Below are 109,873 nucleotides of genomic sequence, written 5' to 3'. Positions count from 1 at the left end.
ACAAATCTATGTAATAAGAGACGGTATAAGTACTGGTATCAGTTATATATAGTTTATATACATACATATATATATATATATATATATATATATATATGTATGTAATTTATTTATTTATAAAACACAATTGTAAAAAAAAAAAAGAGCTGCCAAATCGATAAATCGCGATTAATTGTAACATGAAAGTTTTTGTTTATATATTTGGTTATAGGCTATATGCGCATACATATATATATATATACAGCTGCACATAAGTATTTGAACACCTGTCTATCAGCTAGAATTCTGACCCTCAAAGACCTGTTAGTCTGCCTTTAAAATGTCCACCTCCACTCCATTTATTATCCTAAATTAGATGCACCTGTTTGAGGTCGTTAGCTGCATAAAGTCACCTGTCCACCCCATACAATCAGTAAGAATCCAACTACTAACATGGCCAACACCAAAGAGCTGTCCAAAGACACTAGAGACAAAATTGTACACCTTCACAAGGCTGGAAAGGGCTACGGGGAAATTGCCAAGCAGCTTGGTGAAAAAAGGTCCACTGTTGGAGCAATCATTAGAAAATGGAAGAAGCTAAACATGACTGTCAATCACCCTCGGACTGGGGCTCCATGCAAGATCTCACCTCGTGGGGTCTCAATGATCCTAAGAAAGGTGAGAAATCAGCCCAGACCTGAAAAGAGCTGGGACCACCGTTTCCAAGGTTACTGTTGGTAATACACTAAGACGTCATGGTTTGAAATCATGCATGGCACGGAAGGTTCCCCTGCTTAAACCAGCACATGTCAAGGCCCGTCTTAAGTTTGCCAGTGACCATTTGGATGATCCAGAGGAGTCATGGGAGAAAGTCATGTGGTCAGATGAGACCAAAATAGAACTTTTTGGTCATAATTCCACTAAACGTGTTTGGAGGAAGAAGAATGATGAGTACCATCCCAAGAACACCATCCCTACTGTGAAGCATGGGGGTGGTAGCATCATGCTTTGGGGGTGTTTTTCTGCACATGGGACAGGGCGACTGCACTGTATTAAGGAGAGGATGACCGGGGCCATGTATTGCGAGATTTTGGGGAACAACCTCCTTCCCTCAGTTAGAGCATTGAAGATGGGTCGAGGCTGGCACACAGTCAGGATAACCAAGGAGTGGCTCTGTAAGAAGCATATCAAGGTTCTGGCGTGGCCTAGCCAGTCTCCAGACCTAAACCCAATAGAGAATCTTTGGAGGGAGCTCAAACTCCTTGTTTCTCAGCGACAGCCCAGAAACCTGACTGATCTAGAGAAGATCTGTGTGGAGGAGTGGGCCAAAATCCCTCCTGCAGTGTGTGCAAACCTGGTGAAAAACTACAGGAAACGTTTGACCTCTGTAATTGCAAACAAAGGCTACTGTACCAAATATTAACATTGATTTTCTCAGGTGTTCAAATACTTATTTGCAGCTGTATCATACAAATAAATAGTTAAAAAATCATACATTGTGATTTCTGGATTATTTTTTTTAGATTATGTCTCTCACAGTGGACATGCACCTACGATGACAATTTCAGACCCCTCCATGATTTCTAAGTGGGAGAACTTGCAAAATAGCAGGGTGTTCAAATCCTTATTTTCCTCACTGTATATACATATATATATAGAAAAGAAAGTTCATGTCTTTTTGTTTTACTCCTGGGCACAACAAATTTCCTACGCTGCTGTAGTAGATACGTAGGTGTTGGAGCCACAGACAAACTGTCCTTGAGTAGTTTAGTAAAAGTACGTATAGTGGCCTCATCGCGCCTCTCGCTCAGTGATGGGAGAGTAGAAGATGGAACACCTATTATCCGACAGCAACGTTTTTGGACCCTCTCTAACTCATCAGAGAGACCTTTAGGTAGTCCACCCCATACTGGGCTAGCGTACTCACGAACTGGCCGTATAAATGTCAAATATACTTTCATTAGAACATCACAAGGGAGACCCCTGTTCTTAGCAACACAGAGATAGTAGATCCTAGGACGCACCTTCGAAATCATGTACTTGATGTGGGCGTCCCACGACAGGTCTGAAGAAATTTGAACTCCAAGCAGTTTAAAGGTGGAAACTGCTAATTACATGTCCTGAAATTACAGGAGAGGAAGGGCAGGGAATGTTTACGTCTTTCCTGGTGCTAATGACCATGTCCACTGTCTTACCTCCATTCATTGCCAATGAAAATTCCTATAAAGTTAACTAAACAAAAAAATTAAACGCTGACTTGGCAGCTAACTGAAATGAGTCCAAGTTAAAGCACTAAAATTACATACTAAAAATAATTAAAAAACTAAAACTGAAAAATGAATTAAACCCGAAATAGTAATCGCATAGAAAAAATAAAATGACAAAAGCACCTCAAATTACTAAATGAAAATGAAAACTGAAATAAAAGCTTCTTTCAAATTAGTAATAAAACTGTAATTAGTTCATAAAATAACACCAACCTGCTGTCATGTGCTTCTCAAGTCTGGTATTTACTGGTTTGATTCTTTTGCCAGTGAGTTTTTCCATGAAATGTGAGCTGGAGGTTTAGGATTATTGTTTTTTTTATAATAATATGAAGCAACTGTGCTATGTAGGCTAATCACTATTTTTCCTCCAAACCTGCTTCATTTTTACTGAAACAGTTTTAAAATCTTATGAAGTGCTGGTGTATGCAATCCGAAACTGAACTGTTGAAAACGTTCCCAGAGGTAAAAGTACATTTGTGTTTTGGGGCTGTTGGACGAGTGGCTTTATTTAGAGGTCTGTGATGGCCTTAGGTTACACGGCTCAGACTCATGACTAAACTGTGATGCTATTCATTCTAGAGAGTCGCTGAAATCTTTTAGTTGCTCTCTGGGCCCCAAAAGATGCTTCTCTTCTGAATAGGAGAAAACTGCGTTTAGACTTGAATTGATGGATTCAGCATTTTGCCAGCAGTTTCTTGGGTAAGTTATTATCAAAACAATACATTACACAATTTTCATCTGAAATTACTCGACAAATGATACTCTGAGGGACGAGGTTCACCTTGAACACCCCGGAGAACTACAAATGACGCTGACAGCTTGAACAAAGGCAAAAACTCTCATGGTTTTATATTAATCTTCAGAAATCTCACCTTTATTCTCTTGGAGGGGTAGACGCTGTTTTACACTCATCTGTTGAACTTTTTCTTTTTCTTTCCCCATCTTCTAGTTTTGTATTTTGAGGATGGGTGCCGCCTTCAAGAGGTTCTGTGTGCGATTCTGCTGTTGCTGCTGCTGTGAGGATGATGATGATGAGGAAGAAAAGAGACCTTTACTTAGGTATTCAGGGGATGTGGGGTCGGTTTGTTTTTAAATCATGTCTGTCTGATAGTTTGAGTTCAGACCTGCTTTCTGTCTTTAAAAATATATATTTTTATTATTTTAAATAATAATAATTACTACTACCACTGCTACTAATAATTGTTTTTTAACAGAAATATCTTTGCAAATTACTTTGGTTCAAACTGTGTTTTCTCTTTAAAATTAGAACAGCTAACGTTAATGGTACTAACTCTTCGACAATATAACATGTTGTGGAAATAGTTTTTCATAAATGTTTAATTCATAACTCACGGTCCGACGTTCGTATGCTTTCCCTTTGTTCCGACCAACAGTTGCCTGACAGAATGCTTATTGCTAACTACAAAATAATATCTAACACACTAATACAAATATTCACACTAAATTGTCTATATATGGCGAAAGAATCTGAACATTTTGTGTGTGTGTGTGTGTGTGTGTGTTTGTTAGTCACGACACATTAGAATATTTTGAGCGCGAGGCAAAAAGAAGGCGGGACCAAGAGACCAACCTGTGGAGTGAACCAGGAGACCCTTCCCACTCGGAGAGAGATGACGACCGCATTCTCTACAACCTGCTGCAGACCAGAGCCCAAACCCGACGAGGCTCTCATGTAAGACGCCTAGAACTAACTTGCACTTAAATACGAGACGTAACTAATGCTGCGTTCCCGCCATTATTGCCGTAAATAAAGCTCCTCGAATCGCTCTCTCGCGGTACTTTGATGTCATACACCGATGACTGTTTGCACAGCGCCGCTTCAAGTCGAACACACCTTGGTCAGGTGGTACAGCGGCCACGTGGAACAAGTCGTAGCTCTCAGTTTACACGTTGTAAATTCAAGTTCTACAAGCACCTTTTTACAGTTCAGAATCATTATGGTAATTACAACGTGACGTGAAAAATTTCTGGTTTGAATTAAAAAAAAATCACAGCTTAATCGGAATGGTACGAAACTGTGACTTTAATGGCATTATGAATTTGAACATACAAAAACATTGAGGGCATGATTCGAGCAGGCTAAGTGGTCATAAAAAAAATAGTCACACTTGCTCTTCCTCAAAAATGACCGACCGACCATAGGAAACGAATGGGAAATTGACAAAAACATAACGATTCTGAGAATTTTTGTGTGTACAATCTACAAATCGGCCACGATGCAGAAAAAAAGTGCTCAACAATGAAGGGGTGACACTCTTAAACATCAAGATTGCAAAACAGACACACCCACTCACGCATACAAACACACTTATATACACACACACACACCAATGAATTGTGAAAATTGTTTTGAATTTTTAAAAATCACAACTTCATCGGAATGTTACGAAACTTGGTGACTTTTATGGCATTAGGAATGTGAACACACAAAACAATTGAGGGCATGATGCGAGCAGGCTAAGTGGTCATAAAAAAAATAGTCACACTTTTGCTCCTCGTCAAAAATGACCGACCATAGGAAATGAATGGGAAATCGACAAAAACACAAAAATTCTCTACAAATCGGCCACGATGCAGAAAAAAAGTGCTCAGCAATGAAGGGGTGAAACTCTAAAACATCAATAGTGAAAAACATAACATAATTAATAATTATAATATATATATATGGGATAGTTAATATATAATGTATATATTATTAATAATAATAATAATAATAAGCTATGATAAAGCATTACTGTTCATTTTTTATTGAATTGTAATGTTACCTGTAACAAAATGCTTTCTGTGGATTCAGGTTTGACTGTAGTAATTAATAATGCAAAAACGTGTACACTTCACATACATTTTATTTTTATTTTTTTATAAACCTTGACAAAAAGTATTATTTGAGAATAAAAAATAAAAAAAAACCATTCAAATCCACATCTTAAAAGTAAGTAATTTTGTCTAAAACAACTAGATAATTCACAAGCCTCTCCATAGAGAGCTATACAGGCATCTAGTGGTAACACCATGGAACAATGTTTTATTTTATTTTATATCAACAGATGGCGCTAATCTGACTTCAAAAAATGGATTTAAAAGGCCTAGTCTCTATATTAATCTGAAATACTGCATTCATTGAAAAAAATATTTTACAAAATTGTTTGTATTATTTTAAATGGCAAAAATTAACCATAAATATTGCATAAATATTAATAAGTACCATCAAATCCTAAGAAATCCAAAAGAAAAAAATATTGAACAAAAATAAATTGCATTGGTTTTACTGGGGTGGAGGAAGTTTCATTTTTAGGTGTCCGGTCACTTCTGACCGGGAAAATAACAAGAGCTACAGCCAAATGAGGAGCACCTGAGGGTTAAAAACAGATGTGATAGTATTTTGAAGTGTATCATTGGTAATCATTTTGAATAATTACTTCACAACCGCTAAAAAAATTATGGTAAAACGACATGGCGTGAACTCACTTTAAAAACAGATAATACACAATAAGGTATTATCAACACGCTTATTCGTGTAGACATCTGAAATTACCATATAGCCCTATATAATAAAAAAAAGAGGTTTTTTTTTTTTTGGTTGTAATGATTTACAAATACAGCCATGTGGTGTAAAAAATGTAATGCCTGGTTCAGATTACACGATTTTTTTGTCTGTTACGATAGTCACTGTGTCAGATTACACGATTTTGACTCCTAAAAATCTTGTCATGTCATGGACAAGAAACATGTCAGACTACGTTGCTTTCCGACCAGTCATCGCGAGCCGTCTCACACAGGCACGTGCACACATAGACATCAAAGGGGGCTTGAGCACCTGCCCTTTTTATTCCTGGAGAGAAAGTGCCCTTTTTTCTGGGGTGCTTTTTTTTTTATTTTTGAAAAAATAATATATATTCCTGTTAATAATATATATATACTCCGCACAGCGGTCTGTTATCAAGAAATAACCTTTACAGTCTATGGAAATAACAGACCGCATTCTACATTGGAATTTAACCAAGCCAAGTAATAAAATAAGCATATATCACCACCAGGTGACATGCTTTAGTTATTTTGTTTATCCTATTTACCTGCATTGCCCTGTCAATTAGATGCAAATGTGCGCATTTTAACTAGTTGACGCCTAATTTGCATACAGAACGTCCCCAGTTAATGACTTACATCAAGAGTCTTTCCCCCTGAAATGTAGAAATCTAAATTGGTGAATTTAGAAGAAATCTACAGATGCAAACAGATGGAGGATACACTCTAAAAAATGTAGTAAATCTGAGTAACTGCATCTGGTACATTAATAAATAAAACTGAGTAGAAATAAGTTAACATTAAACATTAAAAATAACAATATTTATAAATTCACTTTTTATTTATGAGTAATTAATAAATTAGCAGATTTTGCTATCTGTAACAAAATAGCAGCAACAGCCCTCTTCAGTTTAGAGTGAATATTTGTGTTGATTTTAACGTGTTATGTATTCTGATAACACCAAAATAATTAAAATGATGTAGTGCCTTGTGCAAAAATAAACAAATTATTAGTAAAACAGGCCCCACTGCTTGATGCAGTTATTTAGGTTATTCTATATATACTTGAAACTAGTAACATAGAAAATGTTTTCAAAACATGCACATTGCGGAATGGTTTCCTTTGCTGCTCTATAAACCTAGTGAATACTAAGTAGACCATGGTTTCTGTGTGAACTGATTAACTTTTTACATTTTTTTTTTTTTTTTAAAGGAAGTCAGAGTTGCATTCATATATATACTTTTTTGTAAAAAAAAAAAAAAAAAAAAAAAACCGTAATTATGAGAAGTGCCCTTTATTTCACTTGAGCCCCTGCCCCTCAAATTTCTGTGCACGTCCCTGGTCTCACACATTCACTCACTCACTCGCACATATACACAAGCACTCACTCACAACACACACACACACACTCGCTCACTCTCTCACTCACACACTCACTCTCGCTCGCGCACACACACAGTCACACACACTCGCTTACTCACTCACTCGCGAACACACACTCTCGCTCACTCACTCACTCGCGCGCACACACACACCCACACACACACACACTCTCCAACCGTCGTCATGGAGGACCGACATTTTTTTAAACATGCTAGTCTTTTTATCGTGATGTCGTGAAGCATCGCAGACGCAACGTAGGTTGTCGCCCACTATGACACACTATACGAGATGAAACGATCGAATCTTGCGTCCCGACGCCCGTTGTCGTTTGCGAATCCCCACGACACCCTACGTCAAACGGATTGTGACAAAATCGGGATAAAATCGTGTAATCTGAACCAGGCATAAGAATGGTTAAATACAATTATTTATTCCCATTATTTGTTGCATTTGGACGATTTTAGAAACATCAGGGTGTTGTTGTTTTGTTTTTGTTTTTACAATATTTTCTTCTATCCCTACTTAGTATGTAGGGACAACTAAAGTAAAATATTTGTAGGTGTCATTTTTGAGTCTTGATGGTTGAGTTCAGTCCTGTCATGTCTTCTGTCCTGTAGGGTTACCGGCGTCTGAGCATCGACATCGAGGCCATGAGAGACATGAGAAGAGAGGTGCAAGATAAATGGAAGATGATCTTAGAGAATCTGGGTAAGAGATTGTGTGAGAAATTACGTTCAAATGATGTGCTAACAGGGACAGTCTGTCACTGTAAGGTTTGGTTGATTCTCTCAGGGTTCATGGCCGAAGCAGAGTCTCTGTTGAATGTGTCTGCCAGCGCCTCATACGACCGCATGAGAAACGCAGCGACCGCCCGCACCCTTCTACAGACCCTCTACACCGAAACATCCTTATTCAACAGGAACGAGCCTCCACCCGAGAGATACCTCTTCATCCTGGTGAGCATCTCACTGAAAACTCACCTCAAGTATGAACAAGTCTAAATCAGAAGGAAATATTGCTGCGTAATACTCTTCGATCAATGCAGTATATATTTAAAGGGAGGTGATTCAGGCATAAATTAAGGGGAATATAATTTATAAAAAAATATATAATATTATTCTGAATAAAAAAAAAGAAGTAATATTTAATATTTAAAAAAGATTTTAAATGATGTAATATTTAGAATCATCTATGCCAATATCAACTGCACAACTTTCAGAAAGCATAAAAAAAAATCTAAAAGATGGAAAAAAAATGATTTCACCTTTGCCAAGTAAAAAAGCATAGGTTAGCATCTTTTAATGAACACTGGATTTTAAAATTATATCTGGTAGTTGTCAGAGGGTAATGATGAAAAATCATTACTCTTTTATAGAGCATTTTATCTTAAAAGGGGGCTTGAATTGTACTCATTTACATGCAATGCAAAACTGTTTTAATAATTTTTTTAACATAAATAAATAAATAATCCTTCCACTAAACTTTAGGTTCTGACATTTTATCAAAAACATTTTACAATAAGGTCCCATTAGTTAACGTTAGTTAATGCATTAATTGCTGTATTTATTCAAATATGTTAACGTTAGTTAGACACAACTGTTCATTGTTAGTTCATGTTAGCTCAGGTCCATTAAATAATACGAACACATACAACTTTAGATTTTAATAAGGTTTTAGTAAATCTTATTGACATTAAGATCAATAAATGCATTAGAAGTATTTTTCATTGTTTGTTCATGTTAATAAATGTATTTAAGTTAACTAATGTTAATAAATGGAAAAAATCATTGTTTTTAGATTATATTCAAATGTGTGCACGTTTATTATATAATAAATATTATATATATATATATATATATATATATATATATAATAAATTTAAAATGTTACATTGGAAGGTAATTGATAAATATTTTTTTAAATGTAAATTTTTTTGTGTGTAAATTTCTGAAAATGTTTTGCAAATGTTATGTAAATCTTTAGTACCTCCCTACAGAATATTCTCATATTGTAAACTGTCCCCAAAAATGCTGACCATCACTAGGTTTTGAGACAGCCGTGAACATCAATCAAATCTTCTTCCCCCACTTTTCATACATATTACCGTTTCGCTCAGGACCGGCTCATTTATCTGGACGCTGCTGAGGATTTTGTGGCCAAGGCTCGTCGCTTCTACCCTCCTAGAGATGACGATGATGAAGAAGAGAACCCCCTTGCGATAAATCTGCCTCTGTTGCTGTCCCGTATGAATCAGAACATCTCTGGAGGAGAGGATGAGGATGATGATGGGGGTGAGACAGGACCAGAGTTCTGATTTCATAATCAGTTAGAAGGATATCTGGAGGTGCATCCCCACTGCCAGAAAAGTTGTGACATTGTGTAAAATGCATTAACATCAAGAATATGGGATTGGTTAATTCTCTTGAACATTTATTTAACTGACAAAAGTACAAAGAAAAGATTTCCAGTGTTTTCACTGACCAAGTTTTTTTGCAAATATAAACAAATTTTGATGGCTGCAACACACTCCAAAAAAAGTTGGGTCATGGTTTACCATTGCACCAAATTTCATGAGATAATTGTCAAACAATTCAAAAATCAATGCAAGATTGCAACGGATTTAGGTCTTTCACCAACTACATAATATTGTGAAAAGATTCAGGGAATCCGGAGAAATCTCTGTCCGTGGAGGGCAAGGCAGGAGACCTCTGGTGAATGTGTGTGACCTTTGACCCCTCAGATGGCATTACATGAGAAACCATCATCCTACTGTGTTAAATGTATCCACATGTGCTCAGGAGTACTTTGGAAAACCTTGTCACTTAACCAGTGGAAATGTGTGCTGTGGTCAGATGAATCCATGTTTCAGCTTTCAAACAGACATCGAGTTCTCAGTCCCAAAGACGAAAGGCACTATTCAGACTTTCATCGGCCACAGGTGCAAATTCAATGCAAACGGCATGGGTGAGTTGCATATGTGTGAAGGTGCCATTGATGCGGAGGCGTATATTGGGATTGTACGGAGACATATACTGCCATCAAGAGGACATCTTTCTTGGGAAGCAAGACAATGCCAGGCCTCATTCTGCACGTGCTAAAGCAGTGTTTTCGTAGACACTCTCCTTCTGCAGTCCAGATCTGTCTCCTGTTGAAAATGTTCGGCCCATCATGAAAAGGAGATTCACACAACAACGACCACAGATTGGGCAAAAAATTGCAGCAGTTAGAATCCTCAGGTGATTTGAAGAACATGCTTTTTTTCCCCAACCTTTTTCTGGAGTGTTGCAGCCATCCAATATATTTACAAAATACAACTAAGTTGGTCAGTCAAGACATTGGAAATCTTCTCTTTGTACAATAAAGGTTTCAAGTGAATTCGGTTAACGAATCACAGGTTCTTGATTGTATTGCATTTTACGAAGCGTCCCAAACTTTCTGGAAATGGCGTTGAAAATGGGTCAAGGTAGAAGATTCAGTAGCACAGGTTAAATCATTAGACAAATGCTTTTGTGAGAAAGGGGAGACTATTATCAGAATCTTCAGAATAGCTGAAGAACTCACATCTTGTGTAACTGTGAATTGTAAGATCAGGAGATTCAGGATTACTGAGGCATGTTTATATTGTAAGTGTATGATGAATATTGTATTGTTATATTGTAAGTGTATGATGGTGAAGCGAATTTGAACAAATAGAAAAGAACGTTTTTCTCTTGAGATGTGTCTGTGTTCTTTACATTGAATAATTGTTTGATGCATAATAAGGTTCTTCACCTCATTAGTTTCAGAGAAACAACTGTTTATCTTTCCATAAGATAACATAATTCTCAAACATAATGCACAAACCTAACATTATCACTTGTATTTTATGCATCTTATGCACTTTATTCCTTTATCACACATGGTATTTATTTAGCAGTTGTGTTGATTCGCTCATTTATTTTTTTGTTAATAAATTACTCGTGTATTCCTTGTGCTGATAATACAGTAAGAGGCTGTACAAGTAATCTGATATCTCACAAATCCTTCAGATGACAAAGACCCTTTAATTTACATAATCTTTGATTGTTCTCTAATGTCATGGTGAAATTCATGGCTGGTGCCTTGCAATCAGAGTCATCTAATAATCTCATGCACACCTTTGATGTCATGTGACCAAAACAAAGCATATTTGGTGCCACATGTGAAAAAACCCTCATAACTGGTGCCTAGAGTGAGATTAAGATACACTGTCACACATGCATGCGAGTGGACAATTTTTGAATTAACAACTGATTCAATCATATTGTAAAACTGTTAAGATTATATATCGTTACAAATAGGAAAATGATTTATTCTTGGCTTATTGTTTCACCAACAATTGGCTGATAGTGAAACTATATTGTTACTTTGTTTGCAACTTTTCTATAATTAAAACTGCGAACAAGAGAAAACCTTAACATTTGAACAAAAATACATGCGCTCACTATGCTGGATTATTAAAAAATAATTAAATAAATTTTGGACATTCATTGGCGTTCTAGCTTTAAAAAATGGGATGTTTATATCATTTATTTTTGATAGTTTAGTTCTCTAAAATGATCCAGTTAAATGGCCTGTAGATTTAATGACTGCCTAAATTTGATTGGTGAACCGTAACGACACCCTGTTGCTTTAGAGGCTGGCAAAGCTGAAAAATACACAATGATATCTACAAATAAAATGATTTAAAGAAACAGTAACCTTTTTATTGAACATTTTTATTGAGGTCCCAAAAACCATCATCAACAATATTATGTAAACAATATTAATTAGGAAAATAATAAAAAACAACAGCTCAAATTTCCACAGCCCCCAGGGTTGAGCGGACAGTACGAGGGAGTGGATTCAAGCTAAGACGAGATATCATGTGCAATCAGGAATGTAGACATGGTGTGTGGCGCTCTGAGGACTGGAGTCTGCTGAGGGCTACTGCTGGACCTGCCGACATCAGACAAATAACACTTAACAAGAGACACAACTGAACGGGAAATCTGCATCATGTCTATTTGAATGGACATGTCTTAAACAATGTGAAAGTCATTTTATTCTGGAGCTGGTATAGGTTTTCTGTACTTGATGTCACTGTCTATCATTTATGCATAAGGTTAGACGTGGCACAGAGCTAAATTTAGACATTGCACAACATATGTCAACGGTTTAATGGGGAAAAAAAGACTAGCTCCTGTGCTTTCACAGTGGATAAGAGGCATTACCTCATGAAAACACGACCTAATTCACAACATGTCAAGTTTGTTTTTCAATGATCGATTTAGAAAGTGAATGATTTCTGGGAAAACCTTTTGACTTAATATGTAACCGAGTGCTAACTGAACTGAACTAACTGAATAGAGAAATATAGCCTTGTAAGGATTATGGATGAAGTTATTTTTTAATCTTTCTTCATTTAATTGTATTTTTATTTAGTTGTTTGTATCTTTATTTAATTGTATTCGTCTACGATCTTATACATATATTCAGTGTATATTCATCGAAAATATATATTCAGTGTGTGTATGAACGATATATAAAAATATATAACAATATATTGGCCGATAAATCTAAATCAAATTTTATTAAATTTTTGAGAGCCTGATTACAAAAACAAAACTCTCACCAATAACTCCATGTCCTAAGCACACAATAATAATGATCTGATTATAATTTTATGTAGCCTATATGACAGACTTGCTCTGCACGTTGCACTGAACTGTATTTTCTTTTTTATAGCAATTTCAATCATATTTCAAGCAATTCAAAACCATCATGGTGAACAGTGTGCAATGCATCTGAATGTCTCAGCTGAAGGAACTTATTAGATGTCTACTATTACATGAAATGGCATTACTTATTAAATGCATATATAAATAAAATAAAATACATGTTATATAAATTATATATATATATATATAAATGAATTATTTATATACTGTATAGTGGGGGAAATAATTATTTGATACCCTGCTGATTTTGTAAGTTTGCCCACAAAGAAATGAAGGGTCTATCATTTTTACGGAGAGAGACAGAATATCAACCAAAAAAAAAATCCAGAAAACATATTATATAAAGGTTATAAATTGATTAGCATTTTATCGAGTAAAATAAGTATTTGATCCCCTACCAACCAGCAAGAATTCGGTTTCCCACAGATTGGTTATGTCCTGTCACTTTAAGAAAGTACTCCTAATGTCAGCTCGTAATGTGTATAAAAGAAACCTGTCCACAGAATATGTATTGACCAAACAGCTGTCAAAGGACATCAGGGACAAGATTGTAGACCTGCACGAGGCTGGAATGGGCTACAAGACCATCAGCAACAAGCTTGGTGAGGAGGAGACAACTGTTGGTGCTATTATTCGGAAATGGAAGAAATACAAAATAACCATCAAACGCCCTCTCTCTGTAGCTCCATGCAAGATCTCGCCTCATGGGGTAAGGATGATCATGAGAAAGGTGAGGGATCAGCCCAGAATTACACGGGAGGAGCTTGTTAATGATCTCAAGGCAGTTGGGACCACAGTCACCGAGCAAACCATTGGTAACACACTACCCTGCCGCAATGGATTGAAATCCTGCAGCGCCGGCAAGGTCCTCCTGCTCAAGAGGGCACATGTACAGGCCCGTCTGAAGTTTGCCAATGAACATCTAATGATTCAGAGATGGCTTGGGAGAAAGTGCTGTGGTCAGATGAGACCAAAATGTAGCTCTTTGGCATCAACTCAACTCGTCGTGTTTGGAGGGAGAGAAATGCTGACTATGACCCCAAGAACACCATCCCTACAGTCAAGTACGGAGGAGGAAACATCATGCTCTGGGGCTGTTTCTCTGCTAAGGGTACAGGACGACTTCACTGTATTGAGGGGCTGATGGACGGGACCATGTGCCGTCAAATCTTGGACGAGAACCTCCTTCCCTCAGCCAGAACACTGAAGATGGGTCGTGGATGGGACTTACGGCATGACAATGACCCAAAACATACCGCCAAGGCAACAAAGGAGTGACTCAAGAAGAAGCACATTAAGGTCTTAATCCTACTGAAACTCTGGACAGGGTGTCTACAGATATGAACAAGTTAAATTTAAGACTTTTTAAGACCTTTTTAATGCCACTTTGAATGAAATTTAAGACCAAACCTGTGATGGAAATACACATTATATTACATGCGTATATATTAGGGGTGTAACGGTTCACAAAATTCACGGTTCAGTTCGATACGATACACTTGTGTCATGGTTCGGTTTGGTACGGTACGTTTTTGATACAGCATAAAGAAATAAATGCCAGAGAAATTTCCTTGATTTAAATTTTTTATTCTTTTTTATATTAAAACTAACATCATAAAGTATGATATTTTTTTACTTTGAGCAATTCTAGAGCTATAATTGACTCTTCTTAGGAGCATATAAAACAAAACAGCTCCTTGGAAAAAATGAAATGTCATATTGTAGTAGTTATAAACAAAGGTTTATTTTAGTTCAGATTAACATTTGAGGGCAGCAATTGTATTCATAATGTCAAAATAAAACCGACGTAATGTTACTTGAAGGCATTATAGCCTACTATTCCTGCCAAACTTCTATGGTTGCAGTTAGTGTTTCTACAGTAAATCCATGGTGAATGTTGCTGATCTGTGGACACTGATAGTTAATTCATGGCACAATGTTTCTTCCAGGTTTCCATGTCAGCGCTGTTTGATCCGTTAATAACGGAGAAATATGAATGCTTCTCACTAGATCTCGCAGCGATGTTATTACTTCTGTCAGTTCTGTGGCGAATTCAAATGCTTTCTTTACTGTATCTCTTATTAGCGCTGTGTAGTAACAGTGTCGCATGATCACGATCGGCTCGCGCTGCACTGGTCCAAACTGATAAACGGTCCTTCAACCACACAATAACGAGCAGTTTAGTTCCGCTTGCATTTTACGTTTGCCATTTGATGTTGGGCACTGTTGTGGTCGCGCCGGCGTCTCTTTACATTATGAGCGCGCTTGCCACGCGCAACGCGCCTACATTTGAAATAACGAAAGAGCGTTACCAGAAAAAGCCTACATTATCATTATCAATAGCTGTTTATGTAATAAAATCTGAATCATTCTCGCGATTCGATGCTTCACTGGTTATTTGACGGACATTAGGTCCGTCAGACTGGAGAAATTTTAGCGGTAACGTGACCAGAAATATTTAAGACCTATCGAATCTGAATTTAAGACATTTTAATACTTTTTAAGGCCTTTTATTAGGAAAACTTTATTTAAGACATTTTAAGACTTAAGGACCCGCGGCCACCCTGCTGGAGGGAGCGGAAACTTCGAGTTGCAAAGCGACAGCCAAGAAACCTTAAGGATTTAGAGAGGATCTGTAAAAAGGAATGGACCAAAATCCCTCCTGAGATGTGTGTAAACCTCATGACCAACTACAAAAAACGTCTTACCTCTGTGCTTGCCAACAAGGGTTTCTCCACCAAGTACTAAATAATGTTTTGCTTGGGGATCAAATGCTTATTTCACTCACTGAAATGCAAATCAATTTATAACCTTTATACAATGTGTTTTTTTTGGTTGATATTCTGTCTCTATCCGTTAAAATAAACCTACCATAAAAATTATAGACTCTTCATTTCTTTGTAAGTGGGTGAACTTACAAAATCAGCAGGGGCTCAAATAATAATTTCCCCCACTATATATATGGCTTGCTAATAAGATAAGTTTTCAAAACTATAAAAACATATAGCATAAATCATAGCAGTACAGGTAGGTGTTGACATACCTGCTGAGACTGTGTGTCTGGTCCTCTGCTGGCCAAACGACTGAGAATGTTTCTTTCGGACATCTGCAGCCTCACGGCAACAGGCGGTATCCTGGCGATGGTCGCCGGGAGACGGGTGACATCTGCTTTCATGTCACTTAGCAACTCCTCCAGCTGTTTTAGTACTGTCAGAAACAAATACAAAGAGGTAGTGAGTGTGTGTCGTCTTCTGTAACGCATCACACTCTGGAATTATATTAAAATAACATGAGCTCACATGAAGTACCTTTATGTAGGACGGCGTTGGCAGGTTTGTTTCCGGACATGGATTCCTTGCTCAGGTGCTGGTGGGACTCGGCCAGACACTCCACTTCACTGAAGCGTGTGTTGAGAGCCATGGAGGGGTGAGAGGGGTCTTCAGTCATGTTGAGATACGCAGCTCTGCGCAGCTGTTCTTCAATCACCAGAGCCTGCTCAAGCAACTACACGAGACATCGAAATTTTTTTTACTAAGGCAACGTTCACACGGTCAGTCCAATCTGTCCATCAAACAGATAATTAGTCCATCTAAAATTGACTGTCCACATTGTGTATCGCAACTGCTCAAATTCGATTTGTGTGTCCATGTTTCATTTTCCGGAATATCTGCACTGGTTTCTATGGCAATGATGTTGCGTTGGTAGGTATACATCAACAACAACTTCAGCACGGAGGGGTTTGCAATACAGATGTTGTCTTATTTATAACATGACAATGTTTATGTGGAACCGTATGAGGCTTGTAAGCGTGGATTTATTCATCTCCGCTGGTTTCAAATCATGTCTCTTTTTATTGACATTTTCTGCTCATACAGCACTTAGCAACAACACAGCATTGGTTTGGCAGCGACTTTAAGCATGTTCCCTATAACAACGTCAGACGTTTATGTTTTACATGGCGTGAGAAAGTCCCAAACCAAGCGAAATACAATCAGAGCAGTTGGACCGAAACGGATTTCCAGAAAAGCGATTTGCATATATATATATGAATGTAGCTCGAAACAGATTTGTAAAAAACACACACAAAAAAACACATTTAATGTGACACTTTGCCGTTCACACTTGCTAAATCTGATCGGATTTCAACCGGATATACATAAAAATCAGATTTGGACTGATAGTCTGAACGAGGCTTATAGATGCGTTCACGCCATGTCAGAATGGCTGTAGTTACGAGACTTGTAAAAAGTGTTCACGGCCTCATAGAACTTGTAATTATAACTTGTAAATTCTGAAATTCTTGTACCATAGGACCGATGCAGATTCATTTAAGCAAAGGCATTTAGGCAGATTCAGAGTCCGAAGATGTGAACAGAATATCACAGGTAGTCATCTCGTAATTACAACATGATGTGCACACAGCATCTCTCATATATCTTGTATGCAACAACAACGAAAAAGATTGATTCCTTTCATTATACCTTGAATCTCCTAGCCAAAAACTTGTTCTTGATCTCCAGGAAGTTTCCTCTGTTGATCTCTCCCTTGAAGGGTTCATTGAGAATGGCGAATCTGACGTCATTCTGAATATCTTGCCAACGAGCATAACCGTGTCTGAGACGGCGAGTTAAGGTAGATTTCATATTCAGCGTTTCATTGAACACACGTAAAACACACCGACACGTGTGCACATACACTGAAAGCAGTGGGGGGGGGGGTTTAAGGATACTGTATGATGCCAGCAAGTAGCCAGTAGTCATGGCGACGATGCCAGATCTCATTGGTCTTCTTGGTGACGGTAGCGGCTCGCTCCTCATTCTGCCACAGTGAGTGTAATTCTGTGAGAAAGAAAGAGAATTAGTACAAATGCACAAATATGTACAATATAAGAGACAAAGCAACAAAACATAAAATGTACTAAAAATATACTAATTGATTAAAAAATAAAAGTAGATACTGAAATTCAGTTCAAACAAAAAATATTGATATTGTCCATTACAGATATATTATGCACTTAAGCATTACCCCAAAGTAAAAGTAAGATAAGTCTTCACAGCTTGTCAAGGTCCCACGTTTTTTGGATCACAATGGCTTATAGCTTAAAAATAGTACAAAACCTGAGAAGAATTTCTGAAACAAACACTCAACAGGAGATCTTACCGGTAAACCCTCCATCTGCAATGTTGAACATGAACCGTGTTTTGGCTTTCTTCCTCTCTTCAGCACCTGCTGCTGCTGCTGCCGCCGCTGCTGCGCTGTCTTTGGCACTTTCTCCGTTCTGTAGTTTTCCTGCTTCCTCCGTCTTACCAGATTCCTTCTCATCCTTCTGACCTGGAGCGAAACGAACGACGCAAGTTAGTAAAAGCGGGAGGGGGAAATCCATAAACTACATAATCATGTCAAATCTAATCAGGTGGCACAGACCTTTCTTCTCATCTGTAACAGGGGTAGTGTCCATCTTTTCAGGTTCATCATCCTTCTTTTCTCCTGAAAGGACGCATGAACAGAAATTAGCCACTGTATGTTTGGATTTTAAGATTTCAGGGTTTAAGATTTGAGATTCCACATTATTAAAGTTTAATGGCTTGTGAATGCCATTTCTGTTCACCTTTGTTGTCTGAAGTTTCCTTCTCAGCCTCAGGTCCTTTGGGCTTGGTGTCTTCGGTCTTCTCATCAGCTTCTCCAGACTTGCCTTTCTCCTCTTCTTTCTCAGTTTGATTCCCATCAGCCTTATCTGCCTCTGAAGAAGATTCAGACGTCTTTTCCTTCTCCTCTTTGTCTTTTACTTTCTCTTCAGGAGCAGAGGAAGCTTCATCTTCATCCGGAATGGCAATGACCTTTTGATGAAGAAATAGAATCACCTCATTAATAACCAAAATCAACTAAAGTCACATGGTTAAAACACTGAAAATTAAGCAGAGATCCACAGAGTTTGTTGCATAAGCTGACACTCACTTCATTGTCTTTATTTTCACTGGCCTCCTTCTCACCGTCTCCATTTTTCACCTTTTCTTTTTCAGCGTCTTTTCCACCATCTTCTGCTTTGGAAACACCATCTGTAGAACAAACACATAAAAAGGTTTAATATTTGGACTGCAATATTTGCAGCGATAGCTCACAAAAAGAATTAATTTTAATGCTGTGTCAGCAGCTGAGGCTATTTTCATGGCAAGAGCTGTTGTACATTTTCTACCAGTTAACAAGGAGATGTATAAATACAATAAAATAAAAACAAACAATAGAAAAAAAAACAATAAATTAAATTTACACAAGATGTTTTACATATAATAAAAACTCTAGACTTGTTCAGTAATATCCTTCCAGAAAAGTTTTAAAGTCAGCATGAAATTTATTTTAGGGCGGGACTTGATTTTTGGGAATTAATTGGATGGTTAAATGGTTGTGGTTTGCTATTGGTCGATCTCTTGTGAGAAAAATAAAGAACGTGCATTAAATTGGACCTTCACCCTTCAGTAGCGTCGGTCTAGTCTAGAATATACTAAACATCTGGTGGACACCACTTGACAAAATCTTGTGTTTGAAAGGGAATGAATGTCTGCTGGAGATTTTAGGATAGATTTTTCACAAACGGGAAGTAGATGAGCGAGCTGAGGCATGCAGTACCTGGAGCAGGAGTGTTCGGCTGAGTGTCCGCTGGAGTGCCAGTAGAGGGCGTTTTGCTGGGGGAGTCGGGCTGGCTGCCGGTGGTGGACACGGTTTTATTCTCGTTCAACTCCATCATCCAGGGCATGGACCACTGACCGTTTACATGCTCGAACTCTTGCACCTAAAAACAGACGTAATCCAAAGGCCCACAATTAGACAACTGCAAAAATGAGATTTCGCTTTCATGCATCTTGGAATTTTTCATATGAACTATTTATGTGAACTCATTGGTATTGCATTTTAACTATGATAACATTACTAATTTACCTTCTTTCGGATCAACGACATCACACCAATACGAGTAAGGACGTGTTGCCGTGACAGTCCTTCCCGAGGAACGCCATCGGCAAAGCTTTCAGCACCATCCGCACCAGGCTCACACAAGTGCCGCATAAAGAGAGAGACGTAAGCCCTGAGAGAAAGAGAAACCGGTTTATAGATCCTGATACACCAAAGATACGAATATTTAGTAGGCTTTAATGAAGTTTATGGTGAGCCTTTCGCTTTCAAAGAAAAAAATAAGTTTAAAAAGAATAAGAATAAGAATAAGTTATTTTGATGTTTATAACCTAAAATACATATATTTAGTTATCTAGTAGCAATTTAGCAAATATATTTTCATATAAGCGACTGTTCAAAAGTTTGGGGTCGGTAAGATTTTTCAAATGTTTTTTAAAAGAAGTCTCTTATACTCACACCAAGACTATTTATTTGATCAAAAACACAGCAAAATTGTGAAATATTAAAATAGAAAGCAGTTATTTTAAATAGTAATGATATATTTTAAAATACAATTTATTCCTGTGCTGGCAAAGCTGAATTTTCAGCAGCCATTATTTCAGTCTTCAGTGTCACATGATCCTTTAGAAATCATTCAAGAAACAAACTTAGGATAACAGATCAGTAAAAAAAAAAACAACAACAACAACCTTAATTGGCCCCAATACCAATCCTTGAGATCGGGGGTGCATTTCCCAAACGTATCGCTAGCCAACAATGGCCGCAAGTTCCGCTAAATTGTGTTTATAACAACGGAGCTTGCGACCATAGTTGGCTTTGGGAAACGCACCTCATCTAGGGACATCTATAATGATAAATGGATTGAAACTAAAACCACTAAATGAGCTAAAACTCACTTGAACTCCTTCTCTGATTTGCCACGCAAGTCTCTGACCAGCCACTGGGTTGTGAAGGCGTCCTGAGGCGGCATCCCATAACGCATCACTGCGTTCAGGAAGGCCTTCCTCTGACGAGCGTTGAAACCCAACACCTGTCAAATCAAGATGTTTTAGTAAGTGCAACTCAAAATACATGCGTTTAAGAAAACAAAAATCCCAGATTATGCTTCCCTCACCTCAATGTTGCCGCTCACTCTGGCCAGCAGGGGGGGCAGGGGTTTGTCTTTGTCGTTTCTGAGGCCTTTCCTGTTGGGTCGCCGTGAATTGGCTGCAAGCAGACAACAAAAATTGTGCTTAGAAAAAGGGTGTAAACATTTTAAAATCTTTTATGCATTTCTAAATTCCTATCTTTACTTATCGTCATGCTCGCCTCACCTTCTGATCGTTCGTCAAAGTCCTCATCTCCTTCCTCTGAAGCAACGGAATAATCTGATTGGCCATCAGATTGATCATCCTGCCAGTCTGAAACAGAGCAAGAAAGATGATTAACATTTAAACAATTGTAAGTAATTGAAAATGTTATTTTAAGTTTATATAAACTTGAACAAAATGCCAAGTATGGTTTATAGTTTAGTTTTTATTATGAAGAGTTGTAAAAGTTTTGTCAATCCTTACGTCTCTTACCTCGGTCCTCCTGGGACCCGTCATTGTAGTTGACCTGTTTACGGATTCGTTTGCCCTTGCCCAGATTACGAGCCAAATCCTCCTGCTGCTGCTCATAATGGTGTCGGAGCAGCTTCTCCCAGTAATCTGGATCCACACTTTCCTCCTGCTTAATGATCTCCCTCTGAACTTCCTCTTCCTAAGAGAGAAGACAAGAAAGAACAGTGAATAAGAGCAAAATATGGCAAAAGTGAGATACATAAACGTATTAATGAAGTTATATATGCCAATCAGTCAGTACGGGACATGAATAAACCACAGCTTGATGTGACATATCACTTGTGTCAACTATGGCTGCACGATTTGGTGAAAAAATAAAATTGCACCTTTTCTGATAAAACTTGTAAATGGCATATAAAATGTGATCTTTTTTTATTGTTTTAATTATTATTATTATTATTATTATTATTATTACTACTACAAAGTAAAAATAAGCTAAACTATTGTAATACCTTACTAGTGTAACATTACTACTATACCTTTAAAATAAGGTATTAATATTGTAAATTGAGTACTTAAGAAAAAAATTACAGATACTAAAATTACAAAACTAATATTTACAACTGTAAAATTACAATGCATATAAAACTGTCTTAATTTCTTTGTTAAACTATCTAGTTTTATTTTGGCGTAAAACAGCAGGAGACTATTAGCTTCTCTTTTGTTGACGGAGGGCTTATAATCTCTTTTCATTGCAAGTTTGCGAAGAGGGTCGCCGCATATTGTGCTCCTAAATGCACGTTATAAGCGACACCAAGCCACATCACGATTTTGGTTTTATTTTGATTGATTGTGCAGTCCCACAGGTCCAACAGCCCACATTGCTCTTTATCGGCACTCACCGCTTCCTCCTCGTCCTTGACCACATACTGAGCCACTTTGAAGGAGCTGAGATACTCGTTCATGCTCTGGATCTCCGTGTCATCCGTGGCGTCCTGGTTCCGATCCAGCAGCCGATCGATGGCTTTGTCATCATAGTGAATCACGCTGCTATCCTCCTCTTTGTTCTCTCCTTGACAAACACAAACACAACCAGTTTCACACATCTCAGTTGCTTAAGTGAGAAGCTGTACAGGTGTAAAGTAAGAAGTAAAGAGGTTTGTAAATCCAGCCGCACCTTCTCCCTCGTCCTTGAAGAGCTCCTCTGTACCAAATTTGAGAATGTCATCCAGCTCCTGTTTGGACATTGAACCGGTCTTTGAGCCCAATCCAGGACGCACAACCAAGTGAGTCAACATCATCTTCTTCTTGGCCACCTTGAGATTAAACACAAAAAGACCAATCAGTTTACATTCAAAAGACAGTGTTGCATAAATTTTTTTAAAAAAGTCACTTCCCAGAAAGATAAGGTATACCTGAGTAATTCTTTCTTCTACAGAGGCTTTGGTCACAAAGCGGTAGATCATCACCTTCTTGTTTTGACCAATCCTGTGAGCTCTGCTGAAGGCCTACAAAGAGAAAACAACAGCCAAAGTGAAAATGAGGATAACAAACCCAACAACATCTAAATGAAACACACTAAAGTTTCTGAAGATTATCCTGACACCACACACCAGATAAGGGGCTTTCGCACCGGAGGAACCTTTTCATAGTTCCAAGAATTATTGTCGGAAGGACCCGCTTTTTGGCGTCTTCGCACCGCAGGAACTGGGAATGATTTTAGTTCTAGAAACGCCTTTTGGGGGAGCTAAATTAGCTAAAATAGTATGGTCTAACCCAGCACAATAGGAACTACCAGTGACGTAAGTGTACACTGATTGGCCGAATGCACGCGAAACACCAGCACCCGCCATTTAAAAAAAAAGCTGTACACACACACACTAGAGTGCGGATCGGGCCGAATTTTTCTGTCCGAGCTCGGCCCGCGTCCGACAGAGCAGTAACCGAACCCAACCCGAGCCCGACAGGCATAAAGATATTTATGTCCGAGCCTGACCCGAGACCGACAGTAAAAATCCCATTTTTTTTCTCATACTAATGACACATGTACATTTGTGTGGAAAGCCCGCTTTTATTAAGCAACTGTAGGAAGGCATTCGGAAATGTCAACAGGATGAGTGCATCAGCGCGCACGGAGCAACAAGCGCACTTAACACAGGCGCGCTTAACACAGGCGCGCTTAACACAGGCGCGCATGCACGTGTTTCATTGTCACGACTACATAAACAAATTTCCGCACACAGGAAGACAGATGTTATGGTAATATTTTACATGTATTTTAATCACAAAAATGAACGTTTGCATCAAGTGAAAGCATCAGGCACATTGGCTACCTACATAATAAGCTGTTTTAAATTTAAAATGTTCAATGCCTTATCGCGCTGATGCCGAACCCGAACATAATTTCTAAATATCTGTCCGAACCCGGCCCGGCCCGGCGAGTACCGGCGGGTCCCGTCGGGCTCGGGTCGGGTATCCATCCTCTAACACACACACACACACAGTATAACCTCTATATTAACTCCACGTACTAACTCTATGAACATAGAAAACAGTGACAGATGGACCTCTCAACCTAAGGAGAAAATCCAACACAACTTTGAGGGGACCAAGCAAAACATGATGATGTATTTCTGCTCAGCTAGTGACACTGGGCATCAACCACATGAAAAACGCTAATACTTTTTCATATTCTGTCTACTTTCTTTGTATAACAGTTCTTTCTAATAACGTATTAGACAGTCTGTTAAAGGCACAATATGTAATATTTTTGGATTAAAATATCCAAAAACCACTAGAACAATGTTTACGTGCGTACGATTTCAGATCATCGGATACTTTTCCACCGGCTGTAGAGGTAAGACAACTCCCATGATTCCGCGAAATCAAGGCATCATCAAGCTACACCTCTGTTTTGAATAAGCGACCTCTAGCGGCGAAAATGACATATTGTGCCTTTAAACAGATCGTAAACTAATAAAGACTGAGAATGGGAGCACTGTGTGCTCAGGCTCTGGCGTTCACTTCAGAGGTGGTGCGAGTGCAACCAGAAAAATGGCCCTAGGGGAAGATTTAGTTCTCAGGGAACCGCCCTGGTGGCTAGTTCCTAGAACTAAGTTCCTACTACCCAGTGCAAAAGGGGCTATAGAGTCTTTTGCAGATGAATGATCTTACTTGAATGTCATTGTGAGGGTTCCAGTCTGAGTCGTAGATGATGACAGTGTCTGCGGTCGCCAAGTTGATACCCAAACCACCGGCTCTGGTCGATAGCAGGAAAGCAAACTGAGGAGCACCAGGAGCTAGAGCGAAAAAACAAATCATTTTGAAACTTGAACTAGTTTCAGAAATTGAGTTTATACAGAGCAACAGAGAACAAATGTATGGACCATATTAGTTACACATCTGGTCCTACCATTAAAGCGGTCAATGGCTTCCTGTCTCATGCCTCCTGTGATGCTTCCGTCAATACGCTCATATTTGTAGCCCTCATTCTCCAGGAAGTCTTCCAGCAGGTCCAACATTTTGGTCATCTAGAGAAGAGGGACAACACATCTCAAACTCCTGCTGTTCATCATAGGTTTTTTTTGTCATTTTACACTTTTATCTATCTTTTTAAACCGTTAAAATGTTAAGAGGTCGGTTATGCTCACCATGGCTGCATTTATTTGATCAAAAATACAGTAAAAACAGCAATATTGTGAAATATTACTAAAATGTAAAAAAAACTTTTAATTATCTATTTTAATGTATTTTTAAAATGTAATTTATTCCTTGATGCAAAGCTGAATTTTCAGCATCTCTAGTCACATGATCCTTCAGAAAACATTTGCGCTGCTGAATATTTTTGTAGAAACACTGATAATTTTTTTTGTTTTAGGAATATATAAAGTTCAAAGGAAAATATAAAGAACCCCAAACTTTAGAACAGTCGTGCAAGTAATTAATACTTAATAATAACAATATTTATTATTATTATTATTATTGATACATTTCTAGCAATAGAAAAGACATTTTAAAAAGTTTAAGAAAATGATTTCTAAATAAATAAATAAAATGCTTGTTTACCTGAGAGAAGATGAGCACTCTGTGTCCACCGTCCTTGAGTTTCCGCAGCATCTTATGCAGTAGCAGCAGTTTGCCAGCAGATTTAGTCAGGGCACTGCCCTCGTACATCCCATTGGGCATCTTGGCAGCTTCCTGTTTCACACAGCCAATCAGAGAGCAGGATCTCTTCAATTTACTTGCTTGTATCCTCAAAAACCACATAATAGAACATATGCTATCGTCTATTTTTAAAGGTACAGAAAGAGCAAAAAGTGGAGCGTACCATAGCAGCCACAGGGAAGAGATAAGGATGATTACAGCACTTCTTGAGGTCCATGACGACGTTAAGCAGAGAAACCTGGTTTCCTCCGCCACGAGTGTTTAGAGCCTCAAAATTACGGGTCAGGATGAACTTGTAATATTTCCTGGATTAACATATGAGATTTAAAAAACTCTGTCTCTACCAATCCTGTAACCTAGTTCGCAGTCCACACCTCATTACATACTCACTTTTGCATGGGGCTGAGCTCGACTCGGACGATGAGCTCGGTTTTGGAAGGCATGTGCTTGAACACGTCTGCTTTGAGTCTCCTGAGCATGTGCGGTCCCAGCATGTCGTGAAGCTTTTTGATCTGGTCCTCCTTGGCAATATCGGCAAACTCCTCCAAGAAACCTTCAAGATTACTGCAGAGTGAGAGATAAAGAGCATAATTTATGTTTGCAGATACCCAGGGGGCCACCAGAGGGTGCTAAAGGGGTTCATTTAAAAATGCACAAGAATTTTTTTTTATAGTGCTGTCAATCACACACACAAAAAAAACCTAGATTAATCACATTTTTTTCTGTGTTCAGATGCAATTAAAAACACTGAAGTTTTAATAATTTTTTTATATATTTATGCATGTAATAATTTCAGTTAATCTGAAAATTAAATGTAGAAAATACTTGAATGGCATCTTTTTATGAATGAAGGCCAGTATCACTGATACTAATACAGCTACTGAGGTCTCGATGAAAATTAATTTTCCCCGCAATTTTACACATTTATAGCCATTCAACAATACAATGTATTGAAAGCTATAATTATTATTAATTTTTTTACATATATTAGGCTTAAAAAAAAACCTTTTAATTTAAATGAACTTAAAACAATCCTCACATGAATCCCATAATAAATGTAATTTACATGTGCCCTTCCTACCGGTCTTACAATGTAGGAAATATACAGAAATTGAATAAAGTTATCATACAGTCCGCACTGCATAATTTATAAATTTTATATAGATTAATCCTTATTAAAGCTACAAAAGTGCTTTAGTCAAGAGCAGGGAGTAATTTTCCCTGTTACTTTTGTTCTTTGATTAACATTAATGACAGACAGCATTAGTGGCTGCTGTCACTTTAAGATCTGACGCTGCTGCACATGATGCGGATCTCACACGTTCATTTAAAACTTTAAATCGTTTAAGACTGCTCTTATGAGGATACTCGACAAAAAGGACATTTTGGCATAAATGTATGCGTTATTGTTCGTTCAAGGGTGAAGGAGAACTCGATTTCTCCTTCGAAAAAGGCTTTAAAGGGATAGTTCGCCCAAAAATGATATTTAAGCCATGATTTACTCACCCTCAAGCCGTTCGAGATGCATATGTCAATCTTTTTTCAGACGAACACATTTTCAGTTATTTTAGAAAATGTCTTAGATCTTTCAGTGGTTATAATGTGAAGCAATGGGGTCCAGCTGCTCCAAGTCGCAAATTGTGCATGCATCCTTCACAAAAGTAATCCATCCGGCTCCAGGGGGATAAACGAAGGCCTTCCGAGGGTAATCCGTGCGGTTTTGTCGTAAAAATATACATATTTAAAACTTTATAAATGAAAATAACTGGCTTCCGGTGGCGGTCGGCGCGCGTTCACGGAGATGGATGCTGGCATATGACGTATGACGTAGCGTAGGAAGCGTCGTGACGTAGAACGAACGCAGAGTTTTGTTTTGCTCTGCTCTCTGGCTGCGCTGTCACGCTCGTTATACGTCACGACGCTTCCATCTCCGTGAACGCGCGTCGACCACGACCGGAAGCCAGTTATTTTCGTCATTTTTACGACAAAACCGCACGGATTACCCTCGGAAGGCCTTCGTTTATCCCCCTGGAGCCGGATGGATTATTTTTGTGAAGGATGCATGCTCATTTTGCGACTTGGAGCAGCTGGACCCCATTGCTTCACATTATAACCACTGAAAGATCTAAGACATTTTCTAAAATAACTGAAAATGTGTTCGTCTGAAAAAAGATCGACATATGCATCTCGAACGGCTTGAGGGTGAGTAAATCATGGCTTAAATATCATTTTTGGGCGAACTATCCCTTTAAGATCTTTTGGTTTGAAATCAATCAAAAAAAAAAAAAAAACATTTTGACAAACAAACCTGAATCTCTCTGGTGTGAGGAAGTTGAGCAGATGGAAAAGCTCTTCTAAGTTGTTCTGTAGTGGAGTTCCAGTCAACAACAACTTATGCTGCAGAGGGTAATTGTTCAGCACCCTGAAAAACTGCATAACAAATACCACCACAGGACAACATTAAAACATCAAACCATCATAAAAATGTACCGTGTGATAAATGAGTAATTTGAACCAGTTTTAACAACACAACTTGTGTCAAATTAATGCATAAAAGTGAATATCCATGTTGGTCTCACCTTTGACTGGTTATTCTTCAGTCTGTGGGCCTCGTCAACTACCAAACAAGCCCAGTCGATGGAGCCCAGGACGGCCGTGTCAATAGTGATCAACTCATAGGAGGTCAACAGTACATGGAACTTTACAGAGGCTTCTTTCTGCACGATCATAAGGGAAACAATCATTGATTTACAAGTGTCTTAAGAGTCTTTAATGGAAAGCAGAGTTCTCCAACTCACTAACCTTCATCTTAGAGGGTTTCTTGCCACCACGGATGGCGTTGTTCTCAAAAGAGAACTCGTTTTCTCTGATGACAGCCCTGCTGTCCTTGTCACCGACGTATGTGACAACGTACATGTCCGGGGCCCACATCTCAAACTCTCGCTCCCAGTTAATGATGGTGGACAAGGGCGCACTCACCAGGAACGGACCCTTAGAATGACCCTGGAGAACGAGCACACCAGCGTTTTAAAACTGAAGAAAGAGGACACGCTGTACAAGAGGTAGTAACATTCCATGTCTCAGTGACCTTATATTTTTCTATGCTTACAAAACATCAAATATACTATTTAGCAACAGCACTGTATGAAAATGTATGAAAATGTATGGTATAAGTTTAGGGCCAGTAAGATTAAAAAAAAAAAAAAAGTAATACTTGTATTCAACTTTCTATTTATCAAAGAATCCTGAAAATAACGCATCACAGTTTACACAAAAATATTAAGCAGCACTATTGTTTCAAACATGGATCATAATAAGAAATGTTTAAAGAGCAGATATCAGCATATCAGAATGCCTCTGAAAATTCAACTTTAAATATTAAATTACATTTTTAAATTTTATTCCAATATAAGAGTCATTTTAAATTGTAATCATATTTCACAATATTACTGTTTTACTGTATTTTTGATCAAATAAATGCAGGATAAGAGACTCTTTCATCAAAATAAACAAAAGAAAAATCGTACACACCCCAAACTTTTGAAAGATAATGTAGTTCTTCTTGGATTACAAGATTAATAAAGCATTATGCATTTTAATTCTTTGTTCAATTTATCACATAACCCATCATAACTTTTAGACACTCAATGAAAGTAAAAACAAACAAAAAAACAGGGCACCTCTTTATACAGTGAATAGAGGAAAACAGCAGTCTGCACGGTCTTTCCCAGACCCATCTCGTCTGCCAGGATGGTGTCGGTTCCCTGAGCCCAGGAGAAGCGGAGCCAGTTGAGCCCCTCCAGCTGGTACGGATGCAACGTTCCTCCTGTAGAGTCTAGATACTCTGGCTGACGATCAAACTTAATGGTGGGCTACACAGGAGAGTAAAAAAAATTGGGTTTTAACCATCGATGAGCAAGGGAATGGTGCAGCTGGGTCTAATAAGTGCTGCCAGTGTGTAGAACCAACAAAATGAAGCTCGCTTACATCCACGACAGGGTTCTCTGGAGGCCGGTCCAGTTTTCGCACCTTCCCTTTGATCTTCAACTTCTTTCCTGGTTTACCTTCATCACCCATCATCAACTCCCTTAAGGACAGAAAAACAGATGAATATGACGGTCGTGTGCATCAGTACATGCGTTTTCTAGCACTTTTAGGCTATGAACCTGAAGATTTTTCCTTAAATATCCTACAAATCTAAATGCGTTTCTTAATTAAACATTTTGTATGAATTTTGTCTTTTGTATAAAATTTCATTGGCTTTAAAAACACTTTTCTTTTATGTGTTACTAACCAAAGCATAACTTTGTTCTTTGAAATATTTGTATTTGAAAGCTGAAATAAAACTAAATACAAATTTACAAACAAACTTATTTCAGTAAGTTGTCATTCCTAATATTCATTTAGTTTTAAGTTGAAGCACTAAAATTAACTGGAAATAAATAAAAGCTAAAATTGAACTAAAACTAAATTAATAAAACCCTGAATAGTAATATTTAAAATAAATAAATAAATAAATAATAAATTACAAAAGCACAAATTTACTAAATTTAACCAGTTAAAATTTTACAAATTAAATTAAAACGAAAACTAAAAAATACAAAAATATAGGTAAATTCAAGATATTAAAAAAATGTATTTGTGTATAAATAATACAAAAAATAACACTGAAGGGTATTAAAAATATTATCAAATAATATCACAAACTTCACGACCTAGATGAATAAAAGTCTTGCCTGTTTTTTCACATTATTGTGGAAGTTAAATGCCTTGCAAAGGCTGTTTCTGTTCACATGTATACCTGTGGTTCCAGTACTGCAGTTTGAAGGTGTCAAACTCTGGTATATCCATATCCTCTGCCTCCCAGGTAGACTGATCGTACGTTACATCCCTCCACTTGATAAGGTAGTGACAGTTATTCTTCTTATCCACACTAAATGGAATAAAACAACAGGTACGGCGTGAGCCATGAAACTGACCGAAAGCGATTCGATACAAAGTTCTTGAGCTCATCTCACCTATGGTTCAGAACACGGTGAATCACCATCCACTCCATCTTGATGCCGAAGCGGTAGTACTTCTCCTCCATCCGAGCGTAGGTGGGGTCTTTCTTCTTTCTCTTGTCACTCTTGTCCTCATCTCCCTCAACACCGAAGTCTGTGGTCGGTGGCTCGTCCATGTCGTTCTTGCGCTGGTAGTTCCTGAACATCACCTGACAGTGCATCTCCAGCTAGAGAGAGATGTTGCGAGCCGAAGTTAGGATCAAGGAAACTACTTAAGTGTGAATTCAGTCTAAATCTGGATTCAAAATGACATTATAATAAGCCATTGTCTGGATTCACAGATAACAGATTAAACCCTGAAAGCTTGTGCTTAAGCCAAAAAGAAAAAGCAATAATTCAAATAAATGTTTTATATATATAAAATTTGCTCTGAAGTGTGAATTTCCCTCTTAAATTATACATAAAACATTAATTTATAATAAATGACCTATAATAAATTACAATATATTGACAAAAAAATATTAAGATGACACTGTCAAGCCATTTTTTAAGACCAAAATAAGAGCCAGTGATGTACCTGTAGCTCGGAAACCCAGGAGCAGTGCCAATAAGACATATTCTGCCATTTAACAAAGAACTCCCTCTCAGGGCGACCAGCCAACGGTGTGGGGTCAGGCGCATCAGCAGCGAGTTCAGTGGGCCGGGGCACAGGGGTCGGGGGAGGAGGTTCAGTCCAACGCCAGGTCAGAATCTTCTGCACCTTACCTTTCATAGTAGGACACTGGAGAGAGAGAGAGAAAAAAAAAGAAGAAGAGGTATAAAATATTTCACCAGTAATTATACAAGTAGGCTATTTTTAAAATTAAAAATTTTGTAACACTTTACAATACGTTTCATTAGTTGACTACCTTAGTTAACATGAACTAAAAAAGAATACTTCTTCAGCATTTATTCATCTTATTTAAAATTAATTTCAACATTTACTAATACATTATTATGATCAAAGGTTGCATTTGTTAACATTAGACAACACTGTGAACAAACATGAACAGCTGGATTTTTATTAAATAATTATATTAACAAAGATTAATAAATACTTAATGTTAGTTAATACATTAATGAACCTTATTGTAAAGTGTTACCAAACATTCTAGCGTGGTTGACTCACAGTGCAGCGAGGGCAGATCCATTCTCCGTTGGGAATCTCGGGCAGGGGAGGGTTAAGGCAGTGAATGTGGTATGATGAGGGGCAGGAGTCACAGCACAGCAGCTCTCCGCCATCCTTACACACTCTGCAGAACTCCATGTGATGGTCGTCCTCTTCCGCCTCGCCTACCACCTCATTATCCTCCTCTCCGTCTGACCCGTCCTCACGAGCCTCCCACTGGATGCCCATCTTCTCCTGGAAGAAGGAGAGATGGTTTCATTTTGCAGAGTACAAGGTCACATCAGGGCCTATGCTCTTTGGACATCTTTTAGATTGAACTCATGTGGAGATTGAAAGTTGGTTCACTCACACAGTGTGGGCAGCTCCAGGTGCCCTCCGGTGCCTTCTCCATATCAGGGTCCAAGCAGACCATGTGATAGGCTCGTGGACAGGTGTCGCAGAGAATGATCTCTCCTCCCTGCTGACAGACCTCACAGTAATCCTGATGATCCGTCTCATAGCCATCACCATCTTCATCTCCTAGCAGAGAAAGAGAGAATAGATGAACGACTGATGGTATAGCCCTATGATTTCCATAATGCGGAAATAAGGAACAGAATCGTGGAATCCTAGCCTGGGTTTCCCCATGCTGCCTTGTGCGCAGCGCGATTTTATTCACGCTGCTAGGCAGCCTGAACACCATGGACCAGATTTCCCCCTCAAAAAGGGAACCAATCACAGAACGGGGAGGGAGCAGCAAGACGATGACGACGTCTATGCGACACACCGAAGCAGTTTGTTTATATCTATGGATCCAACATGGCAGCAGACGCAAAGTTACCTTTCGATGCAGCCTTAGATAGTGTTCCAAGTAGTTTAGAACGCAAGTTTATTTCGTCTTCTTCCTCGTCGAATTTCTGTCGCTCTACATACGTCATCTGGTATAACTGAAACTATTGGCTATGAGCTACGTACAGGCGCATTTGATAGACATTCGTAGCGCCCAATAAACGGCTCTGGGCATTCGTAAACCACGCCTCAAATACGAGAAAATGAACATGTGGTTCCCAGACCACGTCTCAATGAGAAGAGGTCTGACGTTAGCCAGGCTAGTGGAATCCAGTAATAAAAATGGAATTTACAGAATAATGTGTAACGTCAGAGAATTTGGGATTAATAAATCAAAAGTAGGGGAGTTCACTTAATCAAAACGTGATACAAACTAGTGTCTGTGAATAATAAAGTGCATAAAGACTGGGATTTAAATATCAAGTCTGCAGGTTCTGCGTGTTTTAAGATGTACAAGAGACATCGGTTCTCAAAAATGTCAGGTCACTTAAGTTGTTCTCAAAGGGACAGGGGAAAAGTGTCTTAATAGGCCTGATTAAGCCTAAAAGTTTCACAAGCACCAAGACAGAGAATAAGATCCTCACCCTTTTTCGTCTTCTTTTTGGGCTTCTTTTTCGCACTGCTGCGACTACTGCGGCTATTTGATCCATTCGAAACAGACACACTGTTCATACTGCCGTCATCAAAGTCACTATCCACGTCAACATCGTCCTCTTCACTCTAAAAAAAAAAGAAAAAGAGGGGGGTTAAAAAAGCAGAGATAAATATACGATTCTGTTCTCCAGTCCATAAATGAGCAGAAAATTACTTGGATGTCATTAGTGAGACGCTACGACTAAAATTGGAGCCAGGAAGAGAAAAAAAAATAGCATCGTCGCTCATGGAAAAAGGTTAAAGGATGAGTGTAAAGGCGAGCTGGAGAAATGAGCGAGAAAAAGTAGAACTGAGGGTCTTACAGAAGAGCGTTTCCTCTTGCTGTTGAAGCCTCCTAGTTTGATTTTCAGAGGAGCAACCTTTTTGGTCTTCACCTTCTTCTCCTGAGGTTTGGGAGCAGGTTTGGACTTCTTACGTGCATTGGGACCTGAAATGCGCAAGAATTAGCATAATATTTTCTTTATGCAAGCAAAACATTCGCGGCTAAGAACTCATACATCACAACTAAACCCTGCTAGCATGTGGAAAAGCATTGTTTTATTAGAAGTGCTATAATACACACTACTAAAAGTTTGGGGTCAGTAAGAATGTAAGGAAATTATTACAACGTAACAAAAGATTTCTATTTCAGGTAAATGCTGTTCTTTTGAACTTTCTATTCATTAAAAAATTCTGATGTGAAAAAATTCTTACCAGTTTCCACAAAAACATTAAGCAGCACAACTGTTTTCAACATTGATCATTATAAGAAATGTGTCTCGAGCAGCAAATCGGCATATTAGAATGATTCCTGGAGGATCATGTGACTATGAAGAATGGAGACTGCATTTTTGGTCAAACAAATGCATTAAGCAGTCATTTGCTTCCGTGCCCCCTTTTGCAAGTGAAATGAGCATCAGCGGTTTGCTGTCGGGTCGAATAAGTTTTAACTGCCCCATTCTTCAAGCTTCTCAGAAACCATTAAAATGTGATGATCACAATTTAGCACATTGAACAATGCAAATATCAAGGAAACCATTATTCCTCAACACCGCAAAAAAAACAACTGCTGAATGTTTATGATAATAACTCTGACCAGATGAAAATGCACAAATCAAATAAACATCTCAGCTGGGAAAAACAGCTGTTGTACTGGGAAGTCACTCACACAGTAGAAGAACAGTTACACAAACAAACAAAAATGAAACAACCTTGCACTCACCCTTGCCCTCTTTTGTCTTGGCCTTGCGTAAGGGAACTGCTGGCGTGGACTCAACACTGACTGGGACTGCAGGTGCAGCGGCCGGAGCTTCGGTTTCAACAGATGCTGCGGCACTAGCGGCCGCCAGGGCCGTGGTGGCAGCAGCCGAGCCCCGCAGAGGATTGTTGGTGCTGAACTCACGCCACTTTGCTCCCAGAACCATCATCATTTTGGAAACAGCAATTTTGGGGTTCTTGGCAGCAATCAGAGGCCTGTGAAATTGCAGGGAGGGGCATTGTTGATGGTGAAATTTGGGGGAAATCTCTTTATATACTGATGATTTTGCTGCCGTTATTACTTTGTTGATGTAAAGCCAACATCTAACAGTAAAGCTATTAACATCATGCAGTGCTCATTTACCGCTTTTTAGCGAATTATCGCAGGCCAAATCCAGTCATTTCAATAGGAAATCGTGTGATCTGGAATTCCGAGTGAGGGTGAACAATTTTGACACAGATTTTGCATCGTGTTCAAGTTGGTCATGCAAATTCTTCACGTTGACCAACAGAAAGCTGCTTGGTTTGAAAGACTTGTGTGTGATCTGTGCTTCATTCAATTTCATTTCAATAATGTGACCGTACCTTTAGCCAAGCAACTTTTTTCAGAGTAGATGCCATGCTAATTATGATTATGATGATCATATGTTGTAAGTCAGGAGATAACACTTCTAATTTGTCAGTAAATAAAAGCAGCGGTTAAAGCGGTTGCGATTGTCTTTTCTACCCCATTTCTTCTGATTGAAACGACTTTTCGAACATGACAAAATGTAGGGCAGGACTTGATCCACTGGGAATTGATTGGATTGTTTAATCAAGAGTTTTCCACTTTGATTTCACTTTAAAGTCACCATGGAAGCTAAAATTAGGAATCCAACTATTTTTATTATAAATGATTTATCGGTGCAAATCACCCTTTTTTTTTATATATTCATGTGCCTCGTAATATTTAAATCAAAAGAATTTTCCCTGCCTCTTGCAGTGACATCCCTTCTCTGATGACGCGTTAACTGGCGCAATGGCGGGACAACCTGTCACTCACATGTAGCCCACTCCAGCTATAAAACAGTGTCTGGTTGTTCTCGACACATCATCCCTACCCACCATAACCGAGATCCAGATACTAGGGGTGGCACGGTACATGAAAAAACATCCGAACCGTTCGGTTCGCTTGTCTCGGTTCGGTGTGTGTGTGCGCCGCACGGTTCGACTTTGACGCATGCGCAATGTAGCCTCGTGCCCGTGCTAATACAATGCTAAATCATAAATCAGATGTACTGTATGTAGAATAACATTATGATGTCCAGCAATTGATTTAAATAGTACACTGAGTTTACTTAGACATTTAATGAGATCTACTCCACTATGTTGTTTTTTCACGTGAATAAATACATAGGTCGACTGTTTCACAAATGTAGCCTACTTTAATGGTCCAGTGGCAGAACTCTTGCCAAGCATGTCATAGGTTCATCAAAACCGATTATGTTTATCAGTGGTTGTATATCAAGCAGGGACAGATTTGTTTGAATTTTGCTTTGTGATTTCACCGGAACGAATAGAGAGTCTCCTCAACGGATTGAAGCGCGCGTCCGAGTGAAGACTGCGGCGTGTGCGCGAGCCACAAGAGAACACTGTATCAGCGCCACTGATCGCAGCGGCAACGAGCACTTTGATCACTTGATTAAAAAAACTAATTTCAGCGCTAGATTGCTTCTTATTTAACAAGTGAACGAAACGAATAATTTGCTAGTTAACTGGAGATGTTTTATTTATTTGTATTGGTACATCCGTGCCGCGAGATGTTTCAAAAGGACAATTTTTTGGACAATATCGACCCTGGGGTACATGTCCCACCCGCAAATTACGCCTATGATGACGAGACACGAGGAGAAATTGACAAAGAACTGTCCGACACAGCCCACGTAGCTCTCCAGATGGATGGACCTCCAGGGCCACTGAAAGTTTCCTCACGGTGACCGCTCACTCACTATATTACTTCGAAATGGGAAATGAGAAGCTGCGTTTTGCAAACACGCCCCATTTATGAAATAAGTCAATTAATAATTAGATAATTAAGCTATATATCATATGCTGAAGTAAATTTTTGGAGTGTTAAAGATTAAAAGAAAAAAATAACATCAAGAACCGTACAGAACCGAAAACCGTGACCCTAAAACCGTGATACGAACCGAACCGTGGGTTTTGTGAACCGTGCCACCCCTACCAGATACCATCGGTTGAGCTTCAAATGACTTTGGGGAAACACTGCGTTGTGATTGTGTCGCCATCGGATCCTGGAAGTCCTATTGCTTTAGCCACGTGGCATGTCATGTCACTCTGTGAGGATTTTCTCTAGATCTACACATCAGGTTATGTTGCGTGTTGACTCGTATGAATCGAGACAAACTGCTTGAAATAAAGATGTGCGATTTACTATGGTTTTCTAATGTTTAGCGCAGTTACAAAGCGGAAAATGGCACCAAAGTCTCGTCTGTATACTGTTTACATGTGCGCCGACGGCTGAACGATCAGAGAATCCCTCCTCACATGACATCACAGCAATAGTAAACCACAACGATCCAACAATCCAAACAGTTCCTTGTGGACAAAATTAAATTCCGCCCTAGATTTTTTTCTTGTTTGAGAAGCCGTTTCACACAGATATACACGTCACAAGAAAAGACTCTCGCAACTTCCATTTCATTCCGACTTAAAGATAAAGATTCACATACAATGATTTTTCTCACATTGTTAATCTGGGTAATGCACTCATACCTGACGAACTGGCTGAAGGCTTTGTAGTTGGTCAGAGTTCTATAGTCTTCCTCAGAGAAGACATGATCGATGTCCTCCATACCCCAGGTATCCAAAAGCTGAGAGGAACTTTTTGGCTCCTTAAAATCAGTTCAGAGCTTATGAGCGATTCGATTTATATGTACTTTATCAAAGAGTTAATTTAGCTGTCAAATCTCATATGAACTCACAGAATCGTCGTCATCCTCGTCTTCCTCTTCCTCAGGTTCCCTCCGTTTGGAGGCTGCTGAGTTTCTGTCGGCACCAGAGCTGCTTCTTTTCTTCTCCTTTGAGGTGCTGGCTCTTTTCTTCTTTTTCTTGCCTGGTGTGTAGTCACTACCCTCGCTTTCTGAGCGGTCTTCACCATCATCCAGTTCTGGCCCTTCCCCTGGCTCCGGAGAACTGATGCCGATATCCTGGAGGACACATGGGACATATTTTGATCACTTCTGGAGGCTGCTAAAATGGTCTATAGTAGTTCATTTGCCAAAACAAGATTTTAGGCAACATTTTATGATTGTACGATAATGTTCAACGGTTTGGGGCCAGTAAAGCATTTAATTGATCAAAAGTGACAATGAAATGTATAATATTACAAAAGTATCTTTCAAATAAATGCTGTTCTTTTCAAATAATCCTGAGGGAAAAAGAAAAAAAAAACATGTATCATGTTTTCTAAAGGATCATGTGACACTGAAGACTGGCGTAACGATGCTAAAAATTCAGCTTTAACATCACAGGAATAACTTACATTTCAAAATATATTTAAATAGAAAACAGTTGTTTAAAATTATAATAATATTTCACAATATTGCCGTTTTTACTGTATCCCTGATCAAATGCAGCCTAGGTGAGAGTAAGAGACTCTTTTTCTTGATAAAAAAATCTTATCAAACCCAAACTTTTGAATGGTAGTAAAGGGAGAAATCACCATTTGTAAACACTTTTTGTCTTTTAGTAAGGGGTTAACAGTAAATGTCAACAGAGAGCTTACATATAATATAAAGCTTAAACGATCGGGACCGGTATTGGCCAATCATGATGATAAGAAATGCGTAGTCAGCATCGGCTGCAAAAATCCTGATCAGAGCATCCCTACTTCCCAGTTCTCAAGCAAACAACGGTACCATCCAAGTTGTGCATGAGCTCGCTTTTACTTACAGTCCTTTTAACAACCACTTATGATGTTGCAAGAATCGATTTGAGATCTTTACATTTAATAACTCAGCTTGTCTTACAAGATAAAGCCAATTACTTTATTTTGTGTTCAGTAGGGTGTAACGACATTCAAACCAAACCAAAAAACCTCATGGCGTACCGAACGCACCCCGCCCCCTGCTGCCCCACCCAGCCCTAGTCCATTGTTGAGGTTGACCTCACTTTACCTTTTGTCACAAATCTCATTTTTCTTCCATGACATTTGATTAAATAATAATAATTAGGAGTGTATTCAATTCTTTTCCAGAAGAACTCCATTGACTACCAATAAATCGCAATAAGCTCCACGTTTTGTTACTTTCAATATGAAAGTGTAATTTTTCAAATTATGCCCATTTTATCACGAAATTAAAACAATAAATGCCCTTTAATTTGGCGTGACAGATCACTATATAGGCGCCTCAGTTTAATCCCATGATTTCTTTCATTTCAATGACTTCGAGATTGTATTCATTAAGCAGCAGCGCGCGAGTGAACGCGATCATCTCTTCCTAATAAAAACTAAACAAAAACTGCCTTATGTGTAGTTTACATGTCTGCATACAATTTGGTATTTGAGTGTTGATTATTATATCTAAAAATAAATAGCAACTGAATTTAGGCTAATAGTTTGGGCTTTGTTGTTAACCTTTAATATTATAGTAATGTGCAAGTAAGGGCTCCCTATATAGCATTAGCAGAGATCTTTTTTTCATCCTTAAGAAACTTAATTACAACTGAATTTATTTAAAGACAGACACAATTTGTCCAGTAAACCACTGTTTAATAAAAAAAAAAAAAAGCAATTTATGTTTAGTTCTCCTCCCCTCCTGTACCGAACCGTACTGTGACGTCAAAATCGAGGTACGTTCCGTACCGTCAGTTTTGTGTACCTTTACACACCTAGTGTTCAGTATTTTATCAAATAAACAGACCACTTGACCAGTTAGACTAGAATCAGATTTTGCAGAACAAATTACATTTTGTTAAGACTACATAGCTGTGTTCTTACAAAATCACTAAGCAGTTATAATGAAGCAGTTGTATTGGGATTCGGTAGCTTTAAAAAAAATGTATCATGAACCTTTGATATGAACAGTCATTAGGACATGATATCCTATTTGCAATGGCAGCTAAATTGCTCTGTTTCTCATTAATACACTGTGGGGGAGGTATCTAATCCGTAACATAAGGAAAGTGAATACTGCATTCTCCAAGGAAATTGCAAACAAACAATATCCACACACACACACTCACAAAAAAGATCATTACCTCTCTGCGGGAACGATTTCTCTTGCTGCCTTTGCTCTCACGGCTACTTTTTTTGGCTTTCTTCTTCTTTTTCACCTTTGGAGCATCATTCTCTGACAACTCCTCGTCCAGGTCATCCTCGTCTGTGGAACAAACACACATCAAATCAATGTGTCATTGTCATTAAATTATTCTTTTTCTTGGCTTTTCCAGTCATACGGATAATAGTCCAGTCATTTTAAGCCAAAATGGGGGTCAACCTTGAACAAATTGCAACAGAAGCAAACTCAACTGATTTTGGATCCTCAATATGTCCTGAGTAAGGAAAAAAAAGTCCCGAAGAATCCCATTAGGGGAAAGTTTCGAAAAAGACCCAAATATAGCCTATTCATACGCCTATTCATTCCTTTTCTTACGTGAATAGGGTAAAAATTTTAACCTTGATTTGATTGATTACTTACATCAAGACAAACAAAAAATGTATTACAAGTTTTTTTTTTTTTTTTGTTAACATGGACAAACTGTGCATAATCTAATTACGTATGTGCTAATTTGCATAAATACCAAAGGTGAAAATGTCTTGTTGAATCTTGTTGACATATAACCGTAAAATACTTGATGTTAAGGTCTGAATGGAACCCATTTAGGCTACCCATGAGCATTAATACATAGAGGCAGGAAGAAGGACTTTAGAAACCAGCCTTTATTAATTTTTAAGAGATGGGGTTTGGGGCTGGGTCCGTGGGACTGTTTCTGGGGGACGAGTCTGAGGGAAGAACAGGAGACAATGGTAAGGAGAATGCAGAAGACAAAAGGTAAGTAAAATAAAAAGTGAATCCCCAGAAACAGTCTCACGGACCCAGCCCCAAACCCCATCTCTGCAATAATAATTAATAAAGGCTGGTTTAAAGTACTTCTTCCTGCCTCTATGTATTAATGTTCATGGGTAGCCTAAATGGGTTCAATTCAGACCTTAACATTAAGTATTTTACTGTTATGTGTCAACAAGATTCAACAAGACATTTTCACCTGGCTAAACCCAATGTTTAGATCTGATGTGGTATTTATGCAAATTAGCACATACGTAATTAGATTATGCACCGTTTGTCCATGTTAACAAACAATTTAAAACAAACTTGTAATACATTTTTTGTTTGTCTTGATGTAAGTAATCAACTCAGTAATTTTCATGGTGATATCTAAAGGTTAAAAATTTTACCCTATGAATAGGCTATATTTGTGTCTTTTTCGAAACTTTCCCCTAATGGAATTCTTCGGGACTTTTTTTTTCCTTACTCAGGACATTGAGGATACAAAATCAGTTGAGTTTGCTTCTGTTGCAATTTGTTCAACCTTTTTTCATAAAATGACTGGACTATAAGTACTATTGAATTAATATTAATAAATAAATAAAAATCATTAAATAGAGATTTAATTGAGTGCAAGATCTACTCAACTTAAATTTTGGACTGTAGTCTATTTAGTCTGTATATTTGAAATGTATATTGACTATTAAAATTCAGGCCTGAAAATATCAAAATAAATAAATAATCATGAGCTTGTGAACCCAGCTCCTCAGATTAATCCTCAATAGATCAGTCATCTACAAATCTATTTTTGTCATTTGATCTGGGCTGGTTGAAAATCATCTGGGGCACTACATGTTGAGACACATTTCAATAACCCTGTGATACAGGAAGTATTAAATAACCAATAAATCACTGATATGAGGGAACAAGCTGAACATTTTATCAGCTACAATAGGTTATTTTTGGAAACAATTGCAAATACTAGGCTAAATCTGAGGAAATGTAATTTTGTCTTACTGTTACACATGGCACTTATTTTATTCTGTAAGTCCTTGACTAAGTGTTCCCATGGACGACAGTAATATAAGATCTTAATGTACTCGCCTCATATATTTCATTATGAAAGACAATATAACGTGTTACTTGCTTTTCTCCAGACACCACAGGAACGTTATTAATATAGAAGTCTATGACTAAGAGCACTGAACATACTAAATTAAGCACACACAACACATTTTCAATGATAATATCCTTCCTGTAGAGGTAAAATTAATCTTACAATGTGTCTTATATGGTTAGTAAGGCACACAAAAAAAAAATACAGCGAGTATTTTTGCTCCATTCAAAACACTGAATACCCGGGCAAAGCCCCCCTTCAAGCATTTCCCTGAAAAACTAGCGTCACATCCGATTCCTGCACACACCGATGTGCAAAATCAAAATATCAAACTGAAAAACGATATTTATAGTCGTTTCACAAGCAAAAAAAAAATTTTTTTTTAGATTAAACACTAAAGGCCGACAGCGCGCGAACAGTGAGAGCGCGAGGACACTGAAAATCCTCACGCGTCAAACTCGCACGCGACTGTTACCGGTAGGCCGCGAAACACCGATGCCGGTACAGCAGCAACATAATACATCAAATGTTACTATAAGGCCACCACTACTGCTCAATAAGCGCACCAAGATGTTCAAATCACCGTAATGTGCCATGTTTGACTAATATGAGGGCATATTATTTGAGTGTGAAGGCAAAAATAACAGGCAAGTCGACGGCTAGCCGCGTAAAAACCCGGCAAAACAAAGCACTGACTAAAAAAAAAATGAAAGGGGGAGATGAAATACAAATGTATCCAAACGCATAAGGTTATTTAATCGTTAAAATGGCATTTATAGTTTTAATGTTTTATAAGAAATGAAATATCTAGCATCAGCCCCGCTTGTTGTTACGTTAGCCGACTAACGTTAGCCACTGGTTCATCGAATAAATGAAGTTTCCCAGCAATAAACTCCAACTGAGAACATAAAATACGTCACAAATAATCCGTTAAAAACATTTAATGTAACTACTTTTCATCCACATTAGCGATAAGAAAAAACAACACCGACCAAAGTTGACCCGCATCAGTAAACGTAAATATTTTACCTTGCATCATAGCCCGAGGTTCAAAATCGTCTCTATCGTCTTCACTGCCGGACATATTGTTGATCACACCAGATAGAGAGGATTGCGAACCCTTGTATGCCGATTTTCGCCTCCTCTGGTGCCTTCCTGAAGCCGGGGGAGGCAGAAAATAAAAGAACAATACAAACGGAAGTTAATAGTCACGGTAGCATGCTGATCGTAGTGGTCACTACATGCCCAAAAAATTCAGAAAAGCATGCAAATATATGTGATATTGTTGGACAAAAACCCTTTTGGTTTTATGCAAGTGAAAAAAAGCGTCAATAAACTTTTAAAATACGCGGTTAAAACAAGTTATGGACATTTAATAGGCAAATGGGGCATGATGTGAGTGAGGCATTAGCTAAGCAGGCTAGGGATGCTAACCTGCAAAGTCTTCATAACTTTTAAGGTTCCTTTAATTTTACATGCGTTAAAAGATGTCATAAATAGAATGATTTATACAAACCCATTATTAGAATGAATGTAATCCAATTTTAGAAAGTATACTCACACAACTTGACCTATTCCCTTTTTCAAACAAACAGCTAATGCAATTTAAGATGTCACCACGTTGTATTGGCTCCTTTTCATCAACACTTAAATACAATTTGTAATATCCCTAATGATTAAGTATTAAAAGTGTATCCAGATTATATATTTTTTCTCGGCTGTAGGATGCACACAACGTCGCAGTTTCTCCTTCTGCCACTTACACCCTTTGCATAGACACAAAGAGATCAGGGGCCAGACATCCCATAATAATCACCCTCCCCATATTCACACATACACATACATACAGACATTCACCCTTCCCCCCACCGCATAGTTACCTTGCAACATACAGACCATAATAACCCCCCCCCCCCCCCCCCCCAACCAAAGACAGACCCTCTCTTCCCCATTCCACCATGCCCTTAGCAACAGTTGCCATGGAGACAGCCACCCCTCCCACCCCAGTTAACATCCCATAATAATAAACATAGTCACTGACATCCCACAATAACCATAACTCCGAAAAAAGAATGAACGGGAACTGAACCGGAAGAGAGAGAGAGAGAGAGGGAGAAAAAGTCTATTAGAAACTCCTCGCCAGCCTGCTTCCTTATTACAGTTCTGTATATACAGTATATGTACAGTAGACATTTGTGAGCGTATAAAATGCCATTTATAATCAAAACTTAAAGTTAGTGATCTTCAGTGCAATGGCATTTTAGAGCAACAATTCTCTACCACGTCACTAACTTTATTTTTGGGTTCAAAAATGAGCTCAAATAGCAGATAATAGTTCTGGTTTGGGGATTTTAGGTTCAAGGCCACATTCAAATATGGTCTACCGTTCAAGTTCAAATATCAGACTGATAAAGAAGCTATATAAGGGCTTAAAATGAAAGTGGCACTATGTGATTAAGGCCTTCAGAAGTGATAGTCTCTGAATGGGACATTGGGATGTTTTGTAGTCTGACCTTCTCTTAGCTTCAGCTTCACCTTTTGCCATTTTCATCCCGTTATGATCCACCTGAATTGTCAAGTAAAATGACAAACATTGACGGCACACATCTAGCTCTTGACGCACACATCTAGTCCATCACAAAGCAACACATATGTATGTATGTACATATGTAGAAACAAATGTAATTTCTTAGAGGGGGGATGGGGAGTGGTAGGCACCATATAGCATAATTACATATCAAAGAAATGTAGAGGTGGTCGTCATGACAACCCACTCAGGCGCACCCCTCCTCCACACTCCAAAGCACCAAATATCCAGTAATAATGTCTCAGCCAAAAGAAAACACAGACCATAATATTCTTCCTGTGCTGGCAGTTGTCATGGCGATCCGCAAGAAAGAGGTGTTTCTGTGCGTGACCATCTTTTTTTGTGTGTGTGTGGGGGGGGGGGGGTAAAGGAGGGGTTTCAGATTACCATGCATGCTAAAATGAATGCCATAATACTCTTTTAACGCTCTCTGCTAGTTCCCTCCTCCCCCCACACCCTCACCGTACTGAACATGACTCCATAACTGGGTGAAAGAGCCACATATGGACACCATCAGAGATGTCTACTGATAAACTCTTAAGACATAAGCGATGTTGGATGTGGCCAAAAAACAAAAACCAATAGGTCATGATTTCAATTTGAATCACTAACTTTGCTTGGCCAACTATTAGTCGCCACAGATTGAATGTAGGCTTTGTTGCTCAGTACAATAAATGTCCTTGGAAATAGTAACATTTATATTAGTGCTACATTTGTTTTGAGGATATTTTTAGGGGTTTTAGCGCAACACCGAATTAAGAACATTCACTGATACATATATATATACAAAAAATGTTGCAATCTTCTTGTTTCATGAGGTAGAAATGAGAATAGCAGTCTCTCACAGGTGAATCTTCTACCAGACAGCCAAATAAAAGCCCCCAAAAATAAAGAGACAAAAATGAACACTCCTGAGTGTGATATTCACTCTCTTTTCTAAACCCGGCCCCCACCCCTCCCCCTCACTAATGGCCCAGACATCCCATAATATGCCCAACGAATATCCCCCCCGCCCCCACCCACCCACCTTTAATCTCAGTCTGAACCCCACACTAAATCATGCAAAACTGTTCATAAACTGATTGCCGCTCTCTACTGAGCATCCTTGTATTTGTAGGTTCATATTTGTCACATCTAGACGTTATCCTTCAGTTTGTTGTTTAATTGTTTTTGTACACCTTTCAGACATTTATGCACAATGTACATTGTAAACATTATGAAAAGGGAAGTAATCAGTCCAAAGGCACCCAAAATGGAGATATGAGTATTTGAGACATTCAATACACATCATGATATAATGGCCATTCCCTTTTCCGTGACCTCATGTTCCCCAACCCCCCCATCATATTCCGGAGCATTGTGATTCATTAATTTTACCACATGAACGTATTGTGCTTCATTAAGTAAACAAAGGATGTTGGTTGTAATGCATCAGCTTCAGGGTCCCCATTGCAACATATGAAATGCAACACAAACAATACCGTATGTAGTTCAGGTGTGTAAATCTTTCATTCTAACAAAAAAAAAAAAAACGTTGCATGGGGAAATACAAGAGATCATGTGTAATTTTCCAAAACATTTGAAATTAGGTCAAATGCACGCTCTTTAATAATTAATAACGCCTATAGGCGCACTGGGGTTGTATTTTTGTGGATCACACAGAACTACATATCTTTAGCAATATAAAGATATATTTTCTTTTATGAAAATGAATTTAAATCGCATATCCGAATATGTCTTGCTATTGCATTTGTACTTGACTAGACCTCTCTGTTCTCAAAGCTTTCAGATCTAGTCATGGAGTGTCTCGAGTACAAATGTTCGACACAAATATAAGATCACTTCAATAGCCGTGACTCTCTTCCAGATGAAGAACTATGCGCTATTTTCAACCAACCAACATAAGGCCATCAGTTTTGATTGCAACTTCTAACATACTGTAGCAGGGAATGGTTAAGATCTATGCAGGGTGTTTATTCAGATAGAAACTCAATCCATAATTCAACTGCTGTAAATCTGCCTGGAGAACAAATCCAGTAAATTAACACAAGGAGTTCTAGGAGAAGACTACGAAACCCTTTTGTAAAACTGTTAACAATTAGTAAATGAACTGTCTGCTGTCTGTATTTACTAGTGGTGGTTAACTAGAATAATGATATATAATGAGGAACGTGTTGATGGTGACCTCTAGTGATTGACTGTGGAAATCGTGGATAAGAATATAATATAGCTCCTCCTAGTGACCAGGAGTAATATATCCACAACCTGCAGACCCAAAGACTTGATTATTTTATAGTTACACATCTTAATTTGTTTTGTTTGCAATGTCAGGTTTAATTCTCAGTAGAACTTGAAATACACCATTACAAGTTACAAGATAACAGTGATTTGTGCCATTTGATCTTTGGTTTACGCTACCATTCAAAGGTGTGAGTTAAGTTAAATAAATGAATACTTTTATTCAGCGAGGTTGCATTAAATTGATCAAAAGTGACAGTAAGGACAGGTTTCTATTTCAAATAAATGCTGTTCTTTCATAAAATAATCCTGAAAAAAATTGTTTCTTGATTTCTGAAGGAACATTTGACACTGAGGACTGGAGTAATGATGCTGAAAATTCAGCTTATCAGTACCTGCAAAAGGGAGAATGCAGTTGTGAGTATAAAAATACACATTCATTTATCATATAACTGTGGTGATTGCATTAACTATTGATTTAAATGTGATTCCATGAAATGCTATATTGATAGAATCAAGCAGTTTTATGGGGCGTAACATCGACACATTAACAGAGTGTCAACGTGTCTTAAGATGCACACACACTGTATATTCTCTTCTAAAGAAATTATAACAGTCTGTTTGATATAAAGTAAATTTGACACGTGCTGAGAAGCCGTGCATGACTCAACAGAATACATATATACCACAGATTTGTTTATTCAGGCTCTAATGTCAACACAATGAAAAGATCTTTCTTTCAAGAGTGACATTTCAAAAGGGACAGAGAGACACTGCTGATCTTATATATCCTTGAACCCTGTTGGCAGGTTATACACTGTATATGTTTATTCAGCACAATAAAGATCAAGTTTCAGGGCAGGGTTTTCTCACTTTTGTTCAAGCCTTCAACTCCTGTGCCAAAAAATAAAATAATTTGTCAATATTTTATCCACTTGAGTTTTGGGTTATTGACCTTTGTTGGTTAATTTGTTTATAATTGTTGTATAATGTATTTAAATTAAAAGGAATTTCATGAACAGATTGTAGCACAAAAATAAGGTTCACTCAAGGAAATTTCTAATATCTAAACCACTTAATTGAACATTATAGTGATTCAAGAGGCCTGATGATTTAACTCATTGCTTTGTTTGTAATGTTTTAATGCAAATTTTAATTGAATTTAAGAACAAACATGTCAGGTTAGAGTAACTGGAACCAGTTCTTTAGAGATCAGACTCATTTTAAAGACGTGACACTTTCAGTTTAAAATCTATTTCTTGTTAGTGAAAGCATCTCTTCTACAGGCTTTGTATACGGAGGAAGGAACATTATTCTCTAATAACATGAATAAAAAACATGAAACATTAATCACACTCAGAACTTCGAAGCACCAAAAAATTTAATTGTGACTGGCCAAGAGGTTTGCATCCTCAAAATATCTCAGTATGAATGGAGTCAAGATCAGTGTGACCCAATTCCCTGAAACAATAATCTCATTAAAATAAACAGTGTAATCACAGATTATCTTTCACTCAACTTTATGTGCCGATCTCATATACTTTTCACTCGCACACATACAAACACAATATAAATATAATCTATTTTCTGCTTTGATACAATAATATCTGTCAGTAAGCAAACCATATTTCAAATGCATACAACGCATAGAGATATTCGTCCAGTTGTCTTCAGAAAGAATTTGTTAAATTAAAAAACAAAAGCAATGCATATTACTTCCGTAATGAGTGACATTTCTGTGTAAAATTCAATAAAGGAAAAAACGTTAGACTGAACTTGATTTTATCAATTGCGAATTTTGTGTAAAAAAGGGGGTCCCAAATTGATTTGACTAAAACAACTATTATTTTTTTTAGCTATTTGTTAACAAATATGCAACAGCCAAAGTGGCCTTGGTGACATCAGCAGAAAAGGAAAGTGTGTTCAGGGGCAGAGCAACTTGTATTTTAATCAAAGATCATCCAGACAAACATTTCTGTTTTATTATTTGGAAAATCGTGCACTGATAAGTCATGCAAAATAAAAAAATATATATTTTATATAATCATATATTTAAAAATATATATATTTTAAGAAGAAGCCTATTTGTAACTCACAAAAAATGAGTTAAAATTCACATGAATTCAAAAATAAACATGAATTTCTGAAATATTTCTTATTAATTTAACATTCTTTTTATGTTTTTTTATGTTTTAAATAGCAAAACACCATTTATACACAAAAAAATTCCCCCCAGTGTGACATCTATCCGAGTGAAATGGCTTCTTGAACAAGAAAAACTGTAGGGCGAGACTTGATTTTGCCCATGTGGAATTGATTGGATCATTGTGGTTTGCTATTGGTCGATCTCATGTGAGTGACAGGTTGCCCCGCCCTCGCGCCAGTAAACACGTCATCAGGGAAGAGGATAGGAATATAATCATGCAGTTATAATAAATAATTCAATATTTCATCAAATTTTAGAATTTTGATTTCATGGTGACTTTATTAGTCATCATAAGCTTTGCATTCCCTTAACACTGGAAGATTTTAGTCTTGCTTCTTTCTGGTCTACCCAGTTCCTCCATCTATTTTTACCAGCAGTCACAGAGGAACATTGCCGTTCCCTGTGTTTGTTGTTTCCCCTCCTCTTCCCGGGTCTCTCGTTCCCGCTTATTAATCAGTCGCCTTGACCTACTCATCCTCCTCTTTCTCTCCTCTCTAATTCTCAGCATCTTCCTCTGACTCATCTTTTCATCCCCTCCCCCGTCTGTTTCTCCTCTCATCTCGTTCTCATTCTGGTTTCCACCCACCCTCGCTCTGTTTTGCCTCTCTCTTCCGCAGTTCAACACTTATTTCCAGGCTTGCCTCTCGCAAGGCTACGCGCACTGACGGCAGGTAATCATTGCATGAAAGAATTTTTTCTTGTTTGCACTTTCCGCTGCTCCTTTGCATCATAAATGCATCATTAATGCATCTGTTGCGGGGTCATTAAGATGGTTTGGCTTGGCCATAAATAATGCTATTGAATGGGTTAATATAGGTTTGGGCATGACTTTGTGCATGTTGCATTAAATAACCAGGAATTAATTGTCATATCAAGACATCGCTGATGTTTAGGGCATGTCTCTGCGGACAGTCTCCTGAATGAGGAGTCACTCCTTATCTTGGGATGCTGGATGTAACATTTTGGGTGGCAGTGTTTTTTTATTTTTATTTTTTATTTTTTTTGGTGCCCGCTGCTAAGGGGTCGGACAGATAGATCCCGCACTATGTGTCTGCTAAGCTTTACTGTTTGTACATAGGCTGCGTGTTATCAATGTGCGTCCAAGCTGTTCTCATCGGTGACGGGATGATCGGGCAATTTTACTGTATTGATCTTGAGTAAAATCCCAATTCAAGTTCATTTGAGCAGTGCTGCCAAAATCCCTGAACACGCTTTATTATTATTAAAACGAAGCAATTAAGTAGGCTATGAGAAGCATAAATAATTAGTTCACCGCGCGAGTTTCGAGTTTTTCGTATATTTGTCACGTGACAAACGCAAAAAAGAACGAATCGCTCGTGCGCGTCCCTACGCTGGTTCTTTTTTCCGTCCGTCTCCAATACGCGCTTCGATGATCAAGAAAGCTCATCTTTTCGCCAAAGGGATGATAAATTATTTATCTTTTTCTTGCCCCATCACGCCACTTTCTGCGGTATCCACCCCACCCCTCCGTTGATCGCCCCCTCCCCCCTGTATATCTGCTGACAGCACGCTTGCTGCAGTACCACACTGGCACGGCGTAAATTAGCAACGTCCGGATTTAGATGCACGATTGGTCGCACCGTGCGGCACCTGCGGGCATATACATGCCCTTCTTGTCATTACAAATAAAGCCCCTCCTCCTCCCCCTAGTCTAAATTGTGGTGGTCGGTGCTATGAGACGCGCATTCCATTAGCAAGGTGACACGTGTGCCCATGTCGGTCGTGGCACATTTAGAATGAAATTTGCATGTTCTGGCTTTTTATTGGCTGCCAGCGTGGCATGTCGCTGTCGATGCTTGAGCTATATCTCTCATTGGTAAGAAGGACGGAACTGAATGTTCCAGAAAAATAGTCCTATTTTCAAAGCAATCAGATTGATTGGCACTCCTGATGTATTTGCATACTGAGTCAAAATGGATGCTATTCACTTTATGCAAGTTCCTGGTCTTATTTTGAACGATTAATCAATGCACATCATTCTAATTGTTTAATTTCTGTATCTTAAATCAAAATTGAATAGCTGCTCAATAAAAGCTTGTAAATAGCCAAATAGGTAGGCCTATTGTTTTAGCAAACTCATATCCTTGTACGGAACGCCCATTATTCGTGATCCAATCCATTCTCGGCCAACTTTTTTCCTACTAAAAAAACATCCAGATTTTGACCCCTTGGAGGTGAGCAGGCAGTGATCATGTTCATTTAGACAGGCGGCAAATGTAACCTGAGTAATTCTGTGGACTAAAAGAATTACGTAAAAATGCAGTATTTCATGACAAAATGCAGTTTCGTACACAGGAAGACAAGAGCCAGCTGCTTTTCGACAACAGAATTCTAAACCCAAAAATTCCATTTTGTGTACATGAATGTTTTTTATCACTTACATTTATGTATTTTGCATATGAGCAAGATTTATAATATGTAAAAGGAGATTTATGGCAGATGCAGGTTGACCAAAACTCACTGTTAGATATTTATCTTTCTCATGCAAAGTCAATTAATTCTATGCCATGAGTTTCTAAACATCATGACCAATGATGGCAGAAGTTAAGCTCTCATGCTCTTTTGTTTCCTCTCTGTCTTTAAGGATGTCCATTGTGAGCATCATTGCCAGGGAAATCCTGGACTCTCGGGGAAACCCTACAGTGGAGGTGGACCTGAGAACTGATAAAGGTGAATCAATAGAATGCAGAATGCCATCCTGGATTTTAAAAGCAAAGGAATATGTGGAATGTGTTATCTACAATGTAAATTGAGTTCTTGGATGAATGTCCGTTAAAAATAAAGTGTATTTATTGAAAGCATCTTCCAAAATGCATACATGTGAAATACAATTTATAATAAATATAATAAAAACTAAATCAAAATATGTTATGTCCACATGCAAGTAACTTTTAAGAGACGAATGTAAATGCATAAAAATGTTATTATGTTGACGCAGCTCCATTAGTAAGATATGGACACACTATGTATTAATCACCGGTATAAACGAATGACAGATTTAAAGTGTCAGTGTGTTTTCAGGTCTGTTCAGGGCTGCGGTGCCCAGCGGAGCATCGACAGGCATCTATGAGGCTCTGGAACTCAGAGATGGAGACAAGAGCCGTTACAAGGGCAAAGGTGAGCTATCAGAGATAGTCCATTGCAACATTGGCACTATTATATAACATTAGATTGTTTAAAGTGCCTCTGTTATGCTTTTTCTAATATTACATTTTATGCATTGTCTATTGCTGTTTGTGAATGTAAAATGTCTGCAAATTTTTAAAGATCGACAATGTAACAAATATTTATGGTCTTCATTGGCTGCCCACGAGTGACGTCTACTTTGAACCGCCCTCAAACGCTGTAGTTGTAGCTGAGGCCTGGAAGAGTTTGGTTCGTGTTTGTCGACATGTCGAGAAGATATAGTTTTCAGCGCTGCAAATCTCGAGCTCAAATTGATAGAGTAACAAAGCCATCGTTACTGTTCGTATTACTGGGTATCAAGTGCTGAGGAAGATCCGTAGCTGAAATTCAGATATGGCCGTTTCGTTTCTGAAATGCGCTGTAGGCGGTGGACCAATCACAACAGACTGGGCCATCTGACCAATCAGAGCAGAGTAGCTCGCGGAAAGGAGAGGTTTTCGATAGACTGAATGTTCAAGCAAACTGTTTTCAGACTCTTTGAGAAATGAGGTGATGTGCAATATACACTGTTTGAATTTAAACAGGCAAATGCTTAAGGGTCTATGATATGACTGGATCATTATTGCAGTGATAATGTTTCTAGCATGTTATATAGACTTTACAGAGTGCTTGACTCTTGCATTGTCAATACACGATCTTGGCCAAAAATGAACGGACCTCTTGATTGAAATAAATGTTGCGATGTTATTTACATCAAGAGGCGTATACATTTTTGGTCAAGATCTTGTATAGACAATGCAAGAGTCAAGGGTTAGAATAACTGTTGCCACACATATAACATGCTAGAAACAATAATGATCCAGTCATAGACTCTTAAGCATTTGCCTGTTTAAATTAAGCAAATTAAATGCTTAATAAAGAAAATTAAAGTGTTTTTTCTGACCTTACAGATACATCTAAACCTGTTGTAGTCTTTAAAACAAAAGTAGGACTTTTAAAATAGAATAATAGGGGCACTTTACAACTGATGAGATAATTAGTTTTGTAGCCTCCTGCTATAGTTTTGTTTTTTGATCTGTCTTGACCTGTTTTCTTGTGAACGTCTTGTGTTTTAAGGTGTTCTGAAGGCTGTTGGGCACATTAATGACACTCTTGGACCAGCCATCATTGCATCTGTAAGTAAAAAAAAAAAAAAAAAGGTCTTGTTTAACAAATAACCAAACTATTCGGTTTCAACCAGGATGAGAAGGATTATAAACGGCAATCTGTGCAGATTTGCTAACTTTTGGAAAAGATTATCTACATTAAGCTGAGACTCATTTCTGCAAGAAACAAATTACAAATCATTTGCAACTAATATTCAAAATATACTAATCTTGTTTTTAAACCTACAATATTCCTTTATAATGAATGCGACTACATTTTTTTCCCCACTATGATTTACATTCTTTTACAGCCTCCTATATTTTTTCATTCATACATGTTTTTCTTCATGGCACTTTCCCAATAATCAGATTTTTTTCACAGTTCATTTCTAAGCAATTGTTAATTTAATTATTTGTTATTGTTTATTTGTTTGTTTGTTTTACAGATCAGATTCCGATCAGATGGGATCAGAATCAGATCCCACCCCTGCACTTTTTGAATCATTTTTCTTTTCATATTTTATACCCGTTTACTTGTAACAGGAGATTTTTTGGACTGCTTCAAATCTCCCAAAGGCAGAGACACAAAATCTCCTATTATCCAGGTCTTGATTTTCATTCTGATCTACACATTCCATTCTTTCGTTTTCATGTGTTTTTTTTTTTTACTTCCATGTCTACAAGGCGAAAGCTAAAGCAAATACAAATATACTCAAATGCTGCAAGAGTACTTTTAGACTGATTTGACTTTGATGATGATTTTTAATTTCACAGCAGCACGGCTAATGATTAGGCAACATTTTCATCAAGCATCAATCAAGCACTGTATTTTATTAATCTGGAGAGTTTTATCTTCATGATGTGAACTTTAGGAGATCAGTGTGGTGGAACAGGAGAAACTAGACAACATGATGATTGAAATGGACGGCACAGAGAACAAATGTGAGTTATTATCTTATATGATAACAATCATATTTGAAAGAAATAGTTCCACCAAAATGGAAATTCTGGCATCATTGACTCACCCTCATGTTGTTCCAAACTTGTATGACTTTCTTTCTTCTGTGAAACACAAAATTGATATTCAACGCTGTATTTTCTAAACGCTAAAAGTTCAATGACCAAGAAGGACAAAAAAGCAGCATAAAAGTTGCTATATTCCATGTCTTCTGAAGCCATGAAACACTTAAAACATACCAAAATGTTACTTATTTAATTACTGAAAATCATACGTATTGTAAGCAATTAAAAACTGTATGCTTTAATAGGATATAAGATTTATAAAGAACTCAAAATAGTTTCTAAAATACATTACTGTTCAAAAGTTTGGGGTTGGTATTTTTTTTTATAATGTTTTTGGAGAAAAAAAAGTATTTTATTCTTACTAAGGCTGCAATTATTTGATCACAAATACAGTACAGGCAGAAATATTGTGAAATATTATTACAATTTAAAATAACTGTTTCCGAGGGGTGAATATATTTTAAAATGTAATTTATTCCTGTGATGTGAATTTTCAGCAGTCTTCAGTGTCACATGATCCTTCAGAAATCATTCTCATATGCTGATTTGCTGCTCAAGAAACATGTATTATTATCCATGTTAAAAACAGATGTGCTGCTTAATATTTTTATGTGAACAGCATTTATTTAAAATAGAAATCTTTCGCAACAATACCACCTTTACTGTCATTTTTGATCCCTTAAATGCATCATGTAAAAAATAATAATAATAATCTTACTGACCCCAAATTTTTAAACTGATATTTAAAAAAAGAAAATGTAATAATTTCGGCACAATTTTTTCAATGTACAGTATATGGATTTTTTTCTACACAATAAAACTACCATATCAATCACATAAAAAATGATATGATAATTGCTATCTGTTCATCATGTCTACAGCCCAGTTTGGTGCTAACGCCATCCTGGGAGTGTCTCTGGCCATCTGCAAGGCCGGTGCGGCAGAGAAAGGCGTCCCTCTGTATCGTCATATTGCTGATCTGGCAGGAAACACAGAGCTGGTGCTGCCAGTTCCTGTAAGAAATCTCATTACTCAATTGCACGACTTAGTACGCAACATAATAATTCACATCTGTAGGTATGTTTTTTCTTGATTATCTCGGGAAATAGACTGACGAAGCACATTTTCTCTGTCCATTTCTCAGGCGTTTAATGTAATCAACGGAGGCTCCCATGCTGGAAACAAGCTCGCCATGCAGGAATTCATGGTACTTCCCGTGGGGGCGGAGTCATTCCGTGACGCGCTGCGTGTCGGAGCCGAGCTCTACCAGACGCTGAAGGGCGTCATCAAGGAGAAGTACGGCCAAGACGCCACCAACGTCGGTGACGAGGGAGGTTTTGCCCCAAACATCCTGGAGAACAGTGAAGGTGTGTTCATGAGTCTGTGCATTGCCTTGTCTGAGCTTGTGATCCAATTTAATCTTAATGAATTGATCTACTGTTCTGCTCTGTTGGCTTCTCTATCACGTCTCCACAGCTCTTGAGTTGATAAAGACGGCCATAGACAAGGCCGGGTTCACAGATAAAGTTGTGATCGGGATGGATGTAGCCGCCTCCGAGTTCTACCGCGACGGGAAGTACGACCTTGACTTCAAGTCCCCTCCAAACCCAGACAGACACATCACCGGCGATGAGCTGTTAGAGATCTACCAGACGTTTGTCAACGATTATCCAGGTAAATTGTGAAGAATAAAGCATTTTGCTCTATCCTCTGTGCTTTCGCATTCGTCAGTATGTCATGTGTCGGGTCAGAGGTCACTCTTTCGCCTGATAGAGACTCAAGTACGGCCGTTACCAGAAGCCAGTGATTATAGTTTATAAAGTTATAAATATGGATATTTTTCTTACAAAAACATATCGCTTCGCTTCAGAAGGCCTTTATTAACCCCTGGAGCTGTATGGATTACTTTTATGATGGATGGATGCTCTTTTTTGGGCTTCAAAATCTAGGGTACCATTCACTCCCATTATAAAGCTTGGAAGAACCAGGATATTTTATAATATAACTCCGATTGTGTTTGGCTGAAAGAAGAATGTCATATACACCAAGGATGGCTTGAGGGTGAGTTAAGTTTTGGGTGAACTAACCCTTTAACCCAGAATATTCTATCATGTTTTTGTTCCCATCATCATTGACAGTGGTGTCCATTGAAGACCCGTTTGATCAGGATGACTGGGCCGCTTGGACAAACATGACTGGTTCAGTGGGGATCCAGATTGTGGGCGACGACCTGACCGTGACAAACCCAAAGAGGATAGAGAAGGCAGCGGAAGACCGCGCATGCAACTGTCTGCTCCTGAAGGTCAACCAGATCGGCACCGTCACAGAGGCCATCCAGGCGTGAGTAACTCTAAACTATATGTAGTAAACCAGTATGTTCTATCTCCTTACCTTCCCATTTTGAACTGTGTATCCCTCAGATGTAAGCTCGCTCAGGCCAACGGATGGGGCGTGATGGTCAGCCATCGCTCAGGAGAGACAGAAGACACTTTTATCGCTGACCTAGTGGTGGGACTCTGCACTGGACAGGTACGCACACTTACACAAATGTAACCAGTATGTACAGAAATGATATGGTTTATATATTTATGATGTGTTTTACAAAACAATTCTAATCAAGTTTGATTAACTTGACAGACTTTCACTCTTTATCTCTCTTATCTTTCAGATAAAGACAGGAGCTCCGTGTAGATCTGAGCGTCTCGCCAAATACAACCAACTTATGAGGCAAGAGAGCGTTCAACACACTATTTTTAGCAATGCAGTAAAAACATCCATTCGAATCCCCAAAACAATGTCCAAATAATTTTCGCATGCTTTTTGCCTCTAGTAACTCTTTCCCACCATTGACGGAATTTTCCGGCTTTCCATGTTCTCACTATTATACCTATTGGGGGCGCTATTACACATCTTCTGAAAGAATACTGAATCTCCTGATTAAAGGATTAGTTCACCCCAAAATGAAAATTTCCTTATAATTTACTCACCCCAATGCCATCCAAGATATCCATGTCTTTCTTTCCTCAGTGGGAGAGAAATTATGTTTTTTGAGGAAAACATTTCTGGATTTTTCTTCTAACAATGGACTTCATTGGTTACCATCGTTTTTAAGTCCAAATCAATGCAGTTTCAAAAGTCTTTGAAGTGTTTAAACGGGCTGTACGCGATCACAGCTGAAGAAGAGGTTGTTATCTAGCGAAACGATAGGTCATTTTCAAAAAATTTTTATCATTTATAGACTTTTTACCTTCAATAGTTCGGATTGAGCTGATCAACAAACGGACAGGGAACTACGTCATCACGTTGAAAGGTCACGCCAGCGCCGGCAGAAGTACCGCCCCACTGTTTACAATGCGACCGGACGTAGGAGGATAGTTCAAATAGTATTGTTTGCTATTATATATATAGTAATAGTATTCAGTGAATATGAATATGAATAGTATATGAATAACATTCTGATGAATATGAATAGTAGTTCAAATAATATTGCCGGCGCTGGCGTGACCTTTCAACGTGATGACGTAGTTCCCTGTCCGTTTGTTGATCAGCTCAATCCGAACTATTGAAGGTAAAAAGTCTATAAATTATAAAAGAAATTGAAAATGACCTATCGTTTCGCTAGATAACAACCTCTTCTTCAGCTGTGATCGCGTACAGCCCGTTTAAACACTTCAAAGACTTTTGAAACTGCATTGATTTGGACTTAAAAACTATGGTTACCAATGAAGTCCATTGTTAGAAGAAAAATCCAGAAATGTTTTCCTCAAAAAACATAATTTCTCTCCCACTGAGGAAAGAAAGACATGGATATCTTGGATGGCATTGGGGTGAGTAAATTATTAGGAAATTTTCATTTTCGGGTGAACTAATCCTTTAAAACAGGTGAAGAAGAAGCAGAAACAAGGGATAGCATATGTAAGAAGATGCATTATGTAAAATAACATTAAACAGCATATCAATCAAAACTGCCTAATGTTACCTAATGACATTTTTGATCATTGTTCTGAATCCGGTCCAGACAGTCTTTGACAAAAACGTGTTTTCTCAGCTTTTTACTCAAAATGTTTTTTGTTTTTTTAAACTTACCCACATTCAAGTGTTGATAAAATTAAATAAAATGCATAAAACTTGAATAAAAGTTTTTTGGGGGGCCATGAAAATTGTGTGAAAATTATAAAAAAAGCTGGCGGTGACTGGCATTTTTATTTATTTTTACCCTGTCGAGGAAAGAGTTAAACAGGCCGTTGCTAAAATCTAACATACTACTTTAGCAAAGCATCTCCAAAGAGGTATTTATTTTGCTTGTTGAAACAACTTCAACTTCTAATCATATTTTTAGTGATGCTGTTTTTATTTTTCATACATACTTATGTTTATGTATCTAACACTAAGTACTGAACGTCTTGCTTAACTCATCTTTCATTGATTGTTGCTTGTTTCCGTCACAGAATAAAAAAAATAAAAAAGGTAATTGTGACTTTTTGTCTCACAATTCTGACATTTTCTCGCAATTATGAGAAAGTCTTAATTGTGAGATTAAAAATGTGCAATTACATTTTTTATTTTTTTATTCTGTGTTGGAAACAGGCTTCCATAGCAAAAACCCCAGAGACTTCCATTGAATGAAAGACTTGAGCCATATTTTGAGATTTTTTGGTGCGTTTTGAAATCTTTTTGCAATTTTTAGCGCATTGCTATAGGTTGTTGGCCACTGGCCAGTAATCAAGCACTTAGCAACCACTCAAACCACCATAGCAACAACCCTGGCAACAATTCTAACACTGTAGTGCCACTAGTATCGCACAGAAACACCATTCATATTTTCTTAAAATTTTTTAAATCATTCATTTCGATTCCATTTGTGCCTCAGCACATGCTCTCATGAAAATGACTCAACTTGCATAATAAGTGACTGTTGTACTTAAAAAGCCCCAGTCTCAAAAATAACAGTGGCCGCAAAAAGAACCAATATAATTACTTTGATTAACATTGCTGATTACAGGCTTCTAGCTCTTTCTCCGTCACCTCCTGTTCCCATATAATTAATCCACGTCCATCTGTCTCTTTTTTTTCCCCTGCCTTACAGGATTGAGGAAGAATTGGGTGATCAGGCTCGTTTCGCCGGGCACAATTTCAGAAACCCTAGCGCTCTGTGAGACTGACGTCACCGCACCGAATTCACACGAAAAAAACAACTGACAAACAGAGTATGTACTGCACTGAACCGACTGACTACCCCCTGACATTCCCTAAAATCATTCAAATGCATCAAAACAGCACTATTTGCACTGAGATACTAAAAACGACTTACTCCGACACTCGAAAGATGTATTTAAAACTGAACTGGACTTCGGACAGGCTTTGATAGACCAAATATTATGCACAGCGGATCCTGGACAGACCAACATTATGCACAAGTGATTCTGAGGTACTTGACCGGCAAAACGTGCACAGGGTGGACATGCATGCGTAAGATACAGAAAATGGACCTTGAATTTAACAAGGCAAAGACTTTGTTGTCTAAAAAGAAGGATTTAACTCAGATGGAATAAAAGTAGAGATTTATTTGAATCAGGTGTAATCTTTAAATTTAAGCTTCAATTTAGATGTGAAATATATGTAAATACATTTAAAACAAAATCTAGATTGACTTGCCACACTAAAGAAATCAAATGTATGTAATTTTATGGTTCATTGCATGAGAACATGTTAGAAATGGTAGAAAAATAAAATATTTACATGAATATTAATGCAGCAGTGGGATTTCCAATGGGAAGAATGACAATGTGAAGTATTCAGATATATAAGGGACCAGCGTTTACTCTAAAAGACAGTTTACTAAGTAGTTTGCCTAGGGCATTAGAGGCTTTTTATCAAACAATACTCTCTTTCTCAGATGCAGTTTTTGTGTCTTTCTCTGACCCAAAAGAATGCTGAAGAAAAAGCCTTTTAAAACAAACTGTTATTCAATCAAAAGAAAAGACCAAATCAGCAAATAAAAGAAAATATGGTGCTTGAACATTGACTTAAAAAAATATAAAAGTTTCATTCATTTTAGTATATTAAAAATTCAAAATAATGTGTGTAGAATATATTTCTTCTCATAAAATGCTTCACTATTTAAACCAACATTGAAAGTTCATAAGTTTCTGTATATCATTGTGTGATTATATTATTATCACCTTCACCCTACATAGATCAACACAGTCACACACACACATATACGAGATAATTCAACGTAAATGTACTGAACAAAGTTCACGACACTTTAATCACAATAATTATATTCAAAAGTCCCCAAATCTTCATACGTCTGCCTGATTTTCTCATGCAATGACTCTTAAAATGTACTTTCGCATTTTCTTTCACCCTGGATCTTAAAGGGGAAGTGAATTTTCTTTAAAAGGATAGTTTACCTTAAAATGAAAATTTTGTCATCATTTACTCGCCCTCAAGTTGTTCCAAACCTGTACGAGTTTCTTTCTTCCGCTGAACACAAAAGAAGATATTTTAAAGAATGTTGGTAACCAAACACTTGACGGTAGCCATTGACTTCCATAGTATGTTACCAATACTAGTTTGTGTTCAGCATAAGAAAGAAACTTGGACAGATTTGGAAGAACTTGAGGGTGAGTAAATGACGACAGAATTTTCATTTTTGGGTGAACTATCCCTTTAAATGGGTAAAACACTTCCTCCTCTCACATCTTAATGTGGATATTAAGTGAGCCATTCCTAGGTAGAGTTTCTTAAAGATTGTAAATACTGTTGATCTGTGGCATACTGATCTCTGGCTCAACCAATGGCGTGTGTTTGGGGCAGAGCTACCCCTTGTCCAAATCATGATTTGACGGGGCAGAGAGAGCAGTAGAAATGACACGCTTCTTCAAGATTAATGATCTTAATCCAGCAGTGAACGAGAAAGAGAGACATAACTATCACAACGACAGATCTAATTCAAGAACTCGACCGACAGACACGCTTACACGAATAGAGACACACATTCACTCACATTTGTGTAGCAAAGTCTCACTCTCAACACACACGACTCCTTATTCTCTGCCACCTTGGACTTGCAGTCTGTGTTTCTTCCTTTCTCGTTGTTTCATCTGTATCCTCCACCCCTTTCCCTTCTTGTGGTTATTATGACTTGGCTTGTTCCCCCTTACCTGAAATCTTTTTTCTCCTTGATGACTTGTCTTTTCGTTATTTTGTGGGATTATCGTCGTGAAAGAAGGAAAAGAAAGCAAGATGGAGAGAAAATAAAAAAGAACTGACAAGCCTGTCAGAGAATAATGTTATGGAATAATAAAGCTGTCATTACTTTCGTCACCCTTGAGTCTCTAAGTGTGTTTTCTTCACTTCTTTAAAAGCAGAGGAGGACGTTTAAATGGCTTTTCGCCATTCAGATGCTCAATTATGAAACATTAAAACAGAAGATGTGAATGCTTTTGTGGGTTGTAAAAATTGCTGCTCTTGTCCACCTACATTACAAAAAAATACATATAGTTATATATAAAAAAATACATGCAGTACTGTTCAAAAGTTTGGGGTCAGTAAGTTTTTTCTTTGAAAGAAATTAATAATTTTGCAGTAGAATGATATATTAGAATGATATATATATATATATATTAGGGGTGTAACGATACCCTAATTTCACGATTCGATACATATCACGATACTGAACTCACGATACGATATTATTGCGATACTCCAAGACATATAATAAAAGGTTAAGAAAAAATTTACTGTTGATTAAATGCTAAATTTGATATAACATTGTGGGTGTAAATGAATAGGCTTGGACAATAGAGACACCAGAATAAATATATTCATGATTCTGAACCTGAAAATACAGAATTATTTTAGACGAATATGCTTGAACTCTGTCACTGGCTAGATATATTTAAAATAATGTAGGCCACTTTTTACTGGTAACAAGACTTATAACATAAGCATTATCAGGACCCACTAATATTCCCCCATTATTATACATTATATTCAACATAATATATTGTAGTTTAATGTAGTACTGACTCTGAAAACTTAATTTTTCTCACAGGGTAATTTTTATTTTGGGTGAACTATCCACGATACATATTGTTGCATTTTTGTATTGCGATATATTGTGACACTATATATTGTTACACCCCTAATATATATATATAGTAACAGTTCAGAATTGGTTCTTTCTTTTGGGAGAACTCTACACACACACGCACGCACGCACACACACTAAAAGCAGAAAAACAATCTTTAGACCAAGTGAAGACACCATGAGAAGACAGGATAAGTACATTTTTTATTTTCTACCGAGGTGGTCATTTCTACAGAGGATAAAGTGCTCTTAAAGTCACTACAAACTTCACCGCTGGTCTTGTAAGTTCATCAGTGTGGAGTGTACAGTGTGTTAGACTTCAAGTAATGTGCTCTGCAAGTGCATAGACAATACAGTGGTTCACTCAAGCGCAGCAGCAAATAAAGAACTAACGTGCCCCGAGCTCTCTTCTACCTTTATATTACCACATTTTTAGTAGGATACATATTAGTATTCCAGACCAATAACCCAACTCAACCATTTAACAAGCAGGTGAGTTAAAGCAATACAACCACAAATAAACATTCAGACCTGCTGGAATGATAAGAAGCTGGTATATAGTACTTATTAGTGCAGCAGTTTGGACCCTCAAAACAGTTGAGCATCTCTATGCGCGGGCATTTATGATGTCAACAAACTCAGGCTTAAGGGAAGCACCTCCAACCAGGAAGCCATCAATGTCAGCCTGGGCCGCAAGCTCTTTACAGTTTCCCCCAGTAACAGAGCCTGTCAAATGAGAGAAGAGCATGAAAGCAATCCAAGAGTTACAAATCACAATTGTATTTTTCTATAAGATATATTTTAAATACAATACAAATGAATGATCATTAAATTATACATTATAGGTTCATTTAAAAATTAAAATATATCTATCATTGTGAAATTATTAAATTAGTGGTTATCCCAGAAATGAAATTTCTGTCATTAACTACTCCCCCTCATGTCGTTCCAAACCCGTAAGACCTTCGTACATCTTCAGAAACACAAATGAAGATATTTTTGATGAAATCTGAGAGCTTTCTGTCCCTCCATAGACTGCAATGCAATCACCACTTTCAAGGCCCAGAAAGGTAGGAAAGACATCTTTAAAATAGTCCATGTGACTCCAGTGGTTCAACCTTAATGTTATGAAGTGACGAGAATACTTTTTGTGCGCAAAAAAAGAACCTGGAAGCCCTGCACTGTGTTTACAATGTGAACAGCAAAGCAGACTGACATGGAAGAGATTGTTGAATAAAGTTCGTTTTTTTGCGCACAAAAAGTATTCTCGTCACTTCATAACATTAAGTTTGAACCACTGGAGTCACATGGACTATTTTAACGATGTCTTTCCTACCTTTCTGGGCCTTGAAAGTGGTCATTATGTTGCTATGGAGGGACAGAAAGCTCTCAGATTTCATCAAAAACATCTTCATTTGTGTTCCAAGGATGGATGAAGGTCTTACGGGTTTGGAACGACATGAGGGGGAGTCATTACTGGCAGAATGTTCATTTTTGGATGAACTATCCCTTTGAATTGCATCATGCATGGACAAGCAAGGACATTCTGCAAAACTACTTTTGTGTTACACAGAAGAAAGAAGATCATAGTGATGTGGCATGAGCAGAGTAAATGACAGAACATTCAATGCTGGGTGAAGTATTTCTTTAAGGTCACTCAGAACTGAACAGACAGGATGTTCTGAACATCAGACTCACCTCCGTAGATGATGCGCACAGATCCGGCTACTGCATCCGACACGTTCTCTCTCAGCCATTCTCTCAGCTTCTCATGCACCTCCTGAGCCTGTAGCACATACAAGACTCCTTATACACCGATTCAAATACATGATCATGAACTGAATGACTTAAAGGGCCCCTATTATGCTCGTTTGCATATTATCTATCATGTAGTGTGTAATATAGTCAGATGTTTGTGAATGTAAAAAGTCTGCAAAAGTTTCATAGACCAAAGTGCACGACAAATAAAGTTATTGTTTCCCAAAAGAATAAAGCGATTCTGAACTGCCTGAAACGAGACGTCAGTAATTCCAGTCTCACTTCCTGCTTAAACCTATGTAGGTCTGTAACACATTTGCATAATGCCAGCCTATGGTCGTTATGGCTTCCCGTGAACAACGTCTACTTTGACCCGCACTCAAACACTGTAGTTGTAGCTGAGGCCTGGAAGAGTTTGGTTCGTGTTTTCGACATGTCGAGAGAGACGCTGTTTTCAGCGCTGCAAGAGCAAATCCACTACAAAAGGATGAGGACTTGACACAGTAAAACTCACACCATCATAACTGTTCGTATCACGGTTTATCAAGTGCTGAGAAAGATCTGGAACTGAAATTCAGATATGATAATGGGCATTTTAATTTCCGATACGCACTGAAAGCAGTGGACCAATCACAACAGACTGAGCCGTCTGACCAATCAGGTGGGGTTTAGCGAGACTGAATCCTATATTCAACTGCTTCAGACACTCTGAGAAAAGATGTGATGCTTTACCTTCGATGCATGTACACAATTGGTAAAAAATCATAACTGAAGCACTTTAACTTCATCCGATTACTGCTTGTGACACACTCACAAGCTTCCATGTTTACAAATGTGATGTGTCCTATGTATGTGTTTATATGAGAATAAAAGCCTAAATTCAAACTGTTTATCATATAAAGCAATCTTATCTTTTCACAAGACAAAAAATTGCTTGATTCATATAGATTTATCTAGTTTTGGTTAACTAGACTTTAAATGGAGGGAGAGAAACCTCAAGGTAAATTTTCATTTTTGGGTGAACTATCCCTTTAAGCATATTACTACTCCTGCTTTAGTGCATATGCATTTCATAAATAGAAAATGAAAGTTATAAAACATGGAGTTGAAACATGATGTGATGAAAATTTGATCTATGGATTATGTCAATAGATTCACCTGATCAGGAGTGGCAGTTTTTCCAGTTCCAATCGCCCACACTGGTTCATACGCTAAAACCACACGAGCCCAGTCCTTCACATTGTCTATAAAATATATAAATTCATCATGGCATTTAGTGTTTTAAAGGTTATATGTATACAATCATGAACAAAATAAATATTCCTAATAAGACGGCTCAGCATATTTGCTGACAATCCATGCTATCATTGTTGAAATTACATAAATTTGTTTTTCATAAATGACCTGCAATGACTTTGGTCTGTTCAAACACCACATCCTCAGTGGTTCCAGCTTCTCTCTCTTCTAGTTTCTCCCCAATGCAGGCGATCACACCCAAATCATTCTCTAGGCAATGGGCCACTTTCTGGCCAATCAGCTGTAAAAGACATCACAGCCAATCAGAGTGAGACAGGGCTGAATGCAGAATAGCATGAATATGCATCAATATGACGTCTGAATTTCATCATACAGAAAAGCAAAGACATAAAAGTGTTTTGACTCCTAGATCATTTTAAAATAAAATTCCTTCTCAAATCTCAACCTCGTCACTCTCGCCAAACACATGGCGCCTCTCAGAATGGCCCAGAATCACCCACTCGATGCCGCAGTCTTTAATCATCGCTGGACTACGGCCGAGAAGAAAAGGAGAGAGCGAGAAATATGCTTTTAGAGTTTTGACAGTGATAAATGGTTGTTCATAAAAACTATTAAAGACACCAATGAGCATGTATACCTGATCTCCCCGGTGAAGGCTCCTTTGGGTACCTTATAGCAGTTCTGGGCGGCCACACCGATCCTCTGGTCCAGTTTAGACCTCACATAATCGAGATAGATGGACGGTGCTCCACACACCACCTCTAAACCATGAAGACAAAGCCGCTGTTATGATGATATATGATCATGGAAGCCAGCATGACTACTTTTAAAGGGATATTTCACCCAAAAACCAAACATCTGTCAGCCTTTACATTTACAACAGTTTTTGTGTGAAATATTTATTTTATTGTTATTATTGTTTACAACTTCTGACTTTATTAGATCATTTCGCACATAGAGAATAGGAACATTTGGCTAACAATGCTTTTTTATGCAAGTGATATGGGACCAAAATGGGATATGGCTAACACTTGTTTATATAATTAACTGTATTTTCTGAAATTTGTATGCTTATGGGACAAATATGGGATAGGACATATAGTCAGTAGAACCAACCATTGTAAATGAATGATGAGGCTTTCTACAGCAGGCCTATGCAAAATTGTCTGCGTTTCTTAGGAAAAATAACACATGACTGTGATGGCATGCAATGATACACGAATAATCAACTTAATATCAATATTAACTAGTATATAAACAAGTGTATAAGTTATTTATAATTAAATTAGTCTGTGTGCACACGAGCCTCCATCCATTTAAAGTGTCACGTGACGTCATGTAAGTTATAGCGTCTCTGATCCGTCTAAACATCTCTATCGATTCTATCAAAATACATCAGACTAACATTGGCTAAAATGAAAACTAAAATACTTTCTGCTTAATATGCTCTCAGGTAAACAACATAACATCAAATAACGCCATGGACCTGCTTCATCGTTGAGACTGGCCGTGTTCAAGGTCATTATGAGCTCGCCCAGAGTCTCTTTATCGCCGTTCATTTTCCAGTTTCCCCCGACGAAGAATTTTCTTGAGGACATTGTTGCGGGACAAACCAAACGGACCACACACACCTACTGCGGTATTATCGCTCCCGTAAGCGAATTTGCGAATCCTACTATGGAAAAGGTTTGGTCGTTAATATTCAGGAGGTGGTCCCTTGTCATTGGAAGGTCGCAAGAAACGTCACAATAACCTAATTAATGTGCACGAGGTGAGGCCTCGCCGTGAAAAACAATCGTGCTCATGGACAGTAAGCATAGATATTTAATAATAATAATAATTTTTCATAAACCTTAGGGATACTAATCAGTAAAATTTCCTAAAATATTTTTAACTATGGGCTGCAAAGAAGAGCTCAATGGATTTAAAAAGTATATTATGTGACCCTGGACCACAAAACCAGTCACATGGGTAAATTTTTTTAAATTGAGATTTATGCATCATTTGAAAGCTGAATACATAAGCTTTCCATTGATGTATGGTTTGTTAGGTTAGGATAGGTGACAACAATTATGTGACAATCTGGAATCTGAGGGTGCAAAAAAATCGTAACATTGAGAAAATCGCCTTTAAAGTTGTCCATTTATGTTCGCGAATGTGCTGCATTGACTCACAAAAATATTTTTTTATATATATTTATGGTAGGAAATTTACAAAATATCTTAATGGAACATGATCTTTACTTAATATCCTAATGATTTTGAAAAAAAAATCGATAAGTTTGACCCATATAATGTATGGCTATTGCCACAAACATAGCGACCCGTGCGACTTGTGACTGGTTTTGTGATCCAGGGTCACATATTTGTATTTACAGTGGGGTACAAAAGTATGAGATCACTAATGAAATTGCATCTATTTTGCATTTTTTTAAGTCAGTACTTTTTCCTCAATACAAATTACATTATCTATTTTATCCAGGATGGTTTTGGGATGTTCCGAAGAGCATCTTGTGCTTCATTTGATTTTAAGAAAGTTCACATGGCCAATGCCATTTGCATGGCCTTCATTTATTTTATTTTGTTTTATTTTCTAATGTCACTTTACATCATACAGCTTTAGATATGAAGTTCATTCTGTGTAATAATTTTTTTCTTACAATGTAAGGAGTTGTAATGCCCTTCCGAATGCTGTTGCCATCCATTTGTTTTTTTCTTTACAATGAGTATTGTTCCAAAACTGCTTTTTATGTCATATTATACTGTCTTCTTTCTCATTTCGCAGCCAAAGCTTGGTCATCTCAGCCGTGCACCACTGACTTCAACTTTAGTCAATTAGTCTTCTGTGCTTCAGTGCTTGCTAATGTTTCTCTGGGAAAAGCTCTATTGAAAGTGGATTAGAGTAAGCCTCACGCCCTCCTTCTTGAAGTGAAAGAAAAAAACAACTGTCTGATCTACTTTCTCAAGGTGAGATTGCAGTAGGTGATAAAATATACTTAAAGGAATTAGGTTTACTTAGGTTGTGACCTCATTATAGAAGTGAAAGCCTATAATACAAAGTTCTGTCATGAAACTCTAGATAGCACAGGCTCATAAGTCCTTAACCCAATCTGCTTGCAATTACATCATTCTCTACAGGGCACAGCTGATTGGTTCCCACTGTATTGGTAGAATAACACTGAAAACGTACCTATCGTTTGCTGTAGCAGTGTGCAGCATGCTTTCAGAAACCCTCCACTTTCCCCAGCTCCACCTGTATAGATCTGCTAGGGGGGATTCATGTATGCTTGTGCAGCAGCAGCATGTCTTACTTACTCGTGAATGTGGCAAGTTGCAGATTTGCTCTATTCCACCAAAACCAAACACATTGACATTGTCATACTCATTACCATCCAAAACTCTCCAAGAGTTGTCATGACAGAATTTGCTAATTAACCAATTCTGACCTGGATAACTAAACATTAAATTCTCCTGGGCTGCTTTTTTTTTTTTTTTTTTTTACAATGTAGCTTCAGATATCTTTCTTTTTTCCTATTATGACCTTTATCCTGCTATTAAACGTTTTTTTTAAACGTAGTTTTGTGGCCTAATTAGATTTCCTTTCCAATAATATTTCTTTCTGTCACCGATTCTTTAATAAGTGCCCAGTGCAAAGGTTTCACAATAAGGTAGTTTAGATGTATTTTACATAGTAATGATGTCAAGATCAACATTGTTTTTGATCAATTTCTTCAAATGCCCTCAAATCATAAAACACGTATTTTATTGGACATAACAGCTTGACAGACACAAATAGCACACACCAAAATATCGTTTAATGCAGAATACTATGTTTATTAGAAAGGAATTCGAGTAATCACTGCAACATTTAAGAGGAACTGTCTTGTATGTAAAAGCCCTACAAAAAGATGAAAGAAGTAAATACAGACATCTTCTCTTTTAGCATTAATGTACCATTTGGACTTCGGGAAGTTTGTTAGAAATTAAAATGCCAGATTAAAGTTGCCAACAGCATCAAAGAGCCATCAGATCTCAGTCAGTGGAGTTGTTGGGAAAAGTCACTGTACATTTTCTTCTGCATTCTATCATTTCTAATACATAAAAATAGTCATGCAAACTTTCACCTAATGATGAGGATTTTTAACAGACAAAAACTATATTTTTTATTCTTGAATAATTATCCTCATTTTTAAGATGTCAAACGCTATAATTTCAAGTCAAAGTATTGAGATTGCCATTTTAACAATAATGCAAACTGCATTCCTGTGTTCGTTGTAACTTACATTTTTACAATTAAATATTCCATGTAAATATTCTAATAAAATCCAGTCTTCCAGAAATCCCACACATACAGATGTGACATTCGTGTGTTTGTTTGTGTGTGTGAGAGAGATTCTTTGTTGCTTAGAATTTCTCAATTCTCATCCTCTCTCTCAACCTTTACTCATCCTTTCTGTCTTATCCTCTTCTCATCTTGTTTTAGGGTCCAGCTCAGTTCCAAATCTTCAAGAAGCTGTCCCATGAGCCAGTGCAAACGCACATGCCATCTAATGGTACTCCGGTGCAGCTCACCCTGTTGTCATGGCCAGACAACACGCCTACAAGAGAGAAAGGAAGAAAGGGTGAGAATAAGTGAGAATAAGAATTTGATAGGACTTTGCTCTTCATGCATGCTTATTTATTCAAAGATGCAATCATAAACACAATGATTTATGTCACTTCCGTATTGTGACATAAATCTGAGTGTAACGGATTATCGGAAAAGAAAAAATGTAGGGTGGGGACTTGGTTTTATGCATTGGTTGTTGTGGAGGCAGAAAAAAGACTAAAAAGTGGAGGCAGACGAACATGAGCTTTCTCAGTTTGTAATTTCACCGGAGGATGCAGTTATTATTACATTTTGATTAAACATTATGAGGTAAAAAAAAAAGAATTTTCATTTCATGCCGAATTTATAGAAGACTTCCTCGACTTAAAGCCCCGATATAGCCTACTTCAAGCGAAATTGAAGAACGATCTGGTGTGTCAATAAGAACAAAATCAGGACAACATTTTTTGGAGTTCGTTTCAGGTGTGTGAAACAGCTTGCCAGAGCGAAATGTCTGGAAAAGTTCACTCCGGCTGGTAAACTAAACACCTTTGAACTAATATTGGTCTGTGGCGATTATAGTATCAGATAGCACAGCTACGTCTGTAAGATGTCTGCTAAAGATCTGTTCGTCTGGAAAGCATCTGCTGTGTAAAAACATCTGGTAAACGTCTTAGAAAAAGCAGTTTTACACACATTCTTAAACATCTTAAAGACATCTTCTAAATGTCTATATGACATCTGACAGGAAACGTCCTAGAGACGTATTGAAGATGAGCAAAAAATACATCTTGCAGATGTAAATGCAGACATCAAATAGACGTCTCCATACCCCTTTTCCACCAACAAGAACCAGGTGCTGGTTCGGAGCTAGAGCTAGTGCCGGTTCGGAGTTGGTTCGACTGACGAGCCTCCAAAGAACCGGTTTGCTTTTCCACAGGCTAAAAGAGCCAACGTAGAGCCAGGTCTTACGTCACAGCTACGTCTCATCTTTCTCAGCAACGTTAGCGCGGCGGCGCCAAACACAAACACATCATCAACAATGGCGCACGTTGCTTTGCTATTGATGTTCATGGCTTTGCGGACCTACATCGGCATCCAAACACGGCGGATCCAACGTGTTCGCGCGGCTCGCCATTATTTGTACAGACGGAGATTACAAGCGAGAGTAACGGCATGTACATAACATTTATTTTTAACAATAAGATGCCGACTTTAGCCTTAGATTTATATTTTAGATCGCGTCCATCGTGTTTAGCTGCTGTTAGCTCGATTAGCTGCTATTTGAAAATGGCGGTCACAAGTTTCTCTCCAGTCTTGTTGGCCACGGTAACCCCGCCCCCAGTCTCTGACGCAAGCGGTTCTTTCTTGGCTCCGTTCTAGACCCTGCAATGATTTGGTGCTACTTAAGAACCAGTTTTACTGGTTCGGAGCTGGTGCTTTGGCGGTGGAAAAACAAAGAACCGATTTGAAACTAGGCTCTGGCTCCGAACCAGCACCAGCTCTGCCTTGGTGGAAAAAGGGTATGTACTTGTGCTATCAGGGTGTAATATTAGGCGATTTCCGCCTAATTTGATGTGGCTCATTTCGGTTCATTTAATTTCTATTCAGTCTGTTGAGGTCAGATGTGAGTAAAAACATAAAACACACTGGAGAGCTGCTTAATGGTATAGTATCGCCCCCCCCCCCCCCCCCCCTCCATGTTTAATACAGTAAAGCTGCTTGCTTTAAAGCAATATATTCTATATAGTGGTATATAAATAAACGTAACGTGACTTGACTGGAGTGCCGAATTGCAGAGGTAGTGCAAACATATACACATCGCTATGATCAGATGCTTTCTTAACTGCTGTTTTCTCACCACTGTCATTTTGGTTACTAAAAGGAAAGTACAGCACATATTTCCATATTCATCTAAATGTCGCTCTCAGCACCGTATGTGGAGTCGCTAAAAATATACAGCTGCAAAGGTATTTCAAACTTCTTTTTACGCAAGCTAAGAATGAAAAAGAGCTTTGCTGTGAGTTTATTGGAGCCTTATTACACAGCGCTGTGGAATACTTGATTCTGATTGGTCAATAGCGACATCCAGCGGTAAGTTATTCCAAGATAACAACCGCTCAAAACAGGCTCATCCGGGTTACTGAAGTCAGCAGCGCTATAGACCTTATGTAGCCCCGCCCCTTTTCAGCGCTGCGCTCGTTGTCTTTTGACTTCCGGTCTATATTTTCACAGCGATTTTGCGTTTATTAATGAACGTCTCGTTTTAAAATCTTCCCGGTCGACTGACATTTTTTAAGTCATCTGCTTTAAACATTACAGTCCTCATGATAACTTTCGTTAACTTTACATTAAGTAAATCCACTTCAAAAGCTAATTACTCCTGGACAGCAGCGCCATAGAAATATACAGAGACCACTAAAACGGAAGTTCAAAGACAATATTCTAAAGATGGCGGCGCCCTCGTTTCTCTGGCGCATAAGGTCTATACGCCTGCTAGGAACGGTGTTTTTTTGTGAAAGTTATTTAATTATGCCATCCAGTATCGTGGACTCGCTCTCTCTTGTTTCATACAAACAAACTTGTTTCATACAAACAATCTGCTGCCATTTTGTGACTATTGTTTTGTACATTGTTGGATTATAAGACACAAACAGGTATGGTTTTAAAACAGTTTGACCTGAAATCAATATCTCTTATCTCTATAATTATTTCTGTATGACTGCATACCATATCTCTTAAATGTCCGTCTAGTTTGAACTTTCCGCGCTGCAACGGCTCTCTCGGCGGAAGCTTTGCGTTTAAAGAGCTAATAAAATATTTCAACTCAGATCAATATTTCGTGTCTAATTATTTACTTACTTAAGTGGGAAAATGTACATCCAGCCAGTGGTTCTCTCAAAATACCCCCCTTCAGGCTGATCAAGACATCACCCTCATCACCCTGTCGGGGGTTGTTTTGAAAGAACCACCGGCTGGATGTACATTATCCCTTACTTGACACCAATGCAATTATTCACTCCATCCGCTTCTCCTTTCTTTAAACTTACCCACTTTCTCGCCCTTTAGCGAGTCCCAAATATTGCAGTTGAAGTCATCGTAGCCAGCAAAGATGAGGCGGCCAGACATGGACAGAGCCAGTGATGTAACGCCGCTGTTCAGGGCGGCATCCTGGTAGCAAATCACTTCTTGATCAGCGCGAAGATCATACATCTTGCATGTGCAGTCATCCGAGCCTGTAATAACTGCGTTGCCACTGGGGAGGAACTGAAGAGGTAGACACAGTTTGGTGAATCCATTCTCTTATCAGTTGGAAAAACTCAAATCTTTGAAACTGGTAGAAGGTAAGCATCAACGAAGAAGGAAATTACTGGCTAAAAAATAACTGATGCCCTTTTCTGTATTTTCTTGGTAGTGCATCAAACATTTCCCTTAAACTCACTGAAATGGCATTGATGTCACTCGTGTGACCCTGGAAGGTTTGTTTGCACTGGCCATCCCTGATGTCCCACAGCTTGGCCAGAGAGTCGCAAGCACCAGAAATGAAGGAGTTGTTGTCCGGGGACAGAGCCAGACACATGCAGTCACCAACATGGTTCAGGAAAACTGTCGTTTGCTTTCCAGTCTCCAAATCCCACATTGCACTGAAAAAAAAAAAAAAAACGGGATAAAATGAATAATAATAATAATAATAATAGAAAAGAACAAAAGCTTATTACATTTTTATACGTTTAAAAAAAAAAAAATGTATGGATATGTTTATCAATTGTTTGGCTAAATGAAGGTTGCAGCAAATTTGGCAGTTTAGCCAGATAATGTGTTATAGAACGGAAGAGAGGTTCTCGGGAGAGAGCGAGAACAACACATCCTTTTGATTTTCCCCGCAAAAACGTCCCGAGTCCTTCACATGAAAATCAGTCTACAGGCTTTCATAGGCAATCTAGGAAGTCGGGGAAGGCCTCGTTTTTTAAAGGGATAGTTCACCCAAAAATGTACTCCCCCTCAAGCCACCCTAGGTGTATATAACATTCTTCTTTCAGACGAATACAATCAGAGTTATATTAAAAAATGTCCTGGCTCTTCCAAGCTTTATAATGGGAGTGAATGGCTGTTTCTGTTTTGAAGTCCATAAAAGTGCATCTATTCATGATAAAAGTGCTCCACACGGCTATGGGGGGTTAATAAAGGCCTTCTGAAGTGAAGTGAAGTGATGTGTTAGTGTAAGAAAAATATCCATATTTAAAACTTTATTGACTAAAATAACTAGCTTCCGGCAGACAGCCGTACGCATCGATTTACGGCGGAAGAGTAACACTTGACATGACGCACAACGTAATGACGAACGCGGAAGCGCAGAGGATAGAGTAAAACAAAACACCAGTCACAAATTAGAAGTCTAAAACGAGAATTTATAAAGATAAATGTTGGAGGAGCTTGAGTTTGTTGCCCAGCGCTGTTTGTTTGAACCGCGAGAGGCGTCTAAGCTTACGCTACTCCTACATCCTACATCATAAATTGTTACAATCATAAAGTGTTACTCTTTTGGCGCAAGTCGACTTGGGTAGGCCGTCTGCCGGAAGCTAGTTATTTTAGTTGATAAAGTTTTAAATATTGATGAAAAATATTTTTTTGAATATTGAAAAATAGGATATTTTTCTTACACAAACTTTCACTTCACTTCAGAAGGCTTTTATTAACCCACCGTAGCTGTGTGGAGCACTTTTATCATGGATGGATGCACTTTTATGGACTTTTAATGGACTGCCATTATAAAGCTTGGAAGAGCCAGGACATTTTTAACATAACTCCGATTGTATTCGTCTGAAAGAAGAAAGTCATATACACCTAGGATGGCTTGAGGGTGAATAAATCATGGGCTAATTTTCATTTTTGGGTGAACTATCCCTTTAAGTTTTGTTACAAGCTGTTCACACATTGTCAATAAAAAAGTGATTAATACATGAAAATTCTTACATACAGTCTCTTTAAATAAATGGAAGCCTGACAACAACAGCATGGACGGCGTCTGGATGTTCGCTTATATCAGTATATCACTCACTATAAAGGTATTTCCAACTTCTTTTTACTTCTAAGCTAAGAGCGAAAAAGAACTTTGGTTTGAGTATATCGGGTCATTGAATCGCGTTCAGCCTCTTATACGTTACTTGTGCACGAGTGTGAGGGCAAGCAATAAGTTGCTGGCTGCAATTCACTTAACAGCCACAGGTGTCGCTAATAACAAGGGTTTCTGAATTCTATAGCCCCTTTAAAAAAATACACTCAATACTCTTTTAATAATTTTTTATACTTGGGTGAACTATCCTCTTAAATGTAAAAGTTACATGCACAAACCATGTGGTATCACCAGAGGCGGTGAGAATCTGAGTGTCACTGAGGAAGCGGCAACAGGACAAGTAACCTATAAAAAATAGAGAGAGACACAATTACATAACAGACAAATGAAAGAATAAAGTAAAGATTCTCGAATTACTTATATACTTTACCTGTGTGAGCATCCAATTCTTTCACGGTCTTGACTACGGGTGTCTTCAAGTTGTAGACAGTACACATGTTGTCGAGACCACCGCTGGCCACAAGGTTTCCAGAAGGAGCATATGCACAGGTCATCACCCATGAGGATTTGAGGGGAACAGCATTCATCTAAAGAAAGAGGCAAATATTAAATCTTTTCCTTGAACGTATTCAGAATTGCACCATCAAATGTAATTTCAAAATAATCACTGTTCTCAAATATGTTTTCCAGGTTTTGTTGCCTAAACAGATCCAGAAACTGTTCAAAACAAATTAATATTCTTAAAGTGCCACATTCACGATTCATTCATGACAAATGTCATGATTCGTCAATAACTTTTGTACTTAAATTTAAACAAATTTTAGTACAACCGAAACCACACTATACGTAAAAATCACAAGCTCTGTTTTTGCACATAAGCTTTAATAGGAGAAAGTATTTTCACAACAACAATTGCAAACGTCACCTTTAAATAAAATATCTTTGTTCGACTGGACGTTTTTATTCATGTGTAAAGTTGACTAGGGTACATTTACCAGACAACAATGTACTAAAAATGGAATAAGCTTTTCCTTTGCGTTTTTGAAAAGTTTTGTGTACAGACAACAATGTTGACAAAATGATCCCGTTCTCACGGATCTGCGAAAACGACTAAAAGCGATGTATTATTCATGCCAGGCCAGTAGTTGGCGATGCAACTTTGTAAAGAAACACTATTTGCCTATAGACTGAACACATAATATGCATGCGCATGACGTCACCGTTTTCACAAATTCACATTTTTATAGTTTACACAGAGACGATAACGGTACCGTTTTCAAAAATGTGCATTTTCAGGCCGCAAAAACGCCATTTTTGTGTAAATGAGCAGCCAAAACGCATGAACATTTTTTAACCTTGTTGAAAACTGTCATCGTTAATACCTGTGTATTATTAGAAGTTAGAGAGATATTTAAAAATGTAAAATCAAATGGCCCATTCAAGAAGCTTAAAATATGCATCATTAATTAATTAAGCTGAGAACAAAATGGCAACATTATGATGTATAGCCCAAAATATTTAGAGATTGCTTGCTGGTATACAGCTTAAATATATTTATGATTCCCCATCTTCTCTTGAAAGTGTATTTGAGTAAGTCAGACTCACCTTATTTCCAGAGTGAGAATCCCAGATAAGGAGTTTGCCATCCTGTGATGCACTGACCATTAGCCTAAAGACACCAATGAAAGAAAGAGCAAAGAAAGGCTGGTAAGACAACAGGATGAAAGGATATTGTTCATATATCCTTGTATTTATTTATTTATTTTAATTTTGAAATCTCACAAATTTCTGAAATCTTCAGAAATCTCGCTATTTTAAGGATAAAATATGATTTTGCTGTCACTGCAGTTTAACCCTAGACATGGTTAAGTCCCTTCTTTAAAACACTGAGGCTTAAGTCTGTTTCAGGTCACTGACCCTGATAATTGATCTAACTAAGAATTAGCTAATTCAAGGTGACCACAAGATGCAGTTGAATTCCATGTGAGAGCTATTAACCTGGTTGAGCAGATCATGTGACAAGCAAGGGCATCAACTAAAACTAATATATTTCACATTCTGTCAGATCATTTTTTTAAAATCCTGTAATGTACGTTTGGAGGCCAAATTGATCAAAATGAATGCATACATCTACTGTGTAGTATAGTCCATCATATCTCACTTCGTACTTTGATTTGACCCATAATAATGTTCTCACTTGTTGTCTGTAGACCAATGCATGGCGTAGATTTTGGCCAGGTGGCCTTTGAGGGTCCTCCTGGTCTTGAGTTGGACCCGAGGCGCCGGGGCCACCCCAGCAGCGGCCGCGGCCATGTCTGTGTCATGGACTGCTTTGCGAGCCGCCTAGAAGGGGAACAAACATGTAATATTAGTATTCCATTATTAATTGTTTAAACAGCTAGTCATTGCATTATTAGTCTCATACAGTCTCACCTCGATCTGTGTCTTCAGGCCTTCGGCCTCCTTCTTCATCTGTTCCATTTCACCCATAGCTGCTGTTGATCGGGGTGCTTACCAACACAAGCTAGAAGCAATCACAAAATACAAATTTGACTTAAAATGGTCTTATATGTAATCAAGTAGAAGTAAATAAATAAATAAAATGACTGGATTAATCTGAGCTAGGCCCTGTATGTGACTATTACGTCATCAGGCATGTGGAAGACATTTTAATAATATTGAAGATGTATGATTTGACATAGTACTGACGAATATTGATTTCATACAAAACCTTTCAGCCAATATCTCACTGGAGACCAAGTAAGACTGAACTTTTCATGTAACATCTCAAAAAGCAAGTTCTTCCTGCTTAGTAGACAGTATTGAATACAGATTTGCAAAAGTTGTTGAACAACAATGGTCTGTCATTTAGAATCTCTAGGAAGTTGGATAAGCCAAATCCAATTGAATGTTCAGTAATGTTAGCTAAATGCTAAGCGTTACATAAATAATAGTGCTGTTGGGTATTTCAACTTTTACTGTCATAGATACTGAGAATCTGTTATTGAAAATTCCAATTTCAAATACTGATATTCCCAAAAAATTATTAAAGAATTAGCACCAAAGTGAACGCAAACTCAAGTAAACTTCCAAATCAATCCTTTCGTTTTTAGTATAAAATATTATGCAATTTATGAAACAGAGCAACAACAACAAAAAATATTGTAAAGTAAGCCACATCTAATATTACCCATAAACAAAACTTGAGGCTTGTCATTGACTTGTCTATGTCTATGTCTAAGTCTAATTAAGATCTGTAATGCTGCCTAAAATAAAATATTGCAAATGTTTCATGCAGATCAACCTAAGTTGCAACTTACTATAAAAATATTTGGTTGCTAGTCTACCACCATATGAATTTACCTCTCAGTGGGAGGCCAGAAGAGATGACGAGGAATTATCAGCCTTGTTGTACTACGGAGATCCTAATGAACTTAATTCACGGTTAAGAAGTAGAGCCTAATGCTCTGTAGAAACCGTGATCTGCAGAACTGTCTTGCCAATGATCAAATTATGATATGTTATAATAGTTACAAGATTACTATGTGATGTTTGTTCAGCTCTCGCTGAGAGCTGTTGTTTTATTGATGTCAAGGCTAGAAGAAAGGTTTAAGCCTTCGCAGGAGCTGTTGGGGGTGGCTTATCAAATCTCCTGTCATCCGATTACCGACTGCTCTTTACTACGGGATCAGGTGGGACCCGAGGTTGTGAGATCAAAGACAAAACACAAGGAAAAGGGCAAGAAAAGACTTGGGGATTTGTATGTGTACACGTAAGAAAGATCATCAAAATGAAATGAGACCTGACGAATCTCAAGATTTCTAAGGTGAATTTGATTACTCGCTCAAGAGCAGCTTTAGCATTAGGTTAATCCTACAAAGAGACAAATGTGCAAATTTTGCCAGTTGCGACGACATTATAATCCGTTTAGAAATGAAAAACCACAGGAATGCATTAGCTAACAAACTTTGCTACAACCTCCTGAAAGTGCTGGATGCATTTCTGATGGATGAAATACCAACATTAACATCCCAATGTAATTTTATGTGTTATTAAAGTTCCAGATTAACCTTTCGTGATAGTGTGTTCTGGGAACTACTTCCAGGTAATCAGTAGAAAAGATCATTTTCTTACAATGCAAGGCTTTTAATCTGTAGTATGTGTGCAAAATGCATGAACGTGCACAGATAAAGCAAAGCATTTCCGTGCATTCTGCATTCATGCCAAATTAAAAACAGCATTTTAGGCATATGACTTCAAGTTTATCGCAATGCACAAGGTTTGCATTTGTTCGCTATATACAATTTTCTTACACACGCGACTAAACTAAAAACAAACTCACCTGTCTACCCAAAAAAAGCTTCTTCCCTTTCTCCTCAATAACTCCAAAGCCTCTCTCTCTGTATCAGTCTCTATTTTGCTTAGTCCACAAGACAGCTCTTCAATCGTCTTTCTCTCTCTGCCTCCCACGGGTTACTCCAACAGACTGGATGCAACTTACCTGTGGAAAAACTCTCTCTTTCTCTTCCCCTTCTGCGAGAGAGGAACAGATGAGGATTGGAGGGGATGAAGGAGATCAGGGATGAAAGGATAAGCCCAAAGATGAGCAGAGAAAGAGAGAGAGAAAGAGAGAAGGAAAGGGGAGGGCAAGGAACAGGTAAACCGATTGGAATGGAAAATCAGGTTATGGGGTCGAAAGACGAGGCAAGAGTGAGTGCAGAAAGCAGAGGACAGAGGAAGGGATGGGTAGCGTGTGGCATGAACAAAAGTATGGTTGATTCCTGAAGAACATCTTACAACTATCGTAAAGTTCTCAGTGTTGTTTCTACCACCTATCATTTTTGAGAAAATATGGGCTTTAACATTATATTCAAAGCATTTCACACTAGTTTGATCACATTTGAGCAAGTTTAACACTTGATGTGTCATTTCTAAAAGGGTCAATGGTTTGGTGAACACTTAATGGAAGGGGGTCTGTGCTTTGGCTTTGGGGTTGAGGGGTTTGAATTGGTTTGTCAGAGCTAATGAGTTGAGCTCGCCTAATCAGGTTCTAAGTGGATATCCGGGGAAAAGGCAATCCCGTTAAGGAATTAGAGCAGGTGAATCCGTGGAGCAGACGTCATAGGTGACACAAAGAGCAACAGAGGAAGGAAAGTGAGGAAACTGATGAAAGTTTTGATGATATGATGGTGATGTTCTCATGACAATTTTATATTTGATCTTATAGGATGTCTTGCATTTCCCAACTCTGGGGAGAGTCAAATGCAATAGGAAACAATAATGACAGCGTTTTTGCCTTTGGCTCCTAAACTCTGGAATAGCCTTCCTGATAATGTCCGGGGCTCAGACTCACTCTCCCAGTTTAAATCTAGATTAAAGACGCATCTCTTTAGCCAAGCATTTGCATGCATGTAACAACATTTGCATTTCCATTCGCTTTTCTGTCTCTACCTCGGGATGCCCATCCAGCTCCAGTATGGAATCCAGCCTCTTACGAAGTTTCAGATGACCTAACACCTGTGAGGAGACGGCGCCAACCCCTGCGAGGACTTTAGATGACGCCAACTCTGAATCAACATGCACCACTGCCAAATTTTCTATATATTGTAATTTTATGATCACAACTTGTAATAATTGATTTAAGGAGATCATTGTTTCAAGGGCTCTAAAAAACCTATGACCTTAATTGAGGACACATTTTATACGATAATGTGCATGAACTACGATGGATACACATTTACAGTAGAAATCTCTCGATGTGCAACAAAAAACATACATGAATTTGCCTTAACAGAGGATGTGATTGCATAACTGGACTAATGCCTGCTACAGACGATTTCTGCAATCCTGTAAGATCATTATAAATTACACTGTACGACATGGATCTAATAAACTTGGGTACGACATGTATGTAGACTACAATGACACCTATTGAATTGTAGGCGACAACGCAAGTTAGTATAGAAGAATAAAACCTCATCAGCATGCGCTAGTGGTTAACAAATACAGCAAGATGAATCGCACTTTGGCAATTGTGTTTTTATGTGCGCTAAAAAAAAAGAGGAGGACGTGAAAGACTAGAATATGGACGCGGTCGTGGCTAGGGGAAAAGAGGCCAATTTTGCAAATGGAGCTTGAGGTAAGTAGTCTTGAGTTTTAGCGCCATGTCTAGTTGATCATCATGATGCATTTTTATTGGCTAGTCAGTAGACATAGGTAGTAGCAGCAAACACACTGTGAGGTAATCAGGTTAAATTATTGCAGGCTATCTTTGGTCACAAGACTGTGACGACGGCTTTCTTTGAACCTCTTTCACTTTACGATTTTTTCACAACCACAGAAATCGCCATAATTGGTCATCTTTAGTCTGGGACAGGCCACAATCGTACAACGTGTATCAGGCATAAAGGCAAGCTCACACTACACGACTTTTGGCTGGATTTTGATGTTGCAGACAGATTTCCAAGGTCTGCGACAAAAACCGCGGCAAAATCGGTGCTTGATGTGGACGGCGATGCTTGTTTAGTATGAGCAGGACATCGACGTGATCTGAGCCTGTCCCGAGCAGTTACAGATGCTGCGATATTTTCAAACATCAATTAACAAAGAAATTAAATGAGTGAAGAAATGAAACCAAACACCTTGTAATCACTGTTGACTTGTAACCAAAAATGATGTCACCAAATTCAAGGTTATTTTGGCTAGAAGTGGGTTACTCGGGTCTATAGTTAACCTATACAGTGAAGTGATTTGCTTTCTGAGAAACGTCTCACATGATTGCGTTCCCAAACACAAGCATCTGAACGCGAGATAACATGACAGCGTTTATTGCATTTCTATTGTGCGTTCTGAGTGCGCAAGTCATTGATTATGAAGGAAAAAAAGAGCCACAGTGCCTTCCACAATTGCAGCAACTTCCATTTTTAATATTTCGCGCCAATTTCCCAGGAAATTGATTTTGTTCTCTTGAACACATGGGATGGAAACGCTACTTTATTCTTAAATGTTTTATGCGATTTTGCACATAAGTTAGTTTTGCAATGTTGGATGGAAACATAGCTAATGATCTTTGTGAAGTTGAATTATGGGTCAATCCTGGTTCAGAAGCATTGCTACACAGTACACCAATTAACCGACTTTTTGAGACCCATAGCTATATTATACAAGAAAATAGAATATTATATATAATAATATATTTTTGGGATATGGTAAGTGCCAAATGAACCCCAAAGCACTGACACAGGTTCACTGGGTTTTGAACATTTTCAATAAACTGGACTAAAGTTTGCAACAACAGATATTCACAATAAACCCTATCTGATCCATTCTCTGAAAAGCGAATGGATCTAATTAACAAGGTAAACATGCCAAGAAAGGCTTATTTTCTCAAGTCGCGTTGTATGTAACTGCCACCTTCCCTTAAAATCCTCCTTACATGTTGACGCAAGTTCATTTGTTAAAGCATTCCATATATTTAGGACAAAGAAAAAACAGTGTTGTGTGTATTCTTTTTTGATTGTGTACATGGGAATAGTAGAAAGTCATAGTTTCATTGCAAGGAAACACCCATAAATAAATGATGTAAACTAACTAGTAGCAGCCTGATTGAGGCCACTTAGCTTTAATTAGTGACCTTCCTGTGCTTCCTGAGCACACGCTTATTTGCCGAAAGGTATGAGCTCATGACGCTCCTGGTAACTGTGTCAGGGATGGTGGTGAACAACACAAGGTTACCCTCAGGGAACTGCATTATCTGTTCAGACTAATAATTTAATACACATTTTTTGCCCAAAGTGATTTACAGTGTTGCAGTTCACATGGAGAAACCTGACATTATCATGAAACATTTTCATGAAACTCCCCCTTCTGGGATTTAAGCTGCCAACCTGATCTGGATCTTTAACCACAAGGTCACACCACCCACAAAAGGTCTCCTATGACTGTTCCATTGTAGGCTGCATCAATAATAAAGATGAGTCAGAAAACAGGAGGTAGGGGGAGAACTTTAAGATTGGTTTGGATACAGCTATCTTCAAATGAACAACACATCACACTGTAGTAGGCTACTTGTTGTCAATGAAATGTGCTATAAATGTGCCATTGATCAGAATAATAACAATCACTCATTAATGATTCTGCAACATGATCAGACAAAAAACTAATGTAATTGAATAATATTAGTATGCCTACACAATGGCAAACTGACTCATACTCTGTAGTGTATGTGATTGATCTGATCTGACAATATATTTTTTTATTTTCCTGTACAAGCTGTCAGCATGGATGTAATGGACAGAGAGACCTCTGGTGGAAAACTGAGGAATTTTAAGGCATTGATGTGACAGCATTTGTCATTCAGTCATTCTGTTCACTTTTGGCATTGTATACGCAAGTTTAATTTGGGTTCTGCATTTTGTGGAGGGATCTTTGTCACAATTAAAATGCATTTGGTTCAGCCTGTCTTGGCAGGAGTGACTGGTTTTTAAGTACAAATTTACAATTGACACTTAAGACATTCTACTAAAGTAACTTTGAAACTACATGTCAATTAACTCTCATTAGAGTATTAGACTGTAGTAGACAGTCCACACTGTCATCGCTCCTCCTTTTATGCCTCCGAAGCTCATCCGTGAGAAACTCGAGACCGGTGCAGCGTGCAGGTCCCTCGGCCTCGTCCTGCTTGCCACAGGTTATCATTGGTCACCTTGATAAACAACACCACAAACAATAAGCCCAAGTTAAAACAAACAAAGCTTTTTCCGTACAGGATAAATATGCAACAAAGGCAATTCCCAAGAGATAGAGTCATTGAATAATAATGTGAGAAGAAGCAGCGATTCAGTGCAGAGTGAGGCCGAGGCTGAGTTCAACTTCATTGGACCAACACACACACACACGTCAATTCACTTTAATAATAGCAATAATATGTGGTTTGGCTAAAATACCGTTGGCAATATTTTGAGAGAATTACTGTATGGAATGATTTCTGTGTATATAAAGCAAAGGTATTATTTTTTTTATTTTTTTTATTTGCAGAATTATACAGTATACAAATATTTCACATATAAAGTTCAAAATGAATCCAGAGCATCATAAGATATGAAGAACATTACAGGTAACATTTATATCAAAGATGCTAAACAGTCAATTCACACATTAAGGAAAAAAATAAAAGAAAAAAAATAAGACATATCGGAGAGGAGGTATATACACTCACCTTAAGGATTATTAGGAACACCTGTTCAATTTCTCATTAATGCAATTATCTAAGCAACCAATCACATGGCAGTTGCTTATATGCATCTAGGTTGTGGTCCTAGTCAAGACAATCTCCTGAACTCCAAACTGAATGTCAGAATGGGAAAGAAAGGTGATTTAAGCAATTTTGAGCGTGGCATGGTTGTTGGTGCCAGACGGGCCGGTCTGAGTATTTCACAATCTGCTCAGTTACTGGGATTTTCACGCACAACCATTTCTAGGGTTTACAAAGAATGGTGTGAAAAGGGAAAAACATCCAGTATGCGGCAGTCCTGTGGGCGAAAATGCCTTGTTGGTGCTAGAGGTCAGAGGAGAATGGGCCGACTGATTCAAGCTGATAGAAGAGCAACTTTGACTGAAATAACCACTCGTTACAACCGAGGTATGCAGCAAAGCATTTGTGAAGCCACAACATGCACAACCTTGAGGCGGATGGGCTACAACAGCAGAAGACCCCACCGGGTACCACTCATCTCCACTACAAATAGGAAAAAGAGGCTACAATTTGCACGAGCTCACCAAAATTGGACAGTTGAAGACTGGAAAAATGTTGCCTGGTCTGATGAGTCTCGATTTCTGTTGAGACATTCAGATGGTAGAGTCAGAATTTGGCGTAAACAGAATGAGAACATGGATCCATCATGCCTTGTTACCACTGTGCAGGCTGGTGGTGGTGGTGTAATGGTGTGGGGGATGTTTTCTTGGCACACTTTAGGCCCCTTAGTGCCAATTGGGCATCGTTTAAATGCCACGGCCTACCTGAGCATTGTTTCTGACCATGTCCATCCCTTTATGACCACCATGTACCCATCCTCTGATGGCTACTTCCAGCAGGATAATGCACCATGTCACAAAGCTCGAATCATTTCAAATTGGTTTCTTGAACATGTCAATGAGTTCACTGTACTAAAATGGCCCCCACAGTCACCAGATCTCAACCCAATAGAGCATCTTTGGGATGTGGTGGAACGGGAGCTTCGTGCCCTGGATGTGCATCCCACAAATCTCCATCAACTGCAAGATGCTATCCTATCAACATGGGCCAACATTTCTAAAGAATGCTTTCAGCACCTTGTTGAATCAATGCCACGTAGAATTAAGGCAGTTCTGAAGGCGAAAGGGGGTCAAACACAGTATTAGTGTTCCTAATAATCCTTTAGGTGAGTGTATGTATAATTAAAATAAAGAAGAGGAATTGAATTTTTTATAGATGACCATAGTTCTGGTTGCTTTGCGGTTTGAGAGTCCTAAAGCAAAGGTATTCACTGTAAGGTATTACTGGGAGAAAGTGCAACACAATATGGCGGAATAAGTCCCGCCTTCTAAATAAAAGAGTCAATCACCAATTGGTAAAGTCATTGCGTCACTGCAGCTTCCTATAAAAGTTGGTCAGTGTTTTGAGAGGTGCGCTTGACTGCACATGGGCATTGGCTGCTCCAGCCTGCAAAATGCAGTTTTTGTCATGATTTGAGCATTTAGAAACAAAATTGATGAGACAATTGTCAGATTTCATTGGTGATTTCAAATATGAAATTGAATCGTAAGCTTGGTGACAGCTTTGGAGAATTTGGTGTTTCTCCATTTAAAGAGAGTGGAGCTGCTTGCACTACTGAAATAGCTGCCCGAGAGGCGTTTCAAAGATGGCCGCCGAGTCAAATAGCTTGCCTTAAAGGGACTTTGCAATAACTAACTTTGCAAGGATGTCAACCTATTGTACTAACCCTATCCCTAACTTAACGGTCTACTAATACTCTATACGAGAGTTAGTTGACATTTAGTAGCAAATCAATGAGAGTTAGCTGACTTGTAGTTGCAAAGTTACTAGTAGAATGGACTATCGAAATAAAGTGTAACCACAATAACAACTCTGCAGGTTAAGATACAAATAAAGTGACAAAGTGAACATGTAGTAACTGAAGAGAACACAAAACAGTCACACATTTGAAAGGCTCAAGAAGACAGAAGATTTTGGGGTTACGTTCGGAGGTTCCAACTGAACAATGCTAAGCTGATAAAAAGCGCTTCAGTTATGGCAAAAAAATAATAAATACTACAAGCACAACATGGAGAAGTCATTGTTAAGCAAGTAGGCTCCCAAATACCAACAACTAAAGCCATTATCCAGGGGGGGGGGGGGGGGGGGGGGGGGAAAGTCAGCAGAGAGCTGATCATACATTACACTGATAAAAATCACTAAACAATTCAGTCTGTTGTGCAAAGTGAATGATTGTGCAGAATTATCTGCATGTCTTGCAATGAGTTGGAATGAATGTCAGCTGCAGCCATTTGCAGTTCCCTGTAAAACTCAGATAAAACCAATTTACAAATTCATCTTTATTTAAAACCTCTAAGACATGTCAGCATTTCTAGATGTATATAACATGAACTGCTCTATACCTTTGCCGCTATTGCTGCTAAAATGATACTGAACATTTGAGGTATTATTCTGGTTCATATTTTAGTTATTGCTAAAATAGTAATGCATGTGTTTGTTATCCTTAATTGGAATGGGTCTAATCTTGTGAAAATATTATGACTTGCCACAGATTGTGCTCATAATTAATTATATCCAGAAAAAGATGTGGGATAAACAGAACTGCAGAACTTTGATTACTTGCCATGTAATACGTTTCTGGTTATGTAATCATGGTCTGCTGCAAAACTATACAAGCTGCAGGTACGTACAATATTTATTATATATCAAATGCCAATGGGTAGACATTTTTTAATTCAGTGGTGTACAATGACAGGTGGCAATACCGTAATAGATTTATATATACACTGCACAAATGTACATTAAACAAATTTTAATTGTATATAGGCCAATATTAATTTCATTTCAGAATTAGTCATGACCAGCTCTTTCAAGTTGAGACCGAGTCTAAGACCATTTTTTCATGGTCATAGGTAGTCAGGACTTGGCCTTGACTCAGACTCGACCCTCTTCTGGTCTTGGTCTTGACTACAACACTGAGTTGACCGCATAGTAAAGGAAAAACATCAATAATGCTACATTAACAATGCGTAATGCTATACAGTGTATATTTTCTCAAGGTAGGTGTCACAATTGCAGGTTGAAGCAGGGAGGGACAACAGGTGACAGGGATAACATCAATGAAACACATGGACAAGCTGGGTGTGCCACAGGCAAACACAACATGCACACAGACACTAAACGTGACAGTATGTTTATTACTGAAAGTCAATTTCTAGACATAAAGAACATATATTTTACACAATTCAGCAATGTATGAAAACAAGACAATTAATGAAACTGTAAATGCAATCTGCAAAAATATAAAACCAGATGGTTTGGGCCTCTAAATACTGTAATTAAAAACTGGCCCATTGAAGTGCTTTGTGAAGGGGGTGGATTGGAATCCACTGCTGCTTCAATTGTATATGTAATGAGTGATTATAATCAAGGTATTAATCAATATTTTTCCTTCTAAATATCACATGAGTTGAATGACTTCTCTGGAGATTGTACTTTGTTATAGAAGTTACCAGTGTGATTACTGAAATGTTCTTTTCATGTATTCTTTAATGTCAGTATTTGATATCTGAATGCAGTAACAGTGCTTTCTCATTTAACCCGGCTTCCAGAAATTCCACTATGTGCCATTCACCATGCAGAAAATAGTAAATGTGTGAACAAGTGACTGATTTCAGCCGCAGCTTCAGCATCTACTTATGGGGGCGGGACGCTTCAGATAGAGAGCATAATGATTGGACAGAAAATCTGATGATGAGACACTGAAGTGCAGAGTGATGTCATCAAAATCATGATTTCATGGGGACTTTAAAACATGTGGCAGTTGAAAGTAAATGTGTCAGTGTGGTTTTAATTGTGTACACAGCAGCTATAGAAAAAAATATTGTTCAGAGCAGGGGTTTTCAATATTTTAGATGCAACGGAAACCCAATTATGATCGTCCTCATGTGAGGGACATTATTAAATGTATATTAATAGTACATTTTGTTAATTTATTTTAGTCTATTTAATAGATTATGTTAAAAGCTAATATTTGTAATCATATTTTAATTCATTTATTTATTGTAGTCTAAGAACACCACAGACACAGTACAATCCACATGTGAAAATCTCACAGTAAAACAAGCAGCTGTGCAAAATATGATAAACCGGTGTTTTGCCAGATGAGAAGTTTATGTATAATCGTATTACTCTTTTAATAACTGTATCCACTGTATGTCCGGCTGATTGCACTGTGTTCCTCCTTTTGATTTCAAACTGAACTCAAATGGCACTGAGAATTGGGTAAGAGACAAACAAATTACTTAATTGAGGAACTTGAGAGATGAAACCCTTATGACCTGGGTCTGTGGTGGAGTTGTGAGTTTGATGTGTAATTAAACTCGAGGTTCTGTGGGGTGCGGACTGGATTGATTCCATTCCTAGAGCTTACGAACAAATGTGTTTTTGGGGTGCGGACTGATGGGGCAGTGAACCCGAGGTTACCCCGTGAGTCAGTCCTAGAGCTCCTCCTGTCCGATTTTAGGGAAAAATCGGGTCCATAGGAGACTTCCAAATGAACACCACAGACACCAAGGGAAAATCTCAAGAGTAAAACTGGGAGTTGTGAAAAATATGATACACTGGTGTTTTGCCAAGTGAGAAGTTTATCTATGTATCATCTTTTTACTCTTTTTGACAGTTGGAGAGGATCATTAGACTCCATCAGCTGCCTTTCTACGTACTATTTCTAATTCATTGAGCATGAGGCTTTCTTTCTTTCTTTATTTCTCGCTCTCTTTTTCTTTCTTTCTTTCTTTCTTTCTTTCTCTTTTTTCTTTCTCGCTCTCTTTTTCTTTCTTTCTCTCTTTCTCACTCTCTTTTTCTTTCTTTCTTTCTAACCTATCTATCTATCTATCTATCTTATATTTCTTTCTTTCTCTCTTTCTTTCTAACTCTAAACTAAATTCAAATTTTGACAGTTGGAGAGGCTCACAGACTTCATTAGCTGCCGGTCTATGTAGCCTACTATTTCTAATTCATCGAGACTCATTTTCCTAATATTTCTAATCCATCTATCTCATAACAACCACCCAGAACACAATGGCAACCACCTAGCAACCACCCAGAACACAATGGCAACCACCTAGCAACCACCCAGAACAATTATTTGATAATTTGATCGTTTTTCATGTGACGGCAAAAAAATATTTTTAATTGTTATAAAAGGATCGAGAAAGACAAAATCAAGTTATAATGTAATACTTCAAACTACTTTAAACTTCTCGTCCAAACTTTTCCAAGCCAACTTAAAGTTTGTCTCGATGAACTTTCGCATCTAGTCAATTTTATAACTGTATCATATATCTCTTTTAATTTCTTTAATAACTGGTTTTATTTTGTGATTGTTTGAATTCCTTTCTGTAAAGCATTTAAATGAAATGTGCTATATAATTAAACTTGCCTTGCCTAATTTATTTATTTATTTAAATCTCTTTTAGACCGTCACTCCCTGAAACCCCCTAGTTTAGGTATTTTAAGGTTTCATTAGGTGTTTATAACATACAAACTATTGAGGAAACAAGCATTTGTGTACTTGATTTCTGACCGAAACCTTAGCCTACTGAAATACATTCCTTGTGACAACAGTCCCGGTCTGCTGTACCATGGTTATTAAACAAATACCATGGATCTGTCATGCTGTAGCTATGTGAAAAAACATGGTAGTAGCTACTTTTTGTTTCGTAGTATTTCACAAAACAGTTGCAGGACACGGTCTGTGTCCTACCTAAATAGCTTTACGAAAACATCTGCTGTGTGATTTTAGTTCAAAATTTTGGTCCACGGTACATTGGACAATGTTTACTTCCAACGCAAACACACGAAGAACGAGCGCAGAGTGACGCGGTGGAGCACGTCCGCAGCTCGCCATCTCCATTCAGCCCGCAGCAGGAAGTGCTGAAATACACCGAGAAAAACACGGTGGAGCCGCCCGCTGAAGAAAAAAAAAAGAGTTAAAATAATAATGGCGATCGGCTGAACATGCCATTTATCCTCCGCGCAATCAAAAAGAGCATAAAACCCCCATCCCTGATCATTGTGCACGTCTGTAAGTCGGGTAAGTAGTTGCAGCTTGAAGGTGTTTGTTTAATTGCACACAATGGCCACATTCATTGAATCAGAGCTCGCGAGCCTCCGGATCTTTGTGTCGCTAGGCTGTTAGCCGATTAGCACTGACCTTACTACTAAAAGCAGAAACCATTTCACAGTAAACGCCGGGAGTGTATCGATTCAGTCAGATCCATACTAGTATTATGGTATCTAGACGGCTATTACTTAAAATTTACGATATCAGTACGGCTAATTTTTTACGAGACTGCACCGTTTGCTCTCCTTTCGCGCTAGTATCATGAGGGGAGGCTAGCGCGTTAGCTGCGGGGGGGTTGTCGCTGTCAGACAGACAGACACATTAAAATAATCGATGCGATCGCGTAAGAGCGCTGGATGTTTTTTCGTGCATTCGAATCCACACACTATGTAGACTAAATAAAAGCACGAATATTTGGACCAAAGCGTTTGACGCTTCGAAAATCATCGTTTTTCCCCTCCCCTCACAGTCGATCTAGCTGCTATAGCCCACCGGCTAATATTTGCACACAGCGACGCGCATCCTGTGAAAAACATACGGGTCGGGATGTAAATTTTGGTCTCCCTCACAACGATGCACACACGTATTTGTCTACAGAAATGCACGTGTATTGAGCCTAAATGGATATACGGTAATTTCTGTCTTAATTCGGGGTTTTTGACGTCTAATGTGGTGAGTCTGGGAAGGGAAAATGACAAGGAATGTCGGGTATCTGCTTTTGTCCGGATAAAAAGCGGGTGTGGGAGCGTCAGGCCAAGGTCATAGCGAAGCGTTAACCGCTTCCATTTTATATAAAAACCAGGTTTTGTTCTTGTAAACGAAAAATATTGTTCTTCGGTTTTTACTGGGGGTCCACATACGTGTTAGGCCCATCCCGTTTGTTTCTTTGTGAGCTGCGCCATTGGGAAATAACAAAATGTTTTTCACAAAAAAAAGCATAACAACATTTTTCAAGTGTAACAGGGTTTTGGGGACTCAGTTTACATATTTTGATTAAGGGGAGAATAATAGCAAAGTTGCTACAAATGATTGTATGTTTTTATGTACCCAGGTGTTTTGCCACTATATTCTAGTTTTTATCTTTCATTTTCATAAGAGTACTCAATGTTTATAGGGTTCCCATGGTCATCAGGGTATTTTAAACAAAAAAGCGTTTTCCACAGATGGAAATGATTAAAATCTTAAATGTCATGGAAATGTTATATTAGTGAATATTCTAGTTAGGTAATGACTAAATACAATGTATAACATGTTTCAGCATTAATATATGCTGCTCGAATGTTTTGGGGGCTCATATACATATTTAGATTAGAGGAAAAATAATAGCCAAGCTGTTATGAATGAACATTAGTGTTTTTAAGCACCCAGTTTTACTCCTCACAAAGCCTCTATGTAGTCTTTATCTTTAGTTTTCATAAAAAAAGTTGAATGTCCTCAGAATTCCCATGGCCATCAGCCAATAGTAATTTACAGGCCTGTGAATTAATTAATTTATTTATTTTTACACATTTTTCTAGTTTTGTTCTGCACATCTATTATATATGGCTGCATATTCTAACTTTCTTGGAAGCCACTGTGATATTTGATCTGTGAGGCCATTTTTTTTTTCCTTTAGACTTTTTGTCAATTGGCCAACCACAAAATGGTCTGAATGATTCATTATTCATTTAAAACTCTTTATCACTGTGTATTTATGCGAGTTATAGATTTAGATGGTTATTTCACTAATATATACATATATTAAATTTTTTTTGGACATGTTACCATAATAATGCCATGTTTTTTGGGTATGTACAGTGATAATTAAGTAGTTAAAATTTAGGGTTGAGAGTCGTTTGAATTTTAGCAGTTCCGATTCTTATTGATTCCTAGTTTCGATTCCAGTAGGGTAAAAATAGTCAAACATTTATCAAACACATTTATTCTGTGTCTTTTGGCAAAACGTTTTGTTGCAAAAAACACTTGACATTTTCCTATGGTTTTAACACAAATACCACAGCAAAACCAACTAATTAATATAAATTTCAAAGTGACATTATTAAAGACAAGTAAACCGTACTAAAATAAGAACAAATTAGCAATAGCACAAATAAATTCAAGTCAAGTCACCTTTATTTATATAGTGCTTTTTTACAATACAGATTGTTTCAAAGCAGCTTTATAGTGAAAACAGGAAAGGTTGTTTTGGCTGTACAGCAGCTTCAGAAGAAAATAGAATCATTGTCAAGCTTAAGTAAGTTCAGTGTTGATTCATTTCCGTTGTAAAAAACCATCAGTTATTAGTTTAGTTCATTTATCTACAGCAGCTCTGGAGAAAACGGTGAATGACGAGTTCTCATACAATGGTGTCAATGCAGTCAGATTAATACTATTGTTGAATATTAAGTGTCCCTTAATGGATCCTTATTAAAGTTTCAAAAGTTATTCAGTCAAGATCAATGAGTGATTTTCTTTCTTTCACTTTAAGGCCTCATTCAGGATCCAATATTCTGTTACACAATGCTTTTTCTTACTCAACTGTTTACGTTCACTTAAGACAAAACTGCCTGTGTTTATGAAGATATTTTGACATAATTTTGTGTATTTGTGCGTTCAAGCGCAAGAAGACGTGTACGAGAACTCCATTCAGCGGGGGGAAAAAACAGCGCAAGTGCCGAATTGAGTTCTCTTTCACGTTGTCTTGTGCTTGAAAAATTAATTATAAATAAATTAAAATGTGCACACAGGAATCGATAAGCGGAATTTCAAATATCTTATTCCAGAATTGGAATTTCGATTACCAAGCCTATTAAAGTTCCACTTAAATATCATATTGTGAAACGTTCAGTACCACATGTATATGTACCACGATATTACCAATAGGTTCAAGTACCACTTGTGCACTGATTGACCTACAAATGTGTATTTGTATATTATTGTATTCATTTTATTCTGCAAAGCTGGACCCATATGGCATTTTGCAGTATGGATTTTGACAGCGTTGATGTCGCTTAAGCATCCAGATGGTCTTGAGTCAGAGACCACTGGTCAGGTTATATACCCTAAGGGTGTGCCATCCTAACTGAGATCACAGATGCTGTGAGATGACTCTAGACTCATTCCACATACAGCAGACTGTGCTATGCATGAGTGATGATCACATAATAAACACTTCATAGAATCTGTATTGCAACTTGTAGCACAAAATATAAAAAACAGTTGAAACCACGATCTGTTAATTTGGTCACAACAGTTTATATTGTTAGATATTTTAGGTAAAGACGTTTGGATGTGGTACATTGCTTAATTTCTGTTATTAAAAATATTAATCAATGAAATATTAATCAATGAAAATGCTTTGTGGTTTTTTATGTAAACGGCATTAAGTAACATTTTAGATTATACATTTTTTTTTGTTAAAGGTGCTCTAAGCGATTTTTAGGGCGAAACATTTTTTGTCACATACAGCAAACATCTCCTCACTATCCGCAAGCTGCCTGTCTCCTAAATGCACTGTAAAAAAAACAAGGTCTCTGTAGACAGCCCAGGCTCCACAAACGGCAACAAAAACAAACTGGCCCAGCCTGGACCACAGGGGACGGGATGACGAGGAGGGGGGGGGTCGAGCTAGCCTCCGTTTTGTTTGACAATACTTCGAACGTCAACAAGAAGTGATGTCACCCAACATCGCTTAGAGCATCTTTAAATGGAAAAAATATGCATGTTATTCTAACCTCAGCTATTTAGATAAGCCTTTAAAAAATATTGTTTCTTCAGTATTTTTCATTATGTTTCCCACAATATATTAAAGTAATACATTTTTTGATACTGGACCTGATGAATGAATAGTTTTGATTATAGTTATAGTCCTATCTTAAATGTGATTTATGAACTATTCATTTGAAATGACAGATATCTATGTAAGATGCATACAAGGATATCACGTTTTTCCAACAAACTTAATGTTTTTGTCTTACTGGGCCCTCATTTTCTGCCAAATCATTTCACATTGAAAGGTTTTGATATCAGTCACACATTGTCTGAACATGGGGTTATTGTTGAGGTGACTCTATTGAAGTTATTGTACTGACAGCAAAATAATGCCATACAGTAGGCTTGAGAGAGGCAGGAAAATAATCCAGTTGAAATTTCTAGTGTTTCATTTTTTTTTTAATGGCCAGTGTGTGTGGTAAAGGAACACTGTTTCTTTCATTCCAGTTGTGTGGTAAGATGAATTGTTCCCCCGTGGGGTCTAATTGAAGTGAATTTGTGGTCATGCATTTTATTTAGCCTAGTTCTCTTGGAGCAAATTCCATTTGAAATAATAAAAACTGTGAGATTTAAGTTTGATCATGAATACAAAAGTGCCCTAATGCTGTACTGACACCAAACACACTGAACCCTTTTATTGAACTCCCAGCTACCAATGTTATATTTGTATTAAACTGGTTTTGTATTTAGGTTGGAGCACAAGTAACCAAATTTCACTTGCTTTAGTAATGAAAATCTTAAAGCAGTGGTCAGTCTTGGTCAAGAATCTCAAAAATTATTGGTCAGTCTTAATCTTGGAACTGATGTGCTGCCAAGACCTCGTCACATGTGGCTTTAAATTAAAAAGATTTCCTCATAAACCAACCGTTATGCCATAAAATTAGTCAAGACTACATTATCTATAGTTATGAATCTGAACATGAATGTGGTACATGGGACAGACTGAATGACTTTGTAAATCTAGCCCATAATGTCTTCATTGTTGAGTAAAATAAGTTAAACCTGGTTTTGGTAGAATTATGGATTAGCTTGACAATTAGACTGAACTTTACCTACACTATGTACTGACAACCTATTTTGAATTCGGCTTATATTTATTGAATGTACTGGTAATTTGCTTACTGTTGGTAAAGTTTTGCTTATAATGGTTTCTGTAGCTGTGATTTATCAGTACAGTTGACATCAAAGGAGTGATGTTCACATACACAAAGCTGGCTTATTTCAGCTATTTTGAACCCGTGTTTCTGTCATATGACCTAAATATGAGATCAAATGTGTCAATGCTAATATCACGTAATGTGGCCACATGCCTATCACAGTGAATGTTTTTGTCAAAGGCTCTTGGTTACCCTTAATGAACAGCTTTTATAACCTTTTTTGCTTGCTACGCATCTGTTTTTAAAGATTTTTTTAAACTAGCATTTAGATTTATAAAATGATTCTGTCATTTAAGTGTATTTTTTAACACTACATATATTAAAACAGGGAACGTAATTACAGTGTTAAATTAAAATAATGTTTCTTTTTGTATCTTCTCAGCTTTCCTCTGATGCCCCACAACTGTCCAGACCCTCTCTGAACTGCTGTGATCGAGTGGAATTGAAAGGCTGATTGGAGAGAATATCTGTCATCCAGGTAAAATGGCTGATACTACAGAAGCAGAGAGCTGAACATCACACATTGCCCCCTTTTCTTCTTTGTTCGAGGATCATTTTATGTGGACATTTCCCCCTTCCATTTCAATTTTCTCATCATGGCTATGCATGATATGAATCGTGCCAAGGGTTTCCCTTGCAAAGAATGCGACATCATTTGCCCAAGTACACCTAGCCTACTGGAGCACATGAAAGCACACTATCATCAAGAAGATAATGGCAGATTTGAATGCGAGCAGTGTGGACGCATTTTTAAGCATGCCAGTAGCTTGGCTTCTCACAAAAAAACTCATGAGATGGGCTCCTTCCAGTGCCCGGTCTGCACCAGAACGTTGCCCAATGCAGTGGCGCTAAAAAACCACCTCCGCATCCACACCCTGTCTCCAAGTGCCCAAGCAGAAGAGGAGAACGATGACAATGTTGACGAAGAGAGGGATTATAATCTAGCACAAGATCTGTCTGAAGCAGCTTTCAGGAGTCACATAAACAACAGTGGAATAATGCCTGGCCACGACCATGACAAACAGAAATCTCCAGGATCTGAAGATGCCTGGGACAGACCATTTAAATGTGACCAATGTGAAAGGACATATCGACATCATGGCAGCTTGGTTAACCATAAGAAGTCTCATCAAGAGGGCATGTATAAGTGCAATGTCTGTTACAAACAGTTCAATAATCTTGCAGCTCTCAATGCTCACGAACGCACTCATTCAAAATTTAAGCCCCTTGGAATGTCCATGGGGGCTCTTGTGCCTGAAGCACAATCTGACCCTCGTCCCCTTGGACCCCAGAACGATGACATGATACCCAGCTTTTGCCATCTTTGTCAAGTGGTTTTGCCTAATAAGAATGACTTTCAAGAGCACCTTACGTTACATAATGCTGCATCATCTTCGTTGGGGCTAACACGTAGTTTCCCTGGGATAGTGCCTCATAGTTCTGTTCGGTCCCCAGCTGTGAATTCTTACACACCTGCTCTAGGTGACCCTCTTCCACTGCCCCCATTACCCGACAAGCGTTATGACCCAATGCTAGGCCCTGCTGTTAATAATCCCATATATACCTGTGCATATTGTGGAGCGGGACATCCTGACTTAGAGAGTCTCAAAATTCACTATCTTACCCACGACCCTCATACCACAAGCCATGCTCAAGATGGTCCTGCTATGTTAAATTCTAATGGACTGGCTTCAAACTCTCAACCATCAATATCATCATCCAATGGTGAGACAAGGTCTCAGGCGCAGTCTACAATTGATGATGCTGAACGCAAATTTAAGTGCCAAGAGTGCGGGAAAAGCTATCGACATGCTGGGAGTCTAGTTAATCATAAACGCTCCCATCAAACTGGTCAATATCAGTGCACTGTTTGCTGTAAGCAGTATCCACACTTAGCAGCCCTTCAAAGTCACCTCCGTAGTCACAAAACCCGACCAAACTCACAATCGATGGGTACAGAGGGAGATTGGCTTTCCTCTGAGCCACTCACAGGGCTAGACTCTCAACAAGGCTTTGTACATTCTCAGGATCAGGAGAGTGGTGCAGCAACCCCAATTTCACTGCCTGGTAATCTTGGTGATGCAGCACACTTTGTCCCAGATGGTTCCCATAACAGTGGCCTGGATTCACTGGAATTCCATGACCGATTTGACGGCTCTCTAGCTCAAAGCAGTTCTGGTCACTCACCTCTTCCACAAAACCATCGTCAACCAGATAGAGTCAACCAAAGCGGTATGACCAATGGTTATTTGAGTAACATAAGCTTCCATAGTGCTGGTGGTGCCTCTCTGCCAGGCAGTGGCAACCTCAAAGAAAGTACTCGTCAGAGACGTGGTCACAACCAGATGCCGTTTGGAGGTCCTCAAGACAACTCCCAGGGCAACAGTAAGAGAATGGATAACAAAGATGATGATGATGGAGAGGTTTATCAGTGCACAGTCTGTGGAAACCATTATGCCAGCCTAAGGGCACTTCGTAGCCACTTACGAAGCCATGGGGTTAACCAAGGGGCAGGACCCTCCTCTGCCCTCTCTCCAATTGGTGAGCAAGAGTGGAGGAGGCGACAAGAGGGTAATACAACCAGTCTTTTGATCTGTAGCACATGTGGACAGAGTTTCAGCAGAAAGCAGGACTTGATTAACCATCAGCTAGTCCATGGACCTCCCCGGGCCGATGGATCTACACAGGGCTTGGGAGGAACTAGCTCTAATTCTAATGGCAAAATGGATGGAAGGAACCACATTTGCGTTGACTGTGGCATGTTCTTTGCAGATCGCCATCAGCTGATCACTCACCTGTGTCCAGGCAAGGTGAGAGTGGGGGCATTGAACAAGGGTATGAATGGAGCTAAAGGGATGACGGGTGGTGCTGGTACCAGTGGCAGCGGGGGCCCAGCAAACCCTCAGCAGATGCCAGGCTCTGATGATCGGCCCCACAGGTGCGACCAGTGTGGAAGGGGTTACAGACACCCCTGCTCCCTGCTCAACCATAAGAAATCTCACAAGACTGGGGTCTTCCGCTGCCTTGTCTGCCAAAAACGCTACTACAACCTACTGGCTCTCAAGAACCACCAGAGGACTCATTTTGACTTAAAGAGGTTAGCCAGCATTGCATGTGCCCTATTATACTCTAACTGTTTAGTTCTCTTTGCATACTTTGAATACTTATGTATTATCATGAGTTCCCCACTCATGTGATTACCCAGGTCATCACTGAATGAATAGATTTTAATGAAATTTTGTGTCAAGGCAGTGTGCTTTGGTGATTTTTCCCAGGGCAACAAACATAACTCATACTGATGTACACACATACACGCAGTTGAGTCTGAATTTCATAATGTCTGTACCCCATTTGAGCATTGTGTAGTCATCTTTGTATTTGTAAGGGGAACTTCCCTCTTTCTGTTTCTTTTTTTTAAAGTGCATTTTAACACTGCTTTCTTATCTGTTTGTTTTTGTTTGTTTTTGTCTGTTCACAGGCACAAGTGTGAGGAGTGTGGCAAAGCCTTCAAGATTCAAAAGCAGTTGATAAATCATCTACGGCTGCACGAAGAGCACAGAGCGAAGACTGGAAATCGAGACCAACGTGTTCAAAGCATGTCTCACCCCAATGGTGCCCGCTATGAGGGAGGCCCATCGCAGCTTCAAGCTATGAGGATGGGAGATCCAAAAATTCAGAATCCTCCTGTGAACACTAATTATGGTCAACCTCAAGATTTCAAGAAACCATATGCGGGGGCTAGGGCCCAGCAAGTGGATGATGGCAGCGGCCGCCGCCCCTTTGCTTGTGATCAGTGCGGACGTACTTACCGTCATGCTGGCAGTCTGGCCAATCATAAGAACCTACATAAGATTGGTGAATACCACTGCAACGTGTGCAACTCCACTTATCCAAATCGACTGGCAATGAAGAACCACCTCAGAATGCATTTCGCTCTGAAAAAATATACCTGCTCTGACTGTGGTAGGGGTTTCAGGAACCAGAGGCAGCTTGAAACACACACCGGCAACCAGCTCTGCAAAGATCTTCCTGTTCCCCTTCCTGGTCCCAGCGTGCAAACTGCTGCTCCTCCAACCGAATATGAATGCGATGGGTGCTCTCAAGTCTTTACTACAACCACAGATCTGGCCTCGCATAACTGCAGTTCCCAGCTTCCTTCTTCCTCTGCCTCCCTCAACAGCTCTAATATGAGCATGGAGACGGGTGATCTGGGATCTCCAGAGCGTGAAGAACGCCCTTTTAGCTGTGACCTTTGTGGCTGCTCTTACAAGCATGCTAGCAGTCTGCTCAACCACAAAAACACACACAAAATTGGCAACTTCAGCTGCTCATATTGTGACAAGCCGTACTCCAACTATATGGCCCTGCGCAACCACATGCGTATCCACACGCAGAAGAAGAGGCATATCTGCACAACCTGTGGCAAGGCTTTCCGGCTGGCCCGCTTTCTTCGGAACCACCAGAGAGTCCACGAGGAAGGCCACACCCGGTTTGGCTGCCCCACCTGCGGGAAGAGCTTCCAGGGTCGTTCTGGGCTGGCCAGACACCGCTGCGGGGACAACCAGGTAGGCAAGGAGGGCGTGAGGAAGGACACTTCAAGCACAAGAGAGGGAGAGGAATACCGGTTCACGTGAGTTTACGTCTGTTGTTCGTGTTTTTTGAAGTGAACTAGTAAAGATCACAGGTTTCTACATGTCTATTACAGGTATATGATCTCCAATCCGGCTTCCTCGGGACCATACGCGTGCCGGAATTCGGATTTTTCTGAAGTTTGGACAGTATGATTAGTGGAGACCAGATAAGTTACCCCCCTTTGCTTTCAGTTAGCAATATGTACTAGATTGTTAGGATGTCTTGATATAATAGGTACATTTTGATGTACTTACGAGGTAGATGTGTGTGTATTGTACTAAATACAGCCAAATCTTATTGATAATATTCTAGAATGTCTGGTATAGTTTACTGTTGTTACCATTTGAGCATTCAGTTGCCATAATAATTCATACTGACCATCTTATATTAGTTGTAGTGCTTCCAGGAATAAATACTGATTTAGGCCCAACAGCACTCAGCAAACCGTCCATTTATTAAATGCACGTTTCTTAAGTACTATAAACATAGCTTTGTTTGCTACTGTGGTGAAACATAAAAATGTTTCATTTGCTGTTGAGACAGTAAAAGGCAAAAGGAAGAAACTTTTTTTAAAATGTGTCAACATACTAACACAGAACTTCCATACTAACAAATTACATAAATGATCAGAACAAAAATGTATAGAGAAGTCCAAAAAAAAAAAAAAAGGTACCATACTGCTTTACCACATGTGCTTGGGAAACAAGTTCACCACACTTTTGTTATGCTAGATTCTGACCAGAATTCAGGTCCAAATCCCCAAACCTTATTTGCTGTACAATTTTGTAAGCATTTGAAAGACTTTCTGTGTGTACTCATTCTATACTTGGTAACATATTTACCAAAATATGAGTAAATACTATGAGTTTGAAAACAAACAGTGACTTGCAGTACATTTTTATAATGTATTTGTGAGGACTAGGTTTGCCCTGTAGGGCAACAGTTTGTATTTTACCACCATAAATTATACCACTGACTTCATATTAACACTAAACACAATTGGTTGATACTTTTATCATTCATATTCAATTTATTAACTTCTTTAATAGGCAATGCTATTCAAGTCACCCTGTGCAAGCTGAGACAGTTTTTTGAGTTTTGGCAGCTGGATTCAAGATCATATACCTGTACTTGTCTATCCATCAATGCTGTTATCATAAAAGTCAACAACGTACCGTCAGGTTACTTTCAGACTAATCTAGGTTACTAACTATAGAGGGGTTAAAAGAACAATGAGCAGGTGAGATTTACTTTTTCTCTCCTCTGTCTCTGTCTTCACAGTTGTGACCAGTGTGGCCGTTCTTACCGGCATGCCAGCTCACTCCTTAATCACAAAAACACCCACACCGTCGGCATCTACCACTGCGCTGTGTGCCTCAAGACCTACTCTAACCTGCTCGCACTCAAGAACCACCGTCGCATTCATTCTGAAACTCGACGGCACCGCTGTCCAGAATGTGGAAAGGCTTTCCGCGTCTCTTCCCAGTTACAAAATCACCGCCGTGTGCACCAAAAGGAGCGGGAGTTTGCCTGCACTCTTTGCCAGCGGAGCTTCCCTACCCAGGCTAGCTTCCGGCTCCACTTGGAAATGCAACATGGCCGTGCCCCAAAAACATCGCAACAGCCTGGGGTTTCGTCCAGTGGCTCTAATTTGGGTTGGGGCTCTGGGCTTGACCTTACGCTGATGCAGGCCCAACGATTGGATCCTAATGGGCTCCCAAAGCTTAACCCATCACGCCATGGCCCCAGTAGCAGCAGCTCATCTGGGCAACAACAACAACAGCAGTTACAGCAGAGTCGTAATGAGGCGGGGTGTAAGTCGCATGTCTGTGATCAGTGCGGCCGTGGTTATCGGCATGCCAGCTCACTTCTGAATCACAAGAACAGCCACAAGATGGGCACCTATTTCTGCAACTCCTGCCAGAAGGAATTCTCCAACCTGATGGCACTCAAAAACCACAGACGCATCCACACAGAACCCAAGCGTTACCAGTGCCCGGATTGTGGCAAGGCTTTCCGTGTCTCCACCCAGCTCATCTGTCACCGCCGCATCCACACCAAGGAGAAGCCTTTCTCATGTCAGCAGTGTGATAAGCGCTTCTCCAGCAAATCCAACTTAAGGCACCATCAAAAGGTCCACTGGAACAGTTCGGCTCCTCCTACTGGTCTGAACATGGGTACCACCAACTTTTTGGGTATGCCATCTGGGCCCTTTTTATAGTGGGTTATATTTGGGAAGCAGAACTTGCAGTTTGTTTTGGATATCCATGCCAAGGCGTTTGGAGGTGCCAAAACCCCCTTTCTCACTCCCCCATCTTCATCTCTAGTGCTTGAGGGTGTGGCTGTGAGGCTTTTGTTGCACAGGTTGTTGTTTAGGTTAAAAGAACTGTCCCTGCATGTACCCTGAAACAGTGGATTAAACATTGACTGTTAGTTTTAGGTCATAGTGACATTTTCCCCACCCTTACCCTCACCCTAAACACCACAGGTGACCTTATTTGCATTTTCATAGTTCCCTTTGGGGGTGGGGGACATTGAGGGCCACTGCCTTCATTTCTGATACCAGCCTTTCGAAGAACTAGCTGCTGGCGTCTTGTTTTAATTCTTGAAAACGAATGGCTTTTGGATGAGACATTTCCATATATGTTGTGTATAAAACAGCACATTTCCCACCATGGTACTGTTACGTCAGTATTGTTTTTGTGATGTCACAATGGGAAGGTTAAACTGTAGCCACATTAGGTTAAAAATGGATGCGCATCCCCACGGTCCAGGTAATGTCACAAGAAACAAGCGTTTGAAAAACATACATTTCATCCCATGCCCAGTTACCGCTTTGATGACAGCCTTCAAAGCATTCACAATTTACAATCCTAGACAATACAAAGAAAACATGTTGACTGTCTGATGAATTCTGAGACATGTCGAGCAACTTGTATGTTTAACAAGTAGAAGTAACTATGTTTAACAGTGTATAGAGCGTAATTGAAACGTCTTCAGTTAATTTAGGCAACACATTTCTGTGTTGTATAGGACTGTCAACGTTTTTTTTTGTATTCCTCCCCCTTTCTGTTGATGTTTTAACTTTTCTAACTTGCGTGTTCCTTGCAGCACGAAGATGAGCTTCAAACATTATTATTCAGCAGATGACAGCATTGCGCTTATTGGGTTCATTTCTTAGTGGCATCATTCGTTCGTTCTCCCTTTAATTTTATGATGTTGCTCAGAACCCATATTTTAAAACTGCAACTAACTTGCTAGTGTATAGAAGCGATAGGTTGTGCTGAGAAAAAAAAAAAAGAGAAAAGCGAAAGGGGGAAAAATGTATATTGATAGGCTTGTAATGGCATTTGGTTTTACCTTGTATTGTATTGTACCTCTGACTGTATTATTTACAGGAAAACTTTTATAAAAGATCACTGTAGTATGCATTTTATTTATATTAACACTTGTAACTGAAAACGTTAGTTTTAGAACTCCCAGTTTTAGGATTTCTTGTTTCAACCCCTCTATTCCCCAGAGGCTATTGGACATGGAGTCAAGAATGGCAGGACTCCTAATGAACACTTGTTATAGTGACTGTAATCTCCTATTTTGTTGCCATTATTTGTTATGCTTTTAAACGAACATTTCTGTCCCTTGTGCAATAAACAGGGAACTGTAATAATGTGTGTTTTGTTTGCAGTACAATGAGTGTAAACATATCACTGTATCATTATTGCCTTTCTCGCGTGATGTCGTGACTGTCCCCCCCACGCTCATGTCAAGATTGGATGTGCCTGTTTCACTCTTTGAGCGCGCACGTTAAGGAATGATTTTGTTGTCTTTACAATCAGCAAGGCAATCTTATTTTAACTCCTCAGTTACACCTTTATATTAACCCCATGTATTTATTTGTTTTGGGCTTTTTTTTATTTAATTGCATTTTACTATTTTGAGCTTGTTTTCAGCCTATATTACCTGGGAGCACTGGTGCTAAGTCAATTGTATTTTGAGTGAAAATGAAGTTGTATGCGCTATGATCAGAGCATGGGACGATTATATATTTACATACCTATGTCCTTGCAAATTTTACACAATTGGATAGAAGGAAATTCTTCCCAGGTGCACAGTTGCTACTTTGATTCCAAATATAAATTATAAAAGTTTAATTTTTTTTCCTTGTTTGTCATTATATATATATATATATATATATATATATATATATATATATATGTATGACTATACTTTTATGCACTCGCACACATACGTATATATATATGTGACTGTATACTTTTTTTAAACTACATTTTGATAATTCATTTCCTAACAGAACATGTTTGAATTATAACCTCGATGCTCTCAAATAATAAAAATAAATAGCTGGAAAATTAATGTAACACTCACTTCAAATTTATGTGTGATTTTAAAGTTTGTCACTCATGGTTGTTGTTCTAAAAGAGTCACCAACATTTGGTTTCAATGTCATGGTGTCTTTGTTAAAATCTGATTTTTATGAATTATGAACTTTAGGATGTGTAATGCACCTGACGGCTGGGGTAAGCCGTTTGTTTACTGTGGTCAGTAAGATTTTAGATGAGAACACAACATATTCCTTACTGTTACTTATTTAATAAACCACATAGGATTTTGCTCTTGACGCTTGATTTTCTCACATACGAATAATACCCTGCTTCTTGACTCATCGCCAAGTTAGATGATCTCTTGTTGCTAAATCTAGATATCCTTCTTGAAACTTTTGAACATTCCTCACTTTTGGTAAATACACAGTTATAAAATATTTCTCTATTCTGTATTTTACTGATATAATGAATTCATGAATTCAGAATAATGTCTCAAAAATGGGGTTGTGTCAGTGGTTTCCCTCTACATTTTACACTCCAGACAGTGGAGTTTAGACAGGAGAGGGGGAGAGCAATTGGGACATGTCCTAGTCAGACTAGAACTTGCGTCCTTGTGAGCGAACAGCTTTGATATGTCCTTGAGCCGTGTGACGTGTCATGTTCACAGCAGTTGTTTTATCTAAAGTGCAAAAGTGTATGCCATTATTAAGGGTCAGTTCACCCAAAAATGAAAATTCTGTCATCATTTACTCACCCTTATGTTGTTCCAAAGCCATATGAGTTTCTTCAAAAGAAGATATTTTGAAGAAGTTTGGTTACCAGACAGTTGACGGTAGCCACTGACTTCCATAGTAGGAAAAAAATTACCAACATTCTTCAAAACATCTTTTGTTTTCAACAGAAGAAAGAAACTCATATAGTATTGGAACAATATAAGAGTGAGTAAACGATGACAGAATTTTCATTTTTGGGTGAACTATCCCTTTAAATGGCTATGAATCAGCCCAAAGTCAGAACCAGAGTAAATCAACAAAAAATAGGGTGATTAAATGTATCACAGGCCAATTAAATGTAAATAATATGCAGATGTGTCTATAATATATGGGCATTTATGTTAAGTATTGCATCAAAAGCGACCACTGCAGGTGTCTTAAGAAATTACCGCGCATGACATCAGCTACAAGAAAAGCGCGCCATTTCTCCACCGTAGTCACGCCCACGGACCGTTGGCTGAAGGTCTGGCTACGCGAGACCACCGAGCAAGTAGCAACAGACATATCGCATTTCCCAAAGGTAACGAATCTAACGATTAAAGCAATTTAAGTTTATACAACACTGCATTGGTCATATTATACAATATGCCATTTAAAGTTAAATCAGAACATTTAGCCTAATATAGTTTTGCCCACAAACCGAAGCTGGCATCAAGCTTGCGTTTGCGTCCAGAAATGGCCGTTGACGTACACTGACGCCATAACAATATGGCTGGCCTGAGGTGAAAATTATCTTTGAATATTCGACCTTATTCAGAGCAGTGCCATGACAGGTGTGAAAGTGAGCCTGTGAGGGATAGACTTACTGTGTTTCCAATGGCATCCGCCGTAAAAAGCTGTATAAAAGCTCTTAGATCAGGGGTTTTCAAACTTTTTATGTGTGTGGACGGTGGACCACTATTTGAAATCAAGAATTTTAGCGGACCACCTCATAATACACATAATAAAATGTCTACACAGAGTCCTACCTGATTTAATCTGCACCTCTAAATAGGCTTACTAGCTCTAAAACTATCATTGGTCATCACATCAGTAGCCTACAACAGGCTTGTTAAAAGAAAGTTTAGGCTACTGCACACAACGGCTGCCACATATTTAATTTATTTATTTACTCAAGCGTCTGAGGGCATAATCAGGTTCATTTGAACAACAGGCTTATTTCCATAGCAATGGAGTATGAAATCTATACAGTAATAAGAACACTGGAATATAGTCAACATTTCAAAACCTTTGGCGATTTTAGGGGATTATTAATCTTCAGAGTTTTACAAGTCCTCAAAAAGTACATAGGCTTGAGTTTGTCCACTTAACAGCACATCCGCAAAACATTTAAGAAATGCGAGATCAAGAAACTAACTGGTAATTAAAAAAGTAACAGGCCATTCCATTTATAAACATTTCGTTTCATATAAACTGCTTATGCCTAACTGTGCGTTCACACCGGACGCGAATAGCGCGTCAAATTCAATAAGGGATCATATGTCAAATTCGCGCCTGCCGCGTCTGGTGATATGCTTGACCACTTTGTATCAATTCGCGCGTCAAGAGCGAAATTGACTCGCGTAAAAACGAAGCGAAATTTCGTTCGGTGTGAACGCACCATAAGGCTATGCGTGTGATGTGATAATGAGAACATATTTGCCTCTGCCCTTTTCTCTTCAGAGAACCTGTTGCTATCCACCGAACCAATGTTGTGGTTCTAACGGCACTGAACCTGAATGTCACGGCCGAACACCACTAGGCTATTTTAGTAATCGCACAATAACTTGACAAATTAATAAAAAAAAATATATCAATATAGGCCTACATATTCTTTTTACTTTTTTTTTTTATGGGAATTTCCTGGTAAAATGAAGGTAAAAAAAATATTATTTTATGTTTTATTTTGCCTTTCCACGGACCACCTGCAGTACCCTCACGGACCACTAGTGGTCCGCGGACCACAGTTTGGGAATGGCTGTCTTAGATCACTTGTAATTTTCCACAGCTCATAGTCTCTTGAAATTTCTTGGAAATATATTTTTGCTGTGTTTTGTCAGCAGAACAATCCAAAACGCATTCAATGACAGTACAACCCACGGAAGAGACTCTAATCTATCCCTCAGCCTCAGTTTCATTCCTGCTAAATTCAAAGATGGCGCTGCTGTGAATAAGGTCCATAACTTGGTCTTTTTACCCATGTGAATCCATCAAATGGCTTCAGAAGACTTTAAATATAACACAAGAGCCATACTGACTTTGAGATAATAATCAGAACATTTTTATGCAGGTATCCCCATCTTATTCACAAAAAATTACAACTTTTTTATAATTGCATATTGCTTTTGGGATACTGAGTGTGGATGTAAATTCATCTGATTCACAGGTGCTGCTGGGTGCAGAATAGTCTATGAATGAGTGAACTGGTTGATTGAGGTCTTGGAGTGTCCACTAGATGGTGAAAGATCCTTTAGGTAAGTTTTCACCTTTAGACAGACTTATCTGTTTGGCCAGTTTAGTAGTCTAGACATGTTTCTTCATTTTATTTCAAAGGAACACTGCACTTGAGAGCAAGAGAATGCAATTTGCAGCTTCTCAATTCAGATTTAGCTGAGGCATTTACATGTGAGAGTCCATACAGGTCCTCCGCATACAATTTTATTGACAACTTGTACCTGTTTTGAGGCTGTGAAGTCCATGTTTTGGGTCCTGCTTGAAAAGTGTACTTCTGAGGATGTGGAGTGAACATTGCATGTTTACACCTATAGAAACTACATGCATAATTCATGTTTTGTCTGAATTGAGAGTCAAACATTAACATAGAAAGCTTGTAGCTCAAATAGTACACAGTGACTAAATTATTTTTAAACGAAAATGCACTGCCTGTTGCTTAGCAACTGGAAAACCAGCCCTTCATACCTGCCAAGTTTGGCAAGTTTCCACTGAAAGAACTAAATTAATTAATTTAGAGTAATGATAAGCACTTGTTGGTCTTGCACAGCTCCCAGGGCATCTTCTGGTGCAATCAATAACAACGTAATTGAGCAAAACTCCATTATCTTTCGGAATAACTTTATCTACTTTGCACACAGGGGGTCTGGGGTGAATGTGGCTGGCTTAATAGTTAATTGAAAGTGTGTCCAACACTTTACAGTGGATGAAACATCTTTAGCACTATTCAGATAGAATTAGTTTGCTAAATGACAGTTGAGTTACAATTACTAGTCAAGTCAAGTCAAGTATATTTGTATAGCGCTTTTCACAATACAGATTGTATCAAAGCAGCTTCACAGTATTAAATTAAAATAATACAGCAAGGTTTGTTTCTAGTGGAATTTATTGATTGATAAAATTAAATATCCCCAAAATATCCCCAAATGAGCAAGCCAAAGGCAACAGTGGCAAGGAACCGAAAAACTCCATCAAGTGACCTAATGGAGAAAAAAAAAAACTTGGGGAGAACCCAGGCTCAGTCGGGGGCCAGTTCTCCTCTGGCGTTTATGAACTAGAGACAGGATTTAACTGTAAGATTAAAAATATTATATGAATTACTAGGAGGGCATCTTATTTCATCAACTGACTCAGATGTGACTTCTGTCATTTGTTCTGTTGTTATAAATTTACATTTGCACAAACATTTTATGTGTTATTAAGGGAATAAAAGGTGAGGATCAAACCTGATGCTGCTACCACAGTGGCCGTTCTGATCAAAATCTCTTTATTGATTTTAGTTTTTATTGCCAGCATACTGTAAAAAAGTGATTTTTCGAAGTTGAAAATAAAACAAAGATTGTTGGAGTAGTTTTTACAAGAAAATATTATTTTAGTCTTTACTTAAAAATTTCAGGTTTAATTCAATGTTACATGCTGTTTCTTTGTTAGCAATTTTTGAGTGGAAATTATTTCTATACCAATTTTTTTTTCCAGTGCAGGCCATACTTTTTACAGAAAGTTGTCAAAAACGTCCATAAATCCATAAAGATGGTGCGCCACGCACTGCAGCGTGAAAGTTACCTTCAAAAACCACTGTAAAACAAAAGTCAATATACATGTTTAATGCTTAGGCTATACAAGCTTCTTGTGTTATGTTGTTGAATTCCCCCACCCATGCCCATGACTTGAGAAAGGAGTAAAAATACGGAAGACAACTACAGCAGTTGTACACTGGACAATCGTTTTTCTTTATTTTTTGTTTCAGTTCATAATATCTGTTTGTTGGGGTTTTTCTTTTTTCATTTTTCATTTCAACTTAAAATTTTGACACACTTATAAAAGACAGCATCTGCATAGAGTTCTCATCTTAAAGATCCATGGAGAAAAGAGGGAGAGAGAGAGAGAGAGAGAGAGAGAGAGATTGTGAGAGAAGGGAGGAAGATAGCAAAGGGTTTAGGGGTGGAGAGGGATACTGGTACGCCACACTAACCAAACAGAACAGCAAACAGTATTACAAGAGAGAGGGGAGAGAGAGGGACAGTTAGGTTGTTTGTTTGTATCTTTTTCCTTTTTTTACAATACAGTACACACATACACACACAGAAAATAAAAGACAGAAGTTGCAATTCCAGTCAAAGTTGCAGAAATCGATTTAATTTCTTCCTTCCCATCCTTGGTGCCCATCTCAATGTGGTTTCTGCCCTGAATTCACGTTCAACTTAGATCCTAGTGGGGTGAGAAGACAGTTGGCGACACGTAAAACGACGGCTGGAACCACGGTTAGTGGCTGTTGTTTCCCTCAACTCCCATAATAAGATTGAAGTCGGCGTTCTTTCGTGCTTTCAAATGTGTGTGTGAGAAAGCCCTTTTCTTTGTATTGCACAGATGAGTGTTTTTCTGTTTGCTTCGAGCATTATTGTTTCTTACTGTACTTTTAAACGTCCATTTACTTTTACTTCCTTTGTGTAAGACCAGAGCCTATCCCGTGTTACGTTTAGCTTTTGAACTTCAGCCATGCTACAGTTTATGCAAGCAAGGTTTTCTAACCGACACTTATTGTGAAAGCGTCCTAAACATATAACATGAAAATGCCACTATTTGTTAAAAATTTGACATTGCCAATAGGGTGGACCTCTGCAAGAAAAGCAGTCAAGTTGCATGGAAGCTACAGACCTGTGTGCATTTGACCTGTGTACATGGAGGGAAGCACTTTTTTCCCCCAGAG

At 38.4% G+C, this 109,873-nt stretch overlaps 6 protein-coding genes across 9 annotated transcripts; 3 read left to right on the top strand and 3 right to left on the bottom strand.

Moving 5' to 3' along the window:
* The first annotated feature begins 2,635 nt into the window (after nt 1-2,635).
* On the top strand, nt 2,636-10,889 carry LOC311299627 (melanoregulin). Its single transcript, XM_084423315.1, has 7 exons — nt 2,636-2,708; nt 2,826-2,945; nt 3,196-3,305; nt 3,777-3,939; nt 7,794-7,884; nt 7,969-8,132; nt 9,293-10,889. The coding sequence occupies exons 3-7, from the start codon at nt 3,211-3,213 to the stop codon at nt 9,488-9,490; spliced, it is 711 nt and encodes a 236-aa protein (XP_084279441.1). The 5' UTR covers nt 2,636-2,708; nt 2,826-2,945; nt 3,196-3,210; the 3' UTR covers nt 9,491-10,889.
* A 1,004-nt stretch (nt 10,890-11,893) lies between these two features.
* On the bottom strand, nt 11,894-43,498 carry chd4a (chromodomain helicase DNA binding protein 4a). Of its 2 annotated transcripts, none has more exons than XM_084424222.1 (41): nt 43,143-43,498; nt 42,611-42,736; nt 39,677-39,798; nt 37,399-37,623; nt 37,190-37,308; nt 34,380-34,630; nt 33,481-33,605; nt 33,109-33,244; nt 32,046-32,215; nt 31,697-31,930; nt 31,106-31,309; nt 30,544-30,755; nt 30,327-30,458; nt 29,513-29,612; nt 29,206-29,397; nt 28,328-28,528; nt 28,105-28,242; nt 27,834-27,955; nt 25,916-26,089; nt 25,689-25,830; nt 25,427-25,558; nt 24,774-24,891; nt 24,536-24,660; nt 22,777-22,869; nt 22,539-22,677; nt 22,264-22,433; nt 21,374-21,560; nt 21,134-21,220; nt 20,935-21,026; nt 20,717-20,850; nt 19,848-19,992; nt 19,539-19,701; nt 18,870-18,970; nt 18,523-18,751; nt 18,339-18,401; nt 18,075-18,245; nt 17,644-17,752; nt 17,396-17,528; nt 16,223-16,418; nt 15,958-16,121; nt 11,894-12,132 (listed from the first exon to the last, which is right to left on the bottom strand). In XM_084424222.1, exons 2-41 carry the CDS (start codon nt 42,663-42,665, stop codon nt 12,121-12,123), a joined length of 5,817 nt encoding a protein of 1,938 aa, XP_084280348.1. In that variant the 5' UTR covers nt 42,666-42,736; nt 43,143-43,498; the 3' UTR covers nt 11,894-12,120. The 2 variants fall into 2 exon arrangements, with proteins under 2 accessions (XP_084280348.1, XP_084280349.1); XM_084424223.1 differs by having other exon boundaries at nt 21,383-21,560.
* A 5,486-nt stretch (nt 43,499-48,984) lies between these two features.
* eno2 (enolase 2) lies at nt 48,985-61,259 on the top strand. Its single transcript, XM_084424220.1, has 12 exons — nt 48,985-49,283; nt 51,218-51,303; nt 51,655-51,750; nt 52,876-52,934; nt 53,777-53,846; nt 54,809-54,942; nt 55,072-55,294; nt 55,404-55,601; nt 56,066-56,267; nt 56,348-56,456; nt 56,596-56,654; nt 59,014-61,259. The coding sequence occupies exons 2-12, from the start codon at nt 51,219-51,221 to the stop codon at nt 59,081-59,083; spliced, it is 1,305 nt and encodes a 434-aa protein (XP_084280346.1). The 5' UTR covers nt 48,985-49,283; nt 51,218; the 3' UTR covers nt 59,084-61,259.
* A 951-nt stretch (nt 61,260-62,210) lies between these two features.
* Nucleotides 62,211-66,751, bottom strand: tpi1a (triosephosphate isomerase 1a). Its single transcript, XM_084424203.1, has 7 exons — nt 66,527-66,751; nt 65,678-65,801; nt 65,486-65,570; nt 65,188-65,320; nt 64,942-65,027; nt 63,724-63,811; nt 62,211-62,751 (listed from the first exon to the last, which is right to left on the bottom strand). Exons 1-7 carry the CDS (start codon nt 66,636-66,638, stop codon nt 62,633-62,635), a joined length of 747 nt encoding a protein of 248 aa, XP_084280329.1. The 5' UTR covers nt 66,639-66,751; the 3' UTR covers nt 62,211-62,632.
* A 1,907-nt stretch (nt 66,752-68,658) lies between these two features.
* Nucleotides 68,659-79,682, bottom strand: gnb3b (guanine nucleotide binding protein (G protein), beta polypeptide 3b). 3 transcript variants are annotated; one of them, XM_084424200.1, is made up of 9 exons: nt 79,044-79,682; nt 77,135-77,225; nt 76,899-77,044; nt 76,307-76,370; nt 75,132-75,288; nt 74,980-75,046; nt 73,070-73,271; nt 72,678-72,894; nt 68,659-69,637 (listed from the first exon to the last, which is right to left on the bottom strand). In XM_084424200.1, exons 2-9 carry the CDS (start codon nt 77,189-77,191, stop codon nt 69,531-69,533), a joined length of 1,017 nt encoding a protein of 338 aa, XP_084280326.1. In that variant the 5' UTR covers nt 77,192-77,225; nt 79,044-79,682; the 3' UTR covers nt 68,659-69,530. The 3 variants fall into 3 exon arrangements, with proteins under 3 accessions (XP_084280326.1, XP_084280327.1, XP_084280328.1); XM_084424201.1 differs by having other exon boundaries at nt 68,786-69,637; nt 78,065-79,181; XM_084424202.1 differs by having other exon boundaries at nt 68,787-69,637; nt 79,203-79,413.
* A 10,145-nt stretch (nt 79,683-89,827) lies between these two features.
* On the top strand, nt 89,828-103,287 carry LOC311299748 (zinc finger protein 646). Its single transcript, XM_084423558.1, has 4 exons — nt 89,828-90,051; nt 95,371-98,085; nt 98,467-99,618; nt 100,902-103,287. Exons 2-4 carry the CDS (start codon nt 95,585-95,587, stop codon nt 101,839-101,841), a joined length of 4,593 nt encoding a protein of 1,530 aa, XP_084279684.1. The 5' UTR covers nt 89,828-90,051; nt 95,371-95,584; the 3' UTR covers nt 101,842-103,287.
* The last annotated feature ends 6,586 nt before the right edge of the window (nt 103,288-109,873 follow it).

This window comes from Rutilus rutilus, assembly GCF_951802725.1.
Source record: "Rutilus rutilus genome assembly, chromosome: 11".
Taxonomy (NCBI): domain Eukaryota; kingdom Metazoa; phylum Chordata; class Actinopteri; order Cypriniformes; family Leuciscidae; genus Rutilus; species Rutilus rutilus.
Note: the sequence above shows the minus strand (reverse complement) of the source record. Positions and strands in the feature narration are given on the sequence as shown.

Bases quoted from the DNA above. Each gene is read 5' to 3' on its own strand.
- LOC311299627 (XM_084423315.1), top strand. From the start codon at position 3,211: ATGGGTGCCGCCTTCAAGAGGTTCTGTGTGCGATTCTGCTGTTGCTGC. The intron at 3,940-7,793 runs GTAAGACGCCTA...TCTGTCCTGTAG, and splicing joins AAACCCGACGAGGCTCTCAT to GGTTACCGGCGTCTGAGCAT. The intron at 8,133-9,292 runs GTGAGCATCTCA...CGTTTCGCTCAG, and splicing joins AGAGATACCTCTTCATCCTG to GACCGGCTCATTTATCTGGA.
- chd4a (XM_084424222.1), bottom strand. From the start codon at position 42,665: ATGTCCGGCAGTGAAGACGATAGAGACGATTTTGAACCTCGGGCTATG. The intron at 31,931-32,045 runs GTGAGTGAACCA...TCCTTCTTCCAG, and splicing joins CCTGGAGCTGCCCACACTGT to GAGAAGATGGGCATCCAGTG. The intron at 18,246-18,338 runs GTCTGTGCCACC...GTTTCGCTCCAG, and splicing joins TGTTACAGATGAGAAGAAAG to GTCAGAAGGATGAGAAGGAA.
- eno2 (XM_084424220.1), top strand. From the start codon at position 51,219: ATGTCCATTGTGAGCATCATTGCCAGGGAAATCCTGGACTCTCGGGGA. The intron at 52,935-53,776 runs GTAAGTAAAAAA...TGTGAACTTTAG, and splicing joins GACCAGCCATCATTGCATCT to GAGATCAGTGTGGTGGAACA. The intron at 56,655-59,013 runs GCAAGAGAGCGT...CCTGCCTTACAG, and splicing joins AAATACAACCAACTTATGAG to GATTGAGGAAGAATTGGGTG.
- tpi1a (XM_084424203.1), bottom strand. From the start codon at position 66,638: ATGTCCTCAAGAAAATTCTTCGTCGGGGGAAACTGGAAAATGAACGGC. The intron at 65,571-65,677 runs GTATACATGCTC...TCTCGGCCGTAG, and splicing joins GCCTTCACCGGGGAGATCAG to TCCAGCGATGATTAAAGACT. The intron at 62,752-63,723 runs GTGAGTCTGATG...CTCATTTGACAG, and splicing joins TGTGCGCATCATCTACGGAG to GCTCTGTTACTGGGGGAAAC.
- gnb3b (XM_084424200.1), bottom strand. From the start codon at position 77,191: ATGGGTGAAATGGAACAGATGAAGAAGGAGGCCGAAGGCCTGAAGACA. The intron at 76,371-76,898 runs GTGAGAACATTA...TGGTGTCTTTAG, and splicing joins CATTGGTCTACAGACAACAA to GCTAATGGTCAGTGCATCAC. The intron at 72,895-73,069 runs GTGAGTTTAAGG...CTACCTCTTCAG, and splicing joins GTGACATCAATGCCATTTCA to TTCCTCCCCAGTGGCAACGC.
- LOC311299748 (XM_084423558.1), top strand. From the start codon at position 95,585: ATGGCTATGCATGATATGAATCGTGCCAAGGGTTTCCCTTGCAAAGAA. The intron at 98,086-98,466 runs GTTAGCCAGCAT...GTCTGTTCACAG, and splicing joins ACTCATTTTGACTTAAAGAG to GCACAAGTGTGAGGAGTGTG. The intron at 99,619-100,901 runs GTGAGTTTACGT...CTGTCTTCACAG, and splicing joins GGAGAGGAATACCGGTTCAC to TTGTGACCAGTGTGGCCGTT.